At 45.3% G+C, this 126,777-nt stretch overlaps 2 protein-coding genes across 5 annotated transcripts; one reads left to right on the forward strand and one right to left on the reverse strand.

Annotated features, from left to right (window-relative positions):
- Positions 1-16,987: 16,987 nt before the first annotated feature.
- LDHD (lactate dehydrogenase D) lies at positions 16,988-22,423 on the forward strand. 3 transcript variants are annotated; one of them, XM_068529066.1, is made up of 11 exons: positions 16,992-17,063; positions 17,572-17,684; positions 17,932-18,073; positions 18,306-18,447; positions 18,582-18,741; positions 18,987-19,186; positions 19,281-19,409; positions 19,507-19,634; positions 20,099-20,189; positions 20,269-20,380; positions 20,468-22,423. In XM_068529066.1, the coding sequence occupies exons 1-11, from the start codon at positions 16,992-16,994 to the stop codon at positions 20,631-20,633; spliced, it is 1,455 nt and encodes a 484-aa protein (XP_068385167.1). In that variant the 3' UTR covers positions 20,634-22,423. The 3 variants fall into 3 exon arrangements, with proteins under 3 accessions (XP_068385169.1, XP_068385167.1, XP_068385168.1); XM_068529067.1 differs by having other exon boundaries at positions 19,122-19,186; XM_068529068.1 differs by lacking the exon at positions 17,932-18,073 and having other exon boundaries at positions 16,988-17,063; positions 18,306-18,443.
- A 1,903-nt stretch (positions 22,424-24,326) lies between these two features.
- On the reverse strand, positions 24,327-121,658 carry ZNRF1 (zinc and ring finger 1). 2 transcript variants are annotated; one of them, XM_068527676.1, is made up of 5 exons: positions 120,605-121,658; positions 38,198-38,293; positions 28,134-28,239; positions 26,535-26,626; positions 24,327-24,936 (listed from the first exon to the last, which is right to left on the reverse strand). In XM_068527676.1, the coding sequence occupies exons 1-4, from the start codon at positions 121,026-121,028 to the stop codon at positions 26,569-26,571; spliced, it is 684 nt and encodes a 227-aa protein (XP_068383777.1). In that variant the 5' UTR covers positions 121,029-121,658; the 3' UTR covers positions 24,327-24,936; positions 26,535-26,568. The 2 variants fall into 2 exon arrangements, with proteins under 2 accessions (XP_068383777.1, XP_068383776.1); XM_068527675.1 differs by lacking the exon at positions 24,327-24,936 and adding an exon at positions 24,944-25,274.
- Positions 121,659-126,777: the final 5,119 nt, after the last annotated feature.

A 126,777-nucleotide genomic window follows, 5' to 3' on the forward strand; every position in this document is an offset into this window, starting at 1 on the left:
GTGTCCATACGTTTGTTCTCTACATCTGTGTCTCTATTTCTGCCTTGGAAACCAGTTCATCTGTACCATTTTTCTAGATTCCACATATATGCATTAATATACGATATCTGTTTTTCTCTTTCTGACTTACTTCACTCTTTATGACAGTCTCTAGGTCCATCCACGTCTCTACAAATGACCCAGTTTCATTCCTTTTTATGGCTGAGTAATATTCCATTGTATACATGTACCACCTCTTCTTTATCCGTGGGATTACTTTCCAAAGTATACAAACAGCTCATGCAGCTCTATAACAAAAAAACAAACAACCCAAACAAAAAATGGGCAGGAGATCTAAATAGACATTTCTCCAAAGAAGACATATAGATGGCCAAAAAGCACATGAAAAGATGCTCAACATCACTAATTATCAGAGAAATGCAAATTAAAACTACAATGAGGTATCACCTCACAACAGTCAGCATGGCCATCATTAAAAAATCTACAAACAATAAATGCTGGAGAGCATGTAGAGAAAAGGGAACCCTCCTACACTGTTGGTGGGAATGTAAATTGGTGCAGCCACTGTGGAAAACAGTATGGACATTCCTCAGAAAACTAACAATAGAGTTGCCATATGATCCAGCAATCCCACTCCTGGGCATATATCCAGACAAAACTATAATTCAAAAAGATGCATGCACCACTATGTTCATAGCAGCACTATTCACAATAGCCAAGACATGGAAACAACCTAAATGTCCACTGACAGATGGATGGATAAAGAAGATGTGGGGGACTTCCCTGGTGGCGCAGTGGTGAAGAATCCGCCTGCCATTGCAGGGGACACGGGTTTGAGCCCTGGTCCGGGAAGATTCCACATACTGCAGAGCAACTAAGCCCATGCACCACAACTACTGAGCCTGTGCTCTAGAGCTCGCTTGCCACAACTACTGAAGCCCGTGCGCCTAGAGCCCGTGCTCCACAATAAGAGAAGCCACTGCAATGAGAAGCCTGTGCACCACAACAAAGACTAGCCCCGCTCGCCGCAACTAGAGAAGGCCACACACAGCAACGAAGACCCAACACAGCCAAAAATAAAAATAAAAATAAAAATAAATAAATCTAAAGAAAAAAAAGATGTGGTACATATTTAGAATGGAGTACTACTCAGCCATAAAAAAGAATGAGATAATTCCATTCGCAGTAACATGGATGGACCTACCTAGAGACTATTATACTAAGTGAAGTAAGTCAGAAAGAGAAAGACAAATACCGTATGATGTCACTTATATGTGGAATCTAAAATATGACACAAATGAACCTATCTATGAAACAGAAACAGAATCACGAACATAGAGAACAGACTGGTGGTTGCCAAGGGAAAAGGGGGTTGGGGGAAGGATGGAGTGGGAGGTTGGGGTTAGCAGATGTGAACTTTTATATATAGAATGGATAAATAACAAGGTCCTACTGCATAGCACAGAGAACTATATTCAATATCCTGTGATAAACCATAATGGAAAAGAATGTTTTAAAAATAGAGGGCTTCCCTGGTGGTACAGTGGTTAAGAATCCACCTGCCAATGCAGGGGGACACGGGTTCGAGCCCTGGTCTGGGAAGATCCCACATGCCGCGGAGCAAGTAAGCCCGTGCGCCACAACTACTGAGCCCACGAGCCACAACTACTGAGCCCGCGTGCCTAGAACCCATGCTCCACAACAAGACAAGCCACTGCAATGAGAAGCCTGCGCACCACAACGAAGAGTAGCCCCCACTCACCGCAACTAGAGAAAGCCCACACCCAGCAACGAAGACCCAACACAGCCAAAAGAGAGGTTAAAAATAGAATGTATATATATGTATAACTGAATCACTTTGCTGTATAGCAGTAATTAACGCAACATTGTAAATCAACTATACTTCAATTTAAAAAAAAGAGATCAAAAAAAGAAAGAATAAGTGTTTATTGTTTTATGCCACAGAGTTTTAGGTGCTTGTTAAACTACAGCAGTAGCTAACTGATACAGTGGGGTAGTAAATGGAGGAACAAAAGTACTTTTTGAAATTAAAGTGTATTAACACAAATCAGACAACTGTCAACCAAACATTTCTGGTTCTAAGGAACGTGGCAATGAAGCCTCAGCAATACTTGTTCTTTAGTCAAAGAAAAAAAAAAGGGTCTTTCATCATTTTACTTGTCTACTAGATCTTCAAAAATTTTTTATTAAAAAAATTATTTTAAGTGTAAGAACACTTAAAATGAGATCTACCCACTTAACAGATTTTTAAGTGCACTGTGCAGTAGGGTTATATACAAGCACAGTGCTGTACAGGAGATTTCTAGAATTTATTCATTTCACATAACAGAAATTTTATACCTGTGATTAGCAATCTACTGGATCAACACATTAATTCAAAAAATGCCATTTTCTTCTAATACTTTTATGATTTCATTTATTTACATTTAAATATTTTATCTCTTTGGTATTTACCTTGGATACGGATCCAATTTTATTTTTCTCCCTGATACCATGTGTTAATAAGTCCATTTTTACTACACGGACTTAAGGTGCCACCTTCATCATACATAAAATATTTGGTTATATTTCTGAACTTTCTATTCTGTTCCATTAGTCTTTCTGTCTATTCATGCAACAATACCACACTTTTCATGATTGTGTCTTACGGTATGTTTAGTTATCTACTAGGATCCAATCCCCCCTTATTAATCCCTTTTTATTTATATTTTTATTAATAGACCTAATTTTTTCAGAAAAGTTTTGTATTTACCAAATACTGAGCAGATAGCAGAGTTCCAAATATGCCCCCACAAGAGTGCACAGTTTCCATCTACTTTTTTTTTCTTTTTTTGGCTTCGTTGGGTCTTCGTTGCTGCGCGGGCTTTCTCTAGTTGTAGCAAGCGGGAGCTACTCCTTGTTGCGTTGTGCGGGCTTCTCATTGAGGTGGCTTCTCTTGTTGTGGAGCATGAGCTCTAGGTGCACGGGCTCAGTAGTTGTGGCTCACGGGCTCAGCAGTTGTGGCACACGGGCTTAGTTGCTCCATAGCATGTGGGATCTTCCTGGACTAGGGATCGAATCCGTGTCCCCCAAATTGGCAGGCAGATTCTTAACCACTTCACCACCAGGGAAGTCCCTATTTTTTTTTTTTTAAGATTTTTTGATGTGGATTTTGATTTTTTGTGTGTTTTTTGAAGTCTTTACTGAATTTGTTACAATATTGCTTCTGTTATGTTGTGGTTTTTTGGCCGCGAGGCATGTGGGATCTTAGCTCCCTGACCAGGGATCAAACCCACACCCCCTGCACTGGATGGCAAAGTCTTAACCACTGTACCTCCAGGGAAGTCCCTCCATCTATTATTAATTAACATCTCATATTAATTAGTATGGCTCATTTGTTATAATTAATGAACCAACATTAGTATATTATTAACTAAGGTCCACAGTTTTTTCAGATTTCCTTAATTTTACTGAATGTCCTTTTTCTGTTCCCGGATTCCATCCAGGATGCTACATTACATTTAGTCTTCATGTCCCCTTAGGCTCTGCTACAGACTGAATGTTTGTGTCCCCATAAAATTCATATGTTGAAACCTAATCCCCAATGTGATGGTATTTGGAGGTAGGGCCTTTGGGAGGTGATCAGGTCAGGAAGGCAGATCCCTCATGAATGTGATTAGTGTTATAAAATGGACCCCAGAAAGCTCTCTTGCCCCTTCCACCATGTGAGGACTCAGTGAGAAGACAGCTGTCTAGGAACCAGGAAGCAGTTCTTATCAGACACCAGATCTGCCAAAGCCTTGATCTTGGACGTCCCGGCTTCCAGAACTGTGAGAAATAAATATTATTTAAGCCAATAAATATTGTTCATGGGTTGCTGAAGTCCATTCAGCAGCCTGAATGGACTAAGATGGGCTCTCCTTGGCTGTGGTTTTTTCAGACTTTCCTTGTTTTCGATGATTTTGACAGTTTTGAGGAGTACTAGTCAGGCATTTTGTAGGATGCTCCTCTATTGGTACATGTCTGGTGTTTCTGTCATGGTTAGACTGAGGTTATGGGTTTTGGGGAGGAAGACATCAGAGGTAAAAAGGACCATTTTTATCATACCATATCAAGGGTATTATATTAGTTTCCTAGGGCTGTTGTAACGAAGTATCACAAACCAAGTGACTTAAAACAACATAAATTTGTTTTTTGTCAGTTCTGGAGGCTAGAAGTCTGAAATCAAAGTGTTGGCAAGGACATGCAGCATCTGAAACCCATAGCGGGGAATCCTTCCTTGCTTCTTCCCAGCTTCTTGACTCACTTGAGCTGCAGCACCTCAACTGCTGCCTCTGTGGTCACGTGACATTTCTCTCCTCATGTGTCTGTCTCTTCGCCTCTTATACGGACACCAGTCACATTGGACTAATGGCCAACCCTACTCTAGTAGGACCCTGTCTTAACTAGTTACATCTGCAAAGACCCAATTTTCAAATAAAGTCCATTCTGAGGTCCTGAGAAGGACATGAATTTTGGGAGGATGCTATTCAACTCAGTACAGGTACATACCATCAATGTGGTTTTTGACTGTTGATGTTGACCTTGATCAGCTAACTGAAGTAGCATTTGCCAGGTCTCTCCACTATAATGTGACCCTTTCTCTTTCCCCCTTTCCATACTGTACTTTGGAAGGAAGTCACTTGGAAAAGCCCACATTTAGGGAGTGGGAAGTTATGCTTCCTCCCTTGAGGGTGGTGTAGCTACATAATTTATTTGGAATTCTTCTGAATGGGAGACTTGTCACTTTTCCCCATTTACTAATTTATTCAATCAATCCAGTTACACGTAAAGCTGTATCAGAAGTGTTAACTCGTACCCCTGTGGGAAACAACTTGCCTGATTAGAGTACAGTGCTTATGAGCCATTCCTTTTGCCTTTAGTCTAATAAACTCCATTCATTTAGGTCAGCACCTGTTTCTCCCACCCTCTTCAGTGAGGTCATTTCATACATTTAGAAAGATAGAGTTAGACTGTCTTGTCACAGTCTGCATTCTTTCCTGGGATCCGCCAATCTCCTAAATGATTTTTTTAGAAATTTGCCTGGGGACTTCCCTGGTGGTCCAGTGGGTAAGATTCCGTGTTCCCAAAGCAGGGGGCCCAGGTTTGATCCCTGGTGGGGGAACTAGATCCCACATGCATGCCACAACTAAGAGTTCGCATGCTGCAACTAAGAAGCCTGCATGCCGCAACTAAAGATCCCACATGCCACAACGAAGATCCTGCCTGCTGCAACTAAGACCTGGCACAGCCAAAATAAATGAATATTTAAAGAAAGAAAGAAAGAAAGAAATTTGCCTGCACTAAGGTTCACTTTTGGTGTTGTAAAGTTCTATAGGTTATGAAAAATGCATAATGTCATGTATCCACCATTACAGTATCATACAGAATAGCTTTACCACCCTAAAAATCCCTTGTACTTCATTTATTCATCACCACCCCCCTGGTCTCGAATCCCTGGCAACCACTGGTCTTTTTACTGCCTCCCTACTTTTGTCTTTTCAGAATGTGACATGGTTGGAATCAGGATGTAGATTTTTCAGAATGACTTCTTTCACTTAGCAATGTATATTTAAGGTTCCTCCATGTCTTTTTGTGACTTGATAGCTTATTTCTGTTTTTAGCTGACAAATATTCCATTGTATGAATGGACTGCCGTTGGTTTACCCATTCACCTTTGGATGGACATTTTGGTTGTTTGGTTGTTGACATTTTAGTTTTTGGAGATTATGAAAGCTGCTATAAATATTTGTGCGCAGGCTTTTGTATGGACAGAAGCTTTCAACTCAATTGGGTAGGTACCTAGAAAGGTGATTGCTGGATCATTTGGTAGGATTATGTTTAGCTTTGTAAGAAACTGCCAAACTGTTTTCCAACGTGACTGTACCATTTTGTATTCTCACCAGCAATGAATGAGAATTCCTGTTGCTCTCTGTCTTCATCAGTATTCGATGTCAGTTTTTAAAATTTTAGTCATCCTAATAGATGTGTAGTGTCATCTTGTTTTGTTTTAATTTGCAATTCTGTGATGACATATGATATTGAGCATCTTTTCATATGCTTATTTGCTATCAGTATATCTTCTTTGGAGAAATGCCTGTTCAGACCTTTTGCCCGTTTTTAAATCAGGTTGTTTGTTTTCTTATTGTTGAGTTTTTTTTTAAAAAGAGATCTTTATTGGAGTATAATTGCTTCACAATACCATGTTAGTTTCTATTGCACAACAAAGCGAATCAGTCATATGCATACACATGTCCCCATATCCCCTCTCTCTTGAGCCTCCCTCCCATCCTCCCTATCCCACCCCTCTTGGTCATCGCAAAGCACTGAGCAGATCTCCCTGTGCTATGCTGCTGCTTCCCACCAGCCAACTATTTTACATTCGGTAGTGTATATATGTAGATGTTACTCTCACTTCGCCCCAGCTTCGCCCTCCCACCCCTTGTCCTCAAGTCCATTCTCTATGTCTACCTCTTTATTCCTGCCCTGCAACTAGGTTCATCAGTACCATTTTTTTTTTTTTTAGATTCCATATATATGCGTTGGCATACGGTATTTGTTTTTCTCTGACTTACTTCATTCGGTATGACAGACTCTAGGTCCATTCACCTTACTACAAATAACTCAATTTCATTTCTTTTTATGGCTGAGTAATATTCCAATGCATATATGTGCCACATCTTATTTATCCATTCATCTGTTGATGGACATTTAGGTTGGTTCCATGTCCTGGCTAATGTAAATAGTGCTGCAATGAACATTGTGGTGCATGTCTCTTTTTGAATTATGGTTTTCTCAGGGTATATGCCCAGTAGTGGGATTGCTGGGTCATATGGTAGTTCTGTTTTTAGTTTTTTTAATAAATTTATTTATTCATTTATTTTTGGCTGTGTTGGGTCTTCGTTTCTGTGCGAGGGCTATCTCCAGTTGCGGCGAGCGGGGGCCACTCTTCATCGTGGTGCGCGGGCCTCTCAGTGTCGCGGCCTCTCGTTGCGGAGAACAGGCTCCAGACGCGCAGGCTCAGTAGTTGTGGCACACGGGCTTAGTTGCTCCGCGGCATGTGGGATCCTCCCAGACGAGGGCTCGAACCCGTGTCCCCTGCATCGGCAGGCAGACTCTCAACCACTGCGCCACCAGGGAAGCCCCTATTTTTAGTTTTTTAAGGAACCTCCGTACTGTTTTCCATAGTGGTTGTATCAATTTACATTCCCACCAACAGTGTAGGAGGGTGGTTCCCTTTTCACCACACCCTTTCCAGCATTTATTGTTTCTAGCTTTTTTGATAATGGCCATTATGACCAGTGTGAGGTTATACCTACTTGTAGTTTTGATTTGTATTTCTTTAATAATTAGTGATGTTGAGCATCTTTTCATGTGCCTCTTGGCCATCTGTATGTCTTCTTTGGTGAAATGTCTATTTAGGTCTTCTGCCCATTTTTTAACTGGATTGTTTGTTTTTTTGATATTGAGCTCCATGAGCTGTTTGTATATTTTGGAGATTAATCCTTTGTCTGTTGTTCCATTTGCAAATATTTTCTCCCATTCTGAGGGTTGTCTTTTTGTCTTGTTTATAGTTTCCTTCGCTGTGCAAAAGCTTTTAAGTTTAATTAAGTCCCATTTCTTTATTTTTGTTTTTATTTCTGTTACTCTAGGAGGTGGGTCAAAAAAGATCTTGCTGTGGTTTATGTCAAAGAGTGTTTTTCCTATGTTTTCCTCAAAAGTTTTATAGTGTCTGACCTTACATTTAGGTCTTTAATCCATTTGGAGTTTATTTTTGTGTATGGTGTTAGGGAGTGTTCTAATTTCATTCTTTTACATGTAGCTGTCCAGTTTTCCTAGCACCACTTATTGAAGAGGCTGTCTTTTCTCCATTGTATGTTCTTGCCTCCTTTGTCTTAAATTAGGTGCCCATATGTGCATGGGTTTATCTCTGGGCATTCTATCCTGTACCATTGACCTATATTTCTGTTTTTGTGCCAGTACCACACTGCCTTGATTACTGTAGCTTTGTGGTATAGTTTGAAGTCAGGGAGCCTGATTCCTCCAACTCCATTTTTCTTTCTCAAGATTGCTTTGGCTATTCGGGTCTTTTGTGTTTCCATACGAATTGTAAGATTTTTTGTTCTAATTCTGTGAAGAATGCCATTGGTAGTTTGATAGGGATTGCATTGAATCTGTAGATTGCTTTGGGTAGTATAGTTATTTTCACAATATTGATTCTTCCAATCCAAGAACATGGTATATTTCTCCATCTGTTTATGTCATCTTTAATTTCTTTCCTCAGTGTTTTATAGTTTTCTGAATACAAGTCTTTCACCTCCTTAGGCAGGTTTACTCCTAGGTATTTTATTCTTTTTGTTCCAATGGTAAATGGGAGTGTTTCCTTAATTTCTCTTTCTGATTTTCGTTGTTGGTGTATAGGAATGCCAGAGATTTCTGTGCATTAATTTTGTATACTGCAACCTTACCAAATTCATTGATTAGTTCTAGTTTTCTGGTGGCAACTTTAGGATTTTCTATGTATAGTATCATGTCATCGGCAAATAGTGACAGTTTTACTTCTTCTTTTCCAATTTGTATTCCTTTTATTTCTTTTCTTCTCTGACTGCTGTGGCTAGGACTTCCAAAACTATGTTGAATAATAGTGATGAGAGTGGACATCCTTGTCTTGTTCCTGATCTTAGTGGAAATGCTTTCAATTTTTCACCATTGAGTATGATGCTTGCTGTGGGTTTGTCATATATGGCTTTTATTATGTTGAGGTAGTTTCCCTCTATGCCCATTTTCTGGAGAGGTTTTATCATAAATGGGTGTTGAATTTTGTCAAAAGCTTTTTCTGCATCTATTGAGATGATCATATGGTTTTTATCCTTAACTTGTTAATGTGGTGTATCACATTGATTGATTTGCGTATACTGAAGAATCCTTGCATCCCTGGGATAAATCCCACTTGATCATGGTGTATGATCCTTTTAATGCACTGTTGGATTCTGTTGCTAGTATTTTGTTCAGGATTTTGCATCTCTGTTCATCAGTGATATTGCTCTATAATTCTCTTTTTTTGTGATATCTTTTTCTGGTTTTGGTATCAGGGTGATGGTGGCTTTGTAGAATGAATATGGGAGTGTTTCTCCCTTGGCAATATTTTGGAAGAGTCTGAGAAGGATAGGTGTTAGCTCTTCTCTAAATGTTTGACAGAATTCGCCTGTGAAGCCATCTGGTCCTGGACTTCTGTTTGTTGGAAAATTTTTAATTACGGTTTCAATTTAATTACTTGTGATAGGTCTGTTTATATTTTCTAATTCTTCCTGGTTCAGTCTTGGAAAATTGTACCTTTACAAGAATTTGTCCATTTCTTTGTGGTTGTCCATTTTATTGGCATATAGTTGTTCGTAGTAGTCTCTTATAATCCTTTGTATTTCTGCAGTGTCGGTTGTGACTTCTCCTTTTTCATTTCTAATTTTATTGATTTGCATCCTCTCCCTTTTTTTCTTGATGAGTCTGGCTAAGGGTTTATCAATTTTGTTTATCTTCTCAAAGAACCAGCTTTTAGTTTTATTGATCTTTGCTATTGATTTGTTTCTATTTCATTTATTTCTGCTCTGATCTTTATGATTTCTTTCCTTTTACTGACTTTGGGGTTTTTGTTCTTCTTTCTCTAGTTGTTTTAAGTGTAGGGTTAGATTGTTTGAGATTTTTCTTGTTTCTTGAGGTGAGATTGAATTGCTATAAACTTCCCTATTAGAACTGCTTTTGCTGCGTCCCATAGGTTTTCGGTCATTGTGTTTTCGCTGTCATTTGTTTCTATGTATTTTTTTTTTCTTCTTTGATTTCATCAGTGATCTCTTGGTTATTTAATAGTGCACTGTTTAGCCTCCATGTATGTGTGTTTTTTACAGTTTTTTTTCCTGTAATTGATTTCCAATTTCATAGTGTTGTGGTCAGAAAAGATGCTAGATACAATTTCAATTTTCTTAAATTTTCCGAGGCTTGATTTGTGACCCAAGATGTGATCTATCCTGGAGAATGTTCCATGTGCACTTGAGAAGAAAGTGTATTCTGCCACTTTTGGGTGGAATGTTCCATAAATATCAATTAGATCTATCTGGTCTATTGTGTCATTTAAAGCTTGTGTTTCCTTATTTATTTTCTGTTTGGATGATCTGTCCATTGGTGTAAGTGAGGTGTTAAAGTCCCCTACTATTATTGTGTTGCTGTCAATTTCTCCTTTCATGGTTGTTAGCATCTGCCTTATGCATTGAGGTGCTCCTCTGTTGGGTGCATAAACATTTATAATTGTTACCTCTTCTTCTTGGATTGATCCTTTGATCATTATGTAGTGTCCCTCCTTATCTCTTGCAACAGTCTTTATTTTAAAGTCTCTTTTATCTGATACGAGTATTGCTACTCCAGCTTTCTTTTGATTTCCATTTGCATGGAATATCTTTTTCCATCCCTTCACTTTCAGTCTGTATGTGTCCCTAGGTCTGAAGTGGGTCTCTTGGAGACAGCATATATATGGGTCTTGTTTTTGTATGTATTCAGCCAGTCTGTGTGTTTTGGTTGGGGCATTTAATCCATTTACATTCAAGGTTATTATCGATATGTATGTTCCTATTACCATTTTCTTAATTGTTTTGGGTTTGTTTTTGTGGGTCTTTTTCTTCTCTTGTGTTTCCCGCCTAGAGAAGTTTCTTTAGCATTTGTTGTAAAGCTGGTTTGGTGGTGCTGAATTCTCTTAGCTTTTGTTTGTCTGAAAAGCTTTTGACTTCTCCATAGAATCTGAATGAGATCCTTGCTGTGTAGAGTAATCTTGGTTGTAGGTTTTTCTCTTTCAGCACTTTAAGTATATCCTGCCACTCCCTTCTGGCCTGCAGAGCTTCCACTGAAAAATCAGCTGATAACCTTATGGGGATTCCTTTGTATGTTATTTTTTGTTTTTCCCTTGCTGCTTTTAATATTTTTTCTTTGTATTTAATTTTTGTTAGTTTGATATGTATGTGTCTTGGTGTGTTTTTCCTAGGGTTTATACTGTATGGGACTCTCTGTGCTTCCTGTACTTGGGTGACTATTTCCTTTCCCATGTTAGGGAAGTTTTCCACTATAATCTCTTCAAATATTTTCTCAGACCATTTCTTTTTCTCTTCTTCTTCTGGGACCCCTATAATTCGAATGTTGGTGCGTTTAGTGTTGTCCCAGAGGTCTCTGAGATTGTCTTCCATTCTTTTCATTCTTTTTTCTTTATTCTGCTCCTTGGCAGTTATTTCCACCATTTTGTCTTCCAGCTCACTTATTCATTCTTCTGCCTTCGTTATTCTGTTATTGATTCCTTCCTGTGTAGTTTTCATTTCAGTTATTGTGTTGTTCATCTCTGTTTGTTCTTTAGTTCTTCTAGATCTTTGTTAAACATTTCTTGTATTTTCTCAATCCGTGCTTCCATTCTATTTCCGAGATTCTGGATCATCTTTACTATCATTACTCTGAATTCTTTTTCAGGTAGATTGCCTATTTCCTCTTCATTTATTTGGTCTTCTAGGTTTTTACCTTGCTGCTTCATCTATGACATATTTTTTTGCAGTCTCATTTTTTTTTTTTTTTTTTTATGAAGGGGATTGTGTTCCTGTTTTACGGGTTGTTTGGCCTGAGGCTTCCAACACTGGAGTTTGTAGGCTATTGGGTAGAGCTGGGTCTTGGTGCTGAGATGAGGAACTCTGTGAGACCTCACTCCAATGAATATTCCCAGGGGTCTGAGGTTCTCTGTTAGTGCAGTGGTTTGGACTCGGAGCTCCCACCGCAGGAGCTTCCCCCCGACTCCGTGTTGGCAAATCAAGATCCCACAAGCCGCGTGTGGTGGCCCCCCAAGAAAAAAAGAGAGAACAGTAACAAAGTAAAAAATAAAAATAGACTAGGAAACTAACAGATATGTTAGAAAGAATGCAAAAATAAAAATATAGATGAATCAACAACCACAAGGTATGTCAGTACCATAATAGTAAAAAAGAGGAGGAGGGAAAAGAAAAAAAAAAAAGGAGGGTGGAAAGGCCTTGGCTGTGGAGAGTGGGGCCTAAGCAAGGGTGAGGTTTGGGTGGTGGGTGGGGCCAATGCTCAGGACCTACAGGGCTGGAAAACCCTGGGGGCTGTGGGCGGTGGGGCTTAGGCTCCAGGAACAGAAGGGGCCCAGGCGTGCCCCCCATCCCTGGTCTCAGAGGGCAGGGCACCTCACCAGGGAGCCCAGCAGGCTTCCTGGGCTCGAGTGGGCAGGGCAATCACCCTCCGCTCCTCTCCTGCTCCTCCCAGAGGGCCCCTCCTGCCTGCCTCTCCTGATCCCCCTGGCCTCCCTCCTATGCCCCCAAGGATCCACACAGCCTGGAGGGGCCTTGGAGGGTGGGGGATCGGCCTGGGAGCTCAGCAGGCTCCCCGTGCCCCAGTGGGCGGGGCAATCGCCCTCCACTCCTCTCCCGCCTGTCTTTCCTGATCTCCCCGGCCTCCCTCCTATGCCCCCAAGGACCCACGCCACCTGGATGGGGCTTTGGAAGGCAGGGGATCGGCCTGGGTGCTCAGCAGGCTCCCTGGGCCCAAGTGGGCTGGGCAAATGCCCTCTGCTCCTCCTGGAAGGCCCCTCCCGCCTGCCTCTCCTGATCTCCCTGGCCTCCCTCCTATGCCCCCAGGACCCACATGGCCTGGAGGGGGCTTTGGATTGCAGGGGACTGGCTTGGGAGCTCAGCAGGCTCCCCATGCACCAGTGGGTGGGGCAATCGCCCTCCACTCCTCTCCCATGCCTCCCGGAGAGTCCCTACCACCTGCCTCTCCTGATCTCCCTGGCCTCAGGGGTGCCGATCTGGTCTGGCCTCCAGTCCTCCTCCCCCCTCGGTCCCCCTATGTCCTACCGGTTCACTCTGGGGTTCCTCCCCTATCCTTGGGGGTTAGAGTCCCCACCAGCAGCCGGCAGGCGCCCTAGTTGTGGGGAGACGCTAACTCCACGTCTTCCCACACCACCATGTTGACTCCTCCTGTTGGGTTTTAAGAGCACATCTAGCATCCACATCTTGGTTTCTAAAAACTATTCCTGACTAAAAGGAACAGAACTCCTTGGAAAAGCAGTTGGTTACTGATCTGGGCAGGGAAAAGACAAGATGAGCCTGGAGCATCTTATGGTACTAGAATGTAAGACAGTGCTCATAAAAAGGTAAGGGCCAGTCTAGAGGGCAGACAAGCCTATATGACAGAGGTCCCCAGTGACCAAAGCTGGGATAATCTGAACAACAAAATAAATAATGATTGTATTAGATTATAACCTATGGAATAAAAAAATATCCATGAGTCTATATTGGTAATGTACAAATGATTCAGTAAATAAATAAATGAAGCAGAAGGGATGGCTCTTCCTTAGAGAATAATTCTAACTAAATAATATCAAAGAAATAAGAGACATAGAAAATCACTGTTAGAACGCCATGATAACAACGAAGGCAGGCAAGATCCACCAACGGATGCTAAAAATAATGAGTGAAAGTGAGGTGAAACAGGATATTTGCAGCCTTAAACTTTCTACCCTGGTATATTTATTAACTACAAAGAGAAAAATAGTAACTTCACAGTGCAGAAACACCACAGACATGAACTAAACTAAATGATCAAGGCTATTGCCATCAGTAATAAGACATATTGACCCCTTACACTGCTGATATGATATATTGAGAAGGGAACATCACTTCTGTAGTATACTTGTCAAAAATGCATGGCCTCCATCTACTCGTGAGAGAACATCAGACAACCCACACTGAGGAACGTTCAATACAGTAACTGATCCATACTCCTCAAAATGTCAAGGTCAGAAAGACAAGGAGAGACTGAGGAACTGTCACAGATTGTAGGAGATGAAGGAGACAAGACAACTAACACCCCAGAAAACCAGCGGACATTAGTGGAAGAACGGGTGAAATCAAATTTGCAGTTTAGTAACGTACCAATTCTCTAATTGTATCAATTAGTATTTTACTAATTCTTAGTTTTGATAATTGTACTGTGGTTATGTATAAAGTAAACATTAGTGAAAACTAAGTGAAGGGTATACAGAAACTTTCTGTACTATTTTTGCAGCTTTTCTCTAAGTCTAAAATTATTTCAAGGGACTTCCCTGGTGGTCCAGTGACTAAGACTCCACGCTCCCAATGCAGGGGACCTGGGTTCGATCCCTGGTCAGGGAACTAGATCTCACACGCCGCAACTAAGAGTTCGCATGCCTCAACTAAAGATCCCACATGCCACAACTAAGACCTGGTGCAGTCAAATAAATAAAATAAAATAAATAAATATTTTAAACAAAAATAAATAAATAAATAAATAAATAAAATTTTTTTGAAATAAAAAGGTAAAAATAATTTGGATACTCACCCTTTATCTGTTAATCATATGAAAATATCTTCCTCTTTCGGCACTCTGGTTGAGTTGATGCATCTCCGAGCTGGAATGTTAGCTGTTCCTTCCAAAGGCCATTCCTTCTATTGCTCTGTCAGGTCGGTGGCCTCAGGATGGGGAGGTAAACATTAGGATTAGTGGATCCCATGGTCATCTGCCCATTACTGCACCCCCCTTTGCTAAAAAGTGGACCACTTGGCCTGAGGGGATGGTATGTGATATACCATGTCGGTGGGTCAAACACTGTGTGAGCCTTCAGATGCCGGTGCTGGCTGAGGCCATGCAGGCAGGATAGGCTAACCCATACGCATAATATGTACTGCGTTGATTTCAGTCAAGATAAATTGCTCCCTTTCCAGAGTGGAAAGGGTCTGACGTGGTCAGCCTGTTACCAAGTGGCTGGCTGGTCTCCCTGAGGAATGGTGGCATGTGGCAGATTCATTGTCGCTGTAGGGTGGACATTCAGCAGTGGCAGTAGCCAGGTCAGCCTTAGTGAGTGGGTGTCCAGGCCGGTGCACCCGTTACCAGCCTCTCCCCTACTGCCATTGTGCCAGCGCTGGGGTGGTCTTTGACAGGCTGGCCAATGACTGCTGGCTGAATCACGCTGTTTACTTGGTTTAGTCTCTTCCATGGTAGATGCTCTCTGGTGGGCATTAACATATGATACATGTGCTATAAAGACCTCACTTTGTGCCTGGTCCTCAAGATCCAGCTATGTGCCTCTTCTCCAAACCCCCTTGACCCTGATGTTCCAATCTCCTCATAGGTCCCTGACCAACCAGCCAAGCCATTTACCATTGCCCATGGGCCCATATATATTCTTCTATTGGACCCCTTTTCTTTCTACAAAAGGGAATGACCAGGTGCACGACCTGGAGCTCTGCCAATCGGGAGGATCTCAGGGTTACCCCCAAGTAGGGCTGTAGTACAACAGTCCATCTTCAGCTCAGACCCTCATATTGAGCCAATCCATTCACGAATCAAGCTTGAACTTTTTCCTCCTCCATCAGCTGGTCATAAGAGTTCCCCCATACGGCTGTAGGTGTGAGCTGAGGGAAAGGTACTGGCCAAGCAATGGTGGGTGACATGGGGGTCTGGGCCACCTACTCATGCAGCTCACTTTGCCCTCTGGCCCTGCTTGTGCCCAATTTTCTTGTCCCCCTTTTTGTTTTGGACCTGCCTGACTATGACTTGGTGGGTCTGATAGAAGACAGCTCATGACAGCCAGCTCTGGCCACATGATCACTCAACGATATCTTGTGGTCACACTCACCATGTTAACCAGGACCCAGCAGTAGGCCGGGGCAGTTTTTTGTATAGTGTGTAGGTCTCTGTTGCAGATGTCATGACCCTGCTCCAGAACCATAGGGATCTCTATCATGGCTCTTCTTTTTAGGGTTTGCCACAAAACTCTACCTGGCATCTCTCCTCCATCCATAGATACCTCTGGTACCAACAGCTACATGTGGCTGACGGCTACCATATTGGAAAGCACAGATACAGAACATTTCTATCAGTTCAGCAGGTATTAGACAGTACCACATCTAGATCTAACAGTTTACAAGAAGTACAGAGGCTGGAGAAATATATTAAACAATCTCACAAGGATACAATCATCCAAAAACAGAATGCGGAAAATTCTACAGAACAAGTGACCCAGTTTCTTTAACAAATAAATGTCATGGAAGAATGGGGAAGAGGGAAACTGTTGTAGATTAAGAGTCTCATGAGACACATTAACCAAATGCATTGTGTGGACTTTCCCTGGATCTTGATTTGAACTAACCAACTGTAAAAGAGACGTTTTTTGAGATAAGCCAGTTAAGCAACACACTTGAGAGTGGAAATGTGGGCGCATTCAAATGTGGTTGGGGAGAAGGACCCAAGTAGGAGTTTGTATTCCTGGTTTGACTGGGAAGAAAAACAAAGCCAGAAATAGCTTTATCTCGGTAATGTTAGCAACACGCTTCTTCAAATTTGCTGTGGGAGGAAAACAGAGCTTGGAATAGTTTCAAGAGCAGCAGCCACATCACTCCCCTCGATCCTGGGATATGCCCAGTGGGAGAGTGGAGACAAAGGGATGCGACAGTCTTTTCCTTCGCTTATCTGGCACACTGCTGCTCATCCTTAGCACTCCTCTTCCAGGAAGTCTTCCTGGCTTGCCTTACTGCCCTACCCCATCCTAACCCCCAAGAGCCTCCCTGTGCTTTCCTCCTCATAGCCCCGATCAAGGCCTACCCTAACTGTGACACCGGAGCTGGGACTTGCAGGGTGAGAAAGATCAAGGGTGTGTGCCAAGCCCCTGAGCCTTGCTGGACCTCTGGGTATTCGGACCACAAGAAGCCACTGCATAGTCTTAAGCCAGGAAGTGGTGGCTGTTCTGTTTCCCTTTGTGCTCAGTAAGCCTCACCTCTCCTTTAAGAAGTACTGACTCAGCGAGGGCTGGCAGGGCCACCTTAAGGCCGTGCCACCTTAAGCAGCCCTGCCCCCAGCACAACCAATAGGCTGCGGTGGTCACCGGCTGTTGCCCAGCTATGGCCAGCCTGCTCCGGGCTGCAACGTGGGGGATGTTCTCCTGGAGGGGCTACTGCTCCAGGGGGAAGCAGGTAGGTGGGAGGGGAGGAGCCCCTTAGAGGGTGGGGTCCCCAATGCCAAGTTCTGGCCAGACTCTGTGCTGCCCCAGCACCAGGAGACCTTGAGCAGAGGCTCGCTGGACTCACCCCAGGTCAAATGTGGGTGCTCAGTGAGCTGGGCCGAAGCCCTCACAGCTGCCATGAGTGGGGCTGGGGGGTGTCAACTGAAAGATTTGTGGACTCTAGGGCACCCCTCTGAGGCCCCGGAATACACACACGTTCTGAAAGAATGCCTGGGAGGCAAGGAGCTGGGTTCTAGGCCAGGCCCTGTCCTGGACTTGCTGGCCTCTTTTCCTCATCTGTAAAATGGGAAGAAATCCCCAGAAGGGCTCCAAGAGCCCTACGAGCCCCCAGCCGAGGCGGGGTAGGGGTGTGGGTGCCTCTGTTCACAGGCAATGGAACCCCCACTCCCACCCCTCCCACTGGCCAGGTGGTCCCAGGTATCTTTGAGTGACCCTGCCTATGTGTTTCTCCCCTGCAGGGCGAACTCAGCGAGGGCTTTGTGGAGGCTCTGAAGGCAGTTGTGGGGAGCCCCCATGTGTCTACTGCTGCTGCGGTCCGAGTGCAGCACGGGCACGATGAGTCAATGCACAGGTGGGCTCCGCCGCCCCCCTGCATCAGAACCCCTGGCTGGGAGTGAGGGTCCTGGGTTATCTTCTGCCCCTCAACCCCCGCCATCTGTTTTTGGGTGCTCTGGCATTCTCCACCTCTCCTCTATGCCCCCAGAAGGGTGTTCCCTGCCCCTCGCCCACTGTGCAGCCTCAGGCCCTGCAATACCTTCAGACTTGAGCGGGACCAGAGGGTACCCCACACCCCTACATTGCTGAGGGTCTGGTTCCAGGTGCCAACCTCCGGACGCCGTGGTGTGGCCCCAGAATGTGGAGCAGGTCAGCCGGCTGGCAGCCCTGTGCTATGGCCAAGGCGTGCCCATCATCCCATTCGGCTCGGGCACCGGGCTTGAGGGTGGAGTCTGTGCCGTGCAGGTATGTATGGTGGGTGGCCTCCTCCTCTGGCCAGGCTCTAGTCCCACCACACTTGTCACACTGGCAGCTGCCTCCTCCACCACACCAGCCTGGCTGGCCAGGTCCAGCCCTCCTTACCTGCCATCCTGGGGCTCTGGTCTGGCTGCTGGGAGGTCGGCCACGAGCTGGGGTCCTGGGCACTGTGTCCTGGCGAAAGATCTAGGTCAGTGACTGCTTGAACGCCCTCCGCCAGGGCGGCGTCTGTGTCAACCTGACCCACATGGACCGAATCCTGGAGCTGAATCCGGAAGACTTCTCTGTGGTGGTGGAGCCCGGCGTCACCCGCAAAGCCCTCAACACCCACCTGCGGGACAGCGGCCTCTGGTTCCCTGTGGGTAGGCTGGGGCTCCAGGACTTTCCCGGGCCTGGAGGGCTCCCTGGTGGCAGGGGTGTTTCTGGGGCTTGGCGGGACCCCTCTGCCCACGGGCACCCGCCCCAGGCTTCCTTCTGCCTGCCCTCTGCCCTCCAGACCCAGGTGCAGACGCCTCTCTCTGCGGCATGGTGGCCACCGGCGCCTCGGGCACCAACGCTGTGCGTTACGGCACCATGCGCGACAACGTGCTGAACCTGGAGGTGGTGCTGCCGGGAGGGCGGCTGCTTCACACTGCGGGCCCCGGCCGTCACTTCCGGTGAGCGCCCTCTACCGGCGGCGACGGGGCCTGCTGGAGAGGCGGGTCATGAAACTGCCCTGTGGGCCAAAGCTGGTGGTCCGGAGGCCGATTTGGGCTGTGCCAGGGAACGGCTGCCTGGGTGGCAGTCTGCACGGAGGCGGGTCAGCCCAGACCTCAGGCTCAGCTCCCCAACTGGCTTCTGGCCAGAAATCCGTCGTCACGTGGCCTGGGCACTCACCTACCTCATGTCCCCGGGGACCCAGGAAGAGCGCAGCTGGCTACAATCTCACCGGGCTGTTTGTGGGCTCCGAGGGGACGCTGGGCCTCATCACGGCCGCCACCCTGCGCCTGCACCCTGCCCCTGAGGCCACAGTGGCCGCCACCTGTGCCTTCCCCAGCGTCCAGGCGGCCGTGGACAGCACCGTACACATCCTCCAGGCTGCAGTGCCCGTGGCCCGCATTGGTGAGCCTGGGATTGGGCCATCCAGGTGGGCTCCCCGGAGGAAGCCCCCTTCGAAGGCCACGCGTCACCTCACGTGGCCTCTCCTTGGTCCCAGAGTTCCTGGATGACGTCATGATGGACGCCTGCAACAGGCATAGCAAGCTGAACTGCTGCGTGGCGCCCACGCTCTTCCTCGAGTTCCACGGCTCCGAGCAGGCGCTGGCAGAGCAGGTGCAGCGCACAGGTGTGCTAGGGTGCTGTGGGCGTGGCGTGGCGGGACGGGGGGGGGGCCCGGGCTGCCCCAGAGTAGGGCCTAGTGTCAACTCCCCCGCCCCCCACAGAGGAGATCATCCGGCACAACGGAGGCTCTCACTTCTCCTGGGCCAAGGAGGCGGAGGAGCGCAGCCGGCTCTGGGCAGCGCGGCACAACGCCTGGTACGCTGCCCTGGCGCTGCGGCCCGGCTGCAAGGTGAGCGGGCTGGGGTGGACGCGGGAGCCTTTCCTCAGCCTACTACCCTATTGTCCAGGGCAGCAGGCAGAGGCCCCGGCGGGCAGGACTGCCAAATCCTCGGGAGGGAGCCCCTGCCCCGAGCCAGGCCCTGGGTGCAGGTGCCGAGCAGGGGCAGTGTGAACACAGAAGGCAGGCTTCCTGGAGGAAGAGGTGGTGAAGCGGAAGGTGGTAGCCAACAGGAAGGGGAGGTTGGGCTCCAGGTGCTGGGGGGCCTGCACGGTAGCGGGGGTGGGGAGCAGGATGAGAGCCCTGGGAGCCTAGCCGGGCCAGTCGCCTTGTTGCACAGGGGAAACTGAGGCTTAGAGACAGCAGGCACGTTCATGTGAGAGGCCGAGCCCCCTGAGCCCATTCGTAGCCTTGACCCCTTACCTCCCGGGCAGGCTGGGTGAGGGAGGGAAGCTCACCGGCCTGCCCCGACTCAGGGCTACTCCACCGACGTGTGTGTGCCCATCTCCCGGCTGCCGGAGATCCTGGTGCAGACCAAGGAGGACCTGCAGGCCTCGGGACTCACAGGTTCTGCCTGCCCCATGTGGGGCGCGGTGGGAGGGTGGGCGCGGGGCTGGGGCAGCAGCTCTGTCCTCTGGGCCCCCAGGAACCATCGTTGGGCACGTGGGTGATGGCAATTTCCACTGCATCCTGGTGGTAGACCCGGAGGACCACGAGGAGCTCCTCAGGGTCAAGGCCTTTGCAGAACAGCTGGTCAGGTAAGGGCAAAGCGGGAAGCAGGGTGGGGGAGAGCTGAGGGAAGTGGGAGGGGCACCCGCTGAGGACCTCTTCCCGCTGCTTCCCAGGCGAGCACTGGCACTCCATGGCACGTGCACGGGGGAACATGGCATCGGTCTGGGCAAGCGGCTGCTGCTGCAGGAGGAGGTGGGCACGGTGGGCATTGAGACCATGCGGCAGCTCAAGGCCACGCTGGACCCCCGAGGCCTCATGAACCCAGGCAAGGTGCTGTGAGGGGCTCGGAGCACCCGGCCCACAAGCCCCCAGAGAGTGGCACCTCCCGTTCCGGAACCTGTTTTCCCACCACGGAACAGCTCTGCCTTTGCCTAGACCCTGCAGGGGTCTTCGCCAGCCCGCTAGCCCTTTTATCCAAGCCGAGGCCAGAGAGAGGAGGGAGAAGCCTGGTTGGCCGTCTTCTCCCTGGCCCTCTTGCCGGCCTCAGGAGCCTTTGGTCCAGTAAATGGCTCAGGGTCATTCCCGGTGAAGCTGCTTCCTCTCTGCTCGCTTACACGTACTGTAAGGTGGTGTGGGTCAGTCACCCCAAACACTAGGACGACTCCCCTCCACCTTAGCCTCCCCATTGCCAGGGCAGGAGAACAAAGGCTGGGGGCCCCAGCACCCATAGCCCAACTCCATCTGCCTGGTGACAGGAATGCTCCTTTGCTGGTGGGGGAAGGGACCTTTGGCTCCACACTCATAGACCCTCAAAATAAACCTGAACCCCACTTGCAGTTGTCTGGAGACGAGCAGGCGGCACCTGTGAATGGCCCCCTGTGCCTGCCTGCCCCACCTCCTCCAAGTTCTCTGTCCTTTGGCTGGTGACGCCCTCATCCCTCATCCCGGGCCTGCCCTCTGACTTGCTGCAGCCTGAGGAGGGGCAGCTGCTCTGCCTCTCAGAGCCCCAGGGCCTAAGGACTTGCCCATGTCCATCATCACTTACCACAGACTCCCCCACTGAGCCCCAGCTGGGCTCTAGAACATTCTGAACATGTCCTTCAAGTGGCTGCTACCAACCATTGCAAATGGAAGTGATTTTCCTGGTACCACACCTTTCCACAGTGTCATGTATTATACTACCAGCTTTTTTGCCCTCAACCTCAGGCTCTGTCCACCCTGGGGCCTGCCCCTGCCTTGGTCAGGATTCCTGATGAGAGGACCTTGTCCGGGGTACCTGGCAGTTGTTCCCCCTAAGCCCACGAGAGGGCGCCCGACACCTCGAAGCTTAGACACCAGTATCTGCTTGGGGCAGTGATGGCCAGCACTCACCTCTGCAGGGACCTGCAGCTCTCAGCTCTGGGCCCCCCACTTCCCAGGGTCTAGCAGGTGCCTGGAGTCCTGGAAACCAGTCTCTAAGCTCTCCACTCCCCTGCAGGTCGCAGGAGCCTCTAGTGCAGGCCCATCTCCCTCACCCCAAGGCCTTGGCCCTTAGGAAAGGGGCTGAGCGAGGGGCGCAGGGGAGCCAGCTGCACACTCCATCTCGCCTCACTCCCATTCTCCCAAGCCACCTCTGAGCTCCTTCCCTGCCTCCACTCCCTCTGCCCCTCCCCACCTCTCCCCCCCAGCTGTTCAGGCAGCCCCTCTGGCTCCTGAGACCAGCTCGGTTCTTGGAACCCCTCCTCTCTGCTAACTCGGGGCTGAGCCCTGAGTTTGCTCCTCTGTGACATTTCTGTCCCTTGGATGTGCCAGGGGGTGGTGTGGGGCAAGTCCCATGGGCCCTCCCCCGCAAGCACCCAATAAAGCAGACTCGAACCATCTAACCATCAGCCACCAGTGCCCTCCCCTCCACGCAGGCTGCCCGCCACCAGCAGCCCCCCGGGGCAGCATTCTGCAGGGGCAGGCCCCTCCCCTACAGGGCAGGGCTTGTCTCTGATGTGCCCCTCAGTGCCTGGCAACTAGTAGGTGTTCAGCAAATGGCCACTTCCCCACAATTCTTTACTAGGAAAAACTCCAAACACGCAGGAGATTTGAAAGAACAAGTACACTGTTCACTGAAATACTAGCCACTGAAGATTCAACAATGAATATTTTTGCCTTACTTGCTTCGTGCGTGTATTTTTTGGGGAACCATTTGGAATTGAGTTACAAATTTCTTGACATCATTCACCTACATAATTCAGCATCTATTCCCTAGGAATAAGGACCTAAAAACCTTGACACCATTAAATGGCTCCTAGATGACTAGTTTTAGTGAGGTACCCCGTCCCAGGAAGCCCCCCCCCCCCCCGCCGCCCAAGTGTGCTGGGCCCTTAGCAGGGGGAGTGGGTGGAACCCACCTCCCAGTTCCTGCCAATTCCCTCCCCTCCCGGAAAGGCAGAGTTGAGGAGAGCTGTTGGGATGGAGGATGACAGACACCAGTTCCATCTGGAAAGCCCGGACAACCCCGGTCCTACCCCCGCTCAGGAGCTGGCAATCTGGGTCTGAATTTGGAGGAGACGGCAACCGGCAGAGGGCTGCAGTGTGCCAGGTGGGAGTGAAGTCGCTGGGGGTGGGATAGGCACCAGCCCCAGGAGCCTGGAATAGCAGCCGGCGTGGGCTCCAGCCCTGCCCCACCCAGCTCGACCCCTCAGCTCACCCAGGGCGCTGCCAAGGCTGCCGGGCCTAAGCCACCGAGGTGGGCACAGAGGCCTCCTCTGCCTGCAGGCCCAGGGGTCAGGCAAGGAGATCCTCAGGGCCAGCTTTGCTGGAGGAATTAAATATAGAACAGGCAGACATAGTTGCCAGGCAGAAGCAGGAGGTGCTGTGAATAGAACAGTGCTCTTTGCGGTGACAAAGCCATGAGCGAGCCTCCTATGCACGTGCCAGGGGCTTCTGGGCTGATCCTCTGACCCTCACGGTGGCCTCTGAGCTGCATGACTTTGTTCCCACTTCACGTGTGGGGCATCTGAAGTTCAGATGAAGTCCTTTCCCCAGCGTGGTTCTGCCAGGCAGAGGAGCCCCATACAGACAGTTTAGAGCCCAGGTTTTTGCCACCATGGCGACTGCGGGTCCCCGGGGTCACCACCCCACAAGCTCAGACCCACAAACTCCTCTTGAGTATTTCTCTGAAATGCTGAGCGTGCCAGTGCCTTGGCTCACATTTGCCCACCAGCCTGCAATGCCCTTGTACAGAGCAGGTGCTTCAGCAAGTGTCTGACAGAAGACAACTGCAGAGCCTGGGCCTGGTGGGGTCAGAGCCCATAGAGGCAGCAGCACACAGGAGGCCCGAGAAGGGGCGGAACAGGCGTCTTCCTCCACAGCTTCCTTCACAGGCTCTGCAGGAGGCTCTGGAATGCCACTACGGGAGCCAGTCTGGCACAGGGACAGAGGCCGGGTGTGCACTGCTTCCTGCTGCCCTGAGCTTCCCACCCAGCCCAAGGTGTGCCAACTCTTGCGAGCCCTGAGTGGCTGGTTCTAGTTCAAGGGCTCTGAGCTGGCTCAGCCCCAAACCAGGGCCTCTTTCTGGGCCTCACTGAAGGATGCCCATGAGTCAGCACTGAGATGTGGCCGGAGCAACAGGAAGGGCAGGGTGTGGAATGGGGAGCCGAGGATTGGGGGGGGACGGTCTGGGCCAATGCCTGGAAGAACCCGCATCCTTGCAGCCTCCATCTGCTGCAAGATCTTTGCCCTGCAGATCTTTCCAGAAGAGTTCTGTCACGACCACTCCACAGGTGATGGCAGATAGATTCCACGAGGCTTGAATGGGTCGTAAACCTGCGGGACTCCGGCCTGACCTGCCACGTTCCCTCACCCAGGCATGACCGCTGAGAACCACATCACACACCTGTAGCCCCGATGCTAGCCTGAAGGAAGGCTCAGGAGGTAGGCAAGGGAGCAGGGGACAGACCTTCAACGCCCACTTCTTGATTGTGTAACAATACTTGATTAAAATGAAGTCACACAGTGCATCTTTTATTAGACATTATTTTAATACCATATCAAAACACCTTGACTAATGAAGAAAGCCTTTTCCCCCAGCTTTGAACGTATTTTTAAACATTTTATAAGGTTTTTTTTTGTATTTTAAAATATAAATACAGAAACCTATCTTGCAGGGGCTGATGCCACATGTGAACATCAATGGCTAGAATGTTCTCAAACAGAATGCCTGAAAACAGGGGCAGCTGTACATATCCCTTTAATAAGTCTTTTGTTCGTCTAGGTTTTCTGGAAAAAAAATCCACAAGGGTCTAAGAAAAACGTTCAGGCATTTTTGCAGGACACTTGTGATTGTTAAATCCTCTGAACTGACCAGAACCAGGAGGGAAGAGGGGAGGAGAAATGGAAAGGATGGGGGGAGAAGGTCCTCAGTGGGTTGGTTTTTGGCAATGAAGTCAAGATATCAGGGTCCCAAGGGGAGAAAAGTGCAAAACCAAGCCAGAAAATTGGGGAAAAAACCAAACGAACAACAACAACAAAAAAAACCAAGGCAGAGCGGTTGATGGAAAGACCGCCAGGTGCCGGGCACAGGAGGGCTGTGAGCTCTGCTCTGCGAGTGGCGAGAACCCGGCTCTGTTCGTTTTGTCACTGAGTGGGTTCTGGCCGGGCAGCAGACGGCAATCTGTAAACATCACGAGGGAAAACACCAGTCGACACTAGACATTTTTTTTTATAATTTTTTTTTTTTTTGTAAACACTTTAGAGACAGACCCACAATGCCTTGCAAAGGTGAAAAAGAAAATGCCCTTTCCCTCCTGAGATGAGGATGAGGGGAAGGATATTGGGTGATTCTTTCTTCTCTCAAACTCGCTCTCATTCAATCTGGTGTCCTCAGGGAGAAAGGGAGAACCATTCTCTGGAAGTCAGTGCAGGAGGGGTGCCCTGTTCCCACTGGTGTCCCCAGCTCAGCTCTGCCCCAGGGTCCGAAGCCTCCTCTCAGGAACGGGGGCCTGGCTGTCCCTGTGGGGACCGTAAGATGTAAGTCGTGCTCCATCGGGCCCGAGGCCAGCCGCGTGCATCTCGCTGAGGCCGGGCAGGGGCACCTGTGGTTCCGGTCTGGGGGCCCCGAAGCCAAACATCATGCCGGGAATTTGGACTTGCAGCCAGCACCAGGCTCCATTCCCTCTGCCTCACTCTTCCCCTCGCTTTTTCTTCACCCCACGTCCTCAGTTTTTGAGGTGAAGGTAAAAAGAGCAAATGTCCCTGAATAGTTTGACATCAACAGCTGTTCTGGGAGTTTACTTGGAATAAATAAAATAAACCTAACAAAGAACAAAAGAAAACAAAAAACGAGAGAAAGAGGGAGAGAGGGAGAGAGAGAGAGCACAAAAGAGGCCCCCAAACCCTTGGATTCACATGAGATGGGGTGGGTTTTGGTTTCTCTGGGGGTCTGGTTTGTTTGGCAGAAAACAGAAAAGTGCCAGCCCAGAACTCGGGAGGGACATGTAGGATGGGGCAGGAGAGAATGGTCAGCAGTAAAGCGGGGTGCCTGGGGGAGAAACTGGGGTCGGACGACGGTGACAGGGGAGCACATGTGCACATCTCGGGAGGAAGCTGGTTGTGCTGGTCTGCTGTGCCAACAGGGACTTGGGTGGCGGGGCCCCAGGTCTGTCCTGGAGGCCTCAGAATCATCTGGAAGGGGGTGAGGGCGGTGGGTGCAGGCGGGAAGAACCAGCCAAGAGATGGCTGCTGACAAGCGCTGCAGGGAACGAGGCGCCGTCCCACGCTCGGTCTTGTCCAATGGGTGTGCTGTCCACGCGGGGACGCAAGCGAGATTATCCCGCCCCCAAAGAAGCAGCAGAGACACCCACACCACTGAGGGGCGAGAACCTGCCCCGGACACCAGCGAGCACGAGGCACAGCTGGGGTGCAAAGCAGCATCCCGTCCCGGGGCTTGTGCTGCTTCTCCTGCCCAGCACTTTCCAAGGGACCTTTCTGAACCTTCCTCGGGGAGATTCGCCCTAGACACGGGGAACACGAGGGTCCTTCCCCCAACTCACCTTCCTCTACCCAGCAGGTTCTTCCTCGCAACGTGCGAGTCTGGACTCTCACCCTTCCTAGGAACGCTCCCCACCCCACGGAACCCCTGCTGCTGAGATGCTCCCCTCTCCCCAGACCCCTCTTGGCCGGGGGAGGCGGGGCACGGGTGCCGTGACAGCAGCTCAGCCCCCCTGCCCGCCTCCAGGCCCCAGAGCGACGCGACCCCAACCACGGGCTCACCTTTGAGAGGAGTCAGCAAGCGAGCCCAGCAGGGTCAGTCCGCGGGGTGTTCTGGACAAGATCTGTTCACTTCAAACCACGAGTCTATGCAACTGAGGGGAGACGGCAAGGGAGACACATCACCGGCTGGCCAGGCCACTCCCTGGGGGCTAGCTCCAAGGGTCGGGTCTCTGGGCAGGGGATGCCTGACGCTCACCTGCGGGGACCCCACATACCCACTGTCTGCTAGCAGAAGAAAGGAGGACACCCAGGGGGGTCCTGGCACAGCCAGAGTCCCGGTGCAGTGCGTATGGGCTTGGGGTGGACCTAGGCGCTGCAGGATGCAGGGAGTGTGGCCTCGAGAGGGACAAGGCCTCAGGGGCATGGAGCCCAGGAGGACGGCAACAACTACCGGTCAGAGGGTGAGAGTGGGGGGCTGCACAGGGCAGCCAGTCAACTATTTCCAAGGCTTAAAGGGCAAAAAAGTGGGAACAAAGCCCTGGCAGGCTGGTCATCGCCCTGAGCAAGTCCTCTCCTGAGTCACAGGAGCCGCCTGAGGCTCCCTCCCTGGTCTCCCTCTCAGGAGACCCCCAAGCTCTACCTGGCTTGGCTGGCTGTGGTGGGCAGCCAGCATCTAGCCCTCCTTCCTGGAGAAGGTGGGCCAGGGGAGGACTGGCCCTGTGGCTTAGTGACATTGCTCAGGAGAGCCAGACAAGAGGCTAGCAGGGAAATCCTGGTCTCTAGTGTTTACAGAAAGCACTGTCTGAACAGAGAGGGAACAGAAATTGGCCCAAGACAGCTTTCTGTAAAACATCTGGGTATTTTCAAAACAGGAACCAGACAGATCATTTGCATAAGTCTCTCCCAGAGCTAAAGATTCCCTTCTTCTCGCTCTGGTCAATGCTTCCCTGGGACACTGGAGCCCTGGGTGCTGCGCCCAGGCCAAGACCCCCTCCCCTTAGGCCTCACTTGTGCCTTTCTGACACCAGCCACATCCATGTGATGCCCCGTGGCCAGTGGCCCTGTGAGTCAGGCTTTGGAAAAGTCTGTGTGTCAGGAAGCAGCTCTGGGGCTCCAGGGGCCGAGAACAGGTGGAGGCCACGGGCAGCACAGAGCGTCCTCCCGTCCTGGGTAAGGAGGTGTCTTCTTTCCAGTTGGAAACAAGAATGAGGCTCATGCTGGAGCCTGAAGGCGAATCTCAGCCCTGCTAATTATAGCGGCTCGCAGCACCCGGGCCCATAGGCAGTGGCTATTCCTGCCTGCTGGGCCTCTGGGGAGGAGGGGCGGGGCCAGGGCAGCCAGCACACCCCTCCGTGCTGACCACCCACCCCCACCAGACCAGGGTCTGCACACTGGAGCAGAGGGGCTCACAGAGATGGACGGGGACTCAACCTTCCACGGGGCAGGGGCTCCACAGGCCTCCCCGTCGGCCCCGCCACCCAGGCTCTGCGCTCAGCACGTCCAGAACTCCCCAGCTGCTGACCTCTGCCTCGACTCCACTCAGAGTGCTGGGGGACGGGGTGCCTAGTGACAGTCTGCCCTTCTCTCCCCCCACCCACAGGGAAGGAGCCCTCTGGGGTCTGGGGTGCAGCGAAGCTGGCCCTGCCGGCCCTCTCGTACCTTTTGTGATAAATGCACAGGCAGGGCAGCCTGGCTATCGTGTCCCCCTGAAGCAGCTCCTCCAGGCAGATCACACACTCACCCGCATCTTTAGTCAGCACGTCATCTGCAAAGGGGGGACAGGGGAGAGCGGGGGGTCAGTCACCAGCAGGCAGGGGTCTAGGAGCTGCTTGGGACTGCATGGGTCACCTGAGTCAGCGAAAGCCCAAGAGGGACCTTGACGTGAAGGTCCTCACTGTGGACACAAGACATGCAAACCACACGCTAACTACCTGAAGACAAAGTGGGATTAATCACCAAGTAAGCGGCCCAGGCGATGAAGGACGAAAAAGGCTTGGAGAGGAGGAGACATGCAGCAGAGGCAGCACGAGACAGAATGGTTCCCTGAACAGACTTTCCCCCTAAACATACACACAGACCAGGTGCACTGGATTTCTGGTTTGGAAAAAAATGGTGATGAGGAGAGCGGTACGAGGCAAGGGTGAACGGAAGAAAGAGGTACCCCAGCAATACGCGTACGTGTGTGTCCACGGCAGCATTATTCACAAGAGCCAAAGGTGGGAACAACCCAAATGTCCGCCAGTGGATGAATGGAGAAATGAACCGCGTGGACCCACACAACGGCGTATCCACTCAGCCAGGAAAGGGGTGAAGAGCTGACGCCTGCTGCACGTGGATGCACCTCGAAAACATGGTGCTGAGGGGAAGGAGCCAGATGCGAAAGGCCACCTGCTGTGTGATCCCGTTTATGTGAAATGTCCAGAAGAGGCAAATCCAGAGACAAAAAGTAGGTCAGGGGCTGGGGGCAGGGGGCACTGGGGAGTGACTGCTTAATGAGTAAGGGATTTTCCTTTGTTTTTCTTGTGGTAACATGAGATCTCTTAACATGAGATCTACTCTCTTAATAAAAATATAAGAGTACAGTATACTATTGTTATAGGCACCATGCTGCAGAGCAGACCTCTAGACTTATACATATTGCATAACTGAAAATTTTTTCTTTTTTTTAAAAGTCACATTATCAGCTTTTTTTTTTTTCTCCCAAATATTTATTTATTTATTTATTTGGCTGCACCAGGTTTTAGTTGTGGCATGCAGGATCTAGTTCCTGAACCAGGGATCGAACCCGGGCCCCCTGCAATGGGAACGAGGAGTCTTAACCACTGGACCACCAGGGAAGTCCCAGAACTGAAACTTTCTGCCAGTTGAATAGCAATTGCCTGTTTCCCTCTCCACTGACAACCACACTTCTACTCTCTGGTTCTATGGGGTTGACTGCTTTAGATTCTTCATGTAAGTGGAAGCATGCAAGGAGTTCCTTCTGGGATGATGAAATGTTTGGAACTAGACAGAGATGGTGGTTGCACAACATTGTGAATGTCCCAAATGCCACTACACCGTACATGTAAAAATGGTTACTTGTGTGTTATACAAATTTTAACTCAGTTAAATATTTTAAAAAGACACCCCACACCTCACCAGAAAAGAATGAATGGAAGAAAGCTGCTGCCCACCACGGCCCCAAGTGAAGCCGTGACCAGAACAGCCCGAGCAGAACAGGGGGCCGAGCCAGCATCCCCTACATTTCTATGATATTCTGGGCACTGGCGACTCAGTGAATAAGCCACGGTCTCAGGATTCAGGAAACTCATAGTCTAGCAGGGGCGGCGGAACAAGAAGACGGAAATGAACAGCACAGGAATTCCTGGAAGTCTTACGACGCACATAGATCCAGATGTGAGAAGTACGGGAGACGCCGAATCGGGGTGGGGACTGTTCAGGGAGGGATATTCCAGGCAAAGGGGACAGCATCTGTGCACCTGGCAAAGCAGGACGTTTGCTGTGGTAGGTGCAGAGTCCTGGGGCCACGGGGGGTAGGTGAGACCAACTTCCTGAGGATGGACTTGTATCCTGCTGTGCTACCTGGGCTTTATCTGGGTCACTGAAGGGCCTTGGAGACGCACTGATCACATCTAGTCTCCTGAAACTACTGGAAATGACTGGAAGAGCCCACAGATGGGGAGCCCGCTATGGAGGCTAATGCTGTGGTGCAGGAGAGATGAACTCAAGGCCGGCACCAGCAACGGGGGGAGGTGGATGGCATGAATTGGGGCAGCTGGGCAAACGGGGGGCAGGGGAGGGGAGCACACGCTTGTCAGAGCGAGAGGGAGCCCGGAGGAGGGCCAGCTTGGGAAGTAATGATAAGCTCAGAGCTGGGTGGTAGGCGCTGACCAGGCGTCTCCCCCAGGACGCACTAATGGAAACCTGCTGGAGTCCATTCAAGTCCAGATCTGGGGTTTAGAGGAGAGATGTGGGCAACAGGGGTAGATGTGGGATAAAGAGCTTAGACAAATCTAAAGAAGGCAGACGACTGAACCCAGGTGAATTCTAATATTTGAAAGGCAGGTGAAAGAGGTGAAGTCAGCAAAAGGTTACCCAGAAGTTCTCAAAACCACAGGAGAAATACCCTGAGAACAGGTTCTGGATGTAAAGAAAGCAAAGCCTGAAGCAGGGTAATTCTCCACTTATGAAAGATTTTAATTGATCGTGAACACTGCCAATGATACACACTGAGATTTCATGTGTGTTCAGTGAGCCTCAGGATCTTACAAGCCAGGCAGGGCACACGGTGTTATTCCTGTTTTGCAAACGGGGACACTGCAGCCAGAGAATCAGACACCTTGCCGAAGTCAGAGGGCTCATGAATGGGGCAGGGACGGGGACCCTCTGTAGGGCTGCCCTCCACTACTATGGTTTCTTTGTGCCCACTGATTACTTTAGTGGAAGGGGAAACATCTGGGGCCCATAAAATGAGGATACTTCATGGCCTAGAAGGCTACGGTGACTCAGAGCCCCCCATCAGGAACCCCAAGGAAAACAACTAAGATAGAATCAACTCAATACTTAAGTCCTTATGCACAAGAGCTGGGAGAGAAGTCACTTTCAGCTTCTAGGCCACCAGGACAGCCTGTGGTTATGTTCTCTGTTAAGATCTGCCTAACCCAAAGCCCCAAAGCCCACCTGAAAGGGCGACGTGGAGGGAAAAGCAGACAGCACACAGTCAGTCTGCCACTGGAGTGTAACCTCAGACTCCAAACGTGGAAAGTGGCACATCTGTAAAAGGGTATGATCCCATTTTTAAAAAAAGCACTAGATACCATACACATTTAAATATTTGTGTGTGTGTAAGCGCAGGAAAAAGTCTGGAGGGAAACACACACTTTAATAGTGGTGGAAGAAAGGAGGATTAGAAGAAAAATATTTTTATATATTTTTGAATTGTTTGAACAGGCATTACTTTTATAATTAACAACCCCCAATAAAGAAACAGACTAGTGTTTTCATTTCACTCTGAAATGTATCAAAAGGATAATACGGATTGGTGGGTGGAGAGACATGTGATAGAGCAAGTACAGTATAATGTAGACTCTAGGTGGGGGGTATTTTGGTGTTCACTGCAAAACTCTCAACTTTGCTGTACGTTTGACATTTTTCATAATAAAATACTGGGAGGAAAAAACTCCAATAAAGATGGGAGGAAAAACAGACCAGCTCTGAGAAGGCAGTCATACTGCAGACCTTCTTGGGCATTTATTTCCACTCTCCTTGTCTCTGGCATCTCATCTGTAAAGTGAGGATCTGGGATACGGCCCCTTTTCCGTGCTTCCCTCCTCACTTATGGATGATTTCCTTGGGAGCACAGCAACATTACTGATTCCGAATCAGCGTCCCCTTCTGATGGGTAAGTCAGCTGTGAGCCCAGGGGCAAGTCAGAATTCCCTCAGTCCCAAACAGTTTTCTGCATGAGCTGCGCTCTGTCTGTCCTGTCAGGTCCAGGCTGGGATAGGGGGCGGGAGCCAGGCAAGGGGATGAGACCTGAGACCTGGTGCTTGCTTCTTCAGCGGGACTGGACTGGACTCTCCTCTCTTTTCTCGCTAGGTATCACTAGGGGAAGGGGAAGGGGAAGGAGAAGGAGGCACAAGGGCGGTTCACCTTCTCATCAAGGACTCAGATGAGCGCATGGAGGCCAGACGCTAGACTTTTCTTAGGAACAGTCGATCGCCACCACACAACCCATTACAGAGCATCTTCATGCACAGTGCTTAGCAGCCAGCCTGGTGTGCAGCACGGACGGGAAGAACTAAACCGCACAGCTGCCTGCCAGGCTGGCACAGTGGGGAGCACATTTCACCAGCACCCAGAGCCCTGGCTGCAAAAGGCTGCCTGAGGGGTCCTGGGGTGAAGAGGAGCCACGGCTGGGACCCTGAGAGCGCGGGGCAGCAGGGAGTGCTCACACCCAGTGCAGTGCCCCGGGAGCACCATCTCCCCACCGCGGAAGGCAGGAGGAGCCCGAATCCAGCCACAGGCCTGAGTGGGTTGGGTAAGACTTCCCGTCCCAATCCCCGGGCTCTAGGAATCAGCAGCCCCCAGCTGTCCCTGGGCGCCTAGCAGGCGAGGGGAAATGGCTGAAGCTGAAGCCTGGCTATCACCCAGATCCTACGAGACTTCCGCACTCTTGTGATGGGAGCCTGCTGTCTGCTGTCGGAGGGACCTTGCAGCCTGAAGCCGAGGACCCCGAGCCTGGCACAAGTTAAGGCCACTCTGCAGATGGACCCAAACGCCCCCGGGCACCCGATGTCCCCGGAGGAGGGGGGCTCAACCGATGCTGGCTGATGAGAACACAAAACCAAGCTGTGCTTTCTTCCTTTTTCTTACTGCTTCTCAAGCACCCACAGCCGCCAGCTTCCCGACACCGTGTGCAAAGCCAACGGCCCTGTCCAGGGGGGAGTGCAGACGTGTGCCTGGCCTGAGGGGTGGTGCTCACGGTGCCAGTGCCTGGCCCTCTAGCCAGCCCAGAGTGGCAGGCAATGCTCTCTGTGACAGCGCTGCGGTGGGAGGTGATGGCACACTTCTGCCCCCTCCCTGACAGCTGCTGTTTATCTGAGAAAAGTGATCGAGGAGGAGGAGAAAAAGGAGCCCTCACTTCTTTGGGGCCAGCTGTATGCCACAAACGTCGCACACACATCTCAGTGAATCCTGAAGACCCTGGGGGGGTCTGTGCTTCAGCTCAGGCAGTTGGTAAGTGGCCATGACTCCCACGCCAAGTTCCTTCCACTTGGCCACCCTGCCTCCTTTCCTTAAAAGACCAGGCAGTAGAGTCTCTTCCTTGCGGCTGGAAACCACCACCCGTCTCACAGACAGCTTCAGATCTTTCTCTTTGTGAACGTGGTGCAGGAACCTGGGCGCTCAGCATGAACAGGCCAGGCTGAGGGAGCTGTACTGCTGCCCTGCAGAGAGCACAGGCTCGACGTCCCCCGAGGGGACCTGCAGAGCTGCCGGCGGCACGGAGGGAAGGCTGGTGCGGTGCAGCTGAGCGGGGCCGCACACAGCCCACTGCCCCTGCTGCTTGATGGCAGTCACGGTCCTGGGAGGAAGGAAGGTGGGAGCTAGAGGGAGAACCCCCAGCAAATGACTCAGAAACAAAGGCTCCACCGCCGGCCTCGTTTCCCGCCTAGGTGTGGAAGAGCCCAGGCTGGTAGACCCTTCGGCACGCGCAGAGCTGCTGGCCCAGCCTCCTGGGGGACAGGAAGGGGCAGTGCCACCACCGCCAGGCGTTGCCAGCTCCCTTCTTGGGAAATCTCCAGGCAAAGGGGAGACTTTGAGTAGAGAGCTCCCCTACCAGCAGTGGCGTCTCCACCCCACCCCACAGACTGTGAGGCACGACCCAATTGTCCTGGATCCAATTGTTCTGACGAGGCGGGCTGCGATCACGACAGGCAGAGCGGGGAGCTCTCAGGCTCGCAGGGCTTCATGTTTACAGAGGCTGCCCTGTGACCCCATTCAGTCCCCTCTCCTCCGGTCTCCCTCCCACCCACTCCTCATTCACCCAGCGGCCTGGCCTGCCGGGAGTTCTCCTCCTCCCTTCCCTCCCGCAGGAAGAGCACCCAGACAGACACCTCCGGACAGACACCTTGCAGCCAGACTCAGCCGCTGCTGGGCATCGAACAATAGCTCCTGGCAGTGCCCCACCGGGCTGGGCAAACTCCCCGGCCAGAACCTGGCTCCCCAAGGCCCGAGAAAAGACACTTCCATCCCAACCACAGGACCCCTGAGAGCAGAGACACAGGCCAAACAAGCACTATTTACACAGGTCTGCTGGCTGGGGGTAAACCAGCAGGAGGCATGCCTGCTCTGGGGGGAGCCAGATTCCCTTTCCTTTAAAGAAACCTTGTGTGACATTTATCATTTCAAGAGCCCTGAAGTTGGGGGCAATGACTTTCAGTAGAGAGGAGGGATGGATGGTCAGGACCTAAGAAGCAGGGCATGGCTCTGCGCCCCAGAAGAAAGCAAGGGGGAGAGGAACTTTTGAAGCTGCTTTGACAGCCATCAAGCTCTCTTAATACTGCTGGCAAATGGACCTGCCACACGCCAGACTCTCCCAGAGCCAAGGACTCCTGGCTGGTCCTGGAACCAGGGTCTCCTCGGCTTTCAATGGACAATCAGTCATCTGTCACGACCCCCCTCCACTCCAGTACTGTGACTCTCTTCTGTTCATAGCAGAATCAGGCCCCTCATCTCGAGGCTCGTTTTGCTGGCTGACCAGTATGATGGTCAAAATCTGAGTGCATGTTCTTGAGGATGCAAGTTCCCCCAGTCTCAGAACCACACACAGATATTGGAAAGGAAGAGAAATTACAAGGCCCAATCAAGCTGACCACATTTACCTGCAGAAAGGGGTCCCCCCAACTCTGTCCTCGTCTTTGAGGGGTCCTGGGTTCAGAGCTGCCCACTGAAGAGAATGGAGGAGAGAAGATTCTGTGCTCTGCGGTGCAGCTCCCTTCCCTACCCCTCCGAATGGGTCACCAGGACTCACAAGCCAGGTGCCTGCTGGGAAGCACCAGTTACTGGCCTTCACATTTCTCTTGAGCACTGGGTCAACCAGTTAAACTAGTCTTGCCTTTCCAAAACTGGCTTTTTTTTTTTTTTTTTTTTTTTAAATCTGGCAGGCGGCTACTGGAGGCCTTCCAACCCACGGCTCAGGCCAACCCTCATAATAAGAAAAATACTACTTTCTATCTGCCTCATTTAGGAGGTTTCTACTTTTTTTCCCCCCTTTGGTGGTTAACTAAATTTCATCTTATATAACCGCTATAAATTTCCTAAAAATTTCCCCAATTGGTGCCAGCAGCTACAAGAAGGGTGTGTGTGTGTGTGTGTGTGTGTGTGTGTGTGTGTGTGTGTAGATGGGAGTCACCAGGAATTCCAGTGAGTCTTCACAAGAATATAGCACTTCTTAATCCACTAAGAAAGTCTCAGATTCTCCCCTTTCCAGGAAGATTCTGGGAGTTCTACACCTCACAAATGCTTTAAGTCTCTTCACTTTTTTCTTTTTTGGTAGAAAAGATAAAGTGAAGCTGGGGATGTCAGGATGATAAGAAATCACTGGTAAAATATGTTACTGGCAAAACCAAAATAAATACCTAGAGGTCCGACCTGGGACTTCGGCCTAAGGCCTTATCTGAACTAAAACAGGCCCTAGACCAGCCCGGAGACTCACACCCCATATACAAACCCCAAGTGACAAATGCCTTTCTCTTATCTGGAAGGGTTAGGTGTCTTTAGAAAAGACAAAGACTGAATGTGAGGAATCCAGCCATGATGGAGGGGCCAGGCCACTCTTTCTGAAGCACTTTCCTCGCCTTAAGACGAATTCCACCGATGGGACCAGGAACAACCTGCCTTTCTTTGCCTCAGGTGGTAAAGGACTGGCTTTTGCAAAAGAGGTCTTCCAGTTTAAAGCTTATAATTTACACTCACACTCTCTCTCTCTCACACACACACACACACACACACACACGCCCCACCCCCCCCAAAGAGGTGGCTTTTCAATAAGAGGAAGGAAAAAGTGGGAAGTGACCAAGAACAGCCACGGTTATGCCTCAGACTGGTTGGCCAACCTCTGCTTCCTCTAAGGAGACTCCGACTCTGAGTGTGGCTTCCGCAGGTGACCTGTGCTCGGGCTGGGCTGTCAGGCCTGCTCTCCAGGGCTGCCTCTCTTTGGAGGCAAAGAGGAAAGGCAAGGAGGACTACCTATGGCAGCACTGGCACGTACATGCTCACATGCAAGAGGCGCTGCAGGTATCCCGGGCAGTTCCCCGGGAGAGAAGCCCATGCCCTCACCTCCCCCACTGTCCAAGCTGGGCATGTGGGTCCTCCTTACAGAGTGGCCCCAAGAGCGCTCTGCCCTCCACAGCTGCCCTACAAAGTTCTCCCTCATGACGCCAAGAGCCCAGGCCTGTCGGGTGAGCCCACTCTGAGGATGCTTTGTGTTCTCATGACAGCAAGGCAGTGTCCACAGAGAACTCTACCCAGCGCCCCACGGGACAAAAAGCAGCCTTCACGGGGGTGCTGCGCACGTGGGAAGTAAGTGAACACGGTCTCTGAGGCCACGGCGGGGGAGGGCTGTCAGCCTCGTGGGAAGACTCCTCTCCCTCCCTGGTCCCAGGCAGAGACAAGGAACAAAGTGGAGCTGAGCAGCCTCGACGAGCCTGACGGGGAGCCCAGAGCTCGAGGGACAAGACTCAGAGACTCAGCATCAGTCAGTCCCCAGGGACGGGAGAGGCTGTCCCCTGGGGAGAACGGGGGCTCCCTGGACAACCAGGGAGGAGAGGAAAGGGAAGGACACCTGGGCTCAGAGATGGCAAAGGTCACCAGACCATGTGTATCTGAGACAAAGGGTAATCGGCCAGCCGGCCCACGTCCAGAATCTGTTGGCGGTGCAAGAAAAGAGATAAGAGAATAGCAGGACATGTCTTCACGAGAATCAAGTGGATCAGATTCGTCAGATTAATTTTGCAGGAACAATCTGGAATTATCTGGCCTACACAGGTGGGTCTGAGGAGGCAGGAGCCCAAGGAAGGTCTGTAAGGAGAGTCGACCTGGGAAACTTTCATGGACAGGATGGGGGTCAGGTGACGCGGGCCCACCTACTGCCCGGTCCTGGGGCCCTGAGAAATCTCAGCGCTGTTCTCCTAAGCATCGCCGTGACTCTAACCTACAAGGGAGGCCGGGGTTGGGGTCAGGTCGGGCACACCCCTCTCAGATCCAGTGCCCATTCTCGTAGAAGACACAGTTCTCTGAGAACATGGTTTGAAGACCAAACTAAGCACGTAAGGATGGAAAGCCCAAGAGTCACTGGCAGCACAGGGTGCAAGGAACTCAAGAGCAGTCAGTCCACTTCAGAAAAGGATGAAAAGAACCCCAGGGATGGCCTTGCATTTCTCGGGGCGGCTGTAACTTCCTGAGCGCTGACCACGTGTCAGGCTCCGGACTGAAAGCTTTTATGTGTAATATCTCACTTTATTCTGACAAAAATCCTATGCACCCTGTACTGAAATTCCCATTTTAGGGACCAGAAAACCAAGGCTCTGCAAACTGAGCACTTGTTCAAGACCGCACGGCCAGTAAGTAAGTGGCCAAGGCAGGCTCTGAACCCAGAACAGCTGGGCTCCAAGCCTTCCCCAAAGTAAACCAGGCAGGTGCTGACCCTCCTTCTGTCCACAGAGGCGCCGTGGCGGGGGGGTTTCACTGAGTCCCCCGTTGTACTCACTGCTCAGCCCCGCGGCCCCCGCGGCCGCCTCCAAGGCAGGAAGCAGCACAGCCTCAGGGCAGCGATGAGGTGGCAGGTCAGCATTCTCAATCCCCAAAGGTGTCCACAAATCACACCCGCTCTACCGTGGAGAGTCAGGCTGAAGCACTGTGTGCAAGGCACAGCCCAGACTCCCTTCCCCACAGAGAGCTGGCACTCCCGCTGGGCCCTCTGCTGTCAGCTGTGTGACCCCAAGGCCTGTCTCCCGACCAGAGATGCAAGGAACTAAGTGGGTGGAAGAAAGGGCAGGGCTAATTGGCCACCCAAGGGACTTCCAGACCCCACCCCTGTGCCTTCCTCCCTGCTCCACTCCTCTTGCCGGAAGGTGGGGTGGACATGCTGCCCAGAGCCAAGGAGGCTGGAAAGACCCTGCTCAGAGCTCCCCCCACACCTCCCGCCCCAGCCAAGCTCTTACCGTTGTAGGAGAGGCGAGGTTTGCTCAGACACATTATAAAGTGCATTTCCATCTCATCGGAAGCCACAGACTTGGAGCAAATGGGGCACTTGAAACCTGAAAAAGAGGAAATAGAACGAAATGTTTTTTTCCAAACCAAACATATCCATCATAAATGTGGAAACTCTTAGGTGACTCTGGCCACTGTGGGGTCAGGGTCAAAATGGCGAATTACAGTCTAGATACATCCTACAGCTGACTTCTTCATTAAAGGCGGGCAACGTTTTGTTTTCTGATTACAGCCTCCAATTCCCATTTTTTCACTGGGACTCACCCTTGTCATGCCCCTTGCTGAAGTTTTTCAGAAGTCACTGACAGCTGATTTGAGTTTTATTTTCTTTTATACCCTTTCCCAAGGGGGTCCAGTGGGCAATGGGGACAGGGAGGCATCGATCTAATCAAGGCAACCAAATAATCTGTCTTTGAATAATAAGAGTTTAATTTAACACCCTTCCGCCTCCCAGCCCTCAAACCACTTGGCTGGATCACCTGTGGAAGGAATCCCTAGAGTCCTGGGCACCTCCATCCCTCATCTAGAGCACCTTTCCTCCCGTGGCTCAGGCAGCTGTCCTCCGAGAGTGTGCGAGCCACAGGGTGGCCCTCCAGAGCACTCCCAAATGCCACACATGCCTTGGCCATATGCCACCAAGAGTAACAGCTGTTTCACAATGATAGGCGACAGACCCTGCTGTTTTATTCCCGAGGAAGTTTGCTTATACACCCAGGGAGTGTCATCGGAACTGTATCAGTATTGGAGACTTTGGTTGAGAATCTTCTGAGCTGAACTCCATTAAGTAAACCTAGTCCTTCGATCTATTTTTTAATAAATTATTTTTTGATCTATTTTTATAGATAAATACAGATCCACTATTGTCAATTTCCCCCATTTTAGTTTTATTAAAATTGCTTTCAAATGGGGAATTGCCTGGCGGTCCAGTGGTTAGGACCGTGTGCTTTCAATGCCAAGGGCCTGGGTTTGACCCCTGATCGGGGAACTAAGATCCCACAAGCCGCACGTCGCAGCCAAAAAATAAAAAATAAAAAATAAATTACTGGACTTCCCTGGTGGCACAGTGGTTAAGAATCCACCTGCCAATGCAGGGGACACGGGTTCGAGCCCTGGTCCGGGAAGATCCCACATGCTGCAGAGCAACTAAGCCCGTGCGCAACAGCTACTGAGCCTGCGCTCTAGAGCCCGCAAGCCACAACTACTGAGCCCGCGTGCCACAACTACTGAAGCCTGTGCACCTAGAGCCCGTGCTCCGCAACAAGAGAAGCCACTGCAATGAGAAGCCTGCGCACCGCAACGAAGAGTAGCCCCTGCTCGCCACAACTAGAGAAAGCCCGCGTGCAGCAACGAAGACCCAACGCAGGCAAAAATAAATAAATTAAAAAAAAATAAAAATAAAAATTACTTTCAAATGGATTACTTCTTTTCCATTCTACCAAAAAGATTGAAAAGTTATCTATTTATTTGTCCACATCAAATTTTAAACATCACAGCTGCTCCCTTTTGTGACCATAATCCCTACTTTCTCAGTCTGGAATTCCTAGGTCAAATACAGCACACCAGAATATTGTTGTGAAGATCAGACTCTTCTGTTAATTTGCAGTCAAAATGTCCCATGCACAGTTTCACTGGATGCTGGTAATATCTATCAGCAATATTTACTATGAGGCGAGGGTTCATGTTGACTGTTAGCTGCTCCAGGAGAAGAGGAGTTCACACCTTCACCAGTGTGCTTTCCGAGGGGAGTCGCTCATTCTGTATGGAAAGCCCTCCACTCTGGCAGCAGGTGGTGCTGAGACAAGAAGCAAGCTGGCTCCCACGTTCCTGTGTAGGGCACAAGCACTTTGCTTGAAGTCTTCTCCAAACCCTCCTCTCTTCAGTGACAATGCTCTGAGCTACAGGACCAGACAGAAAATCCACAGTCCGGTTCACTCCAGGCAATGTGGACCTCAGACTCCGTGGCACCGTTCCCATTCCTCCAACCCCTTTTCTCAAAGAGCTTTAGCATCTAAGTGTCTTGGCTAAAAATTCTTGGAAGTGCTACCATCCCAAGGACTCTGGCCAAGCTTTGAGAAAGGGCTGTATTTTCTGATCTCTGGATGCTTATGAATCCATTAATGACAAAACCAGAAGACAGAAAAGAAACGTGATGGGGGAGGGTCCATCCCCAGTTTCCTGGCACAGGTGAGTAATGAACACGAGTCTGGTAGAATGAGGATGTTCTTCACATCTAACCTAAGTCCCTCTGTATCCTTGAATCTACCCTCATGTCTGTGCCCTGCAAATAAACCAATACTTAAATAACATTCCATAGAATGACCAGCCATTGGGAGATTTGTTCACCCTTTTTTCTGACTCAAAAGACCAAGGTTGGGTCTTCCCTGGAGGTCCAGTGGTTAAGACTCCACGCTTCCAATGCAAGGGGCACGGGTTCAATCCCTGGTCAGGGAACTGAGATCCCAACATGCTGCGTGGTGCGACCAAAAAAATAAAAATAAAAAATTTATTAAAAAAATGTTTTAAAAAGACCAAGGTTTTGCAACACTTTGACTACAGGATGCTTCCACTTTAAACTTGCTAAGTTAGCACCCTGTCTGTGGGCTGAGGGCTCAGGGCTGCGGGCAGGCCAGGATGGACGTGCTCCTGACAGGTCCTCTAACACTATGTCCTGATGCAGCCACTGGGAGGTGGTAAAGTGATTTCTTACTAAAGAAAAGCCCTTCACCTCGTACATTACTCACTTTTCTGATAACTCAGAACAGAGTCATTGTTGTTGCTACAATAGCATCATTCAAACCCTCACATCCCAACGTGACTCCTTGAGTACAGGAGAGGGGTCGAGTTACGGCTACGGCGCTGGGAAGAAGGCCACCCCACAAGAAGGTCTAGGAAGGAATGTCACCCGATGTTTATGTCCTAGGAAAAAACAAGTTGAGACTCACAGGTTTAGACCAATCCTCTCACTGTACAGATAAAGAAAGAGACCCCAGGGAGGCCATCAGTCAAACAACTTAGGGGCGGAGCTGAGACAAGAATCAGATTTCTTAGCTCCCAATCTAAAGTCCTTGCCATTAGGGAAGAAAAAGCTGACCGCAGGTGTGATATTGTGATTTATAGTCAGAAGTATATATTTGGTCTTTGTCCCGTTTCTGGCATAGAGCTCCTAAAACCCTTGGAATTCCCTAAGACCAATTATATTTGGTTTTCTGTCATCACTTCCTGAAATAGCTCCAGAGCCAAAGGTGAAAGGATGAAAAGGAGTGTCTTGTTATTCATAACCAGCCCCTTTCAACCACACCAGAGTTTATGTTAATGAGGTGACCTTTGGAAAGCCCTAGTTAACCTAAGGATGGGGGCTGGTTGCCAAGGGAACCAACCACGTGATTAGAGGCCTGGAACTTTCAGCCCCACCCTCGACCTGGAGGTTGGATCAATCACCAATGGCCAATGATTTAATCAATCATGCCTATGTAATGAAGCCCCGATGAAACTCCAAAAGGACAGGGTCTGGAGAGCTCCCGGGCTGGTGGACACATGGAGATTTGAGGAGAGTGGTGTGCCTGGAGACAGTGTTGGCCCTGTGCCCTTTCCCCACACCTTGCCCTGTGCTTCTCTCCCCTTGGGCTGTTCCTGAGTTACATCCTTTTATAAACCATTGATCTGGTAAGTAAAATGTTTCTCTGAGTTCTGGGAGCCACTCTAGCATATTAAACGAATGTGGGGGGCGGGGCATGGGAACCTCCAATCAATAGCCAGTTGGGCAGAAGCAGAGGTGACAACCCGGGCTTGTGATTGGCATCTGAAGTGGGGGCAGTCTTGTGGGACTGAGCCCTTGACCTGTGGGATCTGATGCTATCTCCAGGTAGATGCTATCAGAATTAAGTTAATTGCTTGGTGGTGTTGGGAAACACATCTCGGAATAGGGTTTTAAAAAAAGAGGTGGGCTGGGAAATATTATGTCTTGCAGGAAGCACCACTATAGTAGGGAGAGACCTATATTCTACTGAAAGCAGGGTCATTACCACTTGCATCACCTAACTCTGCGTGTGTGTGTGTGTGTGTGTGTGTGTGTGTGTGTGTAAGGCTCAAAAAAATAACTCAGGGTCTGTTATGAGTGGGAAAGACCAAGAATAACCTGGCTTTTCCAGCCTCAAGACCTTGGCAAGTTATCTACTCTCCCTGGACCTCAGTTCCTCATCTGAAAAATAGAGACATTTACCTCCCTTTTGAGGATCAAATGAGATAAGAAACCTGAAAGCACACTAAAAAGAAGCTAAATAAATGGACAGTGGTATCATCATCATCAAGCCAGGCAGTGCTTAACAAGGAGGAAGGAACAGGCTGGAGAAGGGATTTGGGGGGTGGGCTGAGAGATGGGGGTGATGGACCAGCAGGGCACGTTGGCCACAGGTCATGCAAAAGTGTGCTGGGGGTGGCCAGTGGCCATCACCGCTGGTCTCATCTCTTCAGAGCACACAACTTTGGAGCACTGTGTGTGGCACTGTTTGTATAGCCGACATGGCACTGTACATGCTGAGGTCCCTGTCTAACCTCTATGGCACCCACTTGTGCACGTGATGATAAATAACAGCTTGCATTTACGTTGCTATGGGCAGCCACTGGGCTTTACGTGTCTTCTCATTTGCCAGAATATGAGGTAGGTACTAACGTTAACTCTATTTTGCAGAAGAGGACACCAAGGTAGGTCACTTGCCCAAGGTAACGCAGCCAGAGCGCCACAGCTGGCACACAACCAGGAAGTCTGACCACCCAGTGTGCACCATGTTCCCCGGGCTGTGGGACAGGCTGACTGGTACAGGAGGAGGAGACACATGGCAAAAAGGATGTGAGGGCTTCCCTGGTGGGGCAGTGGTTAAGGATCCACCTGACAATGCAGGGGACACGGGTTCGATCCCTGGTCTGGGAAGATCCCACATGCCGCGGAGCAACTAAGCCCGTGCGCCACAACGACTGAGCCTGCGCTCTAGAGCCCGCGAGCCACAACTACTGAGCCCGTGAGCCACAACTACTAAAGCCCGTGGGCATAGAGCTCGTGCTCCGCAACAAGAGAAGTCACTGCAATGAGAAGCCTGCACACTGCAACGAAGAGTAGCCCCCGCTCGCCGCAACTAGAGAAAGCCCGCGCACAGCAACGAAGACCCAACACAAATTTTTATAAATTTATAAAAATTTATTTTTATAAATAAATTACAAAAAAAAAAAAAAAGAATGTGAAATGCTACAAAGACACAAGGTATCACCAAATATTCACCTCAAACCTTCCACATCATCCCAGCAATTTCTCCTGAAGCACCCATGGTCCTGGATAATCTCATAAACTGTAACAAAACTGATACTTTTTTCCTGGGAATTCTGTTAATATGGAAGGACAGAGCTCTGCTTTCCACTCGGGCACTGAGCCTATAGCATTGGTTCTAAGACGCTGAGTTTGCAAATTACCTTTTAAATGGAAAATAAAGGGCAAAAGGTAAGAGGGACAGAAAAATATGGAGAGGCTCGGGGTGGGGGGGGTGGGGAAACTAGTGTCCCCACCTTCTTTCCCAAGAGGTCATCCAATGATCACAATGGATGTTACCACTCTACCACCCCAATCTTTTCTCATAATTGTCCAGTCACGATTCAGCATCAATAGCCCTATGTAATAATAAATACTATGATCTTTACGAGCCATCTGAAGGTTAAAAAAATTCTAGGAAATTTTGATACCATTTTGAAAAAAAGTCCCAACTGAATTAAAATCAGCCCCGCAAACAAAGATCAAACAATGGTCCACAAAGTCATCCAATCAACATCATTTCTGTCAATTTTCATGAGACCTCATCAGCACTCAGAAAACACGGGTAAGAGATGCTTCATGAGAAAGCAAACTACAGGTGGAGTTTTCAGGACACTCCCCAACTGCGCTGAGACTAGACTCTACCCATCATGCCCTGGAAGCCAGGCGAGCAGACAGCACGTGCGCCTAGCTGCCTTCCTCTCTCCCGTCTAATCTCTTTTCAGAGGCAGCCCTGCCCACATTGTGTCTTTAACATCTGACAGCGTGAAGGGAGGTGTCGGCTAACTCAGGCTTGCCAGCCAAGTCTGACACCGGTTCCCCTAAGCCTTTGCTCCCACCAGGCTGTGGCAGAGACAGGGAACTCACCAGGTTCCTAGTCCTTTTCTGCCAGCCTCTCAAAATGAGGGAGGAATGACTGACAGAGCACCGAGGGGAATTTGTCTACAATCTCCCAATTCTGTGCTGGGTGGGCTCTACCAAGCAAATGCCGCTGCAGGATCCCCCCACCCCCAATCAAGGAGAGAGAGAGATCCTAATGGAGACCTCATTTTCTTTCTTCCTCTCGTCATCATATCAGCCCAAGGTTATGCAGAGAGGTGATCAGCCAGAGCCCAGTTGCTTCCTGTCTTTCAAAAAGCGTCTGGCTTAAGGGGGGGAATCCTTGCCATTCGACTGCCTGGACCAGAAACCGAAACTCCTGAGAAAAGACAAGCCTGCACCTGGTGCAGGGCCTTAACCCTGTTACCACGGGGCCAAAGGGAGGTAGTGTCAGGCAAGTGAACCAAGAGTGACCCAGGAATGCACACATGGTCATGTGCATCAAGCGTCTTCCTGGGTCAGGTTAATTGGGCCCCTCGGAATTCACCCAGGTGCTTCCACTTGACTGAGAGAGCAACTGAGGAAAGGTCGGGGGGCAAGCGGCTCAAGTTACAACAATTCTCTCAAGCCTCTACAGAATTTATCATGCAGTACAAATGAAAGTTTTTCTCATTTTCCAAAACGGCAACCTTCTCCTTTAAGACCTGATTCTCGGGCAGGCAGGACATGTGCTCTACACGTTGCCCCAGTTCCCTCTCAGACCTTCCCTCCTATGCTGATGCGCTATTTTAGCCCTGCCCCAGTTCTGCCTGTCTCTGGGATCACCTAAAAGGAGAAGAATCAAAAGAAGCAACCAGGGTAAAGGAAGCCACGCTATCCAGGCAGGCCCTATGTCTGGGTGAGGGGCTGATGTAACTTCTCTCACCTAGAGGCACAGGGAGCCCCACCCCCATACTCCATCCCTACCATCCAGTTCCTAGTTTGCAGCCTAGATTTTTCCCTCTCACATCCTTGTGATGCTTTGAGACTTGACTAAATGAATTTTATTAAATGGGATTTATTACAAATAAAAGGTCAAGGGGTAATACTGGATGACTTTCTTTTACAATTCTGTACCGAAATGTGTCCCCAAGAGCAGGGGCTGTATCACATTCTACACACACACACACACACACACACACACAGAGACACTCTCTCACTCTCTCTCCCTCTATCAAAGAAATAACTGGAAACCAATGCACAATTTATCAGTTGCTGATGTCTGGTTCAGTCTCTCCTGGAGAACATTCTGGACTAGGGAAAGGCCCACCAGTTCTGCTGTTGCTTCTTTCAACACCTCTCTTCTGGACTCAGCCTCTAGATTCCGTTCTAGGGTCTGGGGCTCACCTGTTGCCCCAGCAGCCAATAAAATTCTCATAAGCACGTATGAGGAGAGAGCCACACTGATACTTAAAATCAATTTAATATATTAGTGTGTGTGTCTGTGTGTGTATTTAACCTATCTGTTGTGTTGGTCAACTTCATGTGTCAACTTGACTGGGTCATGGGGTGTGCAGATATTTAGTTAAACATTATATCTGGGTGTGTCTGTCAGGGTGTTTCTGGATGAGATTAACATTTGAATCAGTAGACTGAGTAAAGCAGATTGCCCTTCCTAGCAATGGTATCATCCAATCCGTGGAAGACCTGAAGAGAATAAAAGGCAGAGGAAGGGAGATTTTGAGCTCTCTGCCTGTTTGTTTTGGGACATTGGTATTCTCCTGCCCTAGGACTGGGCTGTACACCATCGGTTTTCTCCTGGTTCTCAGGCCTTCAGACTCGGGCTGGAACTAAACCTGGTGGGCTTTCCTGGGTCTTCTGCTTGCAGACAGCAGATCACAGGACTTCTTGCTACCATAATTGCATGAGTCAATTCCTTATAATACCAATAAATCCCTTTATCTATATCTCCTATTGGTTCTGTTTCTCTGGAGAACTTTAATACATTTGTTTATTAAAATGCCAAACATTAAAATTTAAAAGATTGACAACAGCAATGTTGGTGAGGGTGTGGACCAACTGGAACTCTCATATTGTTGGAGGAAGTGTAAAAAGACACAAGCACTTTGGGAAAAGGTCTGGTAGTTCCTTGTAAGACAAAACACACACCTAGCCTAACCCAAGAATTCCCATCCAATTACCTAAAAGAAATGAAAACATATGTCTACAAATAGATATTTATCAGAATGTTCATCACAGCCTTATTCTTAACAAGAAAACCCAGGAACAACCCAATTGATCAACGGAATGGATAAATAAACTGTGGTATAATCATGGAATGCAACAGAACACTACTCAGCAATAAAAAGCATGAACTACTGATACATGGAACATGGATGAATATTAAAAACATGCTGAGTGAAGGGCATGAAAGAGCACATATAATTGGAATTGTACAAAGTTCTAGAACAGGGAAAGCTAATCTATGGTGGAACAAATCAGACCAGTGGCTGTCTCTAGGGGGTAGCAGTTGGGGCAGAGATTGATTGAAAAAGGGTTCAGAGAACCTTTTGGTGGGATGAAAATGTTCTGTGTCACGAGGAGGGTTTGGGTTACACACATGCGTGCATTTGTCAAAATTCAATGAATGTACACTTAAGATTTGAGATTTCATTGCTTGTAAATTTTACCTCAATGAGAAAAAAAGTGTAAACAAATACTGAACCATAGTTAATGACAGACAGGCTGAATGAAGCATTTAGAGGGAGGTGTACTAATGTCTGCATTAGAACAAAATGCATCAAAAAGTAAGATGCATAAGTTAAACTTCTTTCCACTTTTCTGTATGTTTGAAATTTTCATAATAAAACACTGGAAAAGGTGTCATTTGATAATTTACTTTTTCCTTTCTGATTTAGGATGTGTTTTCTTTCTTTTCTTGCCTAATTGCTATGGCTAGGACTTCCAATACTATGTTAGATAAAAGTTTGTCTGGGTATAGGATTCTTGAGTTGCCTTTCTTTTTTCCTCAGTGGTCTGTAGATAAAATTGTACCATCTTTCAGCTTCTTGGTGTTGCAAATAGAAAATCTGATGCCAGTGTGGTTCTTTTTCCTTTGTAAATATGTTCCTTTGGCCTGAAATCTTGGAAGACTTTTCTTTGCATCCTAAGAGTTAAGAAATTTTACTAGGATACACTTAGATGTATTTTAGTTATTTCCCCTAGTGGTAAGTCAGGAGTGCCATTCACCAAATATTTCTAGCTTTCCTCCTTCCATCTATAGGGGAGGACCATACTTGCTTCCCTTTGAAGTTAAAAGTGGGATTGTGATTTGCGTTGGCCAATGAAATAGGAGCAGAAGTGATCTGTGCACTTCCAAGCCAACTCTAAGTACTAGTTCATGATTTACCATGTTGAGACGAAGCCTCTATCACCTTTTGTTCCTGAATAACAACAATGAGCAGAGCCCCCTCTGCCCAGACCAATACTGGCTACTGCATTATGGGGGAAAAATAAACTTGTTGAGTTAAACTACTGAGGTTATGCACTGTTTGCTATTACATTTTAACCTAGTCCTAGCCTGTCCTGACTGATACACCCTTCCTTTACCTTTTTCTCCTTTTAGCACTCCTATTACTGGTATGTCAAGTGTCTTGGTTCCATCTTCTGGGTCTCTTGCCTCCTCTTCCATAACTTCTCTGTCTTAGCAGTTGCTCAGAAACTCAGCCTTTCTGACTCCTCTGAGCCCCACTTGCCCCTGCTTGCTGAAAGAGGTCAATGGTTGGCATCTGAATCAAAGAGATGAGACATGCATTCTGGTCACACCTTCCCAGAATCCTCTCTGCCTGGATATCCATATTTCCCTCTTTTAAATATACATTCTCTTTGTAACAGCAACAATCCACATACTTGTCATTTTCAACGTCTATGCATTCTATAGTGATAATATATTGTGCTTAGCTATTTTCTTCTGTGGGTGTTTAGATTCCCAATTGTTGCCTACTATAAAGAGTCTCTCAGTAGTGATCTCTATTCTCTACTCTAAGCATGGTAGATTCCACTCCCAACATATTTTTGCTGTTTCTGAATTGTAGGCTGACTGGTTTGGAAGAAAGAAAATTATATTAGGAGTCAGAAGAAACAGGCTCTCCCAATCACTAAGTCAGGTGGCCTTGTACAAGCTCCTCAGCAATATTTGCATAGTGTCCTGCCTACTGTCCAATATAGTTCTAAAACCCAACCAAAGGTGGATGTGTGAGTGCTCTGTGCAGAGCAAAGCCATGTGAAATGCGATGTGGCCATTTTACTTGGCTGTATCCAGTGCAACTTGAATATACTGAGGCTTGCTGGTAAATCTGGCTATTTGAGGGAATTCACAAATTCTTCAGGCAAAGAACTGAAAAATGAGCTGACACTACACAATGTATTTTGTGGACTCTAAGATGCCATCAATTTTAACAGGCACCAGTATGAAGCTCCGAGAGAGAGAAAAAAGCTGTCAATTATAATTTGAACATGTGATTATATGACACATCCTGATTTTAGAGTTAAATTGTGTTTAGTTGTTAAACTGTGACATGGACATGCCTTAGAATCAATGAATATATGAAAAACACATATGTAAATATTCTAAAAATATACAGACTGGATCCCAGTCACATACTCAATACATCTATCCTGTTCATTTACTACAAAGGAGAACAGGCTCAAGGAGGTATCTACAGTGGGAACAAAGGGAAGAGCTGCAGGCTGTGCACATGGACATGTGCCTGGTGACTTCAAACCCACCTGCTGCCATGGCAAGTCTGGGCTGCACTCCTGCCAGGTGGAGCCCAACACCAGCATTCCAGCCAAGAGAAGAATGGGAAAAGCGTTTGCCAGGAGCAGGAACTACAGCTACTAATTGGTCCTATTCCCTTTGACCCTCTAACCCATTTCTTCCAGAGAGAGACCCTGGAAGGACTGTTTAGGAGAGGGATTATGGGGAGGGGGGCAAGTAGGGACACGATAGTCTGATGATCTGAGCCTGAGCAGGTACAAATACAAAAAAGATGAAAGTCTCAGTGTGAGAGTGATCAAGTTCCCAGCTACTGAACAGGAAACATGAATGTCAAATGATAATCCCTTGTCACATGGCCTACCATGCTTGGGCAAGTTTAGGGGCATCCAATCATGACTCAAAAAGTGTGGATGTGGTCTCCAGATGAACATCTGGCTTTTATTTTAGAGATGTCTTAATTAAAGGATAGACTATATGTTAAAAGAGGAAGATGGTCTAGTATCCAAAGGGCAAGCCAGGATTTCTTCAAATGCTTAAATATTAGGGATTACCTACAAGCTAGGCAATAGGATAGACAAGTCTGGCCAGGAAATGTCTAGTTACTTAGCTGGATACCATGCTTTCCTCTCAATGGCTATCCCTTCTTCATTCCAATCCCCAACATACCACACACCCATGCCCCCTGGATCCAACACCCACAGCCGCTGCTGGAGGGGTCTTTCTGGTGTTTGGGCAATGCCAGAGCACATCTTAGGAGTAGGCAGAATTCCCCAGCCTTTTCTTCACAAACTCAACAGCACTGAGTGGGGCCAAGGACCACCTTCCCTCAAAAAAGACAAAGGGAACGTAAACACCTGGGTTTTAGGCAAAGAAGGCAGTTATCTCCCCCAGCGGAGGTGGACTGCCTCCACATTAACCACAGAAAGAAGCCTCACTTCTCCCAATTCTAGAGGGGCATGCCATCTGCGCAAGAGACCAGTCATGTAGGTCTAGCCTCACTCACAACAGGTGCCCTCAGCAGACTTTCCCAGAGAAACAGGACTATGCTGGGAATTGCCCTATTGTTGGCCTATATCTCTTCCAAGTCCTGGGGCCGTTTTTTTGCTTTTTTTTTAAAGTTTTAATTTTATTGAAATATAGTTGATTTACAATGTTGTGTTAGATTCAGGTGTACAGCAAAATGATTCAGTTATACATATACATATAGTCATTCTTTTTCAGATTCTTTTCTCGGGACTTCCCTGGTGGCACAGTGGTTAAGAATCCGCCTGCCACTGCAGGGGACATGGGTTCGACCCCTGGTCCGGGATGATCCCACATGCCACAGAGCAACTAAGCCCACGCGCCACAGCTACTGAGCCCACGCGCCACAACTACTGAAGCCCGCGCGCCTAGAACCCGTGCTCCACAACAAGAGAAGCCACTGCAACGAGAAGCCCACACACTGCAACAAAGAGCAGCCCCCGCTCGCCACAACTAGAGAAAGCCGTGCACAGCAACGAAGACCCAACGCAGCCAAAAAAAAAAGTTGGCTATATTAAGAATTTAAAAAAAAAAAGATTCTTTTCTCATCTAGGTTATCACAGAATACCGGGTAGAGTTTCCTGTGCTATAAGTCGTGGGGTCTTTGTTGATATACTTAAATTTTCCAACCTTTAAGTAACTTTTTTGTTTTATGGTGTGTGTGTGTTTGTGTGTGTTTGGAGGTGGAGGAGAAAAGGGGATTTAGGAAAGGCAAAGGGACAAAAAAGGAAAGTTTCACACATAATCCATATAGGACCAAGAGTTTATTTCTGGGTTCCTGAAGGCATTGTCCATCCCAATGCCCGTACGCCTGATAGGGATTTTTCACTGACAAGAAGGAAAACACTTGAACACACTATTAGATCATGTTCAGCCAGTATCTGACTCACCAGGTGAATGGACATGACACACATCTAAGTGACTGCTCATACTGAAAAATGCCATTTTCCTAGCACTGCAGAACTTGCATCTGTTCATGCCGACAGCCCTGGCCTTCGTGTCACCGGAGGTCTGCTAGAAGGCTCCTCCGCAGCTCCCAATATAATCTCAGGATGCAGAACACGTGCTGCTGTATTCACTCCATAAAAACTATCAGCTCTGGCTTGGGCCCTGGCACGCAGCAACACTGCAGGCTGAGCTTGGTTATGTTATTTAGCAAAATGAACACTGGCTGGCTTCTTGCCTGGACCTAGACCTGGTCCCTTCTCAGCAGGGCATCCTCTGCTCACCTGCACCTCCAACACTGAAGTAGATGGAGGAAGGAACTCAGAGGACACGGTCCTGTCGGCCACAACTGTGCTTTGAAATGGCACCTAAAGAGGCAGAAGCCAAGAGAACAGAATGGGGTTGTTCTGAGAGCTCAAGAGCAGTGGAGTGATCAATCCTATGAAAGAGAACTGTCAGGGTAAGAGAAGACCTTCACGCTTCAGTGTTTGCTTTTCTGTCATCCACAGCTTTGAGTACCACAGAGAAAGAGACGGGGAGACCCTAGAGAGCTATGAGGTACTGACCAGTGAGTTTAAAAAGTATTTCCCGTGGACCCTCCAGACACAAAGCATGGGCAAGAAGGGTCATCGATTCTAAGCTCCCTGAAACAGTGAATGACTTCTATCAAGACATGGAAAGTGCGCTATTATACTAGACTGGTTCAGACTACTTGGGAGTCTGGGAGACAAAAATGGGAGCGGGGGATGCGGGGGAGCAAGGAGGGCAGAGGAAGAGAGTCCAACGTGGTAGCAAGAACGTGGCACTGCCTCCTAAATCTTTACTCCCAATAGTTCCAAGGTTAAAAAAAGTCTGGGATCTCCTAATGATACATAGTCTGGCTGGCTGGCAAGCAAAATGTTAGTAATATGCTGTTAACATGAAAACCAAGTATATGTCAGTGGACAAAATAGTAAGCCACTAAGCAGTCTCTGTACTGGACCTTACACGTGTATGTTTATGGGGAATGGGAAGGCCATGCCAACTGGGAATTAAATTCTTTCTTCACTTTGCTATTTTGCCTTGATGACTATGTTTACATAGGTTTTGACAATCCCTTATTTCGTCAAGTCAGCACATCGACTTCCCCAAATATTGGCATCAAGAACCTAAATACTGACAAGTATCACTAACTGAAATCTATTGAAGACAGGAGAATTACAACACAAGCAGCCAAACAGAATGGAACGAGGTGGATAGGAGTCAGAAGTCCAGCATTCAAGTCATGAATTCTGGGGCCAAGGGGAATTGGCCTAACCTCTCTGATCTTCCATTTTCTCCTGTAAAACAGGAATACTTTTACCAACCTAGCCACTAAATGAGAACATATGTGTAAATAGCTATAGAAATGTCTGGTTAGCAGAATAATGGTCCCCCAAAGGTGCCCACATCCTAATCCCTGGAAGATGCAAATGTTATCTTATATGGTGAAAAGGGCTTTGCAGATGTGATAAATTACGGATTTTAAACTGGGAGACTATCCTGGATCACTGAGGTGGGCCCAATGGAATCACAAGGCTCTTTATAAGGGAAAGGAGACAGAGCCAGGGAAGCAGATGTCAGAGAGAGATTTGAAAATGCTAGCTGCCGGCTTTGAAGACGGATGAAGGGGCCATGAGCCAAGGAAAGCCGGTGGCCTCTAGGAGCTGGAAAAGGCAAGGGAGTGGGTTCTCCTCTGGAACCTCCGCAAGAAATGCAATCCTGGCAACACCTTGACCACTTCAGAATTTCACTTCCAAAAACGTAAGAGAATAAATCTGTGTTGTGATAATTTGTTACACCAGTAACAGGAAACCAATGCAAAGTATAATAGGAGATGTGGTTATTTTCCTAAAGGATCAATTTTTTTTTTTTTTTGGCTGCACTGGGTCTTTGTTGCTGTGCGTGGGCTTTCTCTAGTTGCGGCGAGCGGGAGCTACTCTTCGTTGCGGTGCGCGGGCTTCTCATTGCGGTGGCTTCTCTTGTTGCAGGGCACGGGCTCTACGCGTGCAGGCTTCAGTAGTTGTGGCATGTGCGTTCAATAGTTGTAGCTCGCAGACTCGAGAGTGTAGGCTCAGTAGTTGTGGTGCATGGGCTTAGCTGCTCCGTGGCATGTGGGATCTTCCCGGACCAGGGCTCGAACCCGTGTCCCCTGCATTGGCAGGCGGATCCTTAACCACTGCGCCACCAGGGAAGCCCCAAGGATCAACTTTTTAAAGGCGGAAGTTATTGGGGTTCCCTGGCTCTACTGAAAATTACCGAAGCATGGCATCCTCTCTTGGTGCATCACTGAAAAGAGTACAGCTAGGTATGTGCCACACTCAAGTAGGATGAGCAACTAAGTGAGTCAGTCTGTCCACTCATTTTTATTCCAGTTATTAAGTGGTAAGGAAACAAGGCAAGACATTAAATATAATTTCTACCCTCAAGGAACTGATGATCTACTAGAGAAGAAGAGAGAAGACAAGGCCTCAGGGCTCTCATTTTTTCCGCCATTTTCAGAGCCTTAAGTGACTGACGGTGTAGGGAATGTATCCGACACGCAGCCCCATGACTGGACGCTCCTGGAACAGACGTCAGAGGATCCATCAGCCTCCTGAAATAACATGCCAGGTTCTGCTGATAGCTGTGTTTTTGTCAGGAATGAATCTCTAGATTCAGATTTAAAACCCAAAAGTTCAGAACCATTTGGAAAACAAGAGAAAGACTGTAAATAGAAGATGAAAGCATGTTAAAACAGATATTTGAGGACAGTCCAAACATTTGTGACTTACTTTCAGCCTGGAGAAGAGGGAACTCCAAGGGAAAAAGGAAACTGAACCAGGGCCTCCTCTCCCTCATGATCAGGGTCACTTAATATCTGCTAAAGCATACCAGAGGGCCATTTACAAGTTCCATCAGATGCATTTTCCCTCTCTACTGAGTCAGCATACATGCGCTAGTCCCCATCTTACACAATACTCTCTCAATCCCACCCCCACTTTTAGCAACTGTCCCATTTACAATGAAAAGCACCTTCAAAGAGTTGTCTGCGACGGCCTTCTTCACTGCCTCTTCTTCCATTCCTTCTTGAACTACTCCAATCCCACAAATCGCTCTTACCAAGGTTACCAATGACTTCCACGTGGTGGTATCTGAAAGTCAATTCTCCAATAATCCGCAGCATCTGAGAAAGGTGACCCTCCTCCTCCCCCCATGTTGTTGCACTTGCTTTTTGGTCCCCCATAACGACTCTCTCTCTGACATCTGCCCGTCCCCGCTCACCTTCCTAGACAACCATCTAAAACAGCCACCACTCTTAACCCACTCCCCCTTCCACTCACTTTTTCTTCTTAGCACTCACCACCGCAGCACCTGCTGCCACTGCCACTACAATATAAGCTCCCTGAAGGCAGTCTTTTTCTTTCACTGCTGTGTCCCCTGAGTGTGGCATATGATAGGCTGGCTCTCGAAAACATCTGTTGGATGAATAAATACCGCACTTTGTGGAACTGTGTGAAAAAGGTCCAGCTGTATAACCGGAAAGAGATAACAAATTAAGGGTATGTCAGACTGTTTGAGTCCATTCCCAGCAGAGGTTACCCTCTACCACTCAAGGCTCCAGCAACTGCCATACGACAGTGAGGGTTAAGTGGGATCATGTCGGTTAAAAAGCCACTGCAGTCATGCTGCTTCCTGCCCAACCCCGTGGTCCTGATGAGAGTGTGGAAAATAATCACACGTGCATGTGCACAAACTGCAGGCACCCCTGCCACCAGCACTGGGGTGTGGAGCGGATGTGGTGCTTCGGTTGCCACCTGGGCAGGCCTTGAAAGTTCTGGGGACAGGAAAAAGGGCTGACCTTCTTCCTGCCCCCAAACCAAGTCATGTTGAGCTAGAACACCCTCAAGTTTCTCATTCCTCCTACCAACAAGAGCAGGCAGGGCCCCGCCTCCCCATCCTGCCCCCAAAGGGCAGTGCCCAGAGGCGGTGGAAGAGCAGCACGGGGTGACCTGGGCTTTCTACCCAGGTAGGGGCTGCCTAGGAACCCAATAGCCATTTCCTGTACAGGAGGGCTTCTGAATGCTTCAGCAGTCTGATAGATATACTTCCTTTTATAAAGCCTTTTTATTATGGAAAATTTCAGACAAACAAAAAATAGGATATAATGAGCTCCCAGGTACTCATCACCCAGGTTTAACAGTGATCAACTCAGGGTCAATTCTGTCTCATTTTCCCCTGGGATGTCCTTGTCTTGGTTTGCAGGGACAATCATGGTTTAAACTTGTCCTGGTGTAATTAAAAGCCCCCTCTTTCAAGATGAACCGGTTTGCAGGGCAGAAATTGAGACACAGATGTGGAGAACAAACATATGGACACCAAGGGGGGAAAGCTGCGGGGGTTGGGGTGGGATGAATTGGGAGATTGGGATTGACATGTAGACACTAATATGTATAAAATGGATGACTAATAAGAATGTGCTGTATAAAAAATAAATAAAATAAAATTCAAAAATTCAAAAAAAGAAAAAGCCCCCTCTTTCAGTCTCAAACATGCCTGGGATTGGACAACAAATTATATGGTCACCTGATATTTACCTCACCCACTACCCCCAACACCTGGATCATTTTGAAGCCAATTACAGACAATAAGTTTATCCATGAATATTTCACCATGTGAAAGGTTTTAGTACAGCTCAGCACTCTTTAGACACCAACTCACGGACCACTGTGCTCCTTCCTCTCAACACTCTTTCTGGGGGCTTTCGTGTCTCATAAGTGGGGAGCCAAGAAGGGGGAAGAGGTATGGGCCCCCCCGAAAGGCTCTGTGCTACATGCCCTTGCACTCGGGCCCTCCACACCCACTTTGTGGCCTGACGGCATGACTCCAGCTCATGGACTGAGCTGCCAAGCACACGGAAAAGTCAAACGTGTGCTTATGCCGGCCCAACTCCGTTGTATGGCCTCCTTCCACTACACCATGCTGCCTCCATACAAGAGGTCTAGAAACAGCCATGGACAACAGGACACCAGAACAACCCTCAGCAGTCGCAGATCATTTTGTATGTGGACACAAAAGGAGCAGAGTGAGTCTGAACTATTCAGGGTAAAGAAACTCAAACCTCAAACTGACCCACAAGAGACTAAGCCCCAACCTTTGTCTCTGTTCTCTGGACGGTATCACTGCAAGACTCCAGAGCCAGGCTAAAAGCTGCAGCAGCCTAAGCAACATACCTTCCTAGCACTTAGGAGAAAACGGAGAGAAATGGGATACAATCACCTCTTTTGAATCCCCAGAAGAGATGATCGTAGAAAGTTCACTGGTCTATGATCCCGCAAGCCCACTTCTGGTATGTTTCCCTGAGAAATCCTCCCACAGGTCAATCAGAAGGCAGCAGAGGAAGTCCACCGCAGCACGGAGCGGGGTAGCAGTGAGCTGCAGGCAGCCCAGATGAGGAACAGGAATGGAGCCTATACACTGCGAAGTGGTGTGCAGCAGGCATCAGCAATGGACTAAACATACACACAGGAGAGATACAAACACAGTGCTGAGTAAAGATACAAAAAGGATCTGGAGCACCAAGCCATTTAAGTTAAAGATGTGTGTACGTGATCAACAAAAATTCAAATCCAAAAACAAAAATAAAAACTCCACATATGCACACAAAGCAACGATTCCTAATACACCAACAAGAGAATATATATCAAGCACATTTGCATGGTTGGCTACAGAGGGGAGGGGAATGGAGAACAGGAAGAAATGCGAGGAAATCAATGTAGAGGTGACTAAAACCAAGAGAACAGCCTTACCCAGACCAATGACAATATGCCACAAATTGAGCAACAGTGTTAACTCAACCCTCTGCACCAGAGGGAGGTCTAAAAATAAGAAAAAAAGGAAAGGAAAGGGAAAAAAAAGCTCATGATTGCAAAAGCCAGCAAACGATCAACTTGTGAAGGGAAGCCTGGTCCCAATTTTTAAAAATTAATTTATTAATTTATTTATTTTTGGCTGCGTTGGGCCTTTGTTGCTGCGTGCAGGGTTTCTCTGGTTGCGGCGAGCGGGGGCTACTCTTCATTGTGGTGCCCGGGCTTCTCATTGCAGTGGCTGCTCTTGTTGCAGAGCACGGGCTCTAGGCACACAGGCTTCAGTAGTTGTGGCACATGGGCTCAGTAGTTGCGGCTCACAGGCTCAGTTGCTCCACGGCATGTGGGATCTTCCCGGACCAGGGCTCGAACCCGTGTCCCCTGCACTGGCAGGCAGATTCTCAACCACTGCGCCACCAGGGAAGAACCCTGGCCTCAATTTTTAAAATGCCATCTTTCACCCACCTAGATAACTGGTTGACAAATGGTCCAGGACTGGGGAGGGAGAGAGCAGAGGGACTGTAAAAGGAAGCCTCACTCCTCGCTGCTAGCACACGGGAAGGGCATGAAGAATGGCAGCACCTGGGCTTCATCACTGGCCCAACACGGTCCCTGCATCTCAGAGGTGAAGGCAGGAGTTCCATCCACTGCAACGCCTCCTCTCAGTGTGGGCCTGGGACTGCTGGTCCCGAAGGCATCGGCTTCCAGTTGGATGACTCATGCCAGAGCTCTGTTTACATTTTTTACCTGCAAAAGGATGGGGGGTTGATAGGACAATCTAAACCTAAAACTGCTCTCTGCTCTAAAACTTGGTGCTTTTGTGTGAGTGCGTGTGTGACAACATAGCTAATCCTATGTGTTAAACTGTTAATGCTCAATTTTATGCATAGGCCACTGTCTCTAGTGGGTGGACACTGGAGGATGAATCCATTTTCTACAGTTAGGGGGCTGCTCAGTCATTCAGGCCAAAAGTCGCGTGAATGGAGAGAAGCAGGCCTGGGCCAGGTTATGCTGCCAACCCCTGGTAAACATTAAGGTCCCCTGTGCTACTGGGGCCTCTGGGCTGGCTGCCCAATGGGTCATCTGGTGGACTCAGAATCCAGAAGGGACCTCTGGTCGACTCAATTCTGAACAATTATTTATCTTGATTACCTAGTTTTTTGGTGTCTCCTTACACGTTGTGCCCAGTCCTGGCGGAAAAGTATATGGACTAAAAACATCTCGGGGGGTTTCCCTGGTGGCATAGTGGTTAAGAATCCGCCTGCCAATGCAGGGGACACGGGTTCGAGCCCTGGTCAGGGAAGATCCCACATGCCGTGGAGCAACTAAGCCCATGCGCCCCAACTACTGAGCCCGTGTGCCACAACTACTGAAGCCTGTGCACCTAGAGCCCGTGCTCCACAACAAGAGAAGCCACCGCAGTGAGAAGCCTGTGCACTGCAATGAAAAGTAGCCCCAGCTCGCCACAACTAGAGAAAGCCTGCGCACAGCAACAAAGACCCAATGCAACCAAAAAATAATAATAATAATTAATTGATTAATTAAAAACAAAACAAAACATCTCAGGGACCTCCCTGGCGGTCCAGTGGTTAAGACTCCGCACTTCCAGGGCAGGGGGCATGGGTCTGATCCCTGGTTGGGAACTAAGATCCCACATGCCGCGCGGCGTGGCCTAAAAAAGAAAGAGAAAGATCTCTAATGGATTCATTCTCATGGATTTTTTTATCCTAGAAGTGAGAGGAATGAGTGCAAAAGTAGTTAACAACGATGATCAAGTTTCTGGCTTCAGAAATTGAGTAGATAGTGGTTTTCATGGACATACAAATCCTTGAAGGAGGATGGCTGATAGAAAGGGAGCGCAGGGATAAAGATGATGGTTCAGTTTGGGACATATCAAGTTTGGGGAATGTGAGGGAAATGGAAATAGAGCTATCTGGTGTATCTGCTGTAAGGAACTGAGGCCCAGAGAGAAGATCTGGACTGGAGATATGGATTAGGCTAGAAACAGTTTAAAAAAAAAGGCAAAAGAAGCCATGGGAACAGATAAGCCCAGTCCAGGAGAACGTATAAGGATCCAAGTCTGAGCCTTGAGGGAAAATAACATTTAAGGGACTACACTTAAACACGTGTGCAAATATGGTGGATACTAGAAGTAAAAGGGAGCAGCTAAGAATAATATTTACAGTACATATCCCTGGGGTCCAGAACAAAAAATAAAAACACAAATGAAGTTCTGCAACTGTAGACATCTATCTGTAAAGCAACTCTTCTTGCCTTCTTTCTTTTTGTTCTTTTTTATTTCCCCCCTTTCTCTGGCCCCATTGGTCCTCCTCAGGCATCAGCTTGATTCCATCCACTTGCTGAATGAAACCAGGGAGGAGGGAGTGGACCCCCATGTTTCTTGGGTGCACTCAAAATAACTTGGTGAGGGAGCTTCAGGTCCGTTTCACAGAAGAGGAAAAAGGGTCAGACAAGTAAGGAAATAGATACAAGGTGAAAAGGGAAGTGTGTTCTTACAGCCTTAGCTACCAGGGCCAACTCCTAAGCTTGGATTAGGGAGATTACATTTCAAGCCCTGGAGGGAGGCATGATACAGGGCTGGAGATGCGGACCTTGCTGTACAGACTCCAGACCCTAGAACAATCCTGGGCCTCCACTCACGGCCTCGGTTGGTATTGGAGACCCTCGCACACTCCTGGGGCTCTCTTCCTCCAGAGGTCACACTCCAGAACCAGATCACTGGGTCTTTAACTTTTGGGACTGACAAATGTTTGAGTTTGGCTTTAATAGGCAAAACCAATCAACCAGATCAACCACAAAAAAGGAACAGCGGGTATGGATTAGAACCCAACTTGGCCTCCTGAGAAAGGAATTCGTCACAGGAGTACAGCTGCCCCACTGCCTGCTCTCCACACAGACTGAGACCCCCCGCCCCGGCCTGGCAAGCCACCTTCTTTCTTTCCACTGCTGGGGATGGCGTAATGCTTGTGGATTTTTTTCCCCAATCACTTAAGCATATTACGAAATGTTCGCCAATTCTAACTGCCACCCTCCTCCAGCTGAAGGCTTTCCCAGTGTGCTGCCCTCTCGGGGAAAGCTGGCACTGAACTCTAAACTCTGAGGCCAGTTTTATGTGACAGAAAAGGGTTTTATTTTTAAAATATATTTCTGGATTAAAATATTTATATCTTAAGGCTTTTTTTTTCTTTGCATCTACACTATTTTGAAATCTACTTTTTCATTTTAAAATACATTTTCTTCCATGGAAATAATATAATCTCCCTCATCTCTTTTAAGAAACGGTTATGGAGGACCCTACTGTATGGAGCCAGAACTTATTTAGCTAATTTCCTACAGCGAGACATTTAGTGTGTCCTCAGTTTTCCAGTAACAGAAACCACGCTGCGTCTTGGCAGCACCTGAGCATCTTGGGCTCTTGTCCAGTTTCATCCTTGGGTGAATTTCACAAAGTAAAACTGCTTAGTTAAGGCACAGATACTTTACAACCACCACCAGTACAAAAGGGGAAAAGGACAAGTCCCCACTTCAACTCCCCAGAGGTAATTATTGATAATTATCTTACATTTTGACACCTTGCAGATGGCTTTATTCTACCCTCACGTGTCTGTGAGCGGAGGCTGGCTGACTGGTTTCACTGCCAGATGTCAGGCTGCTCCTCCCCGACCTTTGTCTCAATCTCCCGGCGCACCAGCTGATTGGATCACGCTGCACAGTTTACGGCACACTGGTCTGAGCGAGGTCTTTCTCTTGCCTCTTTTCATCCTCAGGGGTCACTCCATCCTCCTCCCTGCAGACCTTCTCCCCTGGGAGCAACCATTTAAATCTACTTTACGTGCATCCTCTGGTTTATAGGTGTGCTTGCAAAATGTGGATGGTTATTTTGGCTATGTGACTTTCTTATTTTTTTTTTCCTCTTTATCCTTCCCAGCAGCAAACAAATATGCTAATATTTCTCTAATTTTGGAAAAATGACTTCTCCTGACTCCCCTTCACCTGACAGCTATCTCGCCGCTTCTCTGCATAGCTTTTTATCAAAAACTCCTCCAAAAGGTTGTCTATACTCAATAACGCCTTTCTTCCCTCTCACCCTAAACCCACTCCAATCAGATTTTTTTTCCTTTACCACTCCATCAAAACTGCTTTGTCGAGGGCACCACTGGCATCCACGCTGCCACACCTAACAGTCACCTTTCGGTCCTCGTCTACCTGAGCTCTCACAGGAGCAGGGCCAGGTCATCTCTCCCTTCTCGGTGACTCACTGTCTTCACTTGGCTTCTAAACTGTGCTCCTTTGGTTGTCCTCTCACCCCACTGGTTGCTCTGTCTCCTTTTCTGTTTCTTCCTCTTCCAATAATAATGGTCTACGCTTCAAGGCTCAGTCCTGACACCCCATTATTCTCTTTCTACATCCTCTCCCTTCTGAGTCTCAAAGCTTTAAATACCATCTGTGTTTTTTTGCCTTATTTGTGCTTTACAAAGTTCCTCCTTGCTCCTGTGACACAAAGATACTCTGCACTTTTCCCTACTTTTTTATAATCCCTTATCTGCAAACCTCAGGGCTAGAGGAGTTTTGGAATTCAGATGGTTCCAGACTTAAGAAAGGTGATGTCATGTAATACTCCTAATTAACGTCTAGGACAGCACATATTATACACATTAATAGTTCTGAAGTGACCCACCAAGGAAATAATTGATTAAGGTAAGGATCGCCAATGGATAATAAAACCATTAGATATTATCATCAGAACACTAAAATAATTTGGTTGTTGGAGAACAGGATATTTTCAAGTCACCAATGAATCTCCCTGTAAGTAACTTGCTAACTGCAAAGAGAAAAAAAAAGTACTTTTACAAGGGAAAGATCTGGCAGTCACCATCTTAACCAAATTATCAAACTTAACAGAACTATGGTGGAAAAACCTGACATTCATTACGTGTTTCCTTATGTCATAAGATATGAAGTACATAGCAACAACACCTATATTCTTGTCAAAAATGTTTAAACTGAAACTAATCCAGACCTTGCCTCAAGTTTACGAAGAAATACAAACAATAGTATCTAGAGAAACAGGTTAAATGACACCATGAGAAAACAATCAGACAAATCCAGAATGAGGGACATTCTATAAGTCGGCTGGTTCTGGTCGTCACAAGAAGTCAATGTCACACACACACACACACACACACACACACACACACACACACACACACACACAGAGTTCTGGATCAAGAGAAATGAAAGAAACATACCAACCAAATACAATGTATGAACCTTGGCTGGATCTTAGTTCAATAAAACCATATAAAAATGTATATTTTGGGTCTCTTTAAGGCCAAACATCCCTCAAATTAGAATCACACTCTAAGGTCTGAAAAGAGAGAGAATGAGTTAGGACCAGGAAGAGGATTCAGCTGTTTTCCCAACACGCTATAGCAGGAGGAAGGCCCCCTTCAGAAGGCATCGATGATTCCTTGCTTCATGTCCTTATAGTTTTGTTTCTGCCCGTATTATGGCACTTATTGCAGCCTGTCCTGCGTCATACTTTTTTGTGTATGTTTGTTTCTCCCACACTAGATTGTTCCCAAGGACAGCGAACACATCTATTTTTGTATTTTTCATAGTGACTTACAATAGTAGGTGTTCAATAATGTTCACTAAACATTAGTCAATGAACAGTAAACAAATAATGTTCAAATGCTCAATAAACATGTGTTGAGTGGGGAAAAACATTTGGGGGATAATTGGGGAAGTCTGAATATGGGTATTAGATGATATTATGGAATTACTGTTAACTTTTAAAAATGTGACTATTACGATTCTGTAGGAAAATGTCCTTTTCCTTAGGAAATACCTATTCTTAGCAGTATATACAGATAAAGTATCACAATGTTTGCGACGTTTCAAATGGTTCAGCAAAAAAAGAAAAAATATATACATATACACATATATAGATAAAGCAAATACAGCAAATTGATAAGCATTGAGTGCAGGCAGTAGATATACAGGTGCCCAATGGACTATCCTTTTAACTTTTCTGAATGTTTGAAAGTTTTCATAATAACAGTTTGAAAAAACACTGCAGTGAAATATGTTATATTCACATTAAGCAGGATAAATAAATGATTATAAAGAGCCTCACCTCAACTCAAGTTTTGCTGCCATGTGGGTTATCAAAGAGCTTTTGGTTTTCAGAGCTTTCTGGATTTCACATTTGTGGATAAGGGATACTGGACCTCTATTAATTTTGTGGTGTTACCACTTTCATTTAGGCCTTTAATTCTTCCAGAATCTACCACTGTATGTGATATTACGTGGCGATCTGGTTTATGTTTTTCCATCTAGTAAGTCAATTTTCCCAACACTATCTACTGAGCAATCCATCCTTTCCTCATTGATTGTGGTCCCTTTTTATAGTATATTAAGTTCTTATATATACATGGGTCTATTTCTGAGATCTTTATCCTATTCTGTTTTTGTCTATTATCTGTTCTTGCATAGATACCATACCGCTTTTAGTACGATGGCTTGGTAGCTTACCGTATCTGGTGCAAAAGTCCCCTTTTGCTTTCTAAAAGTTGGCTTTGTTATTTCAAATGCATTTAAGAATAAAAGTTCTTCCCCCAAAAATCCAGTTATAATTCTGAATGGAACTGCAATTTGGGCAGACTCTGTTTTCCAAAGATGGCTGCACCAGTACATGTTTCATCCCACATGCTCTTTTTACAATGATATTAACATTCTTCTATTGATATATGGAGTCTACGTTCCCTTCCCTTCTACCTAGAGTGACCTTCGCAACCTGCCTGAATCAATAATGTGCAGAGGTGATGCTGCGTGACTTCCAAGGCTGCATCCAAAAAGGCTTCCCCCTGGTTCTCTCTTAGGACAAGGGATGTGGGAGCCCTGAGCCAACATGTAAGAAGTCCAGCTACCCTGAAGGCACCATGCTGGGGAGATCAAGCAGAAAGCTTGCACATAAACAGAGATGCCCACGGATCCCCAGCTGTTCAAGCCCCAACTGCTTGAGTCTTCCCAGACCAGGCACTGACATGTGAGCGAAAAGCCTTTGCAGTGGTCCCATCCACAGCCACCATCTGACTGCAACCTCATGGGAGGCCCAAAAGACAAAAATGCCTGGGAGAGCTGGCTACCAAAAGTTGTGAGAGAGAATGATTATTCTTGTTTTAAGCTATTACATTTTGGAGTAATTTGTTACTCCACAGTTACTGGGATAGCACTGAGTTTATAAATCAATGTGAAAGGAAGATTATGATCTGTATAATATTAGATCTCATGCAGGAATACAGAATATCTTTCCATTTATTTGACTTTCCCATAGAGGTTCTATATATTCTTGTTTCTGTTAAATACCAGAAACTTTATGGTTTCTTCTGTTATTATTTCTTAAATTTTGAGTTGATTATTGTAGCATAGGGAAATACAATTTAATTCGATAGATTCATCTTGTATCTGATTATATCATGTGAAAATAAAGTGTTATCTCTTCCCTTCCAACTCCTACATTTAATTTCTTTTTCTTTCCTTAATCTGTTGATCAGGACCTCCAGTAAATGAAACAAAGTTTCTTCAATTAAATATAATGTTTGCTATAGACTTTTGTTATATAACTTCTGTCAAATTAAGGAAGTTCCTTTTATCATTATTTCATTGAGTATTTAAAACATAAAATGCTACTGAATTTATCAAATTATTTTTCTGTATCAACTGAGATCATGTTTTCCCTCCTTTTGTCTATTGATATGATAGGTTTTCTGATGCTGAACTATCCTAGTAATTTGGGGGAAAACAGTACTTGTTTGTACATGTTCCCAATACACTATTGAATTGGTTAGCTGATATTTTATTTTGGGATTTTGGTAACAGAAGTGCCAGGCAGCTTTTTCATTTGTGACCAAACATTAGTATCTACAGATCTTTCCTCTGTAGTAAGTTCAGTTTCTTCAAACACAGATCCTTCGAACTCTTGCCTCTACTCTAGGAGTTCTGGAATTGAACAGGACAGGAAGTTTGGAGCCTCTTGGTACAGTATGGATTCTCAACCGATCCTCCTGCCTCTGGTTTGGTACCTCACTCCCACCTTCCCTTCCTTGGTGTCTGGCCAAGTCCATAAACCCCCGCTCAGTTTCTCTAGAGACGACACCTCCCAACTGTTGCAGAGCTGGGAAAGTAGCGTCACCTGATGGAGGAGAAGATCAGACCTCAGACTTTCACACTATCCTTATTCAGACTTTCACACTATCTCCTTATTTTCCAGGTTAATGGAGGTCTGGTTAATAATTTGTAGAATGTCCATATGATGGGCTATTAGACAGTCAAAATAAAAAGGCAAAACTTCTGTATACTAATTTGTCCACAAATTGAATTAAAAAAAAAAAAAAAGCAAGTTGCAGAACAATATGTAGAGTGTGACGCCCTTAAAAAACAAAGAAACCCACAAGCAACCCACACATGCTTGCAGAAGCATAAGCACGGACACACGTCTGCAGACACACCCACGTTTCACGGCAGCTACCTGGTCACCCACAGACCAGGAGACTGTGACGGGAGAAGAGACACAAGCTTTTACTTTCAACACTCTGTATTATTTGATTTTGTGATAACGAACTCAGATTACTTTCATAATTACAAGAACCAAAGAAGATTTTTTTGTTACGTCCTCCCACTCCCTAAACCCCACCCCAATAATCCCTGGATCTCAGTGAAAATCATAGTGGTTGAAACTGCTACTTACTAAGAAGGCAAAACCAGTGGTCTGGGCCTGGACAAATGACTCCAGCTGAAAAAACCTGGGGGCGTCGGCACAAGGTTGCTGCTTAGCACAACCAGCTCTGCAACCAGCCCGGGCGGGAGCAGCACAGAGCCTCCCCAGACTTTCGTATCATTTCTGCTTCCCTCTTCCCCGTTTTCAGCCCTGGTTGCCTGCCTTTAGCACGTGTTATACTATAATTACCAAAGCAGTGGGATTGGTATAGCTTCTCGCTCCATGAAAGTGCATTCCCTTCTCCCTTATTTGAAGGCACAAGAGCTACTGAGCAAGGGCCACAACAGCAAGGCCCATCCCTCGCTAAGATAAGGTGAGAAACACCCCGTGCCTCCAGGAAGAGCAGCTGCATTGTCTGAATTCACTGAACACCGCACTCCGGAGTGACCAGCTCCGAGCCCCGCACACCAGCTGGTTTCCCCAGCGCCTTTCCCAGGGCCCTCCGCAGGGCACGGGACAGGCACATGTGCTGCGAGGGAGGACGCACGGTGAGCCCAGGGCAGGGCGGGGCAGTCAGTCCTTCCAAAGAGCCACTTTGGCTCTCACCGATGCAAGACACGCCAGTGCCAAGTGCTGCAAGAATCGCCAAGAGCAGCCAGGAAAGGTCTCAGTGCTCTCACCACAGCAGCTCTGGAACTGCTGCTCACGCAGGGCTTCCATCCACCCAGGAGGTCGGTGGGGGAGGAGGAGGAGGAGGAAAGGAAAATGAGAACAGTGGCCCGCATTTCCAGAGCCATGCCTGGCATGGGTACTGGGCGCTTTATTTGCATTACTGCATTTAAGCCCTTGAACCTCTGTGCGGGGCACCATGATTATTCCTACTTTACAGGTGAGGAAGTCGAGGCACAGGGAGATAGATGAAGGTCAGACAGTTTCAAGTGACTGGAGCCGAATCGCAGCCCAGGCAGACTGACCTCAGAACAACATGGAGAACCAGCTGGAGAAGTAGGATGGGGAGGGAGGAAGGAATAAAACAAGTCGACCAAAGCTCTGACCAGTTCCTCCTTTTCAGTTAAGGACAGAGCAACTGAGTTTTGGTTGAAAATCAGGCCTTTAAGTCAAAGATAAGCCAATGCGAAACTCAAGGTAGGGGAGAAGCTGTCAGGAATAATACTCCTATACTGCTTTGGGTATCTATAAGTATAGAGGAAGAACTATAAGGATAATGTTTTAACAGAAATCCTGAGCTGGGAGACGACCTCCACGCCTCCTCTAGTCCAACTGGCAGGAGGCAGACACACACACACACACACACAGGCAGGTCACAGCCAGCTTGTCCCCACCTTTATCCTGAGGACAAAAGCGGTGACTCTTTGGGCCCAACGTTTCCTCCCCTCATTCTCATAGGAAAGGGTCCCTCCCTAACCAGATGAGCCGAGTGGCAGGGGGACAACCCCACCTCTCTGACAGCTGCGGAGCTTCAGAGCTCACAAAGTGACCTCACAGACTTCATCATCCACTCTCAAAGCCACCAGTGCACTGTCTCCATTCATTCATTAATTCAAACATTTACAAGTATAGATCAAGACCTTTGGGCTGAAATTTAAAATATACACATGAAATGCCACCATATACATTTTTTAAAGTAACATAACATGAACACCTATCCAAGGAAAAGGTGAACCCAGCGGGGTGGGGTGGGAGGGGAGTCGGAGATGAAGGGGGATAAGGTAAAAGTAAAACCAAATGGAGCCTGGCTGTCAACACCCCAATCTAGGCTGGAATGTACCCCTGGCCTCCAGGAATGTGAATACCCCTCACCACCACCAGGCTGGAGGCTCCTTCCCGACCTCCCTGAAGGCACTCCTTGTGTATCTCCTGGCTCCAAGTGCCCAGCTTGCAGCCTGTGTGGTGGGAAAGGGACTAAGCAGGAAGCTAAAATATGTGCATTCTCATCAAGGGGTAAATCTTGACATTTCTGAGTCTCCACTTTTTCACCTGTAAAGCGAGGAGACTGGCTTATGCATCAAGATTCCTTCTAGTTCTAAGGCTTACGGATTTAAAGTTAGTGATGACTGTGGGTCCCCTTCAGTTCAGGAAGGCCCTTGGTTTCTTCTGACCCTGAAGAAAGGCAGTATTATTTCCAGGTGAACTAAAGGAGTTGGGTAGCCCCAGGCCTCACACATGGTAAATATTCTAAAATATTTTCAGAATTGATACACTTGCTTAAAAAAAAAAATTGGAAAAACTGCCCCTATTAGAAAAGGCAAGGAGGTATTTGCTATTCACATGCTGACTGTTAAACCTCTCCATGGACCAACATGCATCATCCTTCCCCCAACCCCCCTCACAAAGCCTCCATCACCTACAGTCACCTGAAGGAGGGATGGTCTCACAAAGAACTCAGGTGTATGCGGCCAAAGCTGCTATGAAAAGGTAAAGACATATTCCATATTTGCACTCCTTTTTACTTAGCTCTTTTAATCAACCCTTTCTGATAAATAATTCATCTCACTTCAGCAACTGTCAACTTTAGTAAAAGGTCAAAGCATTAACCTTGAGCTGCTGTAGGAGGGAACTTCTCCAGCTGTCTTCAGAGAGGCCTAGAGAGGTTCTATGGAGGGAGCAGTATTTCCCACACGACTAAGAAACGCATATTCCGAAGAGACATGGGGTGTCTGCCTCTGATACCCTAACCTCCCAACTGCTTCCCAATGGAGCAACTACAAGGCATTACCTTCTTCTGAGATGCTCTTAAACAAATAAGGTTCTAAGCATGTTATTATAAATGAGATATAACAGGTCTGTCAAAGCAGGTTCTTTAAACTGTCTCGATTCTTTTGAAGTCACTGAACAGACATTTGCTTAGATCCTTCTAAGCAGTGTAACAGTGAGAACACTGATACTTTGTCAAGTCAAAAGTATAACCTAATTTTATGTTTCACAGATTAACTTGAGGGAAATACAATACAAACCAGTGTCTTCCACTGTTTCAGCAGCCAGGCTCTTCAGAAGGGGAGCCTCTCACCGTAATACTGAACTTAGGCCTATTTTCATTAAAAGGCCTCAGCCAGGTCAGAAGCTATGACAAAGCTGATTCTTTGAATTAACACTTTAAACCAAGATGATGGCAAGATGATTAATTCTGTTAAGAAAGCTGGTGAAGTGGAAGTTATACTTGGGTACAGGGATCAATTGCAAAGTTCCCATACTTTTCATGTCCTCCTCCTTCGGTCACTTGGGACTAAGGCATCACAAAACCTGCAGCGGGAACACCAGAGTGTCACTGCAGGTCTGAATTCATTGTGTCCCCTGAAAGGGGGTCACCCTTGGGCAGCCTTCCTGAGATCTTCTTGCCTCATTTTCTCAGCCTCCTCCTCGTGTAGTTAAGAAACTCCAGCCCCCTCATAGTACAGAGGAGAAATTAAGAGATAACCTTAGAAGTCTTCCCCCAAATCAAGGGCACAGCCGAGACTAATATCCCAGTGTCTGGACTCCTAAACCTCCTTTGAGGCTGGTGTGCTAGTGTGGATTTCATGGTCCTGGTGCTCAAATGCGTAGACAGAATTTATCCCCCTACTCCTGGCCCAGGCAAGGTTGGATCAGCCTAACTTACCCAGGCTATCTAGTCGTATAACCCTGTCTCAACTCTACGTCACTAGACTTTGTAAGTGCAAAGGAGAGATGGGAGAAATGAGGAGGACAGGAGAGATGAAGGAACGTAAACAATATGACTTCCAAGGGTCAGATGAAACAAAGCAAGCCTGAAGGAGAGGGGAGAGCAGTCAAATCTATCAGCCTAAGATCTTTAGTCCATTTTAAAACTGATTTATGGGGACTTCCCTGGTGGTGCAGTGGTTAAGAATCCGCCTGCCAATGCAGGGGATACAGGTTCAAGCCCTGGTCTGGGAAGATCCCACATGCCGCGGAGCAACTAAGCCCGTGCGCCACAACTACTGAGCCTGCGCTCTAGAGCCTGCATGCCACAACTACTGAAGCCCGCGTGCCACAAGTACTGAAGCCCATGTGCCTAGAGCCCATGCTGCGCAACAAGAGAAGCCACTGCAATGAGAAGCACGTGCACCGCAACGAAGAGTAGCCCCCGCTCGCTGCAACTAGAGAAAAACCCACTTGCAGCAACGAAGACCCAACGCAGCCAAAAATAAAATAAATAAATAAATAAATTTAAAAAAATGATTTATGGGAATTCCCTGGCGGTCCAATGGTTAGGACTCCACACTTCCACTGCAAGGGGGCACAGGTTCGATCCCTGGTGGGAAAACTAAGATCCTTCAAGCTGCATGGTGTGGCCAAAACAAAACAAAAAAACTGATTTATGCAACTTCCAGTCATTACAGGGAAAGTAAAAAACTCAAGCTTTGGGCTCCAAATACTTCTCTACTCACATGGAGAACTGGGAGGATCAAATAAGACCTAAGAACAAACTTCAAGAACCAGAGTCTTTTGATGGCAGAAAAACTGGTTCCTAGGTGATCGAAGCCATTTCACCACAAACAAAATAAAAGGACTCTAGCTTTTTCTGATACCCTCACAGTACCAGAGATGTATTATAATTCATCTTGATTTATTACGCTGTTCTTTTTCAAATCCCACGAATATTTGATGCCAAGTCTGCAACGGGGAAGGTAACCGCCAAGTGTCTGTAATGAGCCCCGGTGTTTAACCTGAAGACAGTTGAGAGCGGGCTCTTCCTGCAGCAGCAGGTCTGGGACACTTTGAGGGCTTCCTTCACAGCTCCCAAATGCTACGCAGCTAGAGATCAAGGCCAGTATCTAATCATTTACATTCAAACGTGAAAAGCCTAGCAGGCAGCAGCCCCTGGGATGCAGCAGCTCAGAACCAGAACAAGGGAAAACCAGTATGGTCGAAAACCTCAACAAAGGTGTGCAGAAAGCCTGGTGCATCTTCTGGGTGAAGAGACTTGATTTAGTTAAAGGAGAAAAGGAAAGGGGACAATTCTCCTGGCTCCAACCGGCCAAAGCTGCACCCAAAGCAAGCATAAGTCCTACTAGTTACTGCTATCTAACGTCTTACCAGTTATCAAACTCAATCCAAACACTTCTGTCCAAAGCGGCGTGATGAGAGTTGCTGCTTGTTTTGTGCCCAAGTGCAACGCGAAGGGTTGGGACCCCCCACTGTCCAGGAGGGCTCCAATTCCCCTTCAGGTTGCCCCCAACTTTAACCATTTCTCTCACTCTTCTGCGAGGCCTTTGGCAGCTTTTCTTTCTCAGCCTCTGCTGCCTGTGGTGCTGCTGGGCCAGCAAGTATGGAGAAATAATCCTTGGACTTAACTGTTACTGTGGTGTTATTCTCAGAGTGCCCCTTGCTACACTGCTACCAAAAGCCATAAAAGGAAAAAGCTGCACACCGCTGATGAGAACAGCCCACCTAACAGGACAGCCCCAGGCTATCATCGGATCTATACACTCCTGCAGAGAATGAAAAGGGAAGGGGGCAGGTCAAGTATCAGAGTACTTATAGGACAAGAGGGGCAGAACAGAGGTTCTTCTCTCTCAGACCCCACATTTGCTGAGGGGTTTACAGTGGTGCCGGCCTCCACCCCCTCCATACTCAGCTCAAGGCTAAAACAGCGCTTCCCAAGGCAGACAGACAGCACCAACTCCACCAACCTCCTCGCAGAGCAGCTGTGGATGACCATCCTGAGGCCTGTGGTGATGAATCCTTATGAAGTTTTCATTTTCTCCTGTAAAGTTATTTTCAATCCTACTTCCTAACGCTTTTGACTTTGGAACTTGAACTAGAAGAAGGTTCAAAACTGACAGAGACCCAGAGAAAGCAGAGGAAAGAACAGAAGAAACTGGGCCATCCTGCTGCCCCGAACCGGCCAACCTCCCGGCTAAGGGAAGGCTCTTTAGTCTTGGGGCTGAAGAGGCTTGTCTTCCTCAAGCCCCTCTCAATCAAGGACCAAATTAAATCATTTAAAAATCATTAAAAAGGGAATTCCCTGGTGGTCCAGTGGTTAGGACTCCGTGTTTTCACTGCTGAGGACCCGGGTTCAATCCCTGGTTGGGGAACTAAGATTCCCACAAGCTGCGCGGTGCAGCCAAAAAACTAAAAAATAAAATCTGCCCCCACCAAAAAAATTCATTAAAAAAAATCTCCAGGTATTGATCAAACCTGGTGATTCTTGCTGAGCAAACAATAAAACAAAACTCTGTCGCCATCTATATTTGTACTGGAATCACCCACTAAATTTCCCTTTAGATCAGAAATCTGCTTGGCATGAATAAGCACAAAACAAGCATTTGAGTAACACAGGGGTCAAAGGAGCAGGGAAATGGAGGAGGCTGACAGGGGGAGGTTTTTCAAAGAAGCCCTGGAGCCATCGGATTCTGGATGGAGGAAAACCCCAGGAGATTCTGACCAAATCTGAAAGAAAACACAGATGAGGACTCTGTAAGGAGAAATGCCACCATAACAAGAACCCTAAGTCTTGAGTTCCAACAAGCTAAGTAACTGAACGGGAAGATGCCACAGGACTGAATAAATGTGCTGGGGGAGGAAAGGTTTTCCTGAGAAAAGTGAAAAGTTTAAACGAAAGCCAGGGGTCTAACAGGTGGAGCCAAGTGTCATCTTCACGACTGTCCTCGAGCAAGCTTAGCCCACGGGTTCATGAGGGGATTCTCACCTGCCCTTCAAAGACTGAACACTTCACACACTCACTGGGGTGTCACTCCAAGAACCACAGGCAGGCCTGCCGGGAAGTTTTACCTCTGAAGGAACGGGAGGACATAAACTGATTCTCAAAGCAGTAAACCAGGAGGCACCCTGACGCATTCTCACTTTGTCTAGCTACCGGATGAAGGACGTCTGTGCGCTGCAATCCTGTTTGCCTTCTTTTTCTGGCAATAAAATGACCAGAGCCGGAGAACACTGGGTTTTCTAGTCGCTTCTCAAGGGACTTACCAAAGCGGACAGTTGAACTTAGTGGTATTAAAAGTGTCTTCCATGAGACAATGTGGCAATTTCTCCTCCCACGCACTACTTGTGAACTTCAGTCCCTTTAAGTCTGTACAAGGATACAGTTCCCACTATTTATTTATTTATTTATTTATTTATTTATTTATTTATTTTTGCTGTGTTGGGTCTTCGTTTCTGTGCGAGGGCTTTCTCTAGTTGTGGCAAGCGGGGGCCGCTCTTCATCGCGGTGCGCGGGCCTCTCACTATCGCGGCTTCTCTTGTTGCGGAGCACAGGCTCCAGACGCGCAGGCTCAGTAGTTGTGGCTCACGGGCCCAGTTGCTCCGCGGCATGTGGGATCTTCCCAGACCAGGGCTCGAACCCGTGTCCCCTACATTGGCAGGCAGATTCTCAACCACTGCGCCACCAGGGAAGCCCCCCCCACTCTTTTTTTAAAGAGTGCTAATGCCACGTTTATTCTTTAACCAAGAAAGGTAAACACTGACATCAGACAGAACTATATACCTGACTTTCAAACCTGTTCTGGCCACGACCACTAGAACTTATGAGCAGTATTGTCATTGAAAATGATGGAACCCTCAGCCCAACACCTTATTTCCAGGGTCTCTGACCAGAGCCACCAGATGGACACATGAACTAACATTACAGCCACTGGGACCTATGGAAGGAGACAAATCCTTTCACAGTCAACTTCCACAAGCCCTGACCTCTGAAGAGGAAGATTCTAGTTCATCTTTATGGATCCTTCTATTTCAAATATTAAAAAAAAAAAAAAAAAAAAGACTTCTGAAGTGAAATGGGGAGGGGGACCTATAGAAATAACCAGCAGCTACTAATAGCTAAAATGGCTGCAGCCCTCAAAATTTTCTAAAGTAGCAAACAGTCCTCATTACATATAAATATAACCCGCCGGCTCAGCAAAGGAATGGATCTACATTCTGAGCAGCTCCGGGATGGCTTTGGGTCACTGGCTAGCAAATGTCTTTATTGAGGAAATACCGGAGCAGAAACACTACTTGTTTTCCCCAAAGCTTGCGATGCGAATGACACGGTCTCGGTCCTTCGAGGGTATGTCCAGTTAGAGGCGAGGCTGACTTTCCCAGGGCAAGCTCAGTTCAGTAGGAAAGGCAATAATCACCCTTTACAGACTATGTGTTTATGCTGTGTTTCTTCTGTAAAATCAAGATCCTTTGTCTCCAAGCTCACCTGAAGAGGTCGTGAGCAACATTCCCATGCCTGTCTAGCAGAAGTGACTCTCCACAGACCGGCAGGAAGGGATTTCTTGCTCCAGATGGAGCTGGTGTGTCCACGAGGCCTCTGGCTTTGTGGGCAGAGGAAAAGGCTCTCTCCCAGAGGGAGCAGCTGTGCCATCATCAAGCCTGCAGCCTTTCCAAGAAGACCTCACTGTCTGAGGACAGAACAGGACCTGCAGCTGGCCCAGTAGCATGGCAAGTGCTGGGGACCAACTTCTTCCCAACAAGAGACACCCAGGACCTTAAATCACGACCCTGGTTCTGCACAAGAAAGGAGAAGTTCTAAATCCCAGGTCAGGGACTGGGAAAGTGGAGTGAATATGCACAAAGGGAGGGGTGGTACTTAGTTCTAGTTAGCCAGCACTACCACTTTATTCAAACCAGAGAAATAGTTCCTTTAGAAATCACTAAAATGGAAGCAAGGGGCAAAACCCGAATGACGTTCCCACACTTCTCAACTCTCTTCTCCCACCAATGCAGCACGGGACAACACCTGGCCCTGCCTGCTGGGAGAGGGAAGCCAGCTCTACAAATGAACAAGGACATCGGCCCACCCACTCTGCCACTTAGAAAGCCTTCTTTCTGCATTTGCTCTGGGAAGCTGATAAGATCACAATAATAGGTTCATCCAGACACCCTGCTCCTTTAATTACTGTTCTAAAACACCAGAGCTACACAGGAGAACTGACCGGGAAGAGAGTCAGACCCTCTTGTTTGGACTTGACCAGTACGAAAGGCCAGGTGTGAGAGACAAGGAGGGGCTGAGACAGTCCAGCTGATGGGGGCAGTGAAAGCCAAGGCACCGTCGCCACAGAGCTGGTCTCACGCTCCAGAAGAGGCAACGCTCCACGTGAATAGGTGAGGCCGATCCCCCAGCGGAATTACTATCAGGAGAGGAACCGCGGCACGATGCAGTAATGCCATCACAGGATGGACATGGAGGAGATGGTCAGGGAAGCACAGAACGCTGCTATTACTGACTGGTAAATTATTAAATCACTTCTTTTTTTTTTTTTTTTGTCTGAAACATTTATATTAACATATTTCCATACATATTTCCATACAAATAAATCACTTCTTAAAGTAAAAAGCAATGATGCTAGACCCTTAAGTAGACGTGCCTGATTCAGAGATCAGAATAGGGGCTGAAAATCCAGCACAAGGCCTGAGAAGCCCACAGCGATCTCCTCTGTGCCAGCTCTACCCGCTGTGCCCTCCCCACGCTTTCTCTCTGTCCAGGATCTTAGACCAGAGACCATGAGCTAGTGCCTAGCTTATCCCTGGACCCACGGAGGCCAGCGAGGCGGCGGCAGAACACCCAGGGTATGAGGAAGGCAAAGGGGCGCCAGCTTCTCCCTGGAAGGCCATGACTGGACTTCCAGAACCAGACCCCTGAAAGTACACTGCCCCTCACAACAACAGTTGCTGGGTTTTATTTTCCTTCTCCAAACCAGGAACCACATTTCTGGATCAATACAGTTAACAAGGCGCTTCACACTCTGGAAGACAAAAAGTGTACATGAAAACGCTACGCTGTTGAAACACACAGCAGGCCGATTATTTTCCACAGGCCCCTGCCATTTCCACAGGAACCCCAAATCTAGAGGGAACTAAGTAGTCCTGCTGGGAGGAGAGGGGGTATGAAGTGAACTGTCAACAAGGAGGGAAGAAATGATTTCAAATGGAAGCAAACCTATGGGTTGAAGGAAGTTAATTCAAGGAAAAGCAAAGTTTTGAGCTGGGCTTGGGAAGACGCTGGCCGCCGAAGGGAATGTAACAGAAGAACGTGAGTGAGCCGCCAGGACGAGCCAAACAAGCCAGTGGATGGTGCTACAGCAGAGGCAGCCTGCACAGGGAGCCCAGGAGCCCAGAGCAATCAGGAAACCCCTAAAGGGTTGTTTCTAAAGTCCAGATTTTCTTGAAAATGTGACATGTCATCCCAATGCACGAAATGAAAAGACATCATCTGAGCGCATGAGGAAAACTCTATTTCTGTGAGTCAAGTCTGCTTATTCAATACTTGCGCTGTTTTGCAGCACGAGGCACACCTGTGATGGGAATTACAGATACAAAGAGAGGAAGACCTCTGGGCCCACAAGTAGCCCTTGACGGCTGCAGTTTTCATCTCTCCAGCTGGAGTCCTCAAGTTGGAGAATATAATTATTTTCTGACCCTCTGTTCCCACCTTACACATACATTTAGATATTTGGTGTTTAACGTTAAGGTTCTAGCCACCCACCCGAACTAATTGAATTTTATAAGGTGACATGGGTAGTGAGATAAAAATCCCCGAGATTTCCTCTGGGATCTATGAATAGAGCTTCAGGAAGGCAGTTGGTCTACCTGGGGCAGGACTTTAAGGAAAAGAAAAGTCCGTTTCCTCAGGAGGTTCCTCCCTCACTTCCAGCACAGACGCCTCGTGGAGCCAAGTCACAGGATGTCTAGCCTCGGGAACACACGTGTCAGATCCCTGATGGCAGCAAACGAAAATGCTTTTCCCATCTGCAGGCTCAGATTCTCCTCATTTTCACATGGGTCACCAGCTCTATTTTAATTTTAAAAGTTGGTGCCATAATGCAGTAGAATCACAGAGGAGATCACGGAGAGATTAAAACTGCATTTGGTGAAATGCATCGAAACGATAAGATGGGCCGATGGAGGACTGCACAGACGAAGAGTTTGTGATAAAGCAAATACAGGAAAATGTTGATTGGAGAGTCTGGGTGGTGGTTATGTGGATGTTCACTGTATAACTCTCTTAATTTCACTGTCTCTGGCAGATCCGTCTGCCTGAGGATGGAGGTGGCCTTGCAGGAGATGGGGCACTCACACTTGTGAGATCAGAAGACCTGGCCTCACCTTAAACATGCTTGCTGGCCTGAAGGCGGCTTGTCAGGTCAGCAAGGGTTCTTTACAAAGGCATACATCAGAATCAGCTTCCTCAAAATTAGGGACCTTTACAAATGACTCATGCTTGGGCCCCACTCTAAGCTCTCCTGACCCACAAGCTGAGGCTGGCAGGGTAATGTAATTTTTCTATCTTGATGGGGGTTTGCATCGTTCTTGCGTATACACTGTCAAAACTCAGTGAATGGGGCTTCCCTGGTGGCGCAGTGGTTGAGAATCTGCCTGCCAATGCAGGGGACACGGGTTCGAGCCCTGGTCTGGGAGGATCCCACGTGCCGCGGAGCGACTGGGCCCGTGAGCCACAACTACTGAGCCTGCACGTCTGGAGCCTGTGCTCCGCAACAAGAGAGGCCGCGATAATGAGAGGCCCGTGCACCGCGATGAGGAGTGGCCCCCACTTGCCACAACTAGAGAAAGCCCTCACACAGAAACGAAGACCCAGCACAGCCATAAATAAATAAATAAATAATAATAATAATAAAAAAAAGAACAGTGGTTTAAAAAAAAAAAAACTCAGTGAATGTATACTTCAAATGTGTGCATTTCACTGTATGCAAATTTTATATCAAGAGAAACTATAAACAAATACTGAACACCAGTTAATGGTATGCATGTTGAAATATTTAGAGGAAAGTACGCAGATGTCTGCATTTACTTTGAAATGCATCGAAAAATAAGATTGATGGACGGATAGAAGAGTGGCGAGATGAAAAGAAATATGATGACAAAATAAGCATAGTAAAAAAGATGTATTTGGGGTGGGTAGTGATGGTGGTGATGTTATGGCTGTGCCAGCAAACAAGTATTTTTTAGAAGCTCCTCAGGTTGGTTAAACAAACTGTGGTCCATCTGAACCGTGAAATACTACTTAAAAAAACAAAACAAAACAAAAAAGGAGTGAATTCTTGATAAACACAGCAACTTGGAAAGGGAGTTATGCTAAACGAAAAAAGCCAGTCCTGGGACTTCCCTGGTGGTCCAGTGGTTAAGACTCTGCGCTCCCAATGCAGGAGGCCCAGGTTCGATCCCTGGTCGGGGAGCTAGATCCCACATGCCACAACTAAGAGCCCCGCATGCCACAACTAAAGATTCCACGTGCCGCAATGAAGACCCGGTGCAGCCAAATAAATAAATTTTTTTTAAGAAAAGAAAAAAGCCAATCCTGAAGGTTATACACCTGTATGATTCCATTTATAGAGCATTAACAAAATGACAAAATTATAGAGATGGAGAACAGATCAGTGGTTGCCAGGCGTTAAGGGTGGGGGGAAAGGGATGGGTATGACAATAAAGGGAAGGACTGGGGATCTCGGTGGTGATGGAACATTCTATAGCTTGACTGTGGTGGCTGGTACTCCAACTTACACATGTGATAAAACTACACAAACTACACACACACACACACACACACACACACACGGGTGGATGTCAAGTGGTGAAATTTGAAGGAGGTCTGTGGATCGTCCCAAAGGTACCAATGCCAATGTCCTCGTTTTGATATTGTGCCACAGTTACATAAGATATACCACTACAAGGGAACTGCATGAAGGTACAAGGGACCGCTGTATTATTTTTACAACTTCCTGTGAATCTATAATTATTTCAAAATAAAAAGTTAAACAAAAGTTCCTCAGACGATTCCAAACTTCCCTAGTTAAGAACTACTCATTTAGTCTAACCACTTACCGTAGAGAAGAAAAATCAAAAGTCTATAGAGGTCTCTCAATCACAAAAACTTTGTCTTCTAATTCTAAAACTAAAGTAAACTTAATCAATTACCAGAAATGTTTATTGATATTTCTGAGCCATTTGTGCCTAAAGACGTCATCCCTTCCTTCCTTGGGATAGTAATCTTGGCATTACATGAAATATTAGGATTGAGATAATCCAAATGGGTAATGTGGGGGGAAAAGAGGTAGGTCAAGTGGACCAAAAGGAGAGGAGAGGAAAAAAAAAAAAAAAAAAAAGAGAGAGAGAGAGAGATGCTTTGTAAGTTACATTGGAGAAGGTGCAAATTTGCAAACTAAAAATTATAGAGTTTTTAAAAAACTGAGTGTTTCACACCCATCATATCCAAGCCTAGGTTTGTCAAAAGGGGGTTCTCTCAGTTTTCAGAGCTTCTAAACCATTATTTGCTAGTAAATTTCATGAGAAGCAGAAGGGGACATGCTCTAGACACAGCTGTTTCCATCTGTTGTTGAAAATAAGATCCTGTCTAAAAAAAGAAAATGTTAAAAAGTCATAAATCCTTCAAACTACAACCTCAGCAGGGGAGTGAACCGCGATTCTTTTCATCTTTTAAAATGTAATAACTTTGCTCTAGCTTGATCATATAGAAAAGGAAACCATTCTGACACATTTAAATGCTGATGTGCTGATGCCCTTAAGAACCGGAAGATTAAGCAAAACAGGGCCACTGGGGCTTCTACAACTTAACAACTTCACCATCCTCCCTGCTGCTTTTCACCACCCCATCCCTTCTCCAACCCCCAATCATTAAGAAAAAATAACCGGTAAGATCTTTGTAATCAGGATAAATAATGATTTGGGAGCTAAGAATCCGGGACTTGTTAAATCGTGAGAACGATACCAACTTGAGTCACTTGCTGCAAGTTCACAGGAGAGTAAACCTAAGACTTAGAAATTATTTGAAGTGCCAAGTCTCAATTCCCAAAATCAAAACCAGGGGAACTTCCAGTTACAGTAATATGACAGCCTAGAAAACCAGAAAACCCTACTGCTACAAATACCTAATACTATTGGAGAACAAACGAAAGAACTGGAAATCCCCAAGTGCCAGAAACCAAGAGAACTGAAAAGAGAAAGTGAGGGTTGGGGGGAGGTTGGTCCGCTTGTGCTGCAGAGAAAGAAAAGCCTCTCCTGAGCTCTGTAGCTGCAGGCCTGCACCTCCTACTCTGATGATGAGGTTGCAGTCAAAAATTACAAAACACAGAGGGAAACAATCCACCAAGGGCAAGACTCCAAAAACAGTACAGTCTGAGAGATCCTGCAAATACGTACACAGTAATGTCTACACGTTAACTTTTTTTTTTTCCTTTGGCTGCATTGGGTCTTTGTGGCCGCATGTGGACTTTCTCTAGTTGTGGTGAGCGGGGTTACTCTTCCTTGCGGTGCGCGGGCTTCTCATTGCGGTGTGGCTTCTCCTGTTGTGGAGCACGGGCTCTAGGCACGCGGGCTTCAGTAGTTGTGGCACGCAGGCTCAGTAGTTGTGGCCCACGGGCTTAGTTGCTCCACAGCATGTGGGATCTTCCCGGACCAGGGATCGAACCTGTGTCCCCTGCATTGGCAGGCGGATTCTTAACCACTGCACCACTACGGAAGTCACTACATCTTAACTTTTAAATGGTTCAGAAAAAATTATACATGAAAGAGATAAGGGAGTGAGAGGGAAAAGAGTTCAAATACGACAAAATGTTAATTGGCTAAATCTAGGTGAGGGGAATATAGGTATTCGTTGTCCTATTCTTTAAGTTTTCTGTAGGATTTAAATCTTTCAAAATAACAAACTGGGAAAAAGAAAAAATATATCTTATATATTTATAAACATAAAACCAATGTCTGTATCAAGGCAATTAAATATGGCAATGAATGTGGGGGTTAAAAAAGAATGAAAGAACTGGAAGCACTTAATGAATGATTTAATATGGTTCCAAGCCAAGTAACTTATAGAAAGAAGTAAGTCCCCAAGAGATCATTTCAGGGAGAGTTAGTTCATTTATTTCAGGGGATCTCATTTCCATACTACTTAGAGCAGATAATAGTATGCATTTGTATTGGATCATCTAAGGAAATGTAATTGCCAACCTCACCAAAAGATCTAAGAATAATATTTTCACTAGATATTCTACAGCCATGAATCCTGAATACTAAATTAGCAAAAGGCTTCTTATGTTAATGTCAAAGTGATCTTTAGAAAGAAACAATACAAGGGGATAAAAAAATAATTCATCTGTGGATTAAAAGAGCTTGTGGGACAGCAAAGCAGAACCTATGGGAAATTTAAAATGCATATACTAGAACAGGCAAATCTATACAGGAAGTATTGATAGATTGCCTAATTCTGGGAGACTTGGGTTGGGGGAGGGGGGCGGAGAGAAGATGTGGAGGGTGCAGAGCTTCTTTCTGGGATAAATTGATGGTGATGATGGTTACACACCATGAATACACTAAAAAGAACAGTATACTTTATTTTAATGGGGTTTTTTTGGGGGTTTTATTTATTTATTTCTGGCTGTGGTGTTGGGTCTTCGTTTCTGTGCGAGGGCTTTCTCTAGTTGCGGCAAGCATGGGCCTCTCTTCATCGCAGTGCGCGGGCCTCTCAGTGTCGCGGCCTCTCTTGCTGCGGAGCACAGGCTCCAGACGCACAGGCTCAGTAGTTGTGGCTCACGGGCCTAGTTGCTCTGCGGCATGTGGGATCTTCCCAGACCAGGGCTCGAACCCGTGTCCCCTGCATTGGCAGGCAGATTCTCAACCACTGCGCCACCAGGGAAGCCCAACAGTATACTTTAAATGGATGAATTATATGTGAATTGTATCTCAATAAAGTTGTGGAAAATGCTGGACTTCCCTGGTAGCGCAGTGGTTAAGAATCCGCCTGCCAATGCAGGGGACACAGGTTTGAGCCCTGGTCTGGGAAGATCCCACATGCCGTGGAGCAACTAGGCCCGTGCACCACAACTACTGAGCCTGCGGTCTAGAGCCCTCGAAGAAATACTACTTCACAACTACCGAAGCCCGCGTGGCTAGAGCCCATGCTCTGCAACAAGAGAAGCCACCGCAATGAGAAGGCCGCGCACCGCAACGAAGAGTAGCCCCCGCTCGCCACAACTAGAGAAAGCCCGCGTGCAGCAACGAAGACCCAACGCAGCCAAAAATAAATAAATAAATAAATTTATATTAAAAAGTTGTGGAAAATGCATACACTAGAAAATAAAAATAACGTAAAATCATTAGTGAGAGTGTCCAACTCAAAAACCTAGGAAAGAACTATAGAGCAAACCCAAATAGAGGGAAAGGGAGGACAAACTGGCCAAAAACACAGCACCCAGCAGAAAATGACCATGGTGTTTAGGCAGAAAAAAGGTTAACGGTGGCAGAGTAACATGGAAGCTAAGCTTCTGAGGACAAGGCCAAACACCATACCACAAATGGACCAATGAGGAGCCTCCCATCTCGGGGACAGTTGAGAAAAACGCCACCATCACGCCCCCCATCCCCGATGCCATTTACATGCTAGAATTTGACCCTGTCAACATGCCACCTCCATGGCCTCAAGTTGCTCTTTCCAAATTAGCCTTTGGATGGGGCCCAGGTCATCTCTCTGGACCCTGCTGTGAGGAAAGCCAGGCATTTAAGTTTTCTGAGCTCTAACGGATGAAAGCAGGCCCTCATGGGGTTGGAACTCCAATATCCATTCCTGAGGACAAAGAAGGTTCAGAAAGGACCTTCTCTAACCCAGTGAAAAGCATCTACAAAGCCACAGCAACTATCACTTTCGGTGGTGAAACTTTAAGAATGTTCTCTTTAAAATCCCTCTGCAGTCAGGAACAAATCAAGGATGCCCACCGTAACTGCTTCCATTCAGTGGTGTATGAGACAGCTGAGCCAGTGTAGTGTTACAGGCTGAATTGTGTCCCTCCTAATTCCTATGTTGAAGTCTTAACCCCCAGTAACCCAGAACGTGACTGTATTTGGAGATAGGGCAGTTAAGGAGGTAATTAAGGTTAAATTAGGTCATTAGGATGGGCCCTAATCCTATATGACTAGTGTCCTTATAAGAGGTGGAGACTAGGATACACACACAGAGGGAAGACAGCCATCTACAAGCCAAGGAGAGAGGTTCAGAAGAAATCGACCCTGCCGACACCTTGATTTTGAATTTCCAGCCTCTAGAACTGTGAGAAAATAAATTTCTGTTGTTTAAGCCGCTCAGTTTGTGGTATCTTGTTATGGCAATCCTAGCAAACTAACACAATAAGAAAAAGACACAAAAGATATAAGGACCAGAAAAGAAGAAACGCAAGTGTGATATGATTATCTGCATTAGGAAAGGCAGGAGAATCTACAAACTGCTAGAACTAATATAAGCTCAGTAAAATTGCCAGACGTGAGATCTACACACAAGAAAGTCAACAGGACCCCTCCTAATATACCAACAACAATTAGAAAACAAACAGGTACGTTAATTAATTGTCCCTCACTGTGCAGACAGATGAAGAAGTTGAGATATGTTTATCCACATATCAAGGGAACACTACAAAGTAGTTAAAATAAATGGGCTGGATCTGCACAAACACATCTCAAAAACACAACTCTGAATTAAAAACCAAAAAAGCCAAGTTACAAAGAAATAGATACTTTCTATCTATTCATTTTTAATACACACACAAAATCACGGAGATGCATATAAGTACAGCACAGAGAAATCCACAGCAAGGGTGTTTATATTAAACATTTCATTTTGGTGATAGGCACATAGATGTTTGCCATATTATTTTCTGTACTGTTCTGTACATTTGAAAGGCTTCATTTTTTTGGATAAAAATAAAAAACTCTTGAGGTCCAGATAAATGCAAACATTAAATTCTAAGGGGCTCATGATGTTTTAAAAAGTCCCACAACACAGTTCTCTACTATCTGTACACACATGCTTTTTCAGGGGAGTTTAACCTCACTCCCACACTACTACTACCCCAGCAGGAAGGTAAAACAGCAAAGAAAGCGATTTAATTTCCAAGACATTTATTTTCAAGTCAGAATAAAAACCAACTTAGGTAGTGCCCTTTTCTCAGGGCTGTGTGATCGACTATAATCTGAAAGGTGTCAGGGATAAATATACCACATTCTCCACCTGGGAGTAATCAGGGAGATCATTAAAGAGAAGATTCAGCCTAGTCAAAAGAGCAACGCAGGATTATAGGCACCAGGTGCAATACGGTTCACATTCAAAGTCAAGTTAGGACCACGACAGGGATCCCTTGGATAAAGCCAGTGATTGATAATGTCATGGAATCTTTATTGCTAGGTTAAAAAAGAAATCTTAGATCCAGTAAAAACCTGCACTGGCCCCACCTATGCTTATTAGCAATAACCTTCCCCACTCATCCATCCCCTCTCTATGCCTAGGATAATGACTTAAGCTTCCACTTCCCAACCTTTTCCTAAGGGAAAAAAACAGGCAAGAATACCTAATAAAAAACTGTGGTGCAAAGGGCAGGGAGAGTTCATGTGTTTAATTTTAGTCAGTTACCAGGTTTTTCTTGAGCCCTGGCCAGAGTTATTCTGGTTCTGGCATGGGGAATCTATTTTGCATGGGTGTGGGTTAGATTAAAAACAAAGAAACAAACAAAACTCTCACAACAGGCGCTCAAAGAACACGTCCCTAACTGAATCCATGAGGTCACCAGACAAGCACTGACCACTGATCCAACCAGGACACATGCCAGGAGGTTCTGGTAAAGACAAGGGTTTCCCACAGTACAGAAAGGGACAGGGGAGGCAGCTAACAGAATCACCATCTCAAATCCTCTGCCACTGCCTCCTTCAGATGGAAGTATTAAGCAATGTTGGAGAGAAAAAAAAAAATCCCACTTTGAAGAGACTCATGGATGAAAGAGAACCATGCTAAGCTCCCCTGGAAGAATAAAATATTAAATAACAGATAAGGTGCTTAAAATATTATGTTACTCCATTTATAAGTATGTCACTATTGGTTCATTTGTTATATATACAGCCCTTTTTTCCAAGGGAAAGCAGAATGTCCATTAAACAATTTGATCCTTGTAAAATCAATGGCAGCAAAGTGAGTCAACAGGACGAGGGCGCCTGTCCTCTACCCAGCAAGGCTGATAGCTAAACCACTGCAAAAGACTTCCAAGGATTAAATTCTGAAAGTCAAGATCTGGGTTTTAAAATATGCAGCAAAGGTAGCTTCTGATTCACAGCAGATTCTTTAGAAAACAGTACTCCATTCAACCCCAAGATCCTCCTCATCTCTTATATGCTCCCTCCTATAGCTATTTGTGTACTTTTACCACACACTGTCTCTTTGACCAGAGCGTAAGCTCCATGAGGGCAAGAACCGTGTTTTGTCCATTTCTGCACATCTAGTAGGGCCTAAAATGATGCCCTGCATATAGTCAAATGCTCAATAAACATTAGCTGGGTTTAAGCAAATCCGGCCCAAAGAGGCCTAGTGAAAGAGAAGGAAGATAAGAACTACAGTCTGGAAGGTGGCCTGTTCAAAAGAAATACACATTTAAAATGTTAAAAGATGAACAGCCATCCTTTGCAGGCCAGAGATAAAATGTTCCTCTAAGTAAAATTGAGAAAGGGAAGTACCAGAGTTTCCTCTGGCAAGCTTCTGAAAAGATAAAAGAAATGTCTGGTTTGAGTGATAATGTGTTACAGGCTTAAGCAAGAACAGGTGAAAAAAATCTGATAAAACCATGAAGCTGCTGGTAACTCAAAGAAGAGGGAACCAGACTTGGCCAGGCTGCTTCACAACTCATGGCTACAAAGGTGGCTTTAAAATAAGGAAGGCTCAGAAAGAACAGGGACGATAAAGGCATTATCCTCAACTCGTTCTTGATTGTACATGGTCTCTTACTCCTATTATGTATTTATGGAGTGCCAACTACTGGTGAGCCATGGAGGTGAAGGGAAACACCCCAGTCATCGCTACTCAGGAGTTGGCCTTGGCTTGTGTTCTCATTAGCTGTTCAACCCGCTGTATGCCTAACCTGGAGGGAGGCCAGTACATCAAGGGTCTCTCAGGAACCGTTTATTATAACCTCTCAAAGAGCAGAGTCAGTTTCAGTTTCTCTCTGAGAAGTCACAAAGACTCCTGAATGAAAAACATCAGGATTCAAAAACAGATAACCATTTTGTAGAAATCGACAAGCTGATCATAAAAATTTAGATGGAAATATAAGGACCTAGTATAGCTAAAAAGATTTTGAAAAAGAACAAATTCGAAGAACATACACTACCAGATTTCAAAACTTAACTATAAAGCTGTAAGTAACCAAGATAATGATAGTCATATAAATCAATGGAACAGAATTGAGTCCAGAAATAATCCTTTACATTTATGGCCAGTTGATTTTGCCAAGTGAATTCAGTGGGGAGAAAGAATGGTCTTTTCAACAAATGGGGCTAAGACAACTGAATGTACAAGTGGTTCTTTAAAAAAAAAAAAAAAAAGAAACTGAGACCCTTACCTCATATCATACCCCAATATTAACTTAAAATGGAACAGAAACATATGTAAGAACTAAAACTATAAAAATTCTAGATGAAAACACAGGAGAAAATCTCTGTGATCTTTGGACTAGACAAAGATCTTTTTACATATGACAACAAAAGCATGATGAATAAAAGACAACCATTGATAAATTGGACTCAATCAAAATTTAAAATATTTGCTCTTTAAAAAACACCATATAAGAAAATGAAAAGACAAGCCATATATTGGGAGAAAACATTCTCAAATCACATATCCGGAATACATAGGGAACTTTTAAAACTCAGTAAGACAACAGCCAACCCAGTAAAAAACAAATGGGCAAAGGTATGAGTAGACATTTCACCAAAGAAGATATATGAATTGCTATTAGGCACACGAGAAGAGGCTCAACATCATTAGTCACTGGGGAAATGCAAATAAAAAACCACAATAAGATACCACTACCCACCTACTAGAATAGCTATAAATTCATAAGACTGACAATACCAGGTGTTTTGAGGATGTGAGAAAATTGGAACCCCCATCCACTGCTGAAATGTACAACCACTTTGGAAAAGTCTGTTTCTTAAAGGGTTAAACAAAGACCTGCCATGTGGAAACACATATCCACATAAAAACTTACACATGAATGTTCACAGCAGCATAATTCATATTTGCCTTAAACTAAAAACAGTCTAATTGTCTACCACCTGGTGAATGGACAGACAAAATGCAGTATGTTCATACAATGGAAAACTATTTAGCATTAAAAAGGAACAACACGCTCAACATGGAAGAACCTAAAAGAAGGAAGCCAAATGCAAAAGACTTCATATTGTATGATTTCATTTATAAGAAATTCCCAGAAAACACAAATCCAGGACAGCAGATCAGTGGGACTGAGCAGGGACTGACTACAAACAGATATAATGTAACTTCTGGGGGGATGGAAGTGTTATAAAATTGGATTTTAGTGATAGTTGTACAACTCTGTAAGTGAAAATCTTTTGGGATACTTTCTAGTAGAAATGGAGTTTTCAGGCAGAGAACTAAGAAAGGGATTTCTCTATAACAGTGCTTTTCCAACTTTAGCAAGTGTAAGAATCACCTGGAAAACCTGTTAAAACCCAGACACCCCAGATATCCTCCCATCCCAGATATGGATTCAGAAGGTCTGGGATGGGGCCCATGACTTTGCATTTCTAAGAAGCTCCCAGAATACTCAGTAAAAATAGATTTCAAAGTCCCACCAGAGATCTATTAGACAGCCTCTTCAGGAGAGGAGGGCCTGGGAATCCACACCTCTTACAGGGAGAGTCACCCCCGGTATCCATCCACAGGGGATTGGTTCCAGGACACCATCAACACCCCAACGGAAACCAAAATCCATGGATGTTCAAGTCCCTTACATAAGATGCATAAAACCTACACACATCCTCCCATATGCTTTAAATCATCTCTAGATTACTTACAATACCTAATACAATGTAAACGCTATGTAAATATTCAATAGTTACCAGTGAGTGGCAAACTCCAGTTTTGCTTTTTGGAACTTTCTGGAATTTTTTCCATGGTTGAATCCATGGATTGGGAACCTGTGGACAGGGAGGGCCAACTGTATAGGGAGAATCTCATGCTGAATCTCATGGTTCAGCACTTCATGAACTGTAACACTCTCATATACAATTAATTCCAGCAGTTTCAAGAGTAAAACTTGTGTGTTCCTATTTTGAAAATGATAAAGTAAATGTCCTATATTTTAAATGGTTCAAAATCAGAAGGGGTTCTGCCTTAGGCCTTTCTAAATAAAGTAATTTGCAGAGAAGTAAATTGTATTTATTCAAGGCATTCTAAATATGCCTCCACATTTTTTTTAAAAAATTTCTCCTTTAAAAATGTTTAGGCCACTTTTCAGGCTGAATCTAATTTTAAATCTGTTCAGATGCAAGATCACATGTCTTTCTGAATTCTTAACAGGGATGTGCAATTGTCTGACCCATAGGATCACAGTTCTGACTGCCACAGATAACACTCAGCAGCAGTGGTGCCATTTTTAATGGTTCAACTCAGTAACTACTGGAGTCTAATGCTCTGCTATCACAGAAGACACAGACACAGAAGACCAAGTTCGTACCGGGAATTCACCATACTTTTTAGTATCATAAAAAACAACAGTACTAAACATCAGCATGTGCGGGAACAGACGGGGGAAATTTTTACAGAGGTAGGACTGTGTTCTAGAAAAAAATGAAACAGCGCTTCAATTATTTTCAACTTCTCTGATCATTATGGTTCAAAGGAGAGGGAGTGGTCTCACACATCGTATGCCATGTTGCAGGAGCCAGAAAGAGCCAGGCTGAGTGCTCAGAAGAGCACACACGGGACTTCCCTAAGAGCACCTCACCTCACCGTTTCTTCAGATTCTGACTGAAATGGCCTGGGGTGGGGCTCAAGCTCTCCAGAGGAAGGATTCGATGATAAATTATATTTCTAAAGACAGTCACAACAATACTGTCCATCCCACAGGCTTCTCTGCAATGGCCCCTCTCCTAGCCCAGATTCCTGTTTAGACCCACAGAATGTGGAGGAAATGACAGCAAGTAACTTCTGAGGCTGGACCCTAAGAGAACGTCAGCTCTGCTTTCACTGCTTGGAATGCTTGCTCTTGGAATCCAGCTCCCACGTAATGAAACCCAAGCTAGAGAAGTGGAGAGAAAGCCACTTGGAGAGGGAGAGATCCTTGCCTCCTAGCCATGCCCACCAAGGTCCCTGTCGTGTGAGTGAAGCCATCTTAGATGTTCCACCCCAGTCACCATCAACTACAATCTCATGAAATGCCCCACCTGTGGCCACACAGAGACGAACCACCCAGCTGAGCCCTGCCTCAATTCCTGAGCCACAGAATTATGAGCAAATATAAAATGGCTGTGTTCTAAAGCCATTAAGTTTTGGGGTAGGTTTTGTCACCTAACAATAGAGTATAAAAATAGGTTTCAAGTCTGCTCTCAAATGTTTTTCTAGGTAAATGGTGTGCAGATTGTAGTCAACATGTATGGACTTGGTCTCTATACACCTCAGGGGTGGGAGGAGCCTGAAATCTAGCTACCGGGGAAAGAAAATAAGTGTTCATAAGCCAGACCCAATCTGCTTCATAGACTTTTTCACATCTGTTGGAAAAGATTTTGTTGCTTCCCAAATTGTATATTAAAAAATCAAGTTACATGAATGTTTTATGTTTTCCTAAAGGCCAAATCAGACAAAGGACTGCCACTGCACACCAACCTATCAATGTGATTCCACTCATATTAAGAGTTTACTGAAACAGAAGGAACAAAAGACCCTAAAGACATAGCTTTCTACAGTATCATCCAGTCTGCTCTTCCCTCTATATACCAGCACCCTTGTCAATTTTACAATAGGGAAGAGAATTTAAACCCAATCACATCTAAGATGCGACCCATCACAAAGGCTGCACAGGCAGATGCTCAGTCAGGCAGATTCAAATTCTGCCTTTGTCGTTTCCCATCTATAAGATGGGAAGTTTGGCACTGAATGAGCACTCAAGAAATGTCAAGTTCGTGTTTACCTTCTCTCTTCCCTCCCAAATCAATGCAACTGAACCTATAAAGTATTGCATAGCCCAAGGATTTTCTTAAACATCTAAGCAAACATGATAAAGAAACTGAATCACATACGGCTCAGTTCATAGTGCTCAGGGGAATTAAACATAAGTATCCAGGTACACTGAATAAATCTTACTGATCCAAGTACCATACAGGTATTACTGCCCTTTCAAGTGTTTATAATTTCAACATCTGAGAAAGAAAATTAGTGAAGTTGCTTCCATATTTGTGGACAGGTTGTCCAAAAATTTTTAAATGACAGAGCAGATAACTTAGCTGCCAGAGAACAGGCCATTCTTGTCTAGAGATAGATCCTTAAAAGGAGAAGTGCAGAGATGAGCTCCGAGCCTAAAGCAGCTATGCAAGTCTTAACGATCCCAACTCACAACTGAGAGCTGGCTAGTGAACACTTCAGTGCTGGGAAGTAACAAGTCCTTGAGTTTATGGCTTGAGAGAGAGGAAGGCTTTGGTTGAAACAGGACAAATAGTCTTCATATTCAGAAGGGTGCTAACAGGTAGAGGAGCTTAGTTCTGCTAGGGTTTAGGAGACCAAAGATTCCCAATATGATCCCTGATTCTTATATAAGGTAGTAAGTTGAATCTTCTACTCTAACTGGCATCAAATTGATACCGGCAGCCTCCTACTAATTATAGCCCAGTCTTCACCTGTCTCTGTTATACTGAAATTTCCTCACCCTTTTAGTCACCTGAACCACAGAACCAGAAAAATAAGACTATATGTGCTTTCAGGTCTCAACTTAGTATGATTTGCTCAAATCTTATAATGTCTGCTCTATGAACTGTGAAATCTCAATTTTATTATTTAGGGACTACTCACTCACCCTCCTCTCAGGTACAGTGGTTGAACTTGAGGCAGCAGTGAAGGACTTAGAAATCTTCTGCTACAGGCAAAAAAATGGAAGAATACTGTTGCAAGGTTCTTAGCCTATCCATGAAGTAGTATAAGACTAACTGAAGATACAGTATGGTAAGTTAAAAATGTATAATGTAAAACCTAGAGCAACCCCTAAAAAATAATAAGCCAAAGAGGTAAAAAGCTAACAAGCTCATAGTGGAGATAAAATAGAATAATAAAAAATTCTCTTAGTCCAAATGAAGTCAAGCAAAGAGGGTAAAAAGAAACAAAGAACAGAGACAGAAAACAAGCAAGATGGTCAACTTAAACCCAATCATACTGATAATTGCATTAAATGCAAACATTCTAGTTAAAAGGCAAAGATAGTCTGGATAAAAGCAACACAAAATTGTATGTTTTCTCTAAGAAACCCATTTTAAACAAGAAGATACAGATAGATTAAAAGTAAAAGGACAGAAAAAGATAACCATGTGAACACTAATCAAAAGAAAGCTGGAGTGGCTACAATTATTGCTGGAGATTTTAACACTCTGCCCTCTATCATTGATAAAACAAGTAGACAGAAAATCAGTATAGTTCCAGAAGACCTGAAAAACACCATCAACCAAATTGACCTAACTGACATTGATAGAAAATCTACTCAAGAACAGTAGAAAACACATTCTTTTCAAATGCATGTTGAATGTTCAGCAAACTAAAACATATTCTGAGCCACAAAACAAATCTCAAAAAAATTTAAGAGGATTCAAGTCATACAAAGTATGTTCTCTGATCACAACAGAATTAAACTAAAAACCAATACCAGAAAGATACCTGGAAAATCCCTAAATATCTGGCAATTAAATATGACACTTCTAATAACCTGTAAGTTATAGGGGAAAAAAAAAATCACAAAAAATTAGAAAATATATTGACATGAATGAAAATAAAAGCACAATATATCAAAATTTATAGAATACATAATATTTTTAAACAGCTAAATAAAATAGTGTTTATAGGGAAATTCATGGCTTTAAATGCTTATTTTAGAAAAGAAGAAAGGTCTAAAATCAGGGATTTAAGCTTCAAGCTTTAGAAGCTAGGAAAAGAAGAGCAAATTAAACTGAAAGAAGGAAGAAATAAAAAGCAGAAATCAACAAAATAGAAGAGAGAAAAACAATAGATTGAATCAATGAAACCAAAAGCTGTTTTACTGAAACAATTAATAAAATTGATAAATCTCTAGGCAGACTAATCAGAAAAAAGAGAAGACACAAATTTCCAGTGTCAGGAATGAAAGACGGGTAAACATTTTTACAGCCACTAAAAGTACAAAGAAATATTACAAACGGCTTTTTGCTGATAAATTCAACAACTTAGATGAAATGGACAAATTACATGAAAAAGACAAACTACTAAAGCTTATTTGATAAGAAACAAATAAACTGAATAGCCCTATACCTGTTAAAGAAATTAAATTTTTAGTTAAACTTTTCTACAAAGAAAATTCCAGGCCCAGAAGGCTTTACTGGTGAATTCTATCAAACATTTAAGAAAAAAAAAAATACTACACCACATCGTCCAGGAAATAGAAAAGAAACACTTCCCAAATCATTGTATGAGGCCAATATTACTGGTACCAAAACAAGACAAAAATATTACTTGAAAAGAAAATTACAAATACTCCTTATACGCATAAAAGTAAAAATCCTTAGCAAAATTTTAACAAATTGAAATGAGTAACATATAAAAAGAATAATATATCATGACCAATTGGATTCATTTACTCTTAGAAATCAATGTTATCCATCATATTAACAGAATAAAGGAGAAAAATCTTACGATCATCACAACAGATGCAGAACAAGCATTTGACAAAACTCAACAGCCACTGAAAATAACAACTCTCAGCAAACCAGAAATAGAAGGAAACTTTATGAAACAGCTAGTATCATACTTAATAATGGGAGACTGAATGCTTCCTCCTAAGGCTGGGAACAAGCCAAAGATGCCTGTCTCACTACTTCTATTCAACATTGTACTGGAGATCCTAGCCAGTGCAATGAAGCAATAAAGCATACAGATTTGGAAAGAAGTAGTAAAGTTGTCTTGATTCTCAAATTATGTAGTTATGTGTGTAGAAAGTTCTATGGACTACACAAAAGCTACTAGAACCAGCAAGTTAACTTAGCAAGGCCATAAGATACAAAATCAACATACAAAAATCAATCATAATTATATGGCAACAAACTATAGGAAAACGAAGTTTTTTAAAAAAATATTTTCCTTATTTATTTATTTATGGCTGTGTTGGGTCTTTGTTGCTGCGCATGGGCTTTCTCTAGTTGCGACGGGAGGGGGCTGCTCTTTGTTGCAGTGCGCGGGCTTCTTGTTGCAGTGGCTTCTCTTGTTGTGGAGCACGGGCTCCAGGAGCGTGGGCTTCAGTAGTTGTGGCACGTGGGCTCAGTAGTTGTGGCTCACAGGCTCTAGAGCACAGGCTCAGCAGTTATGGCGCACAGGCTTAGTTGCTCCGCGGCATGTGGGATCTTCCCGGACCAGGGCTCGAACCCGTGTCCCCTGCACTGGCCGGCGGATTCTTAACCACTGCGCCACCAGGGAAGTCCCGGAAAATGAAGTTTTTAAAAGTACCCTCAACAGATATGACACCAAAAGCACAGGCAACAAAAATAAAAACAGATAAATTAGACACATCAAGATTTAAAACCTCTGTGCATCAAAGGACACAACGGAGTGAAATAGCAACCTACGGAATGGGAGAAAATATTTGCAAATCATATATCTAATAAGGGGTTAATATTCAGAATATATAAAGAACTTCTACAACTCAACAAAAAACAAATAGCCCAATTTAAAAATGGACAGAAGACTTGAACAGAATTTCTCCAAAGAAGATACAGGGATAGTCAACAAGCACTTGAAAAGATGCTTAACATCACTAATTATTAGGGAAATACAAATTAAAACCACAATGAGCTATCACCCTACACCTGTTAGGATGTCTATTATCCAAAAGACAAGACATAACAAATGCTGGTAAGGATGTGGAGAAAAGAGAAGCCTCGTACATTGTCGGAGGGAATGTAAACCGGTACAGCCACTGTGGAAAACAGTATGGCAGTTTCTCAAAAAATTAAAAATAAAATTACCATATGGTCCAGCAATACCACTTCTGGGTATACATACAAAAGAACTGAAAACAAGGTCTCAAAGAGATATTTGTATATCCGTGTTCACAGCAGCATTATTCACAATAGTCAAAAGATGGGAGCAACGCAAGTGTCCATCGATGAATGAATGGTTAAACAAAATGTGATATGTATGCAACAGAATATTAATCAGCCTTAAAATGGAAAGAAACTCTGGCACTTGCTATAAATGGATAAACTCTGAGGATATCAAGCTAAGTGAAATAAGCCAGTTACAGAAAGACAAACACCATATGATTTACTTATATGAGGTAGCAAGAGTAGTCAAACTCATAGAAACAGAAGTACAATGGTGGTTTCCAAGGGCTGGGGGAGGAAGAAATGGGGAGTTGTTGTTTAATGGGCACAGAGTTTCAGTTTTTCAAGATGAAAAAGTTCTGGAAATTGGTCACACAACAATATGAATATACTTACCACTACTGAACTGAACCCTTAAAAGTGGTTAAGATGGTAAATTTTGTTATGTGTATGTTCACCACAATTAATTTTTTAAAATAATTTTAATGTGAAATTCTTAGAGATAAATGTTTAATATGTGTGCAAGACCTTTATTCTAAAACTGTAAAAGATTGCTGAGAGAGATTAAAGATCACTTAAATAAATGTAGAGAAATATCACTTTCATGGATTGGAGGTTGCAATATTAAAATTCACTCATAAATTTCACTCAATCCCAATCAAAATTCCTGTAGGCTTTTTTCCTAGAAACATATAAGCTGATTCTGAAATGTATATGGAAATTCAAAGGATTGAGAATACTCTAAACAATAATTTCAAAGAATAAGGTAGAGGATTTACGATATCAATATTTGATTTCAAGACTTACTATAACACCATAATAATCAAAAGAGTGTGGAATTGGCATAAGGACAGACATATAGAGCAGAACAGAATAGAGTCCAGAAGTAGACCCACAGATATATGGTGAATAGTTCCTTTTCCTTATTCCTTTCTTTCTTATTTCGGTAACATTGGTTTATGACATATATAAGTTTCATGTGTACAACTTTATATTTCTACTTCTGTACACACTATAGCATGCTCACCACCAAAAATTTAGTTGCCCTCTGTCACCATACAGTTGATCACTTTTACCAATTTTGCCCTTCCCCCCTCTGCCTCTTCTCCTCTGGTAACCACTACTCTGTTCTCTGTATCTATGAACTGGTTTTCCTTTGGTTTGTTCATTTGGTTTGTTTGTTCTTCATATTCTACATATGAAGACTGAAATCATACAGTATTTGTCTTTCTCTGTCTGACTTATTTCACTTAGCATAATACTCTCAAGGTCCATCTATATTGTAGCAAATGGCAAGATTTCATCTTGTTTTATGGTTGAGTTGTAGTCCATTGTATATATACCACATCTTCTTTATCTGTAAATAAGAGTTTTTACAAAGGTTCCATGATAATTCAATAGGGGAAAGCATAGTCTTTTCAACATTTGGTGCTGAAACAACTAGGGGGAAAAATGAACTATGAAAGCAAAGGCAAGGCTTGTACATCAAAAACTACAAAACAGCTGAAAGAAATCAAGAAAGGTCTAAAAAAATGGAAAGACATCCCATGTTCATACACTAGAAGACTTTAATATTGTTAAGATGTCAGTACTCCCCAAATTGATCTAGAGATTCAATGCAATCCCTATCAAAATCCCAATTGCCTTTTTTCACAGAAATGGATAAACTGATCCTAAAATTCAAAGGAAATTGAAAGCAACCTCAAATAGCCAAAACAATCTTGAAAAAGAAGAACAAAGTTGAAGGACTCATACTTCCTGACTTCAAAATTAACTACAAACCTATAGTAATCATAACAGTATTGGCATAAGGATAAACATATAGACCAAAGGAATAGAATTGAGGGTATAGAAGTAAACCCAAATATCTATGGTTGATTGACAAGGGTGCCAAGACCATTCAACTGAGAAAGAACAGTGTTTTCAATAAATGATGCTGGAACAACTGGATATCCCCATGCAAAAAAATGAAGTTGGACCCCTACCACACACTACAGACAAAAATTAACTCAATAGTGATCAAACACCTAAGACTATAACACTCTTGGAAGTAAACCCAGGTAAATCTCTCTGACCTTAAATTAGACAACAATTTCTTAAAAGTACAAGAAACAAATGAAAAAAACAAATTAAGCTTCATCAAAATTTAAAACTTTTGTGCCTCAAAGGACACTATCAAGAAAATGAAAAGCCAACAGAATGGGTAAATTTTGGCAAATCATGTATCTGATAAGGGACTAGGATCCAAAATATATACAGAAACCTTACAATTCAACAACAAAAAGACAAACAATCCAAATAAAAAATTGTCCAAGGACTTGAATAGGCATTTCTCCAAAGAAGATATACAAAGGGGCAACAAACGAGAAAAGATGCCCGACATCCTTAGGGAAATGCAAATCAAAACCACAATGAGATACCACTTCACAACCACAAGGATGGCTATTATCAAAGAAACAGATAATAACAAGTGCTGGAGAGGATATAGAGAAATCAGAATCCTCATGCACTGTGGGTAGGAATATAATATGGTGGAGTTTCTTTGGAAAATAATCTGGAGTTTCTCAAAAGAGATCAAACATAGTAACCATATGACCCAGCAATTTCACTCCAAGGTATATGCACAGGTGAAATGAAAACATATGTCCACACAAAAACTTGTACTTGAATGTCCTTAGCAACATTGTTTTTAATGCCCCAAAAGTGGAAACAATGCAAATGTAAATCAACAGATGAATGGATAGACAAAATGTGATATACCCATACAATGGAGTATCATTCAGCCATAAAAAGGAATGAAGTACTGATATATGCTACAAAATGAATGAACCTTGAAAACATTATGCTAAGTGAAAGAAATCAGACACAAAAAAACCACATATTACATGGTTCCATTTTTATAAAATGTCCAGAATAGGCAAATATATACAGGTAGAAAGTAGATTAGTAGTTGTATAGGCCTGGGGTGAGACTGAGAGAAATAGAGTTACTGCTAATGGTTATGGGGTTTCTTTTTGGGGTAATGAAAATGTTCTAAAGTTTACTGTGGTGATAACTGCACAACTCTCTTAATACATTAAAAACTACTGAATTGTACCTTTTAAATGGGTGATTGGTATGGCATGTGAATTACATCTCAATACAGCAGTTAAATAAAAAAAAAAAGTCAAGGGAGAAATCGAGCTGGAGAGATGAATTTTGGAGTTATCAGCACATGTACAGTACTTATAACACTAGCCTCAAAGACTTCTCCAGGGTTGCGCTATACAAAAGAATGAGAAGTGGTCCAAGGACTAAGCCTCCATGTCCTTCAACATTAGAGGTAGAGCAATAACGAGGAATCAGCAAAGCAGACAACATCGGTGAGAGAGGCAGGAAGAAAACCAGGTGAGTGTGGTGTCCCGGAAGCAAGTGAACAAAGTGTTTCAAGGAGACAAACTTGTCAAATGATTCTGGCTTCCCCAAACTGAGAACTGAGAAGGGACTACTGATTTAGCAACATGAAGGTTCTCGGTGACCTTGAGAAGAGGAGTTCTGACAGAAAAGTGAGGGCAAATACTTGATTACAGTGGGTTCAAGGAGATTGGAAGGAGAAAAATCAGAGAATCAAGAAAAGAGAATTCTTAAGGAGTCTGCTAAAGAAGGAAGTAGAGAAATGGGGTGGTATCTGCAGGAAAAGTAGAATCAAGAGAATCTATGGGGCTTCCCTGGTGGCGCAGTGGTTGAGAATCTGCCTGCCAATGCAGGGGACACGGGTTTGAGCCCTGGTCTGGGAAGATCCCAAATGCCGCGGAGCAACTGGGCCCGTGAGCCACAACTACTGAGCCTGCGCGTCTGGAGCCTGTGCTCCGCAACAAGAGAGGCCGCGACAGTGAGAGGCCCGCGCACCGCGATGAAGAGTGGCCCCCGCTTGCCACAACTAGAGAAAGCCCTCGCACAGAAATGAAGACCCAACACAGCCAAAAATAAATTAATTAATTTTTTTTAAAAAAGAGAGAATCTATGGTTGCTGTTTTCAAGATGAAAGAAACACCAACAGTTTTATGCTGACAGGAATGTGCCACTAGAGAAGCAACTTTTAAGAGAGAGGGGAGGAAGGCTGGAGCAACACTCTTGACTCAGCAAAGAGGAACGAAACCTAGTGCGCAAGTGGAGGCCTTGGGCTTTGCTGGGAGCGTGGACGGCTAAGACCTACTAGATACAGGAAAGGGGGAAATAGCACAGATGCAACTAGGTGCATAGATACGGTGGTGAGCGCCAATCATGTTTTCTCGATTAAATAGGAAGTGAGGTCATCAGCAAAGGCTGAGAAGGGACTTTTGAGAAGAGAGGAGAAGGTCTGGAATAGTCCTCTAGGAGGGCAGGAGAATGAATAAACTGTAGAAATACAGCAGGATTCCCAGGCAGCACTAAGGGTCTCCTTGAGGTTAGTGATCGTGAATCAACAGTGAGGCCAGGGGCTTCCCTAGCGGTCCAGTGGTTGGGACTCCCAGCTCTCACTGCTGAGGGCCCAGGTTCGATCACGAGTTGGGGACTAGGATCCCACAAGCTGTGTGGCACGGCCAAAAAAAAAAAAAAACAACCAGCGTGGCCAGAGAACATGTTCAGAGTTCCCTCCAGCCAAGGAGAACACCCACAGAGCACGCAGAGATTTGGATTCGACCGGAGTTGTGGTTTAGCCAAGCAAGTGTGACAAAGCAAAAGAGGGGAAGGGGACTGATAGTGTACTAGAAGAGGCAGTGATTATAATGACTGACTTGGAACTTACATTATCTAAGGAGAAAAGTAAGGGCATGAGGGGGTGAGGGATGGAGAAGGAAATAGGATCAATGCACTATAGGACCTGTTGAGAGGACTGATGATATGACAAAAAGCAGAAAAATGCAGTCAAGGGTGGCAACTCTCACAGTTGACATGGTAAAGAAATGTGTTTTATTTCTCCATCATTTTACGAAAACACAAAGAATGCTATAGGCATTGGTAGTACTTGGTAGGAAGGACACAGGGTGGAAAAAGATTCCCATAATTTAATTTCTGATGGCCAAACTGACTGCAATCTAATAACCATATGAGATACCATTTATTAGAGTCACATCACTTTCTACCTAATTAGGCTTGTTCCCTAACTGCTGGGGCTCAGTTTTCTCATCTGTTAAATGGGGATGCTAACCGTAACCACTTCTACAGATTGAGGATTGAAAGAGTTAATATATGAGAAGTATTTACAACTCTGCCCGGCACTTAGTAAGCAATAAATAAATGTCTGCTATTGCTAATACTGCTATTACATACTACTGTTTAAGACTGTGCCTGTTTCTTATTTTTAAAAGCTGCAATAACCAACAAAAACAGACTGTTATAAAAGCAACAGTCTCAGTAGGGAAGAGTTCAAAGACTCAAGTATTAAGCCTGGCTCAGGCTCAAGTCATTACAGAATTCTTCCAAGTACTTTTCCCACTCTGCTCCAGTTTCTCCACTTTCTGGGGACATGGGAGAAATAACACGTGCCATCCAAAAGGGCTGTGAGTTCACAGGAACTCTACAAACATTAACTTTGCTGTTGGATAATGGGTTCAACTTCATCCGAAACTCAATTTCTAGGTTCTGTGCCAGCTCCTTTACTTCCTGCCCACATGGGTGGCCTTGATAGTCACATGGAATAGCAACATCTTAAAAAAAAAAAAAAACACACACACACACGAAGAAACCACCTTAGGAAAGGGTGCTTTTTCTTATTTAGGAACATTTCACATGTCCATTTAGAAACAGACCAGACTTCTTTTACAGTTCAAATGAGATGCTTGCTTGGTTACTAGTCATTTTATTACTCCATAGGTCACTGGAGGAGGGAGGAGAGTCAGACATTCGCCTGCCTGTCACCTGACAGAGACTCCTCTGTGGGATGTAATCCCAGACATTGTCCGGGTCCCAGTGGATTGTTACAGGTCCCACCAGCATGCTGCCTGTTTGACAGTTTGTTTGAAGCACCCCGAGGAAGCAAAAGCACCCATTGAGTGCAGAGCCCTAAGATTAGCTGTCTTGTACAGGCCTGGCTTGAAATGTCTCCACCCCTGCCTCCCACCTGTTGTTTTCTTTTAGGGCGGCTCAGATTGTGGATCCAAGGTAAAATTTTCTTATGCTCTAAGTCTAGCTATTGACAGAAGCAATCATCCCATCAGAAGTAAAAATGGGAAGAAGCAGTGAACTCTGGAACAAGTTGGACATACTCAGATTGTCTCAGGATTGAAGGTTGAAGGAGAGAAGAACAGGGGCCCTATGAATCCTATTGCCTGGTGTTATATATTTACCAAATATTCTCTGCATTTGGGGCTGAGCTCTGGGCTCTTTCTATTCTATAATGTAATTGCTCTACTGAGAACAAACTAAATTAACAAGAGGGGCTATGTGATCTTTCCCTGCGGCATTCTTATAACAACTTACAGAGAAGTGTGACCAAATGAGAGATATGGTCTCTCTACCAGAGAGGTAAAAGGGTGAAAGCATTTTTGGGGCAAACTTCTCGGGCATCAACCTATTACATCATGAGTTCACCCAAACAGGCACAATGGCTGGGAGGTGGGCGGGGGGGATTTGCTCTGAATAGGTCCCCCCTCGCAGGTACAAGTTTCTGTAGATAACAACAGAAACAAAAACAAAATAAAATCTACACATGCACATGGAATGACATGGAACAATGAAGAAAACATTAAATAAAAGACAGAGGTTGCGAAACGAGATAAGCAGAATGTGATTTCTACTGTTTTAAACATATCTACTAGTCCGCGGGGGCAAAAATCTGGAGAAATACATACCAAAGGAATTATGGGGAACTTTTGCTTTCTATCAATACAGCAATGTTTGAAATCTTTACAGTGAATATTCTGATTATTTCTGTGATCAGGAAAAAAAACCCAGGAAGAACCCATGCTTCCATATTTGCTTGAAAAACAAAAAACTGCTAATCTGGAAACCACAAAGGTCTGTTAACTTCTCTATTTCTGCAGAGCATCTATTAGTTCGTCCTTTCCAACTTTTCACCTGCTATAGGACATTTTTCTCTTTTACAGTTTCTTCTTTTTTCTTCTACAAAAGCTGCCTCTGAATTCTTTCTAAATCCTTCCCAGTCGTCTTACAAGCCATCTTTTTCTTTTGGATTAATTTCTTCCAGAAAGTCAACTCCAAGCTAGCTTTGCCAACCCTACAAATTCCACCAGGATGAACTAATAAGTAATGGATACTTTCTCATAAAAATTACCTTTATCTTCACCTCTAGAATTAACTTCCTTTTTCATGTGTATCTTCATTGAACAACTTTTATTTAGGTACCTACTCTATACCATGAGCCATGAATACTCCAGATAGAATTAGAAAAAAAAAAAAAAAAAAACTTCCTCAACTACCATATTTGGTTCATAATGGTACTCTGCAATCAACAAGAACAATGTCCCTTCTCAGAATAGCAAACTCCAAACCTCAAATCCCTAGCAAAGAACAGTAAACAGGTTTAGTCTCGCATGCCAACTTCAGCTAGTTAGTCTGACTTGGGGACCCAAGTACTGTGTTGAGAGGGATTCTGAGTCCATGTAGAGCTCCATAATAAAGAGTGAAGTACGTTTTTTTAGCAGTTCTTTGTCATAAGCAAAGAACAAGGTTGGGGTCACTGGCTCTTCCTTCTCTTCAAAACCTGTTGGGGCCAGGCTGGTATGACCCACATTGTTCTTATTTTTGGTCTATCTTGAGGCCAGTCACTGTGAAATGTTGCTAAATTTGAAGAAGGTGTGGGTGTGTATATGTTGGGGGAGGGGGGCTGGAGGAAAAAGGTACCTCTTTTCTTCTCTTGAGAATCTTTAACTGTTCTATTGCAACTCAAAGGAGAATGAGATGGCAATTTAAGGGGGTGGAGAAAGATGATTTCACTACAAAGAATTTCCAACCTGAGTCAAATTTCAAGTAATAAGACCTTGGGCTGGTTATCTCCAGTCACTCACAAACCCATCCTCCCTATTCTCAGTTTAATCACAATTGCATAAAATCAACAGACCCATGCAGTAATTCTTCTCCATGTTCCCCAAAGTTTATTCAACATCAGGTTCATTCACCTTTCTACTTACCCTCTTCCCATGGTATCAAACTACAGATAAGACAAGTAGGCTTGGGTTTACCATTTCATCCCGTAAATCATTCTCAGAATGCAACACCCTCTCTGAATTCTTCCCACATATAGATAGTACAGTGATAACTCTAAAGAAAGCCTTTAGTTTCTGGTTATCAACAGGTTCACTTGATCTATTTTCTGAAACTACACATTTACCAATTCTCTGTCTACTGTGAGAATACTATGGAAGAAAGACTTCAGAACAGCACAGTCCGATAGAACTTTCTGCAATGATGGAAATGTTCTATATCTGTGCTGTCCAATTATAGTAGTCACTAGCAATTTGTGGCTACTGAGCACTTGAAATATGGCTAGTGTGACTCAAAGGAAGTTTTACATTTTAATTAATTGTAATTTAAATAGCCACAGGTGGCTAGTGGCTACTATACTGCATAGTGCTACTATATAGGACAGAAGAAAGAGAATAAATCCAGCCTCCCTGGAAAATGGAAAGCTCTAAAAGTTTATCCTGGAACTTCCCTCTGCATATCCTGAGTACAGAGGAAGAGTTAAGTCTTCTGTTGCCATAGAAACAGATCCTTGCCACAGCTGTGAGCCCCCAAGAGGTACAGTGCTCAAAGATTTCCCTATATGACTCAGGAGCTGCTCTTCCTCTGGGAGCAGAGAACAAAATGATGATGGGCTTCCAGCTTCCTGCTTCCCTGTTCATAGTGCTTCTTTGCTCCACAGTATAATGCCAGTGATAGGGCTTTACGGAATTTCTGAGCAGAAAGAGAACAGAAAGCAGGTAGCCAACCCCACTTACTTTCCCAAAGAGAAAAACAAACCATGAAGGTAAGGTGACTTACTCATTTAAGATTTTTTTTTACACAATTGAAGGTAAAAAGTAAACAACCCACAAGGAATTTAAAATGTAGTTCAATGAAACATAAAACTCAATGAACAGGTTAAAAAACAGGTGAATAAAGAATTACTGTACTGAAAGGTAGAGATAGGAAATTACCAAGAGTGCAGCATACAGAAATAAAGAGTTAGAAAATATGGAACTGTTTAAGAAACATGAAGGATAGAAGAAAAAGGTCCAATACATGACTTCTAAGATTACCAAAAGGAAAGATGGGAGAGAATAAAACAAAGGCAAAATTTGAAGGGATACATGGCTGAGAATTTCTCAGATTCTTTGAAAGACATGAACTCTCAGATTCAAGGACAAATAGCAAGCAAGAAAAATAAAAATAAATCAAACCCTGAACACACAACACAACAGTAAATTTGCAGAATACCATGAACAAAGCAAAGATTATAGGGACTTGCCTGGTGGTCCAGCAGTTAAGACTCCACACTCCCAATGCAGGGGGCCCGCGTTCGATCCCTGGTCAGGGAACTAGATCCTTCATGCCACAACTAAGAGCCTGCATGTCGCAACTAAAGATCCCACATGCCACGACTAAAGATCCCACATGCCGCAACAAAGATCCTGCACTCGGCAACGAAGATCCCACGTGCCGCAACTAAGACCTGGCGCAGCCAAATAAAAAATAAATAAATAAATAATTTTTTAAAAAAAGAAGACGAAAAGATTATAAAGCAGCTAACAGAAAAAAACGAATTAACTGTAAGAGCTGAGAATCAGACTTCTAAATTACAATATCAGACGCCAAAAGATAATGAAATGGAATAACTTTGTCCAACTGCTGAGAAAAAAATAACTGCCAACCCAGATTTTTATACCCAGCTAAATTATCATTCAATAGTTACAGCAAATAAAAACACTTTTTTAATTTGCAAGCAAAAAAAAGTGTTTATGCTTAATAAATTCTCACTGAAAAAAACCTTAACATCTACCTCTGGAAGAAGGAAATTTAACTCAGAAGGATGAAGTATGATGAAAGAAGGAACAGCAGGCAAAGAATTTGCTAAGCAGGTGGGTGACTCCAAACAAGCAGACTTTATCAAATAAGAACAGCAACAACTAATTCTAGAGTACAAAAACGAAGTGGAATTAGAATACTGAATCTTGGACTTCCCTGGTGGTGCAGTGGTTAAGAATCCGCCTGCCACTGCAGGGGACACGGGTTTGAACCCTGGTCCAGGAAGATCCCACATGCCACAGAGCAACTAAGCACGTGTGCCACAACTACTAAGCCTGTGCTCCAGAGCCCGTGAGCCACAACTACTGAGCCTGCATGCCCTAGAGCCTGCGCACCACAATTACTGAGCCCATGCGCCACAACTACTGAAGCCTGCACGCTCTAGGGCCCGCATGCTGCAACTACGGAGCCCGCATGCTGCAACTACTGAAGTCCACGCACCTAGAGCCCACAACAAGAGAAGCCACTGCAATGAGAAGCCCACGCACTGCAAGGAAGAATAGCCCCTGCTCACCGCAACTAGAGAAAGCCCGCGCACAGCAACGAAGACCCAAAGCAGCCAAAAAAAAAAAAAAATGAATACTGAATCTCAACAGTGTGTAAGACAAACTGTGGGTTCTTTTTTATTTGGGAAGAGAGTAGAGATACTGATTTAACATTATATATTTTTTTCAAGTATGCAAGCCAAAAATTTAAGAGTAGCCTCTAAAAGAACTGAAAGCTTCCAGATGGTGATAAAGAAAACCCAAGTTATCTAACAGAAGGCAGGAAAGGAGAAAAATGCAAACAAAACACATGGTACATAACACAAAACAACGTATTAAATAACAATATATTTTATACTAATTAGATATTAAATTAACATATAGTGGTATTCAGAATACTTTTTAAATGGATTTGGGACTTCTCTGGTGGTCCAGTGGGTAAGACTCCACTCTCCCAATGCAGGGGGCCCGGGTTCGATCCCTGGTTGGGGACTAGATCCCGCATGCAGCAGCTAAGAGTTTGCATATCACAACTAAGAGCCCACATGCCACAACTAAAGATCCCACATGCTGCAACTAAGACCCAGCACAGCCTAAATAAATAAATATTTTTTTAAAAAATGGATTAAACTTGCAAATTAAAAGTCTCAGATTAGGTTGAAAAAAACCCCAACTATCTGTCATTTACAGGAGACACATCTAAGACATTAGGACACAGGGACTGAAAATAAAAGGACAGGAAAAGATACCAGCAAATAGTTACAAAAAGAAAGCTGGCATTAATACCAAAGAAAATAGACCAAAGAAAAAAGTATTATTAGAGATAAAGATGTTCTCTACAAAAGCAATTCTCCAGAAGGACATAAACAACTCTAAACAACTATATACTTGAGAAAAGTTCAAATTACACACAGCAAAATTTGACAAAATTATAAAGTGAAGTTGGCGAAGCCATAGTCAGAGAGAGTTTAACATAGTTCTCTCAGGAACTGGTAGATCAAGAATGCCAAAATTTAGTAAGATAAGGAAGATTTGAACAACACAACTGATAAGCTTGATCTAAGGATATCAGAATCAAATTTCACCCAACAATCAGAACACAATCTTCTCAAGCATGAATGAAATATTTATGGAAACTGACCATGCAGTGTGCCACAAATCAAGCATCAATAAAAACCAAACAATCAGGATTATAGAGACTGCTCTGTGACTATAATGCAATCATGTTAGAGGCCAACTTAAAATTTTTTGGAAATTTTTAAATATACTTATAAATAACTCATGAATCAAAGAAATACTAAAAAGTAGAAAATACCTAGAAATGAATGATAAAGGAAACACTACAGATCAAAAATCATGGGACCCAGGGACTTCCCTAGTGGTCCAGTGGTTAAGAATCCATCTTGCAATGCAAGGGACACGGGTTTGATCCCTGGTCAGGGAACTAGGATCCAATATGCCGCGGGGCAACTAAGCCCACGTGCCACAACTAGAGAGGAGCCCATGCGCCACAACAAAGAGCCTGCACGCCGCAATGAAAGATCCTGTGTGCCGTGACTAATACCCAACACAGCCAATAAATAAATAAATGTTTAAAAATATCATGGAACCCAGTTAAAGAAGTGCTCAAAGGAAAATTCTAGAGCCTTAAATGACTATGTTAGAAAAGGAGATTAAAAAGTAAATGAGCATAGGGTACACTTAAGAAGTTAGAAAAGCATAAACAGTAAGCCCAATGAAAGTAGAAGGAAAGATAAAATACAGTTAAGAGTATAAAGCAATGAAATGTGGCAGGCAGAGGGGAGGCAATGGACAAAACCAAAAGCTGCACCTTTGAAAATAAAATAATAAAAAATAGGTCTGGCAAGACTTATCAAGAATAAAAAGAAAACATACAAATAATATTAGGAATGAAAAGGGGGACATAATATAGAGATAGACACAGAGGCTGTCTTGAAATAGATGACACAAGAATAGAAAACCTGAACAGGCCAGTAACACTGAAGAACTTGAATCATTAGATAAAAGCCTACTCAACAAAAAAAGTCCTAGGTCCAGATAGTTTTACAGGAGAATTCTACATGTAAAGTCCACCAAGCATTCAAAATACAGATATTTCCTTTGCCTTTATCTGTTTCCTCCAGATCCACTTTCCTCTCTGTTAGCCTTCTCTCCAGAAGACTAACAAGTCTGGATGCGGTTTCCTTGCCTCCCAAACTTCTGTTGCGTTTGGCCAATGGGAATCAAGAAACCAGAGGACAAGATGATAGACAGACTGGGGGTACTTATTACCTGGCGCCCTCTGTGCTTTGCCATGGTATGGCAGTGGTTCCTTTCTCCTATGTAAGTCCACAGTTCTGTGGGACATCTCTCCCAGGGCTACAGTTCTCATCATGTTTGGTAATGGCTCCCTTCCCATGCACTTCAGATCTAGGTGTTATAAGAGCTTCCCACTGTGGCCAGTCTCCAGGTGCTTCATCATCCACTGTTAGTTCCTTTAATCCTGCCCACACTTTTGTAAACTGTCTGTTCAATTAAATTTGATTCAATTACCTCTCTGAGTGTGCCATCTGTTTGCAGCCAGAACTCTAATACACCTTTATACAAACTCTTCAAGAAAAAAATGAACATACACTCCTAACTGCCTTATAAAAGGTTACACTAATCTTAATAACAAGAAAAAGATAGTATAAAAATTATGAGTGAAATTTTATAACATATGCAGAAATCCCAAGTAGAATATTAACACATTAAATCTAGCAATGTATAAAAATAGAACACATCACAACCAAGTAGGGTTTATTTAAAGAATATAAGGATAGCTTAACACTACAAAAGCTATTGATACAATTCACCTCAGTAACAAATTAAAGGAGAAAGACAATGTGAATAAATGCAAGGGAAATTTTGATAAAATAGCCATTTGTGATATTTAATTTAACAAACTAAGAATAGAAGGAAATAAAGGCTATCCACCGAAAACATACACAATGCTTCCAATGCAAGAGGCACTTCCTTTAATAGGAGGAAAACAAGGATGCCCATGGTTATAGATTCAAATAAACTTTTTACCAGAGGAAATTGCCAGCAATCCTAAGGTAAGAAAGAGGACTGACACACAAGAGAATTAGAAAAGAAGAAACAAAACCGTCATTATTTACCAAAGTGATTCTCTTGGATTTTCTCTGTAGATGCTTTCCATTAAAACTATTAGACCTGTAAGAGTTCAACAAGTCTGCTGAATATACCAGAAAACTGAAATAATTATAAAAAATTTTAAAAATACTATTTACAGCATAAACCAAAAAACTATAAGGTACCCAGGGGTAAATCTAACAAAAAAGATTCAAGATCTTTAGATAATTACTAAGCTTTACCCAGAGACATTAAATAATAAGAGGTTACTTTTACTGATCACTTACTATCTGCTGGGCAATGCTTTGAGTGATGTGGATATGCCTATAAGCTCATTTAATTGATACAATAGTACTGTATGATAGATATAATTATTATAAGCCTCATTTAACCTTAACCACTACCCCACACTGCCTCTCCTAAGAAGGGGTTTCTCGTGTGCATTAGTGGTATACTGGTGAGCATAGCTGCCTTCCAAGAAGGGGTGTCTCATTGCAGGCACCTCCCATGCAGGCACCTCTGGCTCAGCCAAGCCAAGCCTCCAGAAGACATTCTCAGGTGATACTGAGGCAGACTCGACCTGAATTACCCAGGCTCCAGCTGTCTGAGACTCTCAATTGAAGGGCAAGAAGCCCTTCTTCCATCAGATGAGATCACAGCACAGCGTGGGAGCAGAGCTTGGGACTTGATCTACTTCAAATCACATAAGGATACAGACCAACTCTGAAGAAAGTAGATCTCCATATTAGGCCTAGCCACTCTTCAGACACCATGTCACTTTTAAGTTCATGTGGCTTTCCCATTCCTAAGAACAGGTCAATGTAGATTCCTCAGACTTGACATGTTTTATTTATTAAGACTTTAAGCTGCTTTGCAGAGTTAAGGACTTAATGGACATTCAACTATTTATGCCTTTTTAGTAACATTTGAAGATTCTGGCTAATGGAAATGCAGTATTTATTTTGCAGTTTTTGCAACTTTTCTGTAAGTCTGAAATTATTTCAAAGTTTTTAAAAATGTAAAAAAATTTTATCCTTACATCTGTAAGTCCATTCCCATCAGGTTCACGGGTAGACCCAATTTTATAAAGATGGCAATTGATAAACTCAACATAAAACTCCAGTAAATATCCTAACAGTTTTCCCCCATAGAAGTTGACAAAGCTGATTTTTAAATTTATCTGGAAGCAAAAAGCTCCAAAAATAGCTAAGCAGTTTCTGTTGTTTTATTGTTGTTGTCTGTAACATACAGAACTGTTTATTCTGCTGTTTGCAATACAAAGACATAGGGAAATGTTATTGTTTGTGCAATATAGTAGGGGAAAAAATGTGAAACTGTCCATTAGGGTCGGTTTACCAGATGTCCTGTCATTAAGAATAACAGCTATAAACAGAGCAGTTCCTGGTACTTTGTACTTCATTTTATTGATTCTATCTGGATTCCCTTATTTGTCCCTAGAAAGCTTTATTTAGACAACACAGCTCTGAAAGAGAATAAATAACAATATGAAAGGATTTGCCCTTCTACATGGCAAGACAAAACTATAGTAATTAAGGAAGTATTAGCACAAGGATAGACAACTTGACCAATGGAACAGAACAAAAAGCCCAGGAACAAATCCATGCCTGGAAGGAAACTTGATATTTTGATAGAGGTATCTTGAAACTTGATAGAGACAGCTTTGCAAATCAGTAGGAAAAGACTTTACCATTCCTCACTTGCTGCTGGGAGAGCTGGTTATTCATATGGAAGAAGGAAAATATATCTTTATCTTACTCCATTCAAACAATTTAATTCTCCATAGATTAAGGACTCAAATATGAAAGGCAAAATTTTAAAACTTTTAGAAGAAAATATAAGACAATAATCTTTATGACCTCAGGGAAAGAAAAATCCTTCTTAGGACACAAATGCACAAGCCATTAGGGAAAACACTGGAATATTCAATTATATTAAAGGTAACTTAACCGTAAGAAATCGCAAGGAGAATAAAGAGATAACCCACAAACTGGGATATACAGATGTATATCTGGAAACAAAATGAAACAAAAACACAAATTCATACAAACTAGTAAGAAAAGGATGAACCATCCAATATAAACATGGATAAAAGACATGAACAAGAATAATGATTAAATACACATTAGTATATTAATTATATGTAAATGTGTATTACATCAAGTATATAAATAACAAAAATCACAACGATATATCATTTCACACTCACCAGAACTTGCCAAAAATTCAAGTACGACAATATCAAGTTTTGGCAAGAACATGTAACAAGTGAAAATATGCTATTTGGGGAGTATAAATTGGTACGAGCACATTGGCAACCTACTGGGCAATATTTAATCAAGAGTTGAAGGTATATATATATGAGCCTGTGACCCAGCTATCTCAAGACTAAGGATGTACGCTAGAAAAACTCTCATTCAAGTATACAAGGAAACAGCAAAACATTCTCAAAGTAACTGAAAATAACTTTAATATCCACTGATGAGAATGGATTGATAAACGGTGATATCTGTGGTATATTCTTACAATAGAGTACAGCAGCAAAAATGAATGTGTTATAGCAGCAAATAGTACAATGGATTTACAGATCTCAAATCCATTTTGAGTTGTATCTATAGACAGAGATATGAAAGGATAGAGACATTATAAAGTTTACATAAGTTAAATACTGTTTTGGATAGAAACAGGCAGTGAAAAGTATGAACACATACAGGATGATCAACAGGAGAGTCAGGGCAGTGGTTACTTTTGGGAAGGGAAGGAGAAAAATAGGAACTGAGCGAGGTCCATACAATTACATCTGCAATGTTCTATTTATAAGATGTTATGGGAAAACCCGAATGAACTTTTTGGCCAACACAATATTAATCTGCTTGGTAGGTAAGTACGTTATCTCTTTTGCATGCCTGAAATAGTTCATTTTTTGAAAAGATTCCAAGAGACAAGAACTCCTATTCAGAGTCACACCACTATGTGATTTCCTAAAGTGTGCAAGTGAAACCAAAATTGAAATAGCACAAACCCCTGTGACCCTTCCATCTTACAGTCACAGGACTGAAACTTTATAGAGTTCATCTAATAAATGTGAATGGACAGGAAAAGGAAGGGGCAGGATCCACCTTGGATCCCATGACAAGATGTACCCTGGGGACCCTCAGGGAAAAGAGAGGAAAGTTATTCCTGCTCTTTTATAAAAGTGATAATCACTTTTTTCTTAGTTGTTTTGAACTCCTTATGCAAAAGATACTTTGTAATTATGCCATCAATTAAAAAATGTTGAGCCTCCACTACATAACCTAAGAGAAATTTGTCCTCTCAGAACAAACTGCTTTTTTCTTGTTTGAAGAAGTTGGTTAAAGTCATCTCTGCAGGATGTATCTATAATCCTAGAGACCTGGATACCTTCAAGGCCCAGAACTCCCCCCTCCCAGTTCCATGCTTCTGCCCTTTTCTCTTAGTTATTGCTGGCTCTTAGGCATCAAACGCTGGCTTCCTGTTCCCCTTTATTGAGCTCTGGAGACTTGGAACTGGTAAGAGGCTTTGAAGAAAAGTACAAAGCCAGGAAAACACGGAATGGAGACAACTATGACTTTCCAAAGGAAAGCAAATCTCAACAGTTGTAATAACATTTTAGACTTTCCTCTGTCTGTAGCTTACGTAAGACGTGGCTCAGACAGGAGGACCTAAGAAGTACTTAAGTCACTGAAGTTGGAAACGGTGAAAACTCAGGTTCCGGCGGGCAGAGAGGCTGAGGACAGGCTTTTTTTTCTTTAATTTTATTTTTGGCTGCGTTGGGTCTTCGTTGCTGCGCGCGGGCTCTCTCTAGTTGCGGTGAGCGGGGGCTACTCTTCGTTGCAGTGCGCGGCCTTCTCACCGTAGTGGCTTCTCTTGTTGCAGAGCATGGGCTCCAGGCGCGCGCACTTCAGTAGTTGTGGCACGCAGGCTCAGGAGCTGTGGCTCACGGGGTTAGTTGCTCTGCAGCATGTGGGATCTTCCCGGGCCAGGGCTCGAACCCGTGTTCCCCTGCATTGGCAGGCAGATTCTTAACCACTGAGCCACCAGGGAAACCTAGAGGACAGGCATTTTGGATGCTGGTATTATAATCCTGGCTTGTTCTAAACTCTAAGTATCTCCAGCATGCCCTTTTCACCATCCTATAAAGACACTGGGTGAACTGTTCACTTTGGGTGTCATTCTAAGTGCTTTATTAGACCTAAATTCTTCAGAGCACAGACTCTGTAGAATCCTCTCTATGTGAGGTAGTCCCACAGTCAGGGCCAAGCACCATGCCACCATTTCACAATATGGAAAAAGGAGGCGCACTCGTGGCTCTTATATTCTCATCATTAGGCCTGCAGCCATCCCTTAATCCAGAAATATGATGTTGTTCTTGTAAATGGCCTCGGGCCCTCTGACCCAGGGCCTCCATTTCATGATCCTTTTACACTACAACAGTGTTTTAATGAACTGAGTTTGAATGCTGAAACTCCAGTCTCGTTGGTCATGCTACTGCGACAGTTCACTGAGCACAGCCCTCCCCATTCTATTCTGCTGTCCTGCGCTTTGAATTCAGGGCTTGCTGTCAGCACGGAAAGCACCAGAGTTCTGATATGGCAGCCTTTGGTTATGTTCAACCGAGGGATTTATCTTCCACAACCTACTCAAAACCCTCCTCCAAAAGCTACCAAAAATTCCCCTGGTGAGAAATGCTATTATGAGGAGTGGCTGCTTTCTGACTCACACTGTTTCATTAAAAAGATTTTTTTTTTTTCAAACAAATGTTCAGTAGAAGAATCCAAAGGTTTTCCAAAGTCACAGCAAAAACAGAACAGCTCATAATACTATTTCTCAAAGGTCTGTCACTTCATAGGAGATTCCTATACCTCAAAATGCTGGAGATGCTTAGATTCACTATCCTTTTACATTGCATTTGGCCTCTGGGCTGAGAGGAGGTAGGAAGTGGATGCATTAAACGCAGCCAACAAGACCGGGCTCATCAGGTATTAAGACGGAAGGCAGCTAGCTTGCAAGCCAGCCCTGGGCATAGGCCTTGGACTTACCAGAGTTCGCCAGGGCTGGCTGCAATAGTTATGAATGTTTTAGCCATTTCTGACCAGGATTGAGGAAATCTAATAATACGTGTTATATTTCGTAATGCTTATTACAGTAGTGGGCAGTGTTACCACAAAGTTTCTTTGAAAAGCTGACTTAGATGGTGCTGTGCCTCTGGGGGCATTAAAAGTGTGTCTGATCTAAACAGAATAGACCAATATTACAGAAAGCTCACTTGTATTTATGGTAGACCAAGTACGTCATTGCTTTAGGCTGGAATCCCAAGGGCTCCCTCAAATCCCTGTAGGATTCCTGGAGTACTTAAGCAGGCATCAAGATAAAAGAATCTTAATATTTCTTAGTTTTTCTCTAAGGAAAAGCACCTTCTCAGTGCGGAGGGGTGGGGGGGGGTGATATTTGAGAGGGAAACAAATGAAAAGATCTCCAAAGACTGGAGAAATAGGGGCAAAATAACCAAGCTGGCCGGAGTCTTGGAGTCTCAGTCCTGCATTCTCCTCCTACCTCTGTCTCAGATCATCTGGATGACTCTAGATTTAAGTTTCTTCCACACATAATAAATCAACTTTGACCTTAAAAGATACTGTACAGTACAGAGGTGACTAATTTCAGAACAACTCATTTTGAAGTGTGGCTTATTTAATTACACTTTGTAGAGGGCTGAAGGTACTACCAACAAGCAAGCTGGAGCCATGCTATGCCAAGTCTAATTCACCAAGACCAAAAGGACCACATATGCCGAAATGTAAGGAGGGGTTGCTCCAAAGATTATCCTTCAGAGAGTAAGATATCACCTTACAGCCAAAGTCTGCATAAAGTCTTTCAGCACGGAACATTTCCCTAAATTCTGTACTTTGGGCAAAAAAATACTCAACTCTAACACAGATTTAATAATTATTCCAGGGGGGAAATGATATTTCAGTCACTACTGCTGCCTATCATAAACAAGGCTTTAAAAATTACTTAAAACAGCACTAAAGGGGCTTCCCTGGTGGCGCAGTGATTGAGAGTCTGCCTGCCGGTGCAGGGGACACGGGTTCGAGCCCTGGTCTGGGAGGATCCCACATGCCGCGGAGCGGCTGGGCCCGTGGGCCACAATTACTGAGCCTGCGCATCTGGAGCCTGTGCTCCGCAACAAGAGAGGCCGCGATGGTGAGAGGCCCGCGCACCGCGATGAGGAGTGGCCCCCGCTTGCCACAACTGGAGAAAGCCCTCGCACAGAAACGAAGACCCAACACAGCCATAAATAAATAAATTAATTTAAAAAAAAAAAAAAAAAAACAGCACTAAAGCGTCAATGTCGCGGAGCTCAGAGACAAACACAAGACCAAGGAGGAAAACTCTTACATTTCCTTATGTACATTTTGGCCTGGGATAAATTGTACAGAGATGGGTTTAAAAGGTGGTGGATCAGGCTTCTAGAAAACAGTGTTCAGTGACCAGAAAGAAAAGTGGCTCTAGGGATGACAAAGATACTGAAGTCAAAGATAATGAAAAAAAAGTTTTTCTTTTGATATTTTCATTGAGAAGATAAGAGGACCATTTATATTGGCACATATGAGGAATTTCTTCTTACCAGGCACTTGACTGGAACCACAAAGAAAAGATCACCTGCCCCAGCCCAGATAGAGGATTTAGTTAACAAGGAATAATGTGAGTGAAAGAGTAGAGAGGAGATCACCCGTGTAGCAGCCTCATGGACAAGCGCCTGAATTTGTTTATTCAACAGAGGAACTGATGAAGAAGGTAAAATCTTCCACAAGCTGCAATATTCAGACTTTCTCTTAAAGGAGTGAAGAAGCAAAAATTCTTAGAAAGAACAAAGTAATGCCAATCACCTTCATAATAAATATACATTCCCAGCACCTAGCACAGGTCCGGGTATACTGGAAGCACTCAATCTCAGTTGAATAAATGAATATCTTAGCTCAACAGATCTCCACATACACACACAAAGTCTCATACTTTCAGTCAGCTTAAAAAAAAAAAAAAAAAAAAAGGGTACTTTGTCCACTTTAAAGTCTGGATTCATCCTGAGATCTTGTACTTGTCTAGCTACCTGGCTGGGGATATAAGAAAGAGGACGTAACTCAGGAAGCCCTTCTGTAGCACAAGCAGCCAACGGCAGCTGTGCCTTAGGTGAGAAATCAGGGGAAAGAAGCACAGGATAGGGGACACTGCCACAACTACCTTCTGTTCGGAGAAACTCAGGACCAAGGCAGATTGGCTCAGGCCTATCTGTACGAGAAAAATGCTTAGTACCATGTAAAAGAAAACAGCCAAAGAATGAACAATGCTCTTGCTGGGTGGATCTACCCTCTGGGAGCAATAGAAAAGAAGATTTGTATGGATTCTGCCTGGGAAATATCTGACTAGTTTAGTGATACTGAAAGTGATGCTAATGAATGCATGAGAAAAGAATTCAGAGTTCTTTCTCTCTGTTTATGGAGAGAAAAGTTAAAACCATGGTAGGGGTGCACTTCAGATATAGACGGTGTTCTGACTACATTTTTAGAATCATTTGTTACAAATTCAGATTCTACTAAACTCTAGGAGTGGGGTCCTGTCCTCTGCATTGTTAATGAGACCCTAGAGAATACTGGGCAGAGCCAAGTTTGAAAACCCTTTGAACCATTCACAGAAATCAGGACAGCTCCTGTCTGCATCTGCCTCCTTCTCCTTACAGATCCGGGAGTGCACCATAAATTCTTACCATGCCTCCTCTTACTTTACGGCGGCACGGTGAATTCCTCCTTCCTCTTTACTCCCAACAGAGGAAGGCTGTACTCTCAATTCCAACAACTCGAGGGAGATCTCAAGGTAAACAGTTTCATCAGCCTACAAAGTACCCCAGCTGCGGCTTTCAGATTAAACCTGGTTCTTTATTTGCTTCGCACTTGACGGTTGGTCTTCAGGTTATTCACCCCTCAAGCATTTAGCCTATCAAAATCAGGAACCCAACTGTTGGTTTCAAGGATAAACCTGTGTTCTTATGAGAAAATAAGATTCAGAGGTGAAAACTGCCAGGTCTGTAAGAAGTCCATTCTTATACTCAAGCCTACACCCACCGTAATCACTAGGAACCATTTGATTGAGACAAGGCCGTGGCAAAGCGTGGAAAAGAAACAAATGGAAATTTGTACACATCCATCATTCTAAAAGATGGGGAATAGGATTTAGGTTTTGGACTAACTTCAAGATTTTGGTACCTCAACCTCAGTGACCCAGTCATTAAAAACACCCCCTACTTAAGGGTTAGTAAGAGCAAGACCAAGAGCTTAAGTTACCACCACTTCCCTATGACTTTTTTCCAATTTTGAAACTGTCAAAATTGAAGTTTAGTCTTAAAATCGGGTTTGCTATAATGTAAGTACCCAATAAGCTTGGGTTTAATGTCACATTTGTAAAATACAAAGCATGTTCCTTTCCCCAAAAGGAACTGGAGTTGCATTTCTGGTAAAGAGTGGCTTGGCTCAGAGAGTATTCCTTGTGACCTATTTGGGGTGTGTCTTTGTTTAATGGCAAAATGTACACATCCCATAAAACACACACTTTAAGAGTGAAACCACTGTTTCTTGCAACACCTTTCAAACCCCAGTGAGGGAGAATTAACTGTGACCTTCAAGAAATGATCTTCTCCTCAAGGGAACTTTTTTTTTCTTTTATAGAAAATAAGCCCTCATGGTAATAGAGAGCTAAAAAACTCTGCTTTTTAAAAAGTCTTCCAAGAAAACCCAGTCTTCATTAAGAATAAAACTTCTGCAGGGCAGGGACCCACCATGCTATTTGGAGGCCACAGAATGTTTTTCCTTTTCCAGAAACTATAGAAAGGACCATTACATCTAGCACACCTATAGTGAGGCACAAAGAGGCTTTCTGATCCACTCCGATGGAACTGGCAACTCTCCCTAATTATTTAAGAACAGAGAAAATTAAATCACTTGAGAACCCTAGAGTGGCAGCAGGATAGGACCCATGAGATATCCTGCTGGCACGTTCAAAGACTTACCAAAAAGTCACCATCTATCAGCCCCTGTTCATGGCTTGGTAACAACAGAGAACAGTTTAGTTTTCTGCACACGCACGTGTATACACGCATCTGACAAAGAAGTTGGAGGGAAACCTCAATGACCAGCCATTTTATATTAGGGCCCAGGAAACAGGCAAGCTCTTCCTTCCAACATGGTGGAGCCTCTATATTTTTTCCCCCACATCTAGAAATCTGTATTCTGAGATAAACAGGACTACAAATGGATGACCAGACCTCCAGAATACCACCCAACCATTAGGAGTTAAACACCTTAAGCAAAACGCATTTTATGTGGAAAAGAAGGGACTCTACTCGGATTCTATGAAGCAGCTCTTCTCAAGTGGCATTCTTATTATGGACGGCCCCCTCAACACAGGTCACATGTCAGTAGAGAGCACTAGCTTCCATTTTGGGGAAAGAGTTCACACGATCCTAAATCTCTCTGCCCAGCAACTTCTGAGGAGATGAAAGAAGGCAGAGAACTCTAGAAGTGACCCTGTAAGAATACCACTTCCCATTTCTATGTTATTTGGCTTCTGTAAACACCATCTCATGAGACCACAACAGCGACCCGGCAAGGTAAGCAGAACAGGTATTATCTTCAACTTACAGGTGGAGAAATGGTGACTCTGAGGCTAAATGACTCACTTGCACAAGGTCACAAGACAGGCAGTTAACTAGCAGCCCAACCGGGAGAGGAACCTAGCCCTCTGACACGCAAGCAGTGCAGTTTCCACAACGCTATCCAGCTTCCTCATGTTTTAGGTTGAGAGGCAGTAGAGGGTAATGGCTAAGAGGCCAGGTGGATTCTGATACTGGCAGACCTGTATTCCAATCCCAACTCTGCCACCTATTAGCTATCTGGCCTTGTGTAGGTTCCTTAACCTCCCTTTACACCTCAGTTTCTTCATCTGTAAAACGGGAATTAAAACATTTTACCTCCTAGAGTTATAGTGATGATTAAATGAGCTGATGAACATATGGCACTCTAATTCATTCACTCAACAAATATTTGTGCCTGGCACATGGAGTGCAGGAGTTACAACAGTGATCAAGAGGCACAGTCTTCCTCTCATGGAGCTTAAAATTTAGTCAACTTAAACAGAAAGAGTAAATGGATAAATACAATGTGTTAAGTGCTATCAAGGTAACAGGTGAGTGACTGGAGAGACTGACAGGCGGGAGCCAATTTTTAAGAGTGGTCTCTAAGGAGAAATTTAAGTTGAGCCCTAAGGGATCATAAAAGGCTATCCCTGTGCAGAATGGAAGGAAAAGCATTCCAGGCAAAGGAAATAGGGCGTGCAAGGGTCACAGCCCAGGAAAGGCAAACGTGACTGTGTGTATCCTCGCAGGATTTGGGGAACAACTTTTACAGGCTGGCTGTATTTGTATTTTAAATTTTACAGGCTGGCTGTATTTGTATCTTAAAAGTAACAAAGACAACGCTCAAGGGAGGTGAGGTGTCTCGTCCAAGGTCACAGCTTCTCCAAGGAGGACCTGAGACCCCAGTATTCTACCTCCTGACATAACATCAGCTCGCTCCCTTTGAGGAAGCCTCTAGCTCATTGAGCTCCCCCACTTATTTCACTGACAGCTGTTTTCTGTGCCCCTGAAGAGTTCCAAGAGCACCTTGAAAACACAAGCAACGACATCACATCAACTTCCAGGCATCCAGTCAACTGTGCACTGAAATCCTCACTCTTCTACTCTTAAGACACAAGAGTGAAAACTGCTGGAACCTTCCCCAAGGCTCCAAAATTTCTCTTCTTACAGCAACAACCAAGAGAGGAAGGGGATGTCCTGGAAGGAAGAGCCTGTGGCCTGTTGCAGAAGGTGAGATAGAACCACCATTGCAGAAGAGCGGAAATATCAAAGTTCCTCTCAAATGATCTGCACAGGAAAAACTAATTACTTTATTTGAATAAAACAACAAATCCCTAAGGAGGTGGTTCTCAATCAGGCGATACCCTGCCCCCACCAACAGCACTGAAATTTGTGGGAGTATTGAGTGGGCAGGGCCAGGTATGCTCAATGTCCTGCAAAAGGACAGGATGGTCCTATAACAACTATATTACCCAAAATATTAACAGCGGCCCCACCCATTTTAATATTAATCCCTCAAGGGATTAATATGCTCCAACTTTTCCTGTAGTCCCTGGTTCAGTGGCTCTTCCTAACCTCACTACAACTAGATAAAAAAACCTTAAGGTTTTATAGCTGAGGAGTCTGAATTCTGGAATCCAATTTTAAGCTCATAGCTCCAGCATGGAACTTGGTGGCGGAATAAGGAAAAAGATGTTTCCAGTAAGAGACAGACAAGAAATTTAAGCAAGGGAACTCCTTCTCCAGAGAAACCTCTGTAAGATTACATTTTTGCAACACACAAAATTCTACTTGCGCTTTTTGAGAATCTCCTTATAGCACCCTTCAGTTTAAAATCAGACACTAATGACAGTTCTTTTAAAAACTTAACTATAATCATCTCAAAAATACACCTGACTCTTTCTGGACCAAATTTTATAAGAAATATTATTAAGTTCAAGATGTCTAAGGGAGGGAGATGCAAGAGGGAAGAGATATGGGGACATGTGTATATGTATAACTGATTCACTTTGTTATAAAGCAGAAACTGACACACCATTGTAAAGCAATTATACTCTAATAAAGATGTTTAAAAAAAAAAAAGCTGTCTATAAAGCTGATCAAATGTCTAAAAGTACCAACGGTAGTCATGCCTTGCATCTCATTCAGGGCAGAGTTGGATGCATGCAGGTCAGAGAAGCTCCAATGATATCTAGAGGTCTGTTCAGGGATTGAAATTCCATCCTAGCAATTAAAAGCCACTTTCAAATGTTACTCTAAATTAGTCACTAATTCTCCCTAAAAATTATTTCACAATTATTTTAAAGAATTGAAAAAAAAAGACTGTTTTCAGAAACAGAGATACAAAAAGTCTACCCTATTTCACAATAGCTAGAACAGTGATCCAACAAATAAATCCTCCATAAAGCAATCTTTCTTCTACACAATATCTAAATTTTCTGAAGTCTCCCAAAGGAGTCTGAATATGTTAACTTCTTCACTCCAACTTGCCAATTAGCAAATAGCGGCCCCACACCCCTTCTGACCAATTTTCTAGAAGCTTAACCTGGCTTCTCAGGTTAGCTAAGCAGACAGACCTGTTTTCCTCCAGAAGCACCGAGCAGTGCCTTTTCTGCCCTGCCTGTTAGAGCCTGGGAAATCCTCCTCCAGCTTTTCGCTGACCTGCCACCAGAAGTTCACAAAATGAATTCATCCAGGTTCTCTGAATCCTCCTTTCCCCGACATGTGCCAACAGCCAGGCAATAAAATGCCACCTCTTGGTTACAAAAAGATGCAGAATACCCAGAAGACCAAGCACTTAGCATGGAGGGGAAAAAAAAGATGGAGGGATGCAAGAGTCTGAGCCAAGGCTACTGCATGCAGCACGGGTAACCAGAGCCCTGGTCCTGCAAAGCCTCCCAGGGAGGCTCCCGGCTGGGCCCTCCATCCAGCAGGCCACACCTGTCTATGACAGCAGCCTGACAGCCGCTCCACTTTAAACAATTCAAACAGATTTCCAGCAGGGTGGCAAAACTGGGCACCTGTCTCTCCCAGCAAGAGCAAGAGCCCTAATCCAAACACCACTTGGCCCCAATTTTTTCACACCCTTTGTTTAGGAGACACCGCTTGGTCAAATTGGATCCTTCTCTGTTACCGGTGAGGCAGGCACAATGCAGCAGTTACAGAAAGAAAGCATCGAGGCCGACTTGCTATAAGCCAGACAAGACCTGAGGATGGGGATGCCAGTGAATGAGACTTCAATAGGCATCCATAAGTGAACCAACACCTGAAGTCCTAATACGCCCGGCTCCACAGCCTCTCAGAAAGCCTCTTTTCTAGAGGGTGGGTATCCCATTCATCCCTTGGCTTCGGCGAACCAAGGGGAAGGCAGACAGATCCAGGTTGCGCACTCCACCTCCAAATCTTCGCACACGCGCGAAGGTGTGGGGCGCCCCGGCGCGCCCTCGCTTGCACTCCACCCTCTGAGGCCTCCACCAACCGCGGACTCACCACTGTGCGAGCTGAACCACCTGGGTGCGATGTGCAGAGGTAGAGCATCCGCCAGCGAGGCTCGGGAGCCCAGGTACAGCATCCCGTCTCTATGGTGACCGCCGCCCGTCTCCTGGTAACCATTGCCGTGGGCATAGGTGGAGTCGGACGCCGACCCTCCGCCGCCGGGCGCCCTCTCGGAGTCGCCGGTCCCCCGGGAGGCGGGGGTGTAGAGGCCAAAGGGCACCCCCCCGGCCGTGCTGGGGTCCATGCCCATGCCCGCCACCGAACTGACCGAGCGGCTGCGCAGCCCCATGGCTCCGCCGCCCGCCCGGTAGTGCCCAAAGTGGGGCGCCCCTCCCGGAGGGGGCACGGCGCTGTCATCGGTGGAGACCCCCGGGAAAGGGCCCCGGGAGCGGGCCGCCGTGCTCTGCTTGCCCCCCATGCTCGCCCGGGCCCCGGTGGGGCGGGAACCTGGAGGCCGAGACCCTCCCCCACTTCTTAGCAGCGGGGGGAGGGTTGGGCGAGCATAAAGGGGGAGGGAGTCAAAAAAGGAGACCGGGAGAGAAAAAAGAAAAAAAAAAAAAAAAGAAAAGAAAACCCGCGGGCGAAAGAGGCAGGCGGGCGGGGATCCCAAACTAAGAATTTAAAACGATCCAAGCCAAACGCATGTTTCCCCTCAAGGTCCAAAGAGGCGCAGTCCGGCGCGGGCTCAGCGCGCCACAGGCCGCCCCCGGGCCCCCGAAAGCCGGGGGAGCTGCAAGGAAGGAGGGAGGGAGGCGGCGGGCGAGCGGGCGGGCGGGCGCAGGGAGGCGCCCGAGGAGGCCGCCCGCCCGACAGCAGGAGGCGGAGGAGGGCTGGGGGCGCCGGGCGCGTCCCCCGCCTCAGGACGCCGCGACCATGGACGGCGGCCCGGACCCCTCCAGGCCTCGGGCGGGCTGCGGCGCTGGGCAGCCAGGCGGAGCTCGGGAAGCCGCGGTCGCGTGGCGTAGCGCTCTCGCTCCAGCCGCAGCCGCCGCCGCCGCCTGCCCCGCCAGCCGCACCGCCCTGCTCGGTCCCGGGCTGCGCTCGCCAGCGCTCCTCGCCGCCGTGGAGACAATGGAGGGAAGCAGAGCGCAGGCGCCGCCCGCGCCCCCTCCCCCTCCCCCCCGCCGGGTTAACCCCTTCGCAGCCCCTGCAGCGCCGGGCTGCTGACGCCCGAGAGGTCCCACCCACCCACCCAGCCCGCCCCGACCCGCCTGGAAACTGAGTGGCCTGAGCTATGGGGCGTCAGGAACAGAAGCAAGGCGTCTTTCCAAGCAAGCACTCTTTAAGCCCCTGAAAGTAGCTGATGATTCAGAGGGGAACCACCTATGGGGGGAGGGGCTACCATGGTTCGAGGGGTGGGAAGGAAACGCACGGAAGAATAAAAATTACTCTAGACGCCTACCTGGCGTTGAGGGTCACTGGTCAAGCTCCCCTCCCGGCACAAATTTGCCCCCACAGCGCCCTCTGGTGGACGTGCTGTCCGTTCTATCGGAGGTTCCCCATCCTAGAACCCCTAAAATCAGGAAGCTTAGCATTTGGGGGATTTTTAGTTTTTCGGGGGTACTTTTCACTGGGGCAGTTGTGACTCCAGATTTTGCTGACAGTAGATCAGAACTTCCTATTTTGGGCTTAAGCAAATGGGTAGATTCCTTAGCTAAAATGTAATCCTGAAAATCATTAGGTGTACGATAAAAAGTGAAAAGATATAGACATGAAAATGCAATAATGCAGCTAGAACTAGTGATTTTAGAAACTCCCTAGTCCACGGCGGGACCCCTGTTTTGTTTACCATTTATCCTGGCATGCACCACAGGGCCTGCGACACAGTAGGTACTCAATAAATATTTGCTGACCAAGTCTGCATATTGCAATATGTCTCTCTCACATAGTCACACTCACTGATTCATCGTTCGTTCGTCCATTCATTGGTTCAACAACTATTTTTCAAGTGCTGAGTGCTGGCTATGAGCATCACGCAGTCCCTGGCCTGACTTCCTTGCCCTAAATGTCCTCCAGATACTTCCAAATCAAGGAGCCAAAACAGGGTGTAAAGAAATATTAAAACCAAAAAAAGAAAGGTTGATCTGTCACAGGTATTGATTGTCCCAGTGTGACCAGCTTGGAAAGAAACAGGAGGAAGGCTATGTGCAAGCATGGAGTGCTTTTGAGGCCAGGGGAGGCAGTGAACAAAAAGCCCTGCCGAAAGAAGTTGAGATTTCTGTATGAGAAATGATGTAGCAAAAACAGAATGTTTTAATACCCAAGAAGTTATCTGTAAGTGCCTAAATGGGGAATTTGTATACACCTAAGATCCAAATATGTGATCTGAAGAAAAACAAGAAAGTTTAAATTTAACCCAATTTCCTCCCTGAAGAAAGAAGCGGGGTATTTCAGTACCATGCAGAAAAGAGGATACTAGATCCCTTGACAGATCTCTACTGGGGAGATAAATATATAATCAATAAGTATTGTAACCATCTAACTAGCTTTTGATTTACCTATTCATTCAACACTTTTTTTTTAATGTTGAACAAAATATGAATTTCTTTTTTTTTTTTTTTGCTGCGTGGCACAGCTTGTGGGATCTTAGTTCCCCAACCAGGGATCAAACCTGGGCTCCGGCAGTGAAAGTGCAGTGTCCTAACCACTGGACCACCATGGAATTCCAAAAATATGAATTTCTAGTAAGTGCCAGGCACTGCACTAAGTTCTAGGATACGATAGTGAGAAAAACATATAGAGTCTTGTTCTCATAGGGCTTCAGAAGAAACACTAACCTAAATGTCCAACAACTGATGAATGGATAAACCAAATGTGGTATATCCATACAATGGACTGCTATTCAGCCATAAAAAGAATAAAGTGCTGATACATGCTACAACATGAATGAAACTTGAAAACACTAAGTAAAAGGAGCCAATCACAAAAGATCTTATATTGTCTGATTCCACTGATATGAAATGTCTAGAAGAGGCAAATTCATTGAGACAGAAAGAAATCCTGGAGGGAGGCGAGAATGGAGAATGACTGCTACTGGGTCTCTTTTTGGAGTGATGAAAATGTTCTGGCATTAGATAATGGTGATGGTTGTACAACCTTGTAAATATACCACAAAAAAAAAAACCACTGAATTATACACTTAAAAGGGTGAATTTGATGGTGTATGAATTACAGTGCAGTAACATATATATATATATATATATATATATATATATATATATATATATATATATATGAAGTATCAAAGCAGGCAGTGACAGTACAGTGTGGTAAATAAGCCTAGAACAGAGACTTCCCTGGTGGCGCAGTGGTTAAGAATCTGCCTGCCAATGCAGGGGACATGGGTTCAATCCCTAGTCCGGGAAAGATCCCACATGCCACTGAGCAACTAAGCCTGTGTGCCACAACTACTGAGCCTGCGCTCTAGAGCCCACAAGCCACAACTACTGAAGCCCCTGTGCCTAGAGCCTGTGTTCCGCAACAAGAGAAACCACTGCAATGAGAAGCCCACGCACCGCAACGAAGAGTAGCCCCCACTTGCTGCAACTAGAGAAAGCCTGCGTGCAGCAACAAAGACCCAATGCAGCCAAAAATAAATAAATAAAATAAATTAATTTTTAAAAAATAGCCTAGAACAGTGCCTGGCAAGTACACGACACTCAATAAATGTTTATGAAACGAATGAATGAATGACTAAGTGCTATGAGAGTTCAAGACCATGGTGCTGATGGAAGGAGACAGGCACAGACATAGTGATTCTAAGCCAAGACCTAAAAGATGAGTTGGAGATTAGCCAGGGAAAGCAGGGTGGAGGTGGGGGATTAGCTGTATTTCAGGAAGAGAAGAATGTTCCAAGGAAAGGGAACAGCATGTTCCAAGGAACTGAAAGATGCAGTTGAGCTGCAAAGAGAGGAAGTGGTCCTCAGAAGCTGACAAGAGGGTCCAGGGAGCCATGGGAAGGAGCATGGACCATATCCTGAGGGCATGGGGAGCTGTGGAAAGATTTATCAACATCATTATCATTAAAAATAATGATTAATAAGGCCAATGATTAATGAAGATTCCAACTTGGAAAATTAAGAAACTTATCCTCTCCCCAAATAAAGATCTATATTTTTCTTTGCTTACATATTCATAAAGATACTGGATGGAAACATGAAACAACATAGTGTAGTCCCTTGGGGGGGGGGTGGGCAGTAGGAACTGGAGAGCTGGGTGAGAGGATAGATGGGAAATGTTTCGTTTCATTATATACCTTTTTGTATTTTAGTGTTTCAGCCATGTAAATTTAAATAGAGAGAGAGAGAGAGAAAGAGATAGAGGTATATAGAAAGTGCATACCACATGCATTAAGTCTTCGCCTTGCAATGCAGGGGGTGCGTGTTCGATCCCTGGTCAGGGAGCTAAGATCCCACATGCCTTGTGGCCAAAAAACCAAAACATAAAACAGAAGCAATATTGTAACAAATTCAATAAAGACTTTAAAAATGGTCCACATCAAAAAAAAAAAATCTTAAAAAAAAAAGGATATACCACATGCACACTGAAAAGTCATACAGCTGGAAGGAGCAAAGCTGGACTTCTAAGCTTTACAGTGAACATGTTCATCAAGGAATCTTTGCATGACAATTTCATTTTCTCTCTATGCTTTCCAACGGGGTGAAAAAGATTAGATCTGCTTAACAGCTCTATTTCTTTTTGTATATTAATAATTTGCCCTTAAGGTGTATATTCCAGTCTACTATCATAAGCTAGTCTCTCTCACATCTGGCACCACTGAACAGCTGAGAGCCTGATCTGCAAAGGTGAAGCCCCTGCTTTCTGCAATGTGATGACACTAAATTTAGGTGGCCTGTGGGACCTCGAGTGGCAGTCTTTCCCAGGCAATGCCCTTGTTATCTCCTTGTGCAGTTATTTGTATGACAAATTTCCCCCTGAAATGAAAATATTAAGATACAGAGCAGGGAAAGTTCAATCATTCAGTAGCTTGATTCTGTCCTTTACATCTTAGAAAGAGGGACTCATGGCGTTAACAACAGGCATCCACTGAGACCTGAAGCCTCAGATTTGTTTCATTTCATCGTTTGTTGCATCAAGAGTCCTGTACGTATTTTGTTCCAAGTTTCTCCTGTGGGTTCTTGGTTTAAAGTTAACAGGTCTGGAGACGGTGGCAAGTCATTCTGGATACTCTTTTTTTTTTTTTAATGTATTTATTTTTTTTTACTTTTTGGCCACACCATGCAGCATGTGGGATCTTGGTTCCCCAACCAGGGTTCGAACCCGTGCCCCCTGCAGTGGAAGTCAGAGTTTTAACTGCTGGACCACCAGGGAAGTCCCCATTCTGGACACTCTTGATGCAAGGATATCAGATGCAAGAACGGCCCCAGCTAGACTTGGGACCTCTGTTTTATTTTTTATCTTCATGCTCTCACTTACCCTGGGCGAACTGCTTCATGGCTCTCCTTCAGCTGTGAAACGGTTAATAAATCACTAACCCACCTACCAGAATAGTCAGGAGAAAGAGCTGATAAAATCAGCATTGACTGTAGCCAATATTTTATAATAACTATAAATGGAGTATAACCTTTAAAAATTGCGAATTACTATGGTATACACCTAAGACATATAATATGGTAAATCAACTATACCTCAATTTTTAAATATTTTTATTTATTTATTTTGGCCATGCTGCGAGGCATGCGGGATCCTAGTTTCCTGACCAGGGGTAGAACACCGGGCCCCCTGTGGTGGCAGCACAGAGTCCTAACCACTGGACCACCAGGGAAGTCCCTATACCTCAATTTTTTTAAAAAAATCAGCATTGCCAAAGCCATTTGCCTTTGCAATGTCAGTGCATAACGATGGTGCAAAACCCCAGTTTCGAACATCACCTTGAAGAATGTAAGTCTGGGGGACTTCCCTGGTGGCGCAGAAGTCAAGAATCTGCCTGCCAATGCAGGGGACACAGGTTCGAGCCCTGGTCCAGGAAGATCCCACATGCCGCGGAGCAACAAAGCCCGTGCGCCACAACTATGGAGCCTGCACTCCAGAGGCCCGTGCTCCGCAACAGGAGAAGCCACCGCAATGAGAAGCCCGCGCACCGCAACAAAGAGTAGCCCCCACTCACTGCAACTAGAGAGAGCCTGCATGCAGCAGGCAACAGAGAC

Source organism: Eschrichtius robustus, chromosome 19 (genome assembly GCF_028021215.1).
Source record: "Eschrichtius robustus isolate mEscRob2 chromosome 19, mEscRob2.pri, whole genome shotgun sequence".
NCBI lineage: Eukaryota > Metazoa > Chordata > Mammalia > Artiodactyla > Eschrichtiidae > Eschrichtius > Eschrichtius robustus.

Coding starts and splice junctions, on each gene's coding strand:
- LDHD (XM_068529066.1), top strand. CDS start 16,992: ATGGCCAGCCTGCTCCGGGCTGCAACGTGGGGGATGTTCTCCTGGAGG. Junction 19,187..19,280: donor AGTGCCCGTGGCCCGCATTG/GTGAGCCTGGGA, acceptor CCTTGGTCCCAG/AGTTCCTGGATGACGTCATG. Junction 20,190..20,268: donor GCAGGCCTCGGGACTCACAG/GTTCTGCCTGCC, acceptor CTGGGCCCCCAG/GAACCATCGTTGGGCACGTG.
- ZNRF1 (XM_068527676.1), bottom strand. CDS start 121,028: ATGGGGGGCAAGCAGAGCACGGCGGCCCGCTCCCGGGGCCCTTTCCCG. Junction 38,294..120,604: donor GTGGTTCAGCTCGCACAGTG/GTGAGTCCGCGG, acceptor CCTCTTTTTCAG/GTTTCAAGTGCCCCATTTGC. Junction 28,240..38,197: donor ACCTCGCCTCTCCTACAACG/GTAAGAGCTTGG, acceptor CCCCCTTTGCAG/ATGACGTGCTGACTAAAGAT.